The sequence below is a fragment of the Panthera tigris genome, chromosome C1, assembly GCF_018350195.1.
Source record: "Panthera tigris isolate Pti1 chromosome C1, P.tigris_Pti1_mat1.1, whole genome shotgun sequence".
Classification (NCBI taxonomy): domain Eukaryota; kingdom Metazoa; phylum Chordata; class Mammalia; order Carnivora; family Felidae; genus Panthera; species Panthera tigris.
This window is the reverse complement of record NC_056667.1, coordinates 207,921,479-208,049,525: the sequence shown is the minus strand read 5'-3', so window position 1 is coordinate 208,049,525 and position 128,047 is coordinate 207,921,479. Positions and strand designations below refer to the sequence as shown.

Sequence of the window (128,047 nt, the reverse complement as noted above, 5' to 3'; positions counted from 1 at the left end):
TCCACTTGTTAAGTAAGTTAACGCACTTAAAGCTCAACAAAGTGCCTATCACACAATACATACTCAATATGCATTCACTGTTATTATACTATTAGCTACCGTTTGTTGAGTGTCTACCACTTGCCGGGCACCTCACCTCTATTTTAAAAATGAGAAGGGGGCGCCTGGGTGACTCAGTCCGTTAAGCGTCCCACTCGTGATTTCTGCTCAGGTCACGATCTCACAGTTCATGAGGTCGCACCCCACGTGAGGCTCTGCACTGACAGCACAGAGCCTGCTTGAGATTCCCTTTCTCTCTCTGCCCCTTACCCATGTGTGCGTTCTCTCTCTCTCTCAAAATCAATAGAGGGTTTTTTTGTTTGTTTTTAATGAGGAAACAGAGGGTCAGAGAGTCTAATTTATCAAAGCACACATACCTAGTGGGTAGAGGGAATGATGGGGATGATCAAACTTTCTTCCTAATACATTATTTCTACTTCTAAATATTAAATGACTAGCACTGTGTGTCACCGGATGCAGAATCATCTATGTAAGAGGTAATTTTGTTTTTATTCCTATACATGTTTAGAGTTTTCCTTGTTTAATTATCTAAACCATTGAAACTGGACATAACCATTGTCCATTTTGGAATTATTTGGAATGATTGTGTTTCTTTCAATTACCCACATTTTTCTATTTTCAAAAGTAATTGATTGTTTTGGATAAATCTTCCTTAATCTTGTTTTCACTTATGATGATTATCTCAAAATTAAATTGGATTTACAGATGTCGCATTGTTCTTATGTTTACGGGATAATAGTAGAATATTGTTTGAGAGCTCCCATTTCTTTCAAATAATAAATCCCAAATAAGTAATTTAATAATTATTTTAGCAGCATTTTTCTTTTACATCTGCAAATGCCCCTTCTATTTTTGTATCAACGAAAATTCTGATGCTTCCATGAGTACAATGAATGATTTTGCCAAATTGGCAGATTTTGCCAATCTGCCAGATCATATTTTCTACGTGCCCTCTGGGACCTAACAGGAGACCCTCTAAACCACACCTTCTCCAATCAGGCAGATTGTATCAGGAATATTGTAAATGTGCTTTATGAAAAACTAATTTAGATAAGGAAGTCTTAGAAAAGGAAGAGCTATCGATCATCTTTCTAGGGGAAAAAAAAATGTCCGTAAAGGAGCTCACAGCAAAATATGGGAAATGTGGCTGTGATCACAGCAGTAACAGTAGCAGGCGTTTGTGTCAACTTCCCATCTACCTGTAGCCCAGGTGACTTCAGGACCTCCCCTGGGCACATACAGGCACGTCCACCCCCAGGTACCCAACTGTTCCTCCACCACTGCTTGCATCCACAGTTAAACATAATGTGTTTTACTTTTTTTTTTTTAACTATTTATTCTTGGAGGGAGAGAGAAAGAGAGAGAGTAGGGGAGGGGCAGAGAGAGAGGGAGACACAGAATCTGAAGCAGGCTCCAGGCTCCGAGCTGTCAGCACAGAGCCCGACTCGGGGCTTGAACTCACAAACTACTATATCATGACCTGAGCAGAAGTCAGACGCTTAACCAAGGCGCCCCAAACCAGAATCTGTTTTAAATGGAGGGCTGTTGAGGGAACACTTAGAAGAGAATGAATGCCACCTAAAGGTCAATGGGTCAACCTGTTCCCTAGCATGTGGTAGTCCTGGGCGGTGACTGGGAGAATCAGAGGCAGAGGCATCTCAGGTGGAGGGAGCCAGGGACAAAAGACGCAGTCAAAAAACTTACAGAATTATTGCTAAGGTTCTATCCAACTTAACGACAACAGGCTAGGAAAAATGGGGCAGAGCATGGGGTCGGGGGGGGGAGGGGGTTGATATCACCTATAATGACAGAGAGCTCCACTTTGCATAATTTAGATTTTTCTTTTTCTTTTTAAATTTAACACACCTGATTTCTAATCAAAGCATTTCCTTCTCGGGGGGATTTGTTTTTTTGAGTGCTAACCACATAAGTAAGGGCTGTCATTTATCTGAGAATTTTAAATATATGTAACTGGAAAAGGATTTTTAGAGGTAACTTTACTTTTCTTATGAACATGCCAGGCATCAGGTGGATGTCAGATCCTACAAGGTTTTATGCTGCCAACTATTTTTTAATATTTATTTTGAAATAATTGCAAACTTTCGAAAAGTTGCAAAAATAGTACAGAGAATTTCTCTATATTCACAAAATATGCTGTTAACATTTGTTTCTCTTTTCCTCTCCCTCTCTGTCTTTATATATACATTAATATTAGCATTAGTATTTTAATATATACACACACTTTTTTCTTAATTATTTTCATGTAAATTGCAGGCAAGGTGCTCCTTTGCTTCAGTATCATTGCCTAAAACAAGATTTGTTTTTTAAGAAAAAAGTTATTAGTCTTAAATCTCTGGGGTAAATCTAGCACACTATTCTATCCATTTTAAGTTGCAAACGTCCAAGTGCCATGAAGCTCAGTTGGGAGCAAATGATGACATCCATTCTATTCTAGACCATACATTTAAATATTAAGTAGAGCACAACCTGGATTTTAAAAAAGGAAAATGCAAATTGATACTTTGGGCTGAACTACCAACACGAATTAAACATTTCTAACTACCAACAGGACTCAAACATTTCTTTCTACTAGGGCACAAAATGACAAACATTCTGACAAAATTTAATTCATTTGACTCAGTAATATCCCAGAACCTTAAAATCAATTGATTGAATGGCTACAATGAATCCAAGATATCGAGGATGCGGCAAGGTGGGGATGTGCATGGGTCTAACAGGCTATGGTAGAACTTACTGTTACATAAACCTTTAAAGCTGTTTGAGCGCTTGATGCAGGCTTTTGTTTCTAATGTTTCTGACTTACAAGGAACAAGAAAACATAGAAAATTGGAAAATGCACAGAATATGATTTTCAGTTCTACCACTGCCATGTGGCCTCACGTAAGCCATTCTGACCCTCTGACACTTAATTTCCTGAACTGTGAGATGAGGGAATCACATGAAATTATTTCTAAGTTCTCCTTCAGCTTAAATATTTTAAGATTCTAAGATGGAAAGAAAAAATAAATACAGTGTTAGAAAAAAAAATCAAAGAAGATAATAAAGTATAAAATGTGACTAAAAGTAAAAGTTGCTAAGCCAAAGAAACATTTTAAGATATGGATGAAAGATCACTATAATTTTCAACACTTAAAAATTCACATAAGTTTAATTAAAACCTTGATAGTGAACAAAAGTAAAAGGAATAAAATATATGGTTTCGCTGTATTTTAGAATGAAGAAAACAGAACGAGGACACAGTCGAAAAACTAAATACAAATCACAATTACTTACTAAATATGTCTTGTGTTATGATGTCGATGAGACAGGGTTACAGCTCTAGACAAAAATCTCAATTATGGAATAATGCACAACTTGAAAAATCAAGCAACATAAAGTTAAAACATTTCTATCTATTGAAAGCCTGTAAGTCATGGGGGTGGGGGGGAGAAAAATATATAACTAAGTGAAGTCAACAACTGTGAAACCAACTCAAGCAAAGAGTAAGCTGATTATTTTTTAACTTCCTAGGAAAAACTATCAAAAATTCATTCACTGCCCTTACAAAATATAGAAGACGCTCGTAATCATGATTGCACTCATAAGCAGCTTGAATTCCAGCACACCAAGCTTCAGCCTTAGCCCTAGCCAAGGGACTGTGTGTTCTGACCAACCTCTCAACTGGGCCAATAATTCTTTCTTCTGTGGCTTCTCACCAGGATTAAATGAGATAAGGTATGCAAAATGTAAACCTTTGTGACTGGCACATAGTTAAGGGCTCAAAAATATGAACTCTAATATCAACTTTTCCACAATTCATACTCAGTTTTCCACTTTGGGGAGGAAAAGCCAGAGCTTGAGTGGCAGAGATAAAAGAAAATGGGGGGTATTGGAAGCCAGAGAAAGAACGGGGGTCTGACTGATGTGGGGGTGCTGGGTGCCCACCTTCCTGGACCAGTTAACAGGCCCCGTTTCTTCAACACTGCTCTTTGGAACACCAAACTTTCTGGTAATTCCTTTTTCGGTCTGTGTTAACAGCTTTTCTGATCTGACTTTCAAAAATAGAAGTTAATTTTTAAAACAAATATGTACTTTTCTGTGGCCTTCTTTAGAATATGCACCTGAGAAATGGAAGATTCATCAAGAGAGTCTTAGGAGTGATGACTAGATATTAGTCTGAACAATACTCTGTCATAGATAACTCATTTGCCTTTTTTCTTTTGTTGAATGAATAAAGCTCCTTATGAGAAAAATTAAAACAAGGATTGACTACCTGCCTTTTTAGGGAGTTTTTCCTAGGCCTTAGGGAATATTGTTTAGTCAGTATCAGAAAAAGAATCACTGATGAAAATAAAGGCTATCATTTACTGAACCTGTGCCATGTGCTTTACTCATCAAACTACATTTATCCTTCTAATGAGTCTATGAAATAGGATTATTATCTCCTTTTACAGATACAGAGCTCCAAAACAAAGTGACTAGTACAAGTTCACAAAGACAAAAAGACTTCGGACTTAAACCTAAATCACCATGAATTCACCCACAAATCTTCAGCTGCCCTAGCTACCGGAGGGGCCTGATCTGTAGGAGAAAACTACCGTTTAGTTTTCATACTTAAACCTCGATTTGATATTTTATTAACAGGTTTTTACCTTGAATTTTCTTGAGACTTATTTTTAGTGCACATAATCAAGGGAGAAAAAATAATGAAGGGAAAGGCTGACTCTTCCAGCACCAGGTTATATTTAATCTTAGGGAAAGGCAACATGTTGTTTAATTTTCAAGCCCCACTGAGAAATAATGTGGGAGATTTTAACTGTATTTTTATGGAAGAAATACAGGACACGTTGCTTATTGAATATTCTTGCACTTTTAACCATATGTGATTGATTGAAGGTGAGTACTTAAGAGTAGATTTTTAAATTATTTATTTTTGGTAAATTGTAACCAGTTGTTTCCTCGAAAACAACAGTCTCTAGAAGCACTTTCTTCCTTTTGGCTGTGAAAAATATTCACAAAATAAAATATGCACATCAATTAGATGTGGCAAATTGTGTAGCCTCTTAGAAAGACTTGAGTTATATTAGACCTTCTTTTGATTAATGGGCATTCTTTAAATGAATTAGCCCAGATTCTGCCCAGGAGCATAGTCTGGGCATCCCAGGGGAATGCACTAGAACAAGTCAGAATGTGGAATATCTGTCTTCATCATCAAATACTGTTCAAAAGCAATTGGTTTTGAAGTACTCTTCAGACAGAGGTCACAAACTCCAGTGCCTAGAGGAGGTAGGCAGGTGATACAGAGTCAAGTGGGCTGGGTGGAGGAAAGGACCTGACACATCATGGTGACAAATGGCACCTGACACTTGGCCATGGTGTTAGGGAGATGAGCTGGTGCCATGGGACGCTGGCAAACCGGCCATGGAAAGGGGCAGCTGTTTTTCAATTTTGGCTGACTGAGGCCATTTGGGAATCGGGGCTCAATGCTTTCAGATCATTTGATTTTTAAAGAGGAATTAGAATTTCAAATTTTGATGCGTATCTTCTAATGTTTAATAGTTGACGATTACTTTTGAAAATACTAGTTGGGCCAATTAAAAAAAAAAATACCCTGGACCACTTCTGGTCAACAGGCTACCAAGGGTGCAACTTCTGATTTAAGGAAATGAGACAAATAGTAATAGAAGTGATACCTGCAAATGATCTCATGGTTCTGAATTCTTATACCTCTTTAGTAGCCTTTATATAACATTAAAAATGCACTTAAGTTATACTTGACCAAAACAAACAGGAAAGAAGGTGTAGGCCTGGCGTCCTATATGAAACCATATGGTGCGTTCCTTGACGTGTGAACTCTATACCACCTCCTTCAGAATTAACTAAAGAGCCTATTTAAAATGTGCATGCTGGATTTACATTAATTAGGTCTCAGGTGGCTGCTACAAATCTGACTTTGTGCAAGCAAGCACCTCAATCCCCAGATGATTCTCACCGCCATTAACGGAGCTCCCCCATTCTGAGAACACGCAGGCGATGTGGTCACTTCCTTCACGTCTGTATCATCCCTGTACTCCCAAGCAGACACAGCTCTGATTTAAAAAGGGTTAGGTTTTGGACCCTTTGGATCCCTGGTTGCTTGGGTGACCCGGAACACGTCTGTGCTTTTGGGTCATTCAATTCTGCAGTTCACAGTGACGAATGTCTACCTCATTAGCTTGCAGTTTATAGATGGCTCAGTACACGTCTTCATTTAGCTAATGTCTTAGTGGGTTATTTCCTCCTGGCTCCCTACTGAGGATCAATGTAGTGTACCTGATCGGCGCCCAGTAAGTAATTTTTGATCGACTATTATAATGTATTCATTAGAACACTGTCAACTAGGCCTACCAAATCAACTGTCTGTGACTGAACTGAACAATCATTTACTTTAACCCACGAGGCATTTTGGGTAAGCCAATAATTTGACTAATTGTTAGTTCTCAGAAAATTATTTGATGACATTGACCAAACGAACCCATCCCCAAATAATAAAATTTCTGGCCTCACCTGCTCTTAAATTCAGGAAGTAAGCACATTATTAGGAGTGTGTAACTCATTATGCATTCTTACACAGGGCAAAAATAGTATCATGAAAGCGTGACAGTCACACCATTCTAGACACTGGAAACATTAGCTGTAGAATATGCTGATAGATTGGCACGTTCAATGAGCTACACATTTTAGTGTGTCTAGGGAAAAACCACAACTGAAATGTAAATTGCTATTTTGCTTCGGTGAAAAATGAACCAAAATGCAAGCTGTATTTTAAAAACATCAAGATCAGGAAAAGGCAATAGACCCGTGTGTTCTATCAACAACAGAATCTGGGCATAGGGCACAGTTTAAGAGATCATTCATCACTTAGCTTAGACTATAAATAAACTGCCTCTTAAACCATTCCACGCATTGTTAGACAAAAGAAAATTTTGACCTCCAAGGTAACCTCCTCCAGAAGATAAACTGATAATTTTTTGCACAGCTTGTCTTTTTTTCATCATTTCCATGCTATTCTAGTTAAGGCAACAAGCCTTGCAGTTCAGAATATTCAAATATGCTATTAGGATCCCGGACACAGTGATGGGTCTTGAATTCACCCCCGCAGAGGTGAAGTAACATTAAATTTGTCCCTGCCTCCTCTAAGTCAGCAAGATGGCACTGTACAATATCTTTAGAAATACTAAGTTAGGAAGCCCACGGAGAAGAAGGTGAAAAGAAGGTTAGCTACAGCATAAAATCATGCGCCAGATGCGATGACCCTTCATCAGAGGCTCTGTAGCCTGCAAGTCAGCATAATGTTATCGGATTCCCCTTCCTAGCTGAAGCCAGACACATTGACAAAGGCCACCCCACCTGCACACTGATAAGCCATCAGCATCACCTCACAAACTAGAAACACAGAGCTGGGGCAATTTATAAAGAGAACTTAAAGCTATAAATAGCCTCTTTTATTTTCTATTCACCTCTATTCCCCTCACCCCAAACCCAAAGAATTGACCTTTTCTTCTAATGTCTGAAGAGCCCATGAATATAACTTAGACATAAACATTGACCTTTGGTAGCCAGAATTCCAAAAATTACACTTTGAAGAATTCCTAGAAAACTCAGTCCTCCCATTTTTTGAGCAACTGGAATAAAAAACTTTAGTATTGCTCGGAACAAATAGAGTGACAGCTCTTCAAATAACCTTTTCTTCCACAGAATACACTTAGCAGAAATAACTTCAACTAGAATTAATGAAGTGGAATAAAAATTGCAAGTTCTAATTTTTACTTTTGCCTTCTGTTACGTAGGTAAAGTGCATGGTCTTGGAATCAATCAAACTTGATATGCTTTGATTAATACAGTATAAAAATTTCCAAAAGAGTTCTGTGTGACCTAGAGGAATTAAAAAGTAAGATATTCAATGAATTTTGAAAGCTTGGATGAAATGTATAGTAACTGTATTACCTGATACACAGATCTTTATTTTAGAAAAGAGAATCCCCAAACTGGATGCGAAGTGGGATTCTAGAAGGCAAATTCTAGGAAATTGTTCATGATGAAATTTTATTTTATTTTATTTTATTTTATTTTATTTTATTTTATTTTATTTTATTTTGTTTTGTTTTTTAATTTAATTTTATTTAGTTTTGAAAGAGGGAGAGCAAGCAAGAGGAGCAGAGAGAAAGGGAGAGAGAGAATCCCAAGCTGGCTCTGCACTGTCAGCGTAGACCCTCATGCGGGGCTTATCACAAACCATGAGATCATAACCTGAGCAGAAACCAATAGTCGGACACTTAACCGACTGAGCCACCCAGGCCCCCAGAAATATTATTTTAGAAATTAGAAAAATCATTTCAACTGCTCCCGTTGCAGAAATTAACTCATCATATAATTACTGATGGGAAATTAATTGCATGAAGACAACCAAGGACCTCAGATTAATGATTAGAGTTCATGAATAAGGATCATGGGAAGAAAAATTAATTAGATTGGTTTGGGCAAAGAAAAGAAAATAAATTCAAGCCAGTTATACCTAAGAAGGAATCAGAAGCATGCACTTTAAAAGAATGGTGTTGGGGCCCCTGGGTGGCTCAGTCGATTGGGCCTGCGACTTGGGCTCAGGTCATGTTCTCGCAGTTCCTGAGTTCGAGCCCCATGCCGGGCTCTGTGCTGACAGCTCGGAGCCTGGCTGCTTTGGATTCTGTGTCTCCCTCTCTCTCTGCCCCTTCCCCACTCGCACTCTGTCTCTGTCTCTCAAAAATAAATAAACATTAAAAAAAAAAAAAAGAATGGTGTTGGGAGGGCCGTCCACCACTGGCCAGATGCAGTCTGTGAAAATTCTTTGAGTGGCCAGCCTGTAGCCTTCTCCCTTTCCTGATGCTCATCTTTGTAGTTAGTCAGTAGTAGTAGTCTCTGTAGTTAGTCACATGGGCAACCATGTCAAGGTGCACACAGTGTGACTACCATAAGTGCCTACTCCCTGGGGGACAGCAACGATGGGAGGGTGGCTTGTTTTCTGCTTGCAGGGCTGGGGTCATGGGCTCCTCTCCTATACCAAGCCCGCTTTTTGTGCAATATCCATCTCAACCGCTTGTGTCGGCCTGGTGGACTTGTGGGGAGAGGAAACTGGCGTAAACATGACTTGTGGTTACTGCTTTTTCTATGAGTAATAAAATCATTCATAGCTGGGGAGAAAAGGTGATCAGGTGTCCCATCAGCTTCCCAATCACTCAGGATTAAAATTCTAGTTGTCTTTGAGTTCTCTCACGATGCTCCCAAATATCCAATCTGTTTTCAAAGCATTGTCTCCACCTCTGAATTTTTTCTGCATCTCTTCCTTCCTCTTCATTTCTACCACCACAGACTTAACCCAGACCCCCATGATCACATTGGTTCTATTGAAACAGACTCCTAACTAGCCTATCCCTGCCCAAGGTTTCCATTTTATTCTATTTCCTGGATCTGCTCATGTCACTTCCCCTGTTTATCATATCAAGTGCTCTTCATTACTAATGAAATAAGTCCAAACTCTTTGATCTGCATTCAGAGTCATCTGTATGGTCCTCAAGGTTATATAATAGCGCCTGATTCTAAAATTGGGTATCAAGTGCCTGCTATACAATAAAGATATGACACTAGATGTTCGGAACGATTCTCAAATGAATAGGACACTCTTCTTCTCAAAGATTTTGTGGTTGCCACTTCTTATAATGGCTATCACGATGGTTAAATAACAGGTGCTAAACACATTACAAGCATGATCTCATTTATAGACAAGCCATATGTTCTCCTTACTCCAGTCCACATAGAATGCCTGTGTTTCTTCATGATTCTCCCACCATTGTTCATATAGGCCTCTGCCAGGAAAGCTTTCTTCAAGCCACCTTTCTTTAAGACACATCTATTGCTCACCCAAAGATAGCAGTGAACAAATCACATCCATTCTCTACTTTATGAGAATACATAAGTATAAAACATGTCTGGTGATATTTAAGAAACATAAAGTAAGTTAATAGTGGCAAACTGACCAAGTCTTGCCCCTTAAGGATGGGGTTTCTGTGATCCTCACCACTCTAGGGGAGGCCCTGTTCTATAATAGGGTAGGGATTGAAGGGTGAGGAGTGATGAAGAGTGGTAGGACTAATCCCATTCAAAATACATGGTTGAGGACAACGACCATAATGCCGATGATGCTTAATATTTGTGGAGCACTCATAATGTAAGCTCTAACTGCTTAAAATCTCACAATGATTTAGTGAAATACTACTTTATTCACATGCTATTGACATTTGAGACAGGAGAGAGGTTGAATAAAATGGTTGACATTTATAGTGATGATAAGTGACAGTCAGTTGACCCAAGGCAGTCCAGACCTAAGGTCTAAACTAATAGCCATTCTATGAATCGATGCACAGAGTATGAGGGTGCAAGAGATGGAGAAACTCGATGCTGGGTAGATGCCCCCCAAATTTCCATGTTAACTACCTCTGTGCCTCCAATCCCCTCTCTTCTAAACCCCTCCTTCAAAACTCCAAGAGTGCTCTATTCCACAAGAAAGTCCAACTTTGTCATTACCCTGATTAAACAATTCGATGGCTCCCACTGCTAGAGAGAGAAACTATTATTATTGTTGTTATTACTATTATTATTATTACTCGCTAACAAAATGTATGAAGTGGTACATACCTTGACTGTCAGTTTAAGAAAATCTCTACGCCAAACTTAAGCACCTGGTACAGAAGGAAAAGTTTATTTAGTGATTTATTAGCCATTATGAAGAGAATCCTTATTAGATTTCACTGATAGACTGAAATTTAGTTTCTATGCACAGAAATATGTCCTCAGGGGCATAAAAGCAAAGTAAGAGGCAACACAGGGTGGCAAAAGGAAGAACAAGCACAAGGGCTTTGGAGCCAGACTTTGGAATCATGGCATGCTGACTTCCTTAGAGATCCAGCAGACTTATCTGCAGCACCATCAAGTGCAATTTGAGGAAATTTTTTCCTCCTCATAAGGTTCTTGTGAGCATCAAATGAGACCAGATATTAATGGGCTTAAAACAATGCCCGCATAGAAATTCCTAAGCAAATGATAACCATTATATATTATTAAAGTTTTCATTGTTCTACCCTTATTATATGCTATTATGGTAGTTAAATTCAAGTAGTAATATGTGAATGTAGCTTTAAAGACAAGCAATCTTATATTGCTTGAATATGGGATAAAGATCCTTCTTCCCGAGAAATCCACTGCAAGATTCCTTTTTCTTTTTAACGTTTATTTATTTTTGAAAGAGAGAGACAGAGTGTGAGCTGGGGAGGGGCAGAGAGAGAGGGAGACACAGAATCTGAAGCAGACTCCAGGCCCTGAGATGTTACCACAGTGCCTGACTCGGGGCTCAAACCCAGGAACCACGAGATCGTGACCTGAGCCAAAGTGGGACACCCAACTGACTGAGCCACCCAGGCGCCCCTCCATTGCTAAGATTTCTTATTTGTCCTTCTAGAATTTTTGTGTATAAAAATATACATGAGCTCTTTTTAAAAAAAATAAGTGATAGCATTTATTATATGGTTTGCATCTTACCTTTTTTTTTTTTCCTGTGAGGATTATTCTGTAATGGCACTTACAGATCTACTGAGTTATCTTCAGTGGCTATGCAGTATTTCAATAGGTAAATGTGGCATAACTTATTTAACAAGCTTTATTACTGATGGACATGTACGTGGTTTTCAGTTATTTCCCATTGCAAAATAACATTTCCCTGAATATCTTTGTATAATTGTATTTTTTAGAATTCATTTCTACAAGGGGAATTGTTGGGTCAAATGGTATGTGCATTTGAAATTTGTATAGCTCTTGTGCAACTGCCTTCTGAAGAGGTTGAAAGAATTCATACTCCTCCTCAGTTGTAGTGTAAAAAAGCTATTTAAATACATTCCTTAAAAATCACTCAATTTTCTTAAGCCAATTTTCTCACTGTCCCAGAAAAGCCCATGCTACATTCCTACCTCCTTTCCTGTAATTGTCTTTGCTCCTAGCCTAGAATTATCCTTCTCATTTGTCCTATCTAAATCTTCCCCATCTGCATTAGTGGGACACATTTGGTAGTAAGTAAGAAAACTCAAGTGAAACTAGATTAAGGAAAATTAAAAGAGTGGGGAGGATAATTACTGAATGGATTCTAAGTAGTTCACGGAATTGAAAGATGAGCTGCAGGTTCCAGAGAAATTCTAGAGAGGTAGGACCAGAGTCTGCACACACACATCTAATTATTCATTTACAACTCTGAATCTCTGAATGATTGAATTATCTTCATTGGTAGACTGGTGGGTCTCATAACTGTCAAAAATGTGAAAAGGTAGCAAAGTATAAACACAGAACTTCAAAAGATATCTTTGCACTGGCAGCTGCTGGTTTATCCATACTATTGGTATCTTCTTATTTGACGGAATTCAATCAAGAAGTTTAGAAAGCACTGGTAGAGTGTTCAGAAAAATCATCCCTCCTAAATATCAAGGAGTCATATATTATTCAATGTTATTATTTATAATAATGTCCTATAAGTGAAAGTTGTGCAGCAACAATTCCAGAATCATCTCCTCCCCCACCTACATGACTAGAATATTTTGAAAGCGCCCCCTTCATCACGCTCTCCGTGGTCCTGAACCACTACAGTCCGTTGAAATGTGTTAGGAGGGGGAAAAGGGATAGAAAAAGTGAAGAAACTGCCCAGTTTTGTTAATTTTTAAATACTCTTAGTAACCAGCAAAGAACTAAAACCAATCTTGATCGAACCAAAAGAGCAAGAGCAAGCGATTTTGTAGGAAGCCGTGTCAATCTGTGCAAATGTGCAAGTGCACAGGCCAAGTCATGTAGGGGAGTCAGCAGATCATCACTGTGTAGAGAAATGGCACATCAACTGCCTTTCACAGTGAACTTATAAAAAATTACATGGATTTTCTTTATTTTTACTTTGATGTTATGATGGGATAATTGCAGAACTAAAATAATAATAAAGTCGCACAATTCATAAAGCTGTATTTAAGTATATTTTGTAGTTCCATAAAGATTTTGAGAGTTATGGCTTTTACTCTTTGGTAAATTGTGTGCTCATCAATGACATAGTCATTTTTATTTTACATAATTATATTGTTGGTGTTGATTTATTTTACAAAAGATTTTATTTCTTACTTTCCCAGCTTAAGACTAAGTGCTAGTATTGATATTTGTCTTTTGGATGCACTAAATTACTTTACATTAATCTTTAAAAGTAATTCAAGATAGGGGCTCCTGGGTGGCTCAGTTGGTTGGCGACCGACTTGAGCTCAGGTCATGATCTCACAGCTCGTGAGTTCGAGCCCCGCGTCAGACTCTGTACTGACAGCTTGGAGCCTAGAGTCTGCTTTGGATTCTGTGTCTCCCTCTCTCTGTCCCTCCCCTGCTCACACAGTGTCTCTCTGTCTCTCTCAAAAATAAACATTAAAAAAAATAACGTAATTCAAGATAAAGGGGAAAGCTATTATTTATTTGGGAAATTTTTAAAGCAATAAGGTGTGATTAATCTAAAAGTAAATTTCTAGAAATAAACTTTCATATAAAAATATTATTTAAAAGTTTGGTAAAAAAAAATTAGGACATATGATCTTGGAAATTTTTTCTATGAATCTCTATCTCTCTCCTCACTTCCACCTTCTTTCCCTCTCTCTGCATTTCAAGAAATGTCTAGAAGTCTAGGTTTTAGAGGCAAGAAGGTAAAAGTCTGTGGTGAGAATTATCTAAATATAACATCCATACCTTTATATATTTCAATACCTTTATCCTCATGGCAATTTTTCAAGTAAGAGTTATTTAGCAATTAGAAAATGTGTTGCCATGATTATCCATGTAAGCACTACAGATTTTACTATACACATTTACTGTACCGTATACATCTGAAGAGTACATTTAACTCTAGTGATTTCCTTAGAAATGAAATCATACCCTGGGCAGTTTGTGTGCACCTGAGATTAATGTTGATCAGTCTTAGACATAAAACACAATAAGGTTAAAGCCTGTGCCAATTCCAAGGTTTCCTCTGATTTGACCATCAGTAGCAATTGACTTAGAGGTTTACTTTCTTCTCCCTGATACAGTGTCTTCCCTTTGCCTTAAAGAGAACACCCTTAAGTAGTTACTCTTCCCACTCTCCTTTGCTGGTTCCTTTGTCCTATTCTGTTCTCTACTTTCTGCCTCTTGATGATCCTGTCCAGTATCATGGGCTTTCCATTCCACATATGCCGACAACCTTCACTTCAGCCCAGACCAGTCGTTTCAACTTCAATTTTATATATACAAATGCCTACTTGATATCCCAACCTAAACATTCAACACGCACCTGAAAATCCGCATGTCTAGAACTGAATCTTCCTGATCTTCCCATCATCCGTGTACCTGTTTACTCACAATCATCCAATCTGTGGTGGTTAAAAAAAAAATGGCTACAAATTCTTTATTATTCCTCCCATGAAGAATATGGTTCAGGTGTCTTCCCCTTTAATCTGGCAGGGGTTGGTGACTGCTTTGCCCGAGAAAGTACATATGAAAGTGAAGCTCTATGACTTCTGAGATGAGGTCGTTCAAGGCTACACAACTTCTGTCTGGTTCTCTTGGAACACCCCTCTCAGCACGTTTGCTCTCGGGGTGCTCTGTCTGTAGTCTCAATCCTTTGGAATTTAGAATTTAACCTTCATTCTGAGCTCTAGCCACATGGAGAGAGCAGGTATAAGTGTCCTGAGAGACCCAGCCTTTCAGTCATCCCAACCCAGGTGCCAGATGTATGAATGAAGAAGTTTCCAGATGATTCCAGACTCCAGTCATTCAAGTTGCCCCTAGCTATTCATGCCATCCCAGGAAGGGTCCTGGGCATCATGGAATAGGGACACACCATCCTCACAGTGACCTGACTGAATTCCTGATCCATAGAATCTTAGAGCATAACAAAATGGTTAACACTTTAAGACACTTCCTTTGGAGCGGTTTGTTAACCCACTAATAGAAAACAGACACTGTCTCAGTTGTTGGAAACTTTACCTTTCTGGTTGCGCAGATAAAAATGCCCTTTTTCTCTCATGTCACATCCAAACCACCTACAAATCCTGCTGACTCCACGTTCAAAAAATATTCAGAATTTGACCACTTCCTCCCCTCTCCATCTGCCAAACAGATCTCCACCACATGATCCTTTATGGTTTCATGCACTGTTCTCTCTCGAATCTCTCTTCTTCCTATTCTCCCCTTCCCAACTCTGCTTCAGCTATGCTTCCTTCTTCACCATTCCTTTAATGTGCCAAGCAGTTTCCTAACTTGGGCCTTTTGCCCTGTCTATTTCTTCAGCATGGAACACTCTTCACATTTTTCAGTTGGCTATTAGCTCATCTCCTTTGGGTCTCAATGTCACCTTCTTGAAGGAGACTTAAACCTGGACCATCTACTTATCACTGCAAACCTCTGCTACTGCCAACATTCCCAAACCTCCTAATCTTAATTTAGTTTTTTTCTTCCATAGCACTTATCAACTTCTAACATACTAGATATTTTAATCATTTAAGATGCCTTGTCTTGGGGCGCCAACTTGATGGCTCAGTTGGTTAAGTGATGGACTTCGGCTCAGGTCGTGATCTCTCCATTAGGGAGTTCAAGCCCCCCAATGGAGCTCCATGTGGGGCTCTGTGCTGACAGCGCAGGTCCTGCTTTGGACCCTCCGTCTCCCTCTCTCTCTGCCCCTACCCTGCTTGCACATTTGCTCTCCCTCTCAAAAATAAAAATAATATTTTTTGAATGTTTATTTTTGAGAGACTGAGAGAGACAACAAGCCAGGGAGACGTAGAGAGGGAGACAGGATCTGAAGCAGCTCACCGCTGACAGCAAAGAGCCTTATGCGGGGCCCAAACCCATGCACCGGGAGATCATGATCCAAGCCGAAGTCGAGGTCGGATGCTTAACCGACTGAGCCACTCAGGCACCTTAAAATAATAAATATATATATTTTTAAAAAGATGCTTAGTTTTCTCGCCATGTGTCTTCCCTTACTAGAATGTAAGCTCTGTGAAGGCAGGTACCTTGGCCACCTTGTGCTGTACGTATCTCAAGCACTTGAAATAGTGACTGACAAACAGTCAATGCTCAATAAATATTTGTTGAATGAATGAGAAGTAGCCCTTAAAAACTTAATTTCCTAGTACTCGGAGGTGTTTATGTTTGGTAAATTGGGAAGTACAAAAGAGCATTTAATATTTTAACTAGTTTAATGAAACCAATGTCAATAAAACTAATTTACGTTACTAATACGTAATTCATTTTTAAATGTGTCTCCTTTACAATAAAGGGCAGTCCCTTTCTTATGTAACCTCAATCCAAACCTGGTGCAAAATTAAAGATAAGTTTATATGAATATATTTTATATGCATTTATGTCTACTTCACCTCAAACACTTTATACATCTTGCAAGGGAAATGACGTTAACAATACAATAGAATAAAATTGAGAAATGATAATAAATGTCTATTATCTTTAAGAAAATGGTAATTGAATTACATTATGTTCTTAATTTGTCTTTCACCTGTATTTAAATTTCCATTGTTAAGATACATGGAAAATTTAAGTGTAGCAGACTTCATTACTTGGCAGATACAGATTGGCTTCGGTGGAAAAATCATATTTGGTTGGTACTAAGAATCGTAGAATTTAAATGAACTAGAACCCACTGGAAGTGTGATGTGCTTTTGTCCTTGGGAGGTTTTATGGTGAGCACAACCGAGAAACTAGAGGTGTTGGTTGTTTTGCTTTTGAATTCAGAAATACTCCTACAGTGAGGCAAACTGCATATCATGACATGTTAATGTGCTTGGAAATTAATTTAGTGGCTCTTAGCAAGCATTAAAAGAAGAGCATGAGAAAAGAGAGAAAGATGAGTAAAAAGATTCAAGTGCGTCGCAGGGAATAAGGGTAGACCGTGTTTCAGTTGTGTATGTAGATGTGTATGTAGATGTGTACAGGGCTTGACATACGATGTGTTTGTAAAATGTATTTTTACTGCGGGTCGTGGTCAAAAGGTTTTAAGTCACTGCAGTACAGTATTTCAGAATAAAACTACTGACCAAAGGTCAGTCCTTATGTATTGCATGATATTTTCACTTAAAATATGTGGGTTTAGACATAAGATACGGAGTGGTTTGCAAATCTTAGCACACATGAAACTCAGTGGGGGAAGTGCACATTAAATTAGAGAGCATCTGATCCAGGAGTCAGGGGTGGGATAGAAAAAGGCTGCACATTTAACAAGTACCCAGGTGATTCTTTTGCGGGTGACCTTCTGCCCACATGTAGAGCTGTACCAGACAACACCGCGGTCATTGATGTGATTATGAATGTCTTGAGTTCAAATTAACTCATATCTTCCTAATCCACACATAGTAAATATTCCTAAGCTTCTAATCAGTTGTGCATTTTTTGTAGGTTTTTTCTTTGTTTGTTTTTAAATAAAGAGCCTTAAAATCATAAGCCCTAGTTTGAGGAAGAATTACAAGAAGAAGAAGAAGAAGAAGAAGAAGAAGAAGAAGAAGAAGAAGAAGAAGGAGGAGGAGGAGGAGGAGAAAGAGAGGAGGAGGAGGGAAGGGGGAGGGGAGAGGGAGGAGGAGGGGGAAAGAAACAAAAGATATGATTATTAACCCTGCCATTAAGGGGGGGTTGGTGGGAGAAAAATGAGGGGCCGTGGGTGACCAGGGATTCTTTGTTAGGAAAACCAACTTATTTTACCTCCAGGCCCTGACTACTGAATAAAAAGTACTGCAAATTTGTCATTACTAAAATTCTTATTAAAAAACAAGTAAAGTTGGGCCACCTGGGTGGCTCAGTCGGTTAAGTGTCAGACTTCAGCTCAGGTCATAATCTCACAGTTTGTGGGTTTGAGCCCTGCATTGGGATCTGTGCTGACAGCTCAGAGTCTAGAACCTGCTTTGGATTCTGTGTCTCTGGCTGTCTCTGTCCCTTCCCCGCTTGCATTTTGTCTCCCTCTCTCAAAAATAAATAAATATTAAACATTTTTTTGGAAACAAGTAGAATTATTTTGAAGACATTTTTTGGTTATCGAATTTTAGACGGAGTGCACCACACCAAAACATTTTTAAATTGTTTACGTTTTTAAAAAGAAAAAGCAAGTCCTTTAGATGAGTGTGTCAGTCATGGGGAATCAACCTAAAAAAAATCACCAATCAGTAAAAGTTCTGAAATGGAAAAATTAAAGAGTGGCATAGAGTTCTCACCTTCTCCCTCCCCTCCAACCTCAGTCATCTGTTTATTTGATGTTTTGTTGATACCCAAAACAGCAAAAGGTTTGAGATTGTCTGTTGAGGGTGTTAATGCCTGTCTGAAATCCTGTGTGAGTTCTCAGTTAGTTATCTTCTCTGAGTTCTCTGGGACTGATGGGGAATGAAATCAAGACTAGAGCAGAACTGGATTCTTACTGGCTGACTGCCTGTAACTGATTATTCCCCAAGACTCAGAGACTTATCAGGTCCGAGAAGTCTCTGTTTCACCCAACGGTTGTAAATAGCCCGCAGGTAGAGACCTTTGCTTCCTGGTTAAGGCTGTGCATTTACCTATTCCCAAGGTATTTAATGAAACATTCCCCTTTGGGCCTAAGCCAATGATTCTTAAGTTTTAGTGTAAATAAGAATCTTTTAGAAGGCCACTTAAAAAAGTAGCAGCTCAAAATGTCGCAGGATTTTTACCTTAATACCCGGAATTCATTGTTTTGCTGCAGACACAGCATGAGCAGCAGGCAGAGGTTTATTAGAGTATAAGATTAGAAAGGAAGAATAGTAGGAAAGCTCTCTCTGCAGGGGGAGGACATCGGAAAGCAAATGCCTGAGGACTATAAGCAAGGGTCCTTGTTGTAGAAAATTCTGGGCAGCCCACCCCCTCCCTTTCCCCCCTGTTTCTTCTCAGGTTCTACACTTACTGGTTTGATAGCTCTAGGTGCTGGGTTGCCCATTCCGGAATGGCTTGTTTCCATGGTAAGAGGGGTGGCCTATGGCCACTCTTAGGTCTTTCATCAAATTCCTGAAGAAAACCTGAAGGGGAGTAGGGGTTCTGTTACATTCTTAAGAGGAACCTTTCACCGGAGGGGGTTTGCTGGGATCAGACTCTCCCAGCATTGTTCCAAAATACGTGTTTTTCCCCACCCAGTGACCTCAGGTCCTATCCTTCCCCTCTCTGCCTAGTTTATCCTCTCTTTTCCTATCATAATAACGGCTACTTAAAAATGCAGATGGTGGGGGTCTAGAGTTCTCTGTGACACTCTGGTTCAGTAGGACTTGGATGTAGCCGGAACTCTACATTTTTAATCACACCTTGGAAAACACTCACACAAATGTTTTTTTAAGAGACAGAATAATTCTTCACACTTGTCTGAAAGATTTGATACCCGTGAATGAAAAGAGAGAAGCTCCAACGCAACAATGCCTCAGTTAAGTAGAATTTTCATTGTTGTTGTTCTCTTGGAATGCATATAATACTGAAATGCAAGTACTCGCCTTTCACAGCAGCATATTGTTGTGCCTTTCAGCCAATCTGAAACTGTGTCACAGAAAAGATGGTGCCCGCATGGACCCGGCAGAAATGGTGTCACCGGGAGTGTGTCATAAATGTAGGACATCAGCCTGCCCTAGACCTTCTGAATCAGAACCTGCACTTTACAAACACCATCAGATTTGAGAAGCATTGATCTTGCAGATTCTCGAGCCAAATGTCACTTTCCAGCTCACTTTCAGTTTCCCTACCTCACATTTTTTTTTTTAATCTGAAAGGATGAGAGATTTTAATCACGAGAACAAGGTTATTAAGGGGAGGGGCATCTCCAGGCTCCCAAATCATACCATTTGTGATTGATGACTTTTAAATCAGAGGCCAATAGGCTGACATGGGATATTGTTTGCCCTGTGCCTACTTTTTCACGAGATCACAGTGTTCTGGAATTGTATTAATTCGTCCCCCACCTTCACTGTAAGCTTTCTGTGGGCAGGATCGTATCTCAGGAATCTAAATCTTCAGTGCCCTGCTTAATGCCTGACAAAAGAGGTGACCCTAGCACCTGAACAGAAAAAAAATGCCTATCAGTGATAGCCACCCTTCAAGTTCAAGCTTAAGGCTTCTCTCCTTCACAAAGATTTCTTTAGATATTTCATCTACCATGCTCTCCATCTGCTCTAAGTAAATACTTCTTATTCGACATTTAACATATGTACATAGGACTTTAGGTATCATTCGTCATTATCTTGTATCTCTTATTATCCCATCAAAGCAGTAAGAAGCTCTTTTATATATTTTATACTGCCTTGAAGAGAAGGTATTCAAATATTTGTTACTATTAAGCTATCTTAAAAATAGACATTAAAATGAGAAAATCTGCAAGTTTTTATTTTCCTTCAAGCATTATTCTAAACGGCCAAAATTTTAGAGATGACTATTTAAACAGCTCCTCCAGTTGTGAGCTATTTCTCTTTTTTTTAAAAAAAAAATTAATGCTTATTTACTCTTGAGAGAGAGAGAGAGAGAGAGAGGAGAGGTGCAGAGAGAGAAGGAGACACAGAATCTAAAGTAGGCTCCAGGCTCTGAGCTGTCAGCACAGAGCCCGACGCTGGCTGGAATCCAAGGATGGCAAGATCATGACCTGATCCGAAGCTGGACACTTAACCGACTGAGCCACCCAGGCATCCCTGTGAGCTATTTCTCTTAAGCAGAACATGTTCTGATATAGGAAATACTAAATGCTTTCTAATTGTCAGTTAGTTGTAGTTTCAGCCCATTCAAATCCAATTTCTGTTATTTCTGACACTGACTTATACTTGTCTTTGTTGACAATATATAAAATGTTTAATTTATAGCAGATTAATTCATAACCAAAATAAGTTTATACTTAGAGATCACTTTAGGGACATAGGTAATAATTTACGAAGTTTTTACGATGTCCCTGATAGCATTACACATAGACCAGTATTTTCATTTCAAGCTAAGTGTAGACATATTGCCCAATAGTGCATCCATGGCATGTGAAGTTTTAGCTCCTGGGATCATCACTGCATTTGTGAATATCAACACAACTGTTCCCGTGTTTAGATGAACCATTTCAGCCCTTAGTTTTAAAATCCACTCTAGTCTACCACACAACTCATCTCTAACTATCCTATAGATGGCAGCATTGAGCAACATATTTGGTAATAGGTTTGCTTTTCGGTTTCTGTGAATTTTCAGCTAGAGCTGAATTTTTCATACAGTGTGATTTCATTACAGCACGCCACAAGACTAATTTAGCACGTACAGTGACAAAATAATACTTGTACCTGCTCCAAATTACTTAGATTCCGCAAAAGCATCTCTTTCTCTTCTGTATCTTATATGAACCAAATGTGCATTTCCAGAGTAATCTCAACCCATTAATAAAAAAAAATGTGAAGAACAAATGAACTTACTATAGTACAATTATAATAAATATTAACCATTTTAAACGTTGGTAGTAAAACATCAGCAAATAGGAAGAAATGGCAATAACATCCCGTGATCAGCAGTAACCTTCCACCTGAAACCTGCTGGTCTGAATGGAATTTGCCGCGGCAATCTGGCTTATGTCATGATTTTTATACAAGTTTTAGCCACTGAAATTCAATTTTTAAGGCAGAAATCATTTCTCACTAAGACAAAAAAGCTTTTGTATTATTATGTAATAATTTGTTTCATATGATTAAAATCCAAACCTTTCTGTGAAGGTTAGGGTAGAATATTTATTTGCAATTAAATTGATCTTCTGGCTTTCTCCTCCTTTTAGGAAAGAGTATTTTGTTTTCCACAAAGGCATATTTCCTTTATTTAGCTTTTGGGGGGGGGGGAGGGAGGTGGGGAAAGGAAGAGGATCATTTGAAAAGTAAAATTCTATGGATTTGGATTATTTTCCTACAAAATGATAAATACCCTCCAGTCCCACCCCGCGCTAACCATCAAACTTGCAAAAAGCCCTTTGGCCTTAGATTATGTTACTAACGAATAACCCTTTCGTCTCACTTTTTTCTTGCCAAGGGTAAAAGCCCACACAATTACACTTTGCTATGAACTTCAGGCTTCCCTGCTCCGCAGCCCCCTTCTCTGCTCCCCACGAAGCAAGCTGTGCCCCCAGAATCCCGGTCCCTGTCGCTGCAGCCTCATTACCAAATATCTGCTATTTATAGCTTTGCTGTAGTGGGCACGTGTGCCCTCATCACCAAGCTGTCAGAGGGAGAGAAGGGCGGGCTTTCAATTCAACAGTGTGTACACAAATTACAGATTAACCAGGTTTAGATGAGCCTGCATGATGGCAGGGAACGTGAAGGTACGAGGAGAAATGAGAAGCTCCAGGGTTCCGCAGATGCCGGGTCTCCCAACTTACATACCTTACGCCACTGAATGGCGCCTATGGTTCTCTCTCTCTCTCTCTCTTTCTCTCTCTCTTACTACGCTTTGCAACCTACCTTGGTACCCTCACCCTCTGTCCCCACCTCCCCTCCTGCTATGCAAGGCTTGAAAGACAGGCAGCCCTACCAATCAGCAGGCTTCCCCTGGAAACAGCCCCCGCCCCTCACCCCAGCTCTAGGCCCAGGCGCGCTCCGCCGCGGCCCAGCCGGCCGGGCCATTGAGCATGCCCAGCGCTTCCACTGCTGCGTTTCCCCGCGAGCATCCCGCAGTGTCTGCGAGCTGGAGGCAGAGGAGGGTCTCCTGCGTGGAGAGGGGGCGGAAACCCCACACTGGCCAGGAATGGGGTGGATAATTAAGACAGCGTTACCCTGAATGACAGACGTCATCTTTGTAGGGTTCTTAATGCCAGGCGGGCGAGCAAGGGACAAACTGCTTGTTCATAGGTCAGCTCACAAAAACAACTTTGGGGAGCGTTGGCATGTGGTGAGACGGAGACCCCAAGATAACTGTAAGACTATGCAAGCAGATCCAGGATGCTGACCTGTTCTACTCATGAAGTACCCATTTTCCCCGTAGCGTTGAGCTGGCAGGATCCTTGTTTTCTCCCGATTATCCTTGTGGTCAAGGGTAAAAATTTTATGGGGTGGTTCAATGGGTGTGGTGGTTCAATGGGTGCGTGAAACAAACACTTAAGCCAATATTTACACAGTAGGGTTTGGGCCTTATGAACCCCTCTGTAGGTCCCTAACATCCTTTTTTAAAACACAGACACATTTCGGAATATGATAAAGGACATCTTCGTTTTCTCGCCCAGCCTTCACCCCCGTGAATCCCCGCCCCCTCGCTAGGAAGGAGGTAGGGGGAAGCCGTGATATTTACATTTTTCTCCCCCCAGTTCCTCAGCAGTAACCCCACAGCGCTGGGTTTCGAACACTCTACCCGGATCCCTCTTCTCATTTGGAGTGACCAGAATCCCCCAGTAAATGCCCTTGGGCGTCCCTCTGTCCCTTCGAGGTACCTCTCCCTGCAGTGGTTTCGGGGATTCCAAGGTGGAAGGCTGGCCCAGAAGTCCCTTAGAAGACCTTATAAAAACACAGATTTCCTCACCGTGGCCTATCACTGTGAAACTGAAGTCTGACTTCTCTATTTTCTGGAGGAAAGAGGCTTGACCAGAAGCCACCCTCTCGAGGGGTCGATCTTACCTGTTAGGTAAGAATCTAGCCCAGCTCCGGCGCCCCCTCCTCCCTGGGTCCTCCCACTCGGGGCCCCGTAGCCGCAGTCCCCCCCCCCCCCCCGCCGCCCCCCACCCTCACTCCTGCGTCTTCCCGAGCTCGCCCCCCCCGCCGCCGTTTTCCCAGACTCCCCTCGTGCTTTCGGGTAGCCACCCAAACACACCCGCCCGCACCCTCGGCGGGGATTCCTGCGGGCCGGGGGCGCCCTGGGTGGCACGCGGGGAGGACGGCTCTGCGCCGGGGCTGGCGGCCGCGCAGGGGCGCTGCCCGAGCGCTGCGCCGGGGCCCAGCGCGGGCGCCGCTGCGGCACTGCCGGGGGGCGGAGAGGGGCGGGCGCGGGGCGGGCTCGGCCGGGAATGTAGAGACCCGGGCGGGAGCCTCCCGGCGGCGGCGGCGGCGGCGGCGGCGGCGGCGGCGGCGGCGGCGGCGGCGGCCGGGCTGCGGAGCGCGGAGGTTCCGTCACGTGTTTTTCTCCTCCGAGTGAGACGGCGGCGCGGTCGGCGGGGGCCGGCGCGCAGAGCCAGACGCCGCCGCTTGTTTTGGTTGGGGCTCTCGGCAACTCTCCGAGGAGGAGGAGGAGGGAGGAGGGGAGAAGTAACTGCAGAGGCAGCGCCTCCCGGGGAAGAGGCGTCTTCCCCGACTCCTTCCCAAACCTCCCCCTTTGCCTCCCGCCCTCGTCCCCTCCCCTCCTCCCCTGCCGACTGGAGCGAGGGGCAGGGATGAGCCTGTCCCTCCGGCGCGTCCCCAGCTCCCTCGGCCGCCTAGTAGCGTTTCGCGTGGAAAAGGCACTTTCTCCGTCCGCCGAGATGGGCCCGAATGGGGGCTGCAGCGGACCCGTCCGCGGGCGGCAGCAGCAGCAGCAGCAACAGCCGCAGCGCCGCGGTCTCTGCGATTGAGCTGGTATTTGGGCGGCTGGTGGCGGCGGGGCGGTTGGGGGGTGGGAGGAGGCGGAGGAGGAGGCGAAGGAGGAGGAGGAGGAGGAGGAGGGAGAACCCCGTGCAACGTTGGGACTTGGCAGCTCGCCTCCCCCTGCCCAAGGATATTTAATTTGCCTCGGGAATCGCTACTTCCAGAGGGGAACTCAGGAGGGAAGGCGCGCGCGCCTGGAGGGGCAACGCGGGGACCCCTGGCCGCCGCCGCCGCCGCCCGCCTGCGCCAGACTCCAGCCCGGGCGGCGAGAGATGCATCTTCGCTCCTTCCCGGCCGCGGCGGCTGCGAGGAGACTTGGCTCTCGGAGGATCCGGGCTGCACTAGCGCCGGACGCACTGCCTCCCCCCCAGGGCATGAAACGCCCGTAAACTCCGGCCGGGGCCACCTCCTTGGCGCAGCCGCTGCGTCCCCCTTCGGCTGCCCCTCCCCGGCGCGGGCGGCGGCGTGGTGTTTGGAGTCGGGGGTTCTGCCGCCTCCAGCCCTGTTTGCATGTGCGGGGCCGCGGCGAGGAGCCTCCGCCCCCCACCCGGTTGTTTTTCGGCGCCTCCCTCTCCTCGGCGGCGGCGGCGGCGGCGGCGGTGGCGGCGGCAGCATGGCGAGCCCTCCGGAGACCGAAGGCTTCTCGGACGTGCGCAAGGTGGGCTACCTGCGCAAACCCAAGAGCATGCACAAGCGCTTCTTCGTGCTGCGGGCGGCCAGCGAGGCGGGGGGCCCGGCGCGCCTCGAGTACTACGAGAACGAGAAGAAGTGGCGGCACAAGTCGAGCGCCCCCAAACGCTCGATCCCCCTGGAGAGCTGCTTCAACATCAACAAGCGGGCGGACTCCAAGAACAAGCACCTGGTGGCCCTCTACACCCGGGACGAGCACTTTGCCATCGCGGCGGACAGCGAGGCGGAGCAGGACAGCTGGTACCAGGCCCTCCTGCAGCTGCACAACCGGGCCAAGAGCCACCACGACGGGGCCGCGGCCCCCGGGGCAGGAGGCGGCGGGGGCAGCTGCAGTGGCAGCTCGGGCCTCGGCGAGGCTGGGGAGGACTTGAGCTACGGGGATGTGCCCCCAGGACCTGCGTTCAAGGAGGTCTGGCAGGTGATCCTGAAACCCAAGGGCCTGGGTCAGACAAAGAACCTGATTGGCATCTACCGCCTCTGCCTGACCAGCAAGACCATCAGCTTCGTGAAGCTGAACTCGGAGGCGGCGGCCGTGGTGCTGCAGCTGATGAACATCAGACGCTGCGGCCACTCCGAGAACTTCTTCTTCATCGAAGTGGGCCGTTCCGCAGTGACGGGACCTGGGGAGTTCTGGATGCAGGTGGATGACTCTGTGGTGGCCCAGAACATGCACGAGACAATCCTGGAGGCCATGCGGGCCATGAGCGACGAGTTCCGTCCTCGAAGTAAGAGCCAGTCCTCCTCCAACTGCTCCAACCCCATCAGCGTCCCCCTGCGCAGGCACCACCTCAACAACCCGCCACCCAGCCAGGTGGGGCTGACCCGCCGCTCTCGCACCGAGAGCATCACCGCCACCTCTCCGGCCAGCATGGTGGGCGGGAAGCAGGGCTCCTTCCGCGTGCGCGCGTCCAGCGACGGCGAGGGCACCATGTCCCGCCCGGCCTCGGTGGACGGCAGCCCCGTGAGTCCGAGCACCAACAGGACGCACGCGCACCGGCATCGCGGCAGCTCCCGGCTGCACCCGCCTCTCAACCACAGCCGCTCCATCCCCATGCCTTCGTCCCGCTGCTCGCCTTCTGCCACCAGCCCGGTCAGTCTGTCGTCCAGCAGCACCAGTGGCCACGGCTCCACCTCGGACTGCCTCTTCCCCCGGCGCTCTAGTGCTTCTGTGTCCGGTTCCCCCAGCGATGGCGGTTTCATCTCCTCGGATGAGTACGGCTCCAGTCCTTGCGATTTCCGAAGTTCCTTCCGCAGTGTCACCCCGGATTCCCTGGGCCACACCCCACCGGCCCGCGGGGAGGAGGAGCTGAGCAACTACATCTGCATGGGAGGCAAAGGCTCCTCCACCCTCGCCGCCCCCAATGGTCACTACATTTTGCCTCGGGGTGGCAATGGTCACCGCTACGTCGCCGGGGCCGGCCTGGGCACCAGCCCGGCCCTGGCCGGGGATGAAGGAGCTAGTGCAGCCGATCTGGATAATCGGTTCCGAAAGCGGACTCACTCGGCCGGCACGTCCCCTACCATTTCCCACCAGAAGACCCCATCGCAGTCCTCGGTGGCTTCCATTGAGGAGTACACGGAGATGATGCCTGCCTACCCGCCAGGAGGTGGCAGCGGAGGCCGCCTGCCCGGCTACCGGCACTCCGCCTTCGTGCCCACCCACTCCTACCCCGAGGAGGGTCTGGAGGTGCACCGGGGCCACCACCGCCCAGACACCTCCTCTCTCCACACTGATGATGGCTACATGCCCATGTCCCCAGGAGTGGCCCCAGTGCCCAGCAGCCGCAAGGGCAGCGGGGACTACATGCCCATGAGCCCCAAGAGCGTGTCTGCGCCACAGCAGATCATCAACCCCATCAGGCGCCATCCCCAGAGGGTGGACCCCAATGGCTACATGATGATGTCCCCTAGCGGCAGCTGCTCTCCTGACATCGGAGGTGGGCCCAGCAGCGGCGGCAGCGGCGCCGCCCCCTCTGGGAGCAGCTACGGGAAGCTGTGGACCAACGGGGTCGGGGGCCACCACCCTCACGCTCTGCCACATCCCAAACTCCCCGTAGAGAGTGGTGGCGGCAAGCTCTTGTCTTGTACCGGTGACTACATAAACATGTCGCCGGTGGGGGACTCCAATACCAGCAGCCCCTCCGACTGCTACTACGGCCCGGAGGACCCCCAGCACAAGCCAGTCCTCTCCTACTACTCGTTGCCAAGGTCCTTTAAGCACACCCAGCGCCCCGGGGAGCTGGAGGAGAGTGCCCGGCACCAGCACCTCCGCCTTTCCTCCAGCTCTGGTCGCCTTCTCTATGCCGCCACCGCAGAAGACTCCTCCTCCTCTACCAGCAGCGACAGCCTGGGCGGCGGGTACTGTGGGGTCAGGCCCGATTCTGGCCTCCCGCACATCCACCATCAGGTCCTGCAGCCCCATCTGCCTCGAAAGGTGGACACGGCTGCCCAGACCAACAGCCGCCTGGCTCGGCCCACGAGGCTGTCCCTGGGGGATCCCAAGGCCAGCACCTTACCTCGGGTCCGAGAGCAGCAGCCACAGCCCCCGCTGCTGCACCCTCCGGAGCCCAAGAGCCCAGGGGAATATGTGAATATTGAGTTTGGGGGGGATCAGCCGGGCTACTTATCTGGTCCCGTGGCTTCCCGCGGCTCGCCTTCTGTCAGGTGCCCATCCCAGCTCCAGCCAGCCCCCAGAGAGGAAGAGACTGGCACTGAAGAGTACATGAACATGGACCTGGGGCCGGGCAGGAGGGCCACCTGGCAGGAGGGTGCCGGGGTCCAGCCAGGCAGAGTGGGCCCCACACCTCCTGGGGCGGCCAGCGTGTGCAGGCCCACCCGGGCCGTGCCCAGCAGCCGCGGTCACTACATGACCATGCAGATGGGCTGTCCCGGTCAGAGCTATGTGGACACCTCACCAGTTGCCCCCATCAGCTATGCTGACATGCGGACAGGCCTCGTTGTGGAGGAGGCGAGCCTTCCGGGGGCCACGGCCGCCGCTCCCTCCTCATCCTCGGCGGCCTCGGCTTCCCCCACTGCGCCTCAAAAAGCAGGGGAGCTGGTGGCCCGCTCTTCCCTGCTGGGGGGCCCGCAGGGACCCGGAGGCATGAGCGCCTTCACCAGGGTGAACCTCAGCCCCAACCGGAACCAGAGTGCCAAAGTGATCCGTGCGGACCCGCAAGGGTGCCGGAGGCGGCACAGCTCTGAGACCTTCTCCTCGACACCCAGTGCCACCCGGGCGGGCAACACGGTGCCCTTCGGAGGGGGCGCTGCAGGAGGGGGCAGCGGTGGTGGCAACGGCAGCGCCGAGGAGGTGAAACGCCACAGTTCTGCTTCCTTCGAGAACGTGTGGCTGAGGCCTGGGGAGCTCGGGGGAGCCCCCAAGGAGCCGGCCCAAGTGTGCGGGGCCGCCGGGGGTTTGGAGAACGGTCTTAACTACATAGACCTGGATTTGGTCAAGGACTTCAAACAGCGCCCTCAGGAGCGCCCCCCTCAACCACAGCCGCCCCCGCCCCTGCCCCCTCATCAGCCTCTGGGCAGCAGCGAGGGCAGCTCCACCCGCCGCTCCAGCGAGGATTTAAGCGCCTATGCCAGCATCAGTTTCCAGAAGCAGCCAGAGGACCTCCAGTAGCTCGACTGGACATCACAGCAGGTGCGTTTCATGGTGACAAAGTCAGAAGACAAAACTGCTTTGAACCCTGTGCTGGAATTCTCTTCCTCTTTGCCTAGGCCCCCTTTCCTCTCCTTCCCACTGCTTCCTTAGGGGGTGCATTCCCAGGATGGGAGAGGTTAGGGCACACAAGGTGTGCTCTGCCCCCCTCCCCCGCCCCCACCCCCCCCCATGACACTTGGCTGGTGGTCAAATAAACCTGTTGGAGCAGCGGCCCAGGAGGCCTTTTTCATTTGAGGTTCCCAAGTGAAATACTTAACCGTATGATTTTCAAAAATATATACCCTACACCAGTGCTGAGGCTTGTGAAGTCCCTATATAAGAACCTTGTTCTCTTTATTGAAGTTTTCTTTTGACTGTATATTTAGGTCAGTCCCTAGAAGGAACAGACGACAAAAATACTGGTTAATACAGGGTCTAAACCAAACCCTCCACTTGAGATAGTTTCTTGGAGCTCTTCAGGGTGATCTTATCAAGTTGCTCTGTGTCCTTTAGTTCTGTGATTTCACAATACCAAGGCAACATAAATAGCAGTGGAAACATCAATTTTTATTCCTGCTGCCCTAAAACGATTCAGGAGGAAGAGCTTATTCAGGCTTACATATTTAGAGAGACATACTTGCCTGTTTGTGACTCTCTGTAGAAAGTAATTATGGGTGACATTCTCTTTTTGTTCCCGAACCAGGATTTGTGAAATATTATTCACACACCGACCCACCACCTCACAGGCATGGCTGTTTTTATACAGGGGATGCAGTGAAGTCTGCTGGTGTCTGAGACCCATTATTAGTTAAGAGTTATGGAAATCCACCCCAGCGGGTCTGCCTTACCGTTGTCTGTTCTTGCAAAGGCCTCAGGGAGACATCACCCAGATCGTTTGAGGACTACCGCACATCTTCTGTAAAATTACTTAACATTTTTTTGTGTGTGGAAGAGAAAGAGTATTGAGCTAGGGGAGCGCGGGGGTCTGGTTTGATTTTGCATTGAATGTTAAAGCCCCTTCATTTGGGGGGCATTTCTGGTTGGTCTTTAAAGGCAAGAGTAGACACCTCAGTAAATGTGGAAACTTAGCCTGTTACGTCTTCTGTGGCTAAGGCTCTACTGAAAATGAAAAACATTTGTAATAGGAAATCAGCCTGTCCTTCATTCCGTTGAGCCTGTTTTCTGGTGGTCATAATTGTGGGAAGAAGAGAGGAGTGCAGTTTGCAAATAATGTGATGAGTTGGCAATGTAGAAGTTTCCAGCATTTGGAAACACTTTATTCTGACGAACTGATTATCTTGTGATAGTCTTTTTGATATATGCTTCACAGAATGAGCTTTTAAAAGCATTATTCTTCGTAATGTGTGTCCATTCATAAGAAATTGTGCATTGGGTTTCTATTCATAGGTATTTGCTTATCATGTGGCCTCAGTCTCCTTGATTCTAACAGCCTCTAATATTTGACCCCTATCCTTCTCTGTTTTCTAGAACAAGACATAGATATAAAAACATTCCGACTAAGATTTTAGAGGATATATTACACAAAGCATTATTTGATCAGTATTTAACCTCTCTTTTCATGAGTCACTAGACGAGAGATTTAATTGTATATATCAACATCAGTTAAAAACTTTGGTCATTTTTAAATGATAAAAAAAATGCTTAGGGGAAAACCCCTCTAATCCTTTAACCATTTATGCTGCAAAGTGTTTCATTTATAAAGTAATGAGAGTTTGAAGGAAAAAAGAAAAAAACCCAGCAGAACCAACATTGTGGCCAGAGGGGAGATGAAAGAGGACAGGAAAGAAGAAATTCTCCTCACCTGCTTTCTTCGGTCGAACCGGTCTCTTTTTATGTAGAGTAGAAGAAATAATATTTGCTCTAAAAGAAACTGATGACCAAATAGAGTTTTCATCTTTTCAAGGGGCTTTAAAATGCAATCCCCTTTACGTGGAGGGTACCTTAAAAACCAACCAACCAAAGCCAAACGATCTTCTGAGCTTTCTTAGGGAGAGTATAATATTTTGGAACACGCATATAGTCATATCCCTAATAATCTGGGAGTAGCAGCACACCATGCTTTCACAGCACCATGGCAGAAAAATTCGACAGTGCATATTGTACGATGTAAATGGCGAGATGAGAGGTGTGTGCGGGTGTGTTTTCTGTGAGGCACCGAATGCTGCTTGGCCCCCTTCCCATCGTGAATTCTGCTCACCTGCCTCTGCCCTGTTGAGTTTAAAGACAGTCCATTCTCCTCTGAAACACAAAAGCGGACCCGCCCCTGGCAAACAACTTTTCCCAGGAATGAGTATGCTGCTTTGTGAAAACATCCTTTTCCTAACTCCCTCGGCAATTTCTGTCTTTGCCTGCCTTGCTGTTGCTCAGGTAAAACCCGAAACTGGGAAGTAATGAGGCGCGCTTCCTCCTCACCCCCTCCTCCCCGTTTTATTAAACATTGCGGCTTCTCCAGTATTTTTCTCTATTAAAGGAGAACATTTGTGAGGCAGCTCAGGAGCTCAGAACTGGTGGTTTTCCTTCTGATTGACCTCATGGCAGCTACCGGGTTTTGTCAACCTGTGTCTCCTTGGAGTTCTGTTTTTAGTTGTTTTCCGGCATCCCCTTCTCCCCTGTTCTTTGTTTCCCATCTCTTGTTTCCTGTTTCTGGCGTTGTCTTGTTGTGTGTGTGTGTGTGTGTGTGTGTGTGTGTGTGTGTGCGCGCGCGCGCGCCTCATTTCAGAATCTCGCAGTCCTTGTGGCCTACTCTGCAGAGAGTGGGTTGAGAGCCCAAGAAAGAAGGCAGAAAGGACACAGCAGCCCAGTTTTTCAATTTGTTTTTTAGTTTTGAAACTGCAGCTCGGGCACATAGATCAGGCTTTGGCAAAGGCACAGACCCAAGCCACCCCTTTTAGGTCCCCCCCCCCCTTATTTTTCTTTTTTGGTCATTTTGTTATGATCCCTTCAAAAAAAAAGGGAGGGGGGAGCATTTCTTTTCTTTCACTGCATTTCCTTGGGATTTCAAGGATTCCTACCTCCACGACTACCTCCCTCCTCCTCCCTCCTTCCCTTCCCCTCCCTGTGTGGCCTTTTTGTCTGGCGCATACCGTCTCAGCTCTGGCACTTTCCCGTTTCCCGGGTCACCTCCGCTTCCTGCATTCCTCCCTATTTATTTGGCACTTGGCTCCCCTCCCTCCTCCGAGCCCCTTGAGCCGGGGGTTGGGGAATCTGCAGCGGGGCTGAGGCCGCCCTCACAAACCTCCCACCCCGCCCACCTCCGGTCGCCTGGGGGCGCCGGGCTGCCTGGCCCCGTCCCGCCCCGCCGGCCGCGTGGTGGTCGGGAGAGCCTGCTGAGCCCCGGCCCCTCGGTGCAGGACTGGCTCTGGGTGGGCGGGGCGGACGGGCGCGGATTGGCTCCCGCCAGAGCCAATCAGCGCGAGCATTGGCAGGACTGCGGAGGGCGTGGGGTGGGGCCTCGAGCGGGGGTCGGGCGGGGGCGGTGGGCTCGGGCCTCCGTCCGGGGTCTCCGCGGTAGCCGGCGGGCTGGGCATCGGGGGCGCCAGTCGTCTACCTCTGTCCCTCCACCTCTTCCCTCTGGAGCCCGCGGAGCTGAGCCAGATGCGCGTCTCTCCCCCCGCCCCCCCCCCCCCCCCACGCCCGGAGGATGTTATGCTCTCAGCCTTATTCGTGCCTCCAGCCCAGAATCCCAAGAATGAGAAAGTCCAACCAGCCCACTGACAGAGGCCGGAAACACACACTTCCTCTTTTTTTTAATTGAGAAAAATCCAGGCCATGACCATGTGACATGCCCCATTTTGTTTCCCTCCTCTCTTTACTACGGTTTACTACGACGCCACGTTCCTTCATCTTCCTGTCTGGAAATCCAGGAGCACGTGGTTGTAGGATTGATTGGGTTGGCTCAAGATTCTTACATTTACGTCCCTTACTAATGGGAGGGAGGAGGGGGAAGAAAAAAACGGAGGAGGAAGTACAAGTGCTGTGGCTGGCACTGTTTGGGGAATCATTCAGGAAAAACTCATTTGGCTGGAAATTGCATTAGGGTCAACACTATATATCGAGCGGCTGCAGTTCGCAAAGCATGGAGCCAGATAAGATCAACAAAAACTGACCCTTCTAGGCCCAGGGGAGCTCCCAGTGAAATGAAAACGCCGGATATAGCTTGCAAATCATGAGAATCTAGAGATTGATTGCAACGGCCTGGGTAGGGTTTGGTACTGAGGTTGGGGGAAACGCTGCTTAAGCTCTCAAAACCAGATTTGTTTTTTTGACCAGTGACAGCTCCAGTGAAAGATCATCAGGGGAGACTGGCTACCTTTCCTAAAGCTTGCTAGGTTTGTGTTGTGGCCCTCACATAACCAACAGCATATGAGATGTATTACTTGAGGGGATGGAAAATGTGTTCAGATCTGTCCTTTCTAAAATAAAGGAAAATAAAAGAAATCCTCCCCTTCCCCTCTCACCAGCCAGCATCCCTCATGCATCACTGCAGCATAAGCCCCAAAGGCAGCCGTTTTTTCCGTAGGTGTAAATGTAAGGAAGAAGCACCGCCCTGATGTAAATGCCATGCCTCATGCTGTTCTGAGCTGTGGGAGAGTTTCTCTGTTCCAGAAAACTTTGAACATCTAACAATCTTATTAATCTCTGCTCTCCTTGAAGTAGTATTTTAGGTTAAAAAAATAAATCCATAAAAAATTCTATATATGTTAGTCGTTTCTCTGATTGCCCCCCCCCCCCCAAATGAAGACTATCTCCAATATTGCCTACAACAAAGGACTTGCAATTCAAAAGTTCATGTCTTCCCTGACCCTTGCTTCCCCCCTCCCACCCCCGGAGTGGTGGGGAGGTTATCAAAATTTCTGGAAAATAGCTTTATGCTATCTTTAATGATGGAATGGAAAAAACAGTTCCTGGAAGCCAGAGATCTTGGGTTGTAACACAGCCTGTGCCCTTCACTAGCTAAGCGACCTTGGGCAAGTCACTTAATTTCTCGGAACCTATTTCCTCATCGGTAACTCGAGAGTTTTGTTCTAAATTATTCTGACCTCCTTCGCAGCACTAAACATAGGAGTATTTTGGAGACAATAACTGATATTCTTTAATGGGTCAGTTGTAATGAGGATTCTTTCCGAAGAAGCTGTTGATGGGGTCATAATGAAGTGCATGAGAATATTCTGTTTCGTCCTGTTCTGGCTTTTGGATCACTCTTAATAGTTTTGATTCAGGACCTATTTTAACCTTTCTGGTTTGGAGGGGAGCAGATTTTAACAGACCTTAAGACAAGACCTCCAGACTGCACCAGTCTCAATTTTTCGAAACTTTTCTAGACTGAACCGGGCTCCTCCTCCTCTTTCCTTGTTGAAAACTCAAATGCGTGTGGGAATGCAAGTCGGCTGCTAGTTTCTTGCCTCCTAAGGTCAACTGTTGGAAGCATCCCACCCCACAGTACAGGTCAAGCTTTAACCAGTCGATGCCTATGACATTATTCTGTTTCTTCTCTTGGAAATCACCCCTTCTTATGTGGGTGGTCTGCTTATGGATAGTGTTTCTCATTTGTACCGTCAGAATCCTTCAGTGAGGTATCAGAGAGGAAACCTGAGAGGGCAAGTGAGGACTATAGGAAATCTTTTACAATTTTTTGTCTCAGCCTTGTTAGGTGTGTGAAAAGGCCCCGTATTTCTCTTGCTGGCAGCCTGAGTTTCATCCAGCTTTTTTGTGTGTTCTCTTTTCCAATCCTTCTGCTACCTATCATGTATATTTCTTAGCTGTATAGTATATTAATGGGTTTTTTTTTTATTTTGGTGGGTTGGTAACTTTAGGATAATGGGACACCTCACAATTACAAGGTTTTGTTTTAAAGAAAGCTATTCTCTCAATCATTTCCTCATGTTACAAAGTTACTGGAAATTGTATTCAAGGAAAATAGTGTCTTGTGAATTCAGTTTGAAGTCAGTTTCCCACTAAAGATTCTGCAACCCTCTTTGCCACATCTACAATTATATACTTGATTTATTATTTCCTTATGAGTCCGTAGCTACGCGTCAGACTCTAAAAGCTCTTCTTAAAATGTTCTTGAAACATGTTTAGAAGTTGTAATCACGTTTAATTTTAATTTAACAGAATTACATTCTAGTATTGGTATGGGATATAATATTAGTATGCTAATTGCCAACTAATGAAATAGTTGCCCCCCAAAAAGTTATCATAAAGCTTTTTTGAATGATAGCTAGGAAATATCATCTACTTACTTCCATTCTTGTCTTGCAAGGTGGAGATGGGAGTATCTTGCCCGTTCTTGATTCACAGAAAAAAGGAAAGGATAGATTAGATGGGTATAAGGTACTGTCATCTATGGGGAAAGGAACATTTCCCATTTTAATAATATTCTTGCTTCAGGCTCTGCTATAATCTGTTTGTTAAAATAGAGTTGGTTGGATAAACGGTATTTGTGCTTCCTCAATGAGCCAGTGATCTTTGAATAATAGAGCTTTTAAAAATGATGTGTTGATGTTGAAAAGGCTGCTTTTCTTTTTCAACCCTCTTTCTGTATTTTCATTAATGATGGCAGTGGAATTGAATATGTGGGTCAGGCTATAATTTTAATTGGATCATTGCATCTGTCTTCAAGCGGAGAGGAAATTTTGTGGTTTTATTACCCCCACCCTGAATGTTTTATTGAGTAATGTTTTACTGAGTGAGCATTCATTGTTTTCCTTTTGCCATTCCTTGTTTGCTCGTTTGTTTGTTCCCCACTCTGTGTCATACCTTCTGCCATCTACTCCTGGTTCTGTTTGAGCCAAACCCACATACATTGGACGCTAATTGGTTGGGCTGTAAAGAAGATGCCGGTAAACCCAAGTTCATAAACTTTTCCCCCTTGTTTTCTATTGACCAAAAAATACTTGGATGCGAGTTCTCTGATCTGCCCTGACATATTTAGGTCATGCTGCTGAATGAACAGTATCACTTAATCTTGAGAAATTGATAGTTGTGTTATGTTTGTTGAAATGATTAAAGAGACATCCCCCCCCCCTTTTTTTTTCTGTGAATGTGGATAGTGTGGCAAACAAATTATATTTTGCACAAAAAGTCATGATGCTTCTTTTTAGGAAAGTTACAATCCATGCGAGGTGGGGAAAAATTTGAGAAAAGACATTTATAAAAATATGACAGTTAAAGGTCTGCAAAATATTCATTAGTTACTCTGTCCTCAACTATTATTCGTCTTTTATTCTCTCATGATCATTTCCCTGCTCCCTTTTCAAATTATCTGAAGGGCTCATTAGGATACCAGAAAATAATCATACTTACTCTTGAATTTTAGGGATTGTGGAGATAATCAGAAGAACTTTAGCTTCTCTGGTACAAGACCAGAGGCCGCCTACCTCCCAAACTCAACATGCATGATCTGCCCTCGGCCTAACAGCCCCCAGACCATGTTTTCTTGCTGGCCCCTCTCCCTCTTTTCCTCAACATACACCACTGAGCACCGACGGTGTTCCAATAGCACATATTTTCTTGTAAGCCGATGGGGGTGGACCCATGAAAGTGGAGGGGGGGAAAGGTGGTGAAGGCAGTTCAAGTAATTACCAAACTTCTTACGGCACAGCTTATCTGGGGGAAAAGAAACAAACCAAAAAACAAGATTCAGAACATGAAATCCATGAAAGTCAGCATTTTTTCATAGCCTTACGGGGTGAATGTGCCCATCTACCTCAAAGGATTATGCTTTTCTCAGCCCTTCTAACCCTGCCTTCCTGGCTGGCAGTAACACCAGCATAATTAAATAGCTTATAAGGCTGTTGAAACTATTTGGAAGAGTGGCCCATTTTTGGATATTCAGCCGGCAAACGTAATATTAGCAAGAAGCAAGAGAAAGATCTCTTTGGCTCTTGTGTGCAGGCGAAGCGGCCAGGAGAGGGGGTCCAGGTGTTACAGGGACCGGAATTCATGAGGACTTGCTGGAGGTTGGGCCGCGTTACGAAGCCTGGGGTGAAGGTGGAAGCTGCAAAAGAAATTGTAAAAGTCTTTTCTTTCCGTCTTCGAAGTTCTATCATTCAAGGACTTTTTCTTTCCCCCCCCTTCGGGTGGGTGGTTTTTATTTTTAGTAGTGACAGGCTTTAACCCTCTGACCTCTGGTTCCTGTGCCTGCTTCTGGCTGGAAGTATAATCTCCTTTGAGGTTTTGTCATTGCTGTTTCTTCTGTGTGTTCCCTTGCACTCTCTCTGCTTTGATGATGGGCAGTCGTATTTGTTTTTAAGGTTAGAGTCGTTTCTTACGGGAACAAAAAAGCATTTCTTTTTTAAGACCACCAAGTCTTAGGATAGCTTGCCGGATCTAGTCACGTTATTTAAAAAAAAAAAAAAAAGTGTCGGTGTGGGTAATTCGTGCGTGTGCTCTAAGTTTCAAGCAGTTGAAAACATCTTTTTTTTTTTTTTTTTTTTTTTAAGGTATAAAGTGAAAACTAAGCTTCCCTCCCGCTCTTGCTCCCCAGGTCGCCTTCCCCTAGGCCACCATCAATGCTGGATTTTGTTTATGTTTCCAGAGATGAACTGCTCATAAATTTTGAAGCTTAGTAATAGGGGGTTGGTTAAATGCCCAACTACTCCAAGTCTTCCATGGAAGAACATGCTCAGATCCCCTGTGTTGGCACCGAAGGAACACAGCAGAGAGCATGCCTCTTACAAGAGACTCACTGCCTTTTTTGTTAAGAGGAAAAAAGAAAAGTACTCTTTCCTTTCCTTGCCTCTTGTGACTCTTCGGGACGCAATATAAAAAGCGTAATCTAGTGTAACCCAGTGATGGAGGGAACGCATTAGTTAGGAAAAGATCTGCTTTTCTAATGTTGAAGCGTTTGTGCAAATTGATTATGAAGGGAAAAGGGCCTGAGTCTTCAAAGTGCAAGTCTTTATTATTCTGTTTTCTCCTCGGGGCACTTCCATGGGAGCTGGCCAGCATTTCCCCGCCCCCTGAAATGGAATGAACAACTAGTTCTTAATATAGTGTGGTAGGATTAACTCTAAAGGTTAACGATCCTTTTGAAGGCTTTCTGGTCACCCAGGTCTCCTATTGGTGAGAGTTCAAAAGAATTAATACTTTCTATTGGAATGGTCTGAAAGATTGGGGAAACCATTTCAAATTCTGGGAGCAGGTTACTTTAGACATCATAATCGCATGTAAATAATACAATAAATTGCTTTCGTGATTTCCTCTCCTAGTAACTTTGGAGAAAGTGAGTGGAATCTGTTCCGTCTCCTGAGGAAATGTGTATCACTGTGTGTATGACAGAGATGATCTCTACTTTGTACCAGTGAGGCAGCCTAATGGTTAGACACATTTATGGCTGATGTCCTTCCTGATTGTGGTCCAGGTACGGTATGAATAGGATGGGGCAGTTCTCGTTATAAAATAGAAACTTTTGAGAACTTGAGAACAGATAACATTTAAGTCATAATTACCAATATTTTTATCATTTTTGGTGACTTGTTAATAAGAATATGCTAAAGGCAATAATACCGGGTTTTCTTCCAGATCCTCTGGAGTGAGGGATGAAATACAGCATGCAGGAACTTTTTTTTTTTAATTTTTTTTTTTTAACGTTTATTTATTTTTGAGACAGAGAGAGACAGAGCATGAACGGGGGAGGGGCAGAGAGAGGGAGACACAAAATCCGAAACAGGATCCAGGCTCCGAGCCATCAGCCCAGAGCCCGACGCGGGGCTCGAACTCACGGACCGCGAGATCGTGACCTGAGCTGAAGTCGGACGCTTAACCCACTGAGCCACCCAGGCGCCCCCAGCATGCAGGAACTTTTAAAACAGCTGTTAAAGAATTTAATATAGGAAGCAAGCTAATTTCTTAGGTGTATGCATCATTTGCCTGCATTAGGTGTACGTATCATTTGGGCTGTAAGAAACCACCCCAAGACCTGTTGCCTTAAGATATCGGTCATTTGTTAGATCCCAGTCCTGAGGGCTGGGGAGCTGGGCTGCGTTCAGCCGGGCAGTTCCTGTCTCACCTGGGTAAACTCCTGTGGTTGCAGTTGGTGGACGGTTGGCCGAGGGCTGGTTGGTTTACAGTGGTTTCCCTTACTTGTCTGGTGGATGATGCTGACCGTTGGTGCCTGCTGTTGGTTGAACCAGAGCAAGCTAACCCAAAGTTCGCGCAGTCCTTGGGTGAGCAACCAGCCGCAGCCAGAGGGGGCAGGAGTGCACAAGTACTTTTCAGTGCTCTGCTTACACCACTTTTGCTGCTCTCCCATTGGCCGGAGCAAGTCACAAAGCCGTGCCCAGTTTCAAGGGATAGGAGAATAGACACTACTTCTTGATGGGAGAAGCCATTGTTTCTGACTTCTACAATGTATGAGCGTATGTATACGTGCAGTTGTTCATACCATCATTGACCATTTATCAGTTGCATGTTGAACATTTAGAATAAAGTTATTCTTAAATGTGTATAATGAGCATGCCTAGCTTTGGGTGAAACAGCCCTGATTCCCTTTGTATGAAGTGTTATCACTTTGTTCCTTCTAATTTTTCTTTTGTGAAAAACAAAAGCTTAGAAGGTCTCCACAAACTTTTATTGAGTTCGTACTGTGAACCCGGCACTGGGGACGGAAATAGGTGTGCCCCTGCCTTCCTGGTGCTTGTAGGAGGCAGAGAACAAAGAAGTAAACAGTGAATTTCATTGCTGCACAATGTGGTACGATGAGGAAGAAGGACACGGTGTTACGAAGTGGAATAATGGGAAACCACTTTAAATGTGGGGACAGGAAATGATTTGAGAAAATAGTACATAATATGGTTCTATCATTGAGGTTTGTGAAAGGAGAGCAAATATTTTTATATCACGTGTTCATGGGGCCAGGTGCAGATTCGGATCTTTTTTTTAAGAGTTTGATTTCCCCCTTGAGATAGGCCTCTTATGGAATGAGTGAAAGCTGGAAGTTCACCTCTAAGAAAAACATGACAAATGACTACTGAGGTTTCTAGTATCAGAGGCTGTTGTGGACTACAGTTTCTAACAGTCCTCAGGCAGTTCACGCAGTCTTGGCGATGAAATGGGGTAGTAGAGAGGGGCCCAGAGCCACAGGGCATCAGGCATCATCCCTCTGCCCCTTCACCAACACCACCCTCTCCCCACGCATGTGGCAAGCTGGACCAGAGCAGAGCTTGTGCAGAGAACTAGACTTTGAGCGGGGAGTGGTGGAGAGTAACGGGTGAAATGGAGTCCAGGACTTTTCGACGGTTTGAAAGGAATTTTCCCACCTGAGCACAAACGTAGACTTTGGTAACGCAGAGTTGCTGGCTCTTGGGAAGCAAATGCTTGATGGTTGGCAGTATCCGAAGGCCAACCCTGTCCCAGATCTCTTACCAGGCAGTATTTCCATTTTTCTTACACCAGAGCCTCGAATGCCTTAAACGTTCCTGAGGTCAGAGAACAAAACAAAACTGGGACACTGGGTAACATATGTCACATCGCGAGGAGGGAAGGGAGATCCCTAAAGTGTTTTGAGGGGCTAGTTGAGTGGTGTATTTATATCCTGATCTTGACAGCTTGCACCCACCCCCCAGCTCCTCCTTGGCTTGCCCTCTGCCCCCTTCCCAATTCCAGCACACTCTTTGAACCGCCGTTAACAATACCTTCCTTTCAAAGCTGATCTCCTTCCCTCTGGTTAGATTAAGGTATATAAATATTACATTTGTTTCCCTAAAGAATGGGTAATGACTTTACTTCTGAAAATAGTTTACTTTCACTGGTAGTGTACCCTGGAAGTCATTGGGATTATAATGAAAACTTTCCCTTTTGCTAAGCTTTTCGTGTGTGTGTGTGTGTGTGTGTGTGTGTTTGGAGGCGAGGAGGGCTGGGGAGTGGAAACTACATTCCAATAAAAAGGGTTACATTCCTAAAACTAGGTCTTCAAAAATATTTTGCAGCCTGAGCCTTTGGTCCGTCACAAGTTCCTACAAGGGACAACCTTCAGACAGTGTATGGGCTTGTTGATTCTCGGGCCTTTGAACTGTGTGAGGAATGTGTCTCAAGACGGAAAAAGGAATGACTCCTGCTTTTAGGCTCTAGCCTGAAAGCTGGAAGAATGTTATTGTGTCTTCAAAGCCTGCTTCCCACCACGCTGTATTAGATGGGTTCTTGGAAAGCGTCTTTGCATGATCAAGTATACAACAAAAGCCCGTGCCACCCAATTTGATCTACTTCAATGGCTACTTTTAGGTGGGTTTTAAATTAATGTGTCTCTTCTGTAAGAATACAGCCCCATTCCTCTGCTCCCTCTTTACCCCAGTTGAGATGATTTATAGTGACTCACTAGATTAGGAAACTTGAGGCCTTCCTTTTTGGGGAGGGGGGTGGGGGAGTGGGGATTGGGGATTGGGGAATGTTACTTTAAAAAAAAATAGTGGCAGTGGTATTTCGGAAGGTAAAGAGTTCTTAGCTCTGTGGAATTGAGAATAGATTTTCACTGTAGGTAAGTCAGATTGAGGTTGCATTGTAAAATCAGTACATTTAAATGATCACAGAAAACATGTAGAGTATTTTATTTGCCTGGTTCAAGTGTACCTGGCACCCTCCCTCTCTCCTTTCAGAAATTTTCCCTCTTCCTGTGATGGTGGGAAAACCCTGGTGTCCAGGCACTCGGGCACTCTTACCTACTAACAATTGTGAGCTCTTTGAGCGTTGACTCCAGTATCTGAAGAGGGAAGGGCCCACAAGACGCTTGGCCAGGTTAAAAACTTGTTCGTCAACAGTTCAGGGAGCAGTTATTGAATCAAGGCAGGAGATAACTTTAGAAAAAGTCTCAAACAAAAACAATGCTGTGGGTGTATTTTGAGTGCCTCCAACCATTTCATTCCCCAGATATCTTAAAAATCAAATTCAGATTTACCATTGTGTTAAAAATAATCAAACCAAATTACAGGAGCTCTTGCAATCTGATATGACCGGATATGAAAAGCTCGGGTGAAATTAATTGCAGCCTCATCATTCATATGTCTGAAATGCTGGGGTGCTTCCTCTGTTTCCCCCAAACCCTTTTTTTAAAGATTGATGGAAACTTTGCTTTGTTTTGACAAGATTTATTTCTCCGCTTCCAACAGGAGTTTAACCAACTTTTAGTCTGCTGAGAGAGTTCTTCTGATGTTAATTGTAGTTTACTAATCTAGGTCAGAGCTTACTTAGCATTCTCACTGATGAGGTTTAAAAGTATCAAAAGCAACGAGAAAATTATTTGAAAAATAATTATTGTATCACCATTACCTCTGCCTTTACAAAGAGGCTAGTTTGTTCTCTGTGCTTATTCCTTTTCTTCTTCCTGAGTATATCTTTGCTAATTAGCCCTTCTCCTAAAATACTGGGACGATCTGGGGAAAGGAATTAAATTTAAATGAGTCGGTTCTGCCAGTGTGGCACGTGTTAGTTACTCTGCTACAATGTTATCCTGGGTCTGGGAAGTTGAACCTAATTGCCAAGGTAGGAAACTGCTCCCCCCCGCCCCCGGGTTCTGTTTCCACACTCCATTGAGGCTGGGCTGGTTTGATGGCCGCAGTTCTAGAACGTGTATTGTAAACTAGTGTATCAGCTATTAGAGCAATTCTTCTTCAACATTGCTTTTGCTATTTCAAGTATGAAGCTAAAACTTAGAATCTAAGCAACTTTACACCTAGCAAAACCAGTTGTCACCCTTTGTCCTGAAACCCGGAATCTGTAATATAAATGCCTTCTGTTTTATTTTGAAGAGTATTTCCATTTTCTTGGCCAGTCATTTGACATTTATGCTACTTTCTAAATAAAACCTTGCAGTGTTTCCCAGCAGGTATATGCATCTGGTATTGGGCTAGGCTATTTCTGGCTCGACCAGTGTGGTTGACTGGGTTCGAATGCTTCATGCAGTGAGTTTGGCATTTGGTAGATACTGTTTGTTGTCGATACTGAATAAATGAATGTGGGGCCATATGTTTTTAAACCACAGTATGGGAAGTATGCCAGCACTTTATTTATCTGTAGACCAGAATCATATTCTGTTCAGGAGGACAGAGAGTGTTTCTCAACTCCATTGCCACGGCCTCACACTTACTTGGCGGGTACTTGTCTTAAATGTTTCCATTCGTTCCATAATCAAGCTGTTGTAATTAGCAAACCTGGATATTTGAAGAAAGCATAACTGGTCATGAAGACAGTGGTGAGGAATTGCCAAAGGCTCAAATGTTTGTAGACCAGACATGAGAGAATGTTCTAGTTAATACAACAAGGAGTTAGTGGGTTTCTGCTGAGTGCCAGGCATAGTCCTAAGTTCTGGACTCACAGCTGTGAAGAACAGACAGCAATTCGGGCCCTTGTAGAGCTTCTTTTCTCAAGGACAGGTTGAGGGAGTAAGCTGTCAAGGATCCGCTTTCCCAGAGGACAAAGGAGACCCACTGAGAGATGTGACAAGGGCTTCTGGCCCCCCCTTTATGGACTTGAGAGGTTGACAACATTGATTTGTACACACACTTTTACCTTAAAACTCATCACAGTCCTTTTGCCTGGGAGTAAACACGTCATTTGGACTCTTTGTGGCTTATCAGTCATGACTGAGTTTACCTTGTGACTCACAAATGCAGCAAAGTCCGATTTTTCTGCTGTAATAGGGCTGTGTATGAGAGAGAAGGAAGTAAGAGTTGAAGCTGATGTGTCTCTGCTTGGAAGAGATGGTCTTACACGTAAAGTCAAGATCTGGAGCAGATGACAATGAGGGAAAAAGGGTGAGGGGTATTGATATCTCTGGGGGGTCATGGCAAAGATGGGAACTGGCCATAGGTATGGCCACCATTGTGTGTTGGGCCACAGATGGGTGTTGGTGTCATGAACGAACCATAGCTCATGTTGCGATGTTGATGTCAGTAATTTTCCCTGGGTGTCAAAACTTTTCTTTTGAACACCAGTACGCAACACTGGTGATGTGTAATACCAATCCTTTTCTGAAATTTTGTCTGGAAATTCTGTTGGAAAAGTATTTAGTATACTTTCTCTATGCTTATTACTTGTACAGAATGTTTGGGAGGAAAGACCAAAATCTTGAAACTACTCCTATATAGAAAGATTTTATTTTTATATTATTGTGTGTTTTGCTAGTAAGGATCTTCAAGCATATTCCTGTTAGAACCACAGATCACAAGAGGAAATCCCACAGTTTCAGGGAACATTTTCTAGTGGTTTAAAGCTTTTATGGTGAGATTTCTTTATAGCTGACTTAAGTCCCTTATTCTCAAGGGAGAGCATTTCCCTCATTCTGATTTTAGTAGTGGTGAGAAGTGATAACCCCTGTCTTTTTTTTTTAATTGGGTATGTAAATTTTATTTTTATCAGAGGGTTTATATATATATATAATCTACTGTAAAGGACAGTAAGGTTGTAAAAACAAATTAAAAAATAAAACATAATGACTACATTTATTTATTTTAATGTTTATTTATTTTTGAGAGAGAGCATGCATGCAGGGGAGGGGAAGAGACCGCGAGCAGAGCTCAGATGTGGGGCTGGAACTCACGAACCTCGAGATCGTGACCTGAGCCAAAGTCAGTCACTTAAACCCCTGAGCTACCCAGGTGCCCCTTTAATGGCTAAGTTTAAATGTGCAGAAAATGATACAGGAAATCACAATAACCTTGGTGCTGGTACTAGTCAGTTTGCTAAAAGAGGAAATAAGGCCGGAAATGATTTTAAACCAACTCTTCAAAGAAAATAGCCGTAAACATAAAATGTTTCATAAGTGATTAGACAATGCTCGTTAAACTGGATATGACTTTCTGGGTTTCAAATATGATATATATTCATTAGCTGAAATTTATTTATAGAGTCACATTCTTCTGAAAGAAACTTTTTATATTTTGTTTTTTATTATATTTTATGTTATGTATTTTCTAAGAAATATTTTATATTTTATAATTTACTTTTCTACCAGTAACAACAGTGCACCCAGTGCAATTACAATTTGGGGCTCTTTAAAGAGTTTACTTTTAAGTAATCTCTACACCCAACATGAGGCCTGAACTCACAACCCCGAGATCAAGAGTCATGCACTCCACCCACTACACCAGCCAGGCACCCCCAATTTAGGGTTCTTTTATGTGGCCAGGAGATTTAAAGGTGTTTGAAAACCAGTTGGGAGAGCTGCTGAATATTTATATAATTCGGTTTTTCAAGTAAACTTGTTTCATCGTTCATTTTTAACTCAGTATTTTTTTTTAAGTGTTCCCTTACTTTGTGACACTACAAGATGCCCCAGGATCATCTGATTTATTTTCTGCCCTAACCCTAGAATCTTCCATTTCTCCAAGAAGCCCTGGATCCTTTCCTTGGTGAATTGTATTAGGGACCAACATATTGGCACTAGCTGTGTTTGTTGCTACGGGTGTCATTTATTTTCTGCCCTCCCAGTTGCCAGAGCGAGGAAACACGTGTGGGTATACTACACCCTATAGATACAGACATACCTACAAATATTTCTATATGTAACCATCTGGATCTATACCAAACTACACATGAGTTCATACTGATGTCTCTTAACTCTAATGGATTTCCATATGGATTCTTCTAGCTTTCCCCCTTATCTGTCACCTCCCGCTCCCAACAGTGGGAAACTTTGCACTCACCATCCTCCCTCCATTCACTTCCTTGTTGGAATCTACCTCATGCATATGCATGCCAGGTTCAGAATTGTTAACTTGTGTCCTATAGGAAACAACTTGATCAACCAGAGCGTGGTGCTTATGTATAGTTTCTTTTGCCTTGAGTCTTACAGATTCCCCTCCTTTCCAAAGTTACTTTAGTCAGTATCTTCTTCCTTGGCCCCCTTTAGTGAGGTAGTTTCATGTGTTTGTAATACATTTTGACTCTTATGTCCCATTCTGTGTTCTACCTGTGATCACTGACTTTTTTTTTTTTGTAGGATCCCTTAGAATATTTTTTAAAATGTTTTTTAATGTTTATTTATTTTTGAGAGAGAGAAGAGAGCATGAGCAGGAGGGGTAGAGAGAGAGAGGGAGACACAGAATCCGAAGCAGGCTCCAGACTCTGAGCTGTCAGCACAGAGCCCAACGTGGGACCCGGGGCTCGAACTCACGAAGTGTGAGATCCTGACCTGAGCTGAAGTCGGACGCTCAACGACTGAGCCACCCGGGCGCCTCTGTGATCACTGACTTCCTAATGATTTTTAAAAATTTGCAGACATTAAGGTTTATTCTTTTTTTGTGTTTACTTTTTTTGAGAGAGAGTGCAAGCCGAGGAGGGTCAGAGAGAGAGAGAGAGAGAGAGAGAGAGAGAGAGAGAGAGAGAGAGAATCCGAAGCAGGCTCCAGGTTCTGAACTGTCAGCACAGAGCCCCACGCGGGGCTTGAACCCATGACCCGTGAGATCATGACCCTGAGCTGAAGTCTGCGCTTAACCACCTGAGCCACCCAGGGGCCCCCACGTTCTTCCCATTTTAATCTGCTCTATGTCAGTATTTATTTGTGCAGCCACAGAGCATTATAGATTTTTGTACCACCTTGGAGCTACTGTGATTGTCACAGCCTGTTTCAGCTTTCTTCCTTGAAGGGTCTAGATATTTGGGCGTTTGAAACTGTGTTGTTTGAATCCTCCTACTGGTCATCTTTTAAAAACCCTGTTTTGTAATCTTGCCTCACTGTAGATATTTATAAAATCTTCACTTTTACTTTGCCGTAGTTGATTGACGGGGCTCAAGGAAACGAGTTAATACAGTTAATTTGAGCCTGGTCTTCATCAGTTCCTAGACACCCGGTGGGACTCTGGAACTGGCCACACAGTGCTGCCTGGGCTGGGCACAACAGCGTGGGTCACAGGAGGTAGCCACAGGGCTCAGCCCCATCTGAATTTGTCCTCTGGGGACAGGGCTTTCTTTGCTGGACTGCAGGAAACTGTTTCTGGGCTTAAAAAGGCCACTTTGTGGTAAATTGGTGCTTATCACCTTTGCAGGAACAAAGCAGCTACTTAGCAACTGGCCGAAAGGGGCTCGCAGATCGTATTTACAGAGTCTTTTAACACTCAACCAGGTTTTTTTTTGGTTTTGGGGTTTGTATGTTTGTTTGTTTTGTTTTGTTTTTTTGATCATTTACTACAAGCAAAGTGTAATCAGCCTTAAGGCTACTCTCTCCTGGGGTGGCTACCCTTGACCCAGACAACAGTGCTTCCTACCCACCAGGAGAGCAGGTGTGCTGTGGGGCAGGTACTCAGAGGGGGGAGTGACAGGGGAGCCAGAAAGGCACAGATGTTTGGGTCAAATGCTAGGACACAAAAGACAAATAAAATCCAGGTCATTTATGTTTCATAGTCTTATTCCCTACAGTCTTTTTTTTTTTTTTTTTCTTTAAAAACACAGACATTGATTTTTTTCTCACCCTCTGAAATTGTCTCAACTTGTGTTTCTGGCAATAGAATTCCTGACATACTAGATCATAAAGATTACTGCTAGGCGTATTTTATATCTGTGTGTGTGTGTGTGTGTGTGTGTGTGTGTGTGTTCTCCATATATTTAACCTTGGGTTACATGTGTAATTTTTCAAACATTCCCTTATAATCAGTTTTGTTGCCTGTACTTGTTGACTGTGAAAGCCTCTGGAAAAGTTGTTTGAAGTACAGGAGACTCACGGGTTTCTTTATACGTGTCCTTTTCACCAAAATGAACCTGGATGAAAGTTGTTTTTAAAAACCGTTTAAAAACCCACTGACCTAAAATACATCTTATGCCCTTTTTTAACCTTATATTGAAAACAGGCATGTATACCTGCTAATGCCCGTGATTTCAAAATGCCCAGAAATATCCAAAGAGCGTTCCACAGGTCATTGACTAGAGACAGTCATGGTATCCTCCATAGAGTTTCTGGTGCTGCTTGATTTTGCACATTCCAGATTGTCACCAGAGTCTAAAAAGAATTAGTATGCCTGGACTATATTTGCATTTAGAGTGTTAGCAACCCTCCAGAGTACACACACTGGGCTATTTATGAAGCAACTTCAGCTGACAGCTGAAGATCAGAAGATTCTATTTTGGGAAGTGTCCTAAATGTGAGGTTCTGTGGTGAAAAAATTTAGTGCCCTACAGATAAGAATACTTAAAACAGGAAGCAGTGGTAATTTATTGCTTCCTGTGTAAGTATCCTTATCACTATGATAAGCTTTAGGTTTCAGTTCTGCTCTTCTGATCCCAAGATTTCTTTTCTTGTAATCAGCTCCTGTAAGAGGATTACAGATAATAATAATAATAATAATAATAATAATAATGATAATAATAAATATAGGGAAATGTACAAATGTGGTGGTTGCCGGTGGGGCGGGGTACGGGGAGAGAATTTACCAGCATGACTTTTCCTGTCTTGAGAAGAGTCTTTCATTTCCAGCCACTCAGTAGTGTTTGGTAGGCTAAGACAAAAACTATGCCACCATTGGCTCATTCCCTTGGCTCTGTCTGTTGCATGTGTGTGCATATGGCATCGATTCCAGGTTAGTGTAATGCAAGGCTGGGTTGACTGGGGCTCATGAAAGGCTGGATAATGGGATAGACCAGCATGGATAAGAAAAGAGGAGATGGGAATTGTATTCCTGGTCCTGCCACTTCCTGGGATCTACCATTTTGGACCTAATTTTCTGGTGCATAAAATTAGAGGTAGTAATAATAGTTCCCCAGTCAATCTGATAGCGTTGTTCCAAGGAGCAAGTGAAGACATATATGGAAGCTCATTTATAAGCTGAATTGCCTTGGGAGCCTGTGGTTTATAGTGGTTTCCCTTAAATCCACCACTCCCCTTTAGCTCGTAGGACACGAGGGTACTTTTGACTCATGTTCCTTCCTTAGTAATAGTATGTTTCAAATTCAGTCAGCTTCCTAGATTTCTTGGCTGGACGACTATATTGTGATTGTACCTGAGAAGATGCATCCATGTTGACTCTCTAGTGGAGATATTTGTTTCATGAAGTAGGAGTCTGTTGTGCTGTTAAATTCTAGGGAGCTGCGTTGCATTTATTAGCTTGGCATAGAAAAATCAAAGTTCTACATATGGGCTAAATTATTTTATAAGCTGTAAGTATAAATCAGGATTAAAGAGTGAAACGTATTTATTACATTTTAAAAGGAAGTATGTACATGCATTTTATAGTTCCTATGGATTTAATTATATACTAAATATGGAAAATAAAAGTATTACTGGGTAGCACTGAATGTTTACTTCCACAGCACTCGAGTTGATAAATGTCTTTGCTCTTGAACCTGTGCCTTCTTTGCCAGAGAGATCTGGTGCGATGCGCTGTGCCAAGCAGGAGGGACAGCCATCCTAAAGAGATGGGTGAAGGAAAGCCAATAGCACTCAACGTACTTACGTAAAGGTTGGTCATAGGTTCTCGATGGCATAACTTACTCTTCCTAAAGAAAGGGAGCTTTGGAGAGCAAAAACCAGCTGAATCATCTCCTATTCACTCCTGCTCTTGCAAAGTGACTTTTTGTAGTGTTGGCTGTGTTGTGATTTTAAAGGGTGCCATGTTTTTATGGAGGAGAGTGAATATTCAGTTGTCAGCTCATTCTTGGTCCTGACTTGCCTTTGTCAAGGTCACAGGTTTGTGGGAAGGATGACGATGATAGGGTACACATGGCCGTAGAGGAGTCTACAGTTGGGTCCCCTTTCCTGTCCTCAAGTGTATGACATTGGCCAGCTCTCCAGAGTAATTATGTCAGTGGCTCACTGGGCTCATATGTGTTCCAAAATTATTTCAGAGCATTGGCTCCATTGGTCAAGGACAAACAGAGATAAAATGAGAAGAACAAAGGGTAGGTTGGAGGAGGAGTAAAATTCATGTGGCGGTTTTGTAGACAGCCACTGACCAGAGTTAATTACTAATTTATAATTACCCAGGGGTCAGGAGTTTGAATTTTAGTTATTTCACTGTTTTGTTTTCCACGTAGAGTGGGTTATGTGAACTATTATATGAATCTTTGAATTTAGTAAGAAAAATACTAGGCCTGAAAGTGTCCCTAAAGATGATAACACTTCAAACATTCATTCTGTGGTTAAATTCAGGTCCAGAGAAGTGAAGTTAAGTTGTTTAAGATGATACAGCTGTTTCATGGTAGAATCAGCAGAGAACCCTAATATATTATCTCCAGCTTGATGCTTTCTCGCCCCGCCCCCTGCCATGCTATACTGCATAAAGACATTCATGCATATAGTGCCTTGTTGATTTTATGTATATATAATGTTACACATGTTGCATACATATATGTGTGCCCAGAGGGTATACACTGTAGATTTAATTGTTCATTTATTTGTTCCTCAAATAGTTAATAATGCTAGGCACTGTTTTGGGTGCTAGGAATATAGCTGGGAATAAGAACTAGTTTCTGCCCTCATGAAGTTTATATTCTAGTGGGACAGACAATAAACAGATACAGTTATTTCAGATACATTTATTTCTGATAGTGGTAGGTACTCTTCGGGTAAAATCCAGCAGGGTGGAGATAATGGGCAAAATGCACCATCATCAGTTTATCGAAGCAGCTAAGTGGACCACACTCAAATTTAGTTTTAATTTATTGTTATTGAGGTCGTTTTGAAAAATTCGATTGGGCAAGAAGCATTTGGGTTTTCAAAGACATGTTTGGGGAAAAATTATAATTTATGACAATAATTAAAGGATTTAAAAGATTGCTTGTTAAATGAAGTTTCCTCTTTTATATGCAGAGTATTTGATTATTAACCCTCCATGAAAATAGTTCATGAACATTGGTAATTAACTGCCTGTATCCATGACTTAGCCAGCCCTATCCGTAAAGTTTTAAAAATGCATTTATGACTGGCAGGAATTTATTAGTGCTCTTTTTTCAGCATCCTCTTTCCTTTCTGGGGGAGGAGAGGACTAGATTTCCCAGTGTTTACACTGCTCTGCTCATCTAGGAGAGCCCTGAAAATGGTGATGCTGTGTTTTTTTATAACTTGGAAGGACTTATTTTAAATAATAGTAAGGCAATCAATGGATGATATGTCTAAACTAAGATAAATGTATGCTGGTTATCAATGAATAGCCCTGGTTCCTTGGGAAAAGTTGGAAGACTCTTATTTCATTGGCTTATGACTTATTTTTATAGGTACCTGTTCTCCCCACAGTTATAGATAAAGAGTTTTCTGGAGATAATGACCAGAGTAGTCCTTGCCTATTTTCCCCACTACACAGATCCCTTTGTCAAGTGACTTTGATGTTATGGTAATGGTTGATAAGTTGTTGCTTCTGAAATGGAAGTTAAGTCTCCAGCCTCCTGTGAAACTCTTAGGGAGCCTAAAATGACATGTCCTGCAGGTCTAGGTCTTGTATTCATAAACTGGTTGGCTGGAAGGACAGGCCCAGAAATGGCTCTCTGGTCCCATGGGGCGCTGGGGACCTGCATTGTTTTGGTGTAACATTTGGACTTTCTGAAAACCCTCTGTGTAGCCTGGCTTGAGCTCCTTTTTCCTTTCGGTCGCTGATCATTTGAACCTGGATCCTCCTGATTTTAGTGTCCATATCCTTCATGGCCCATGTCCTTTCTTGGCTGGTCAAGGGCCTGTGTCCTAATTGTCTTCAGTTCATTGTTCATGACTCTTTTCTGAGTGTGCTCCATTGACTGCAATCTTTGGCATATCTTCTGTGCTTTAAGAGCATACTTGTGGCCACAGAGCAATTTGGTGATAGTGATAGTGTTGAATTAGGAGAACTCTAATATCAGTTTCTAGGTTCTGATGGTTTTTCCAGTGGCGTAAACAATTTTGAAGTATACTGAATATAGTCACATAAAATATATAGAATGTGAGTAGTCCCATTATGCAAACAACACATCAGTCAGCTCTGATGACTTTAAAGAAGAATCAAGATCTTTGTAAATTTCTGAGGGCCTCCAGATTGGTTTGGTAACAGCGAGAGCTTAGTTCCAAATGGATTTGAAGGTCAGCAAATATCGAGGAATACTGAAGGCAATTTTACCAGTCACCTCTTGACATTCTCTGTAGTACACAAACACCTAAGTCTTTGATTAGCCCTTTGGCTTTGGTTTAGTTTATTTTCATCTTATCAATGGTTATTTGCTTATTATATTCATTACTGTCTCATTATTTCATAAAATATATTTGTATCAAGGCAACTAATATATGTCCAGTTATTCATTGCATAGGTATTTACTTGTTGACTAACCTACCATGTACCCAGCTACTTTGGAAGATGGAGACTCCAGTAAATTAGGCAGAATTAGGTTTTTATCATCATGACATATATATTACCCTAGTGGAAGAGACAAATGATAAACAAGTAAACAAAAGCATATAATTTCATGGAGTAAGACCTACCAGGAAAATTAAATCGTGTACAGTGATGGAGAAGAAGGGGTAGGGCGGGCTATTTCTTTTCTTTTTTTTTTTAATGTTTATTTATTTTTGAGACAGAGAGAGACAGAGCATGAACAGGGGAGGGGCAGAGAGAGAGGGAGACACAGAATCCGAAACAGGCTCCAGGCTCCGAGCCATCAGCCCAGAGCCCGACGCGGGGCTCGAACTCACGGACCGTGAGATCATGACCCGAGCCGAAGTCGGACGCTTGACCGACCGAGCCACCCAGGCGCCCCAGGGCGGGCTATTTCTGATAAGAGTAGTCAGAAAGGAAACATTTGAGCAAACACCTGAGTGAAGTGAAAGAGAAGCTCCTGTACCTATGTGCTCGTGAAGAATGTTCTGAGGAGCAGCAGATGGGAGTCCTACAAAGGGAACAATCCCAGTACGTTCCAGTGCATCCAGAACAGCCCAGAGAGGGGTAGCAGACGCAACACGAGTAGTAGGTTAGAGCCAGACCTTGGAGGGCTTGATAGGTCGTGGTGAGTGGTTTGGATTTCATTCTTGGGAGATGGAAAGCCCAGTCAGAAGGTTAACATACGTGCCAGGAGCACCCTACCTGCCTACCAAGGATTCTACTGGAGAGACATGGAGTTCGTCTATATAATCTCTTACTCGTCACCTCTTTACTTTCAATTGAGCCAGTCAGCTGGGGCCTCTTCCATGAACTAAAGCCACCTTCAACCTAGGTTTTCATAGATCCATTCCTAGAATTGCTTAGGCACGTTTTAGGGGTACCTCCACGAGATTTCATCTTCGGTCTTGCCACAGCAGCATGTTGCCCAAGCCGCTGAGACGCCCGTGGGCCAAACCAGCCCCTTTGGATATTGTCACTACAGTTTAGTCGTCATTCCAAGACTTTCTGGATGCTTGGCCACCCACCTAATGATCCTTGACACATTCCTGGCCAGGCACGCCTACTCTGGTTTCTTTACAGCCAGATCACAATTCTTTGGAGAATGGCGAAGCCTCTTTCATCTAGGGTAGGGTCCTTGATTGAAGCCTCCGTCAAGCATTCTAGCTGCAAATAATTTAAGCCAGTTTTTATCTACCTTGATTTGGTCATTTTTGTTTTGGAATCCATGTCACCTGACATGACCCGTTCACATATTGGCCTTATTAGTGCTTACGTTTATTTCAGCCTTCTTTTTATCTTAAGTGGTTTTTAGGTTATGGGATCCAAATTTAGACTTGCTGATAACAGTTGGATGCTAGTGGACTGGCATTGAGTGGAGGTCTGTATGTTTTAGGAAGTACAGTATTAGTTCGTTTTAATCCTTTGATCTTCCTGTATGCTGGATACTAGTCTGCTCTAACACCTACATTCAGAGCACTTTTTTTTCCTGTGACATTTAAAAGCTGTAATGGAAACATATGGCACCAATCAGGTAGAGTGAGTTAGCTTTGACTTTTATTGCTTTTTTTTTTTTTTTTTTAAACTGGATTTTACCTACTTCCTGGAAAATGTTGGCCGAGTTCACTTTTAATGATGTTTTGGATATGCCATTTGCTTTGAGGTGTTAACTCTGTGATCTTTCTTGTTTTGAGCTGCTCTGGACAGCTGGCTGTAGTGGCTTCATGGAGACATGCTCATGGGTTGATGAGACCCTAAATATGCGCATGGCAGGGGGAGGCGGCAGGGGGAGAGTGACCTTCATTATCTGAGGTCCCGCCATTATTAAGGATTTAGTAGGGAAGTAGAAGCTATAAAAATATTCACTAATAAGCTAACCACTTCGAGAGTCTCTCCACGCTTATTATTTCTCTATACTTACTACCAGGGATGGCTCCTCTATCTGCTTTATTCAACATTGAAAGTGTGCATTTTGCAAAAGATGCAGAATTTCATGAAGTCAATGGAAAAGACGTTGAAAGGGTGCCTGGGTGGCTCAGTCGGTTAAGTGTCCAACTTGATTTTGGCTCGGGTCATGCTCTCACGGCTCGTGAGCTTGAGCCCCATGTTGGGTTCAGCACTGACACCATTGGAGCCTGCTTGGGATTCTCTCTCTCTCTCTCTCTCTCTCTCTCTCTCTCTCTCTCTCTCTTCCCCTCCCCTGCTCACACTCTCAAAATAAATAAACTTTAATAAATAAAATAAAATAAAATTCTCAAAAAAAAGAAGAAAATGAACTACTGAGATTCCAAAGTAGTCAGTGACAAGTCTAGATCTAGCAGAATTAGATGAGAGAGCTACTGAGGAAACAAATCAAAGATAATGACTCCTTTAGGGAATGGTAAAAATATAGGATTAAGAGAGGCCCATGGGGAAATTGATAAAGCCTCTGAATATTTCTATAGAATAATTTTTTTTATGATTGTTCTATAAAAACCGAAGAGCTCAAAGAGATGAAATATGCAGGAAAAGTATTTTAAAAAATGAACACTTTGATCACACTCTGTTCATTCTAAGACTTTGCCAGGAGAGGCAGCTGACTTACATTTTGTTAAGTACAGGCAAAATAGCTTTTTCCATCTATTTTAGTTTCAATATTTACAGTACTCTAATTTTCCAATATAAAATTCCATTGAAACTGCTTTTTACTAGAAAAATGGGCTCTATCTTTTAAGTAGATTTTACTTTTTTTATAACTTTTTTTTGTTTGTTCTGAGAGAGAGGACAAGTTGGGAGAGGGGTGGAGGGAGAGAGAGAGAGAGAGAGAGAGAGAGAGAGAGAGAGAGAGAGAGAATCCTAAGCAGACTCCACGCTCAGGAAAGAGTCCAGCGTGAGGCTCCAACTTATGAACCATGAGATCATGACCTGAGCCGAAATCAAGAGTCTGATGCTCAGCTGACTGAGCCACCCAGGCACCCAGATTTTACTTTTTTAAATGGCTTTTTGCTAGTACCAGTTACGTTCAGCTGATAATGACGTTCTGTGTATTTCTTTTATGCATGTGGCATATGATAGTCGTGGGGAGGAGCCCTTCCCTTTTCCTGCCCAAATTTTGCAGAGTAGAATGGAGTTTCTCATTGTGTCAGTCCAGTTGTTGAGACCAGTTGTTGAGTAGGCGGGTAGCAAAACTCCAGGGATAATTCACTCTGGTGAGCCCAAGAAAGACCATTAGTGCTCACGGATGGTTTTGAAAACTCATTGGAACGGAGCGATGCTCGCCAACGTTGTAGCAAACACAAATAAGTTGTCAATTCCACGGGGTCCCAATAAAAAATTCTTCCCGGCCCTTCCAGCTAGATATGGATCAGTCCTCAAGAAGGCTATGCAGAGAGGAGCCTCTTAAGAAGTTTTTCTTACAACAGATAGCCATTCATGAAAAGCTTGCTGATGCTAGTCAATAAAATTTAAAATTTTGAGGGTTTCTTCTCATGTCTAATTCCCATTTCAGCTCAAATGCCTATTTCCTGAAGGAGGCGGAGTTAGAGTGGATTTTTTTTTTTCTAAGAAAGGAATATGAATCAATGAAGCCATCCATAGTGGGAGGTTGGGCTAGGTAGCAATAAAATCCAAGAGGAGGGAAATGGAAATATGCACAGGTTTTTCTTGGCTGGGAAGAGACTTATCAAGAAACGAAGTTTGTTTGCTACAGTTCTAAGCACGATATTGATGCTGTTCCTATAACCACCACCTCAGTGTGATTATGCACTGCTAGGTCTTCCAGGGAGCACTTAATTAGTGTCTTGTAGAAAAAAAGCAAATCTTGTAGGAAAAAAGTCAGTTGGGCAGCTGTCCAGTTTCTGATCTGCTCACGCGTAAATGAAGATGAAGACCTTAAGAACTACAACCCAGAGCATAAATTGTAGTATGATTTGTGAACAGAGATGATGACGTGGGATGACCACCACGATCTACTGAACTCCTTTTTCTAGATTCATAACATCATCCTCGTTAGTCATTCTCTTTTTCCTGGTCTTTGTGTTTCAGGCTCAGAGAGCGCTTTCCATAGCAGTTTAAAAGTCCATACTTCAAAATTCAATTCTTTGTCACATTCTTTGGGTGATTCTGTTATTGCCAAACTAACACATGCTTTTATTAATGCAGTAAAAGCAGAAGCAAAATATTGTTTAGAAAATCTGGCATAGGGAGAAATCATAAAATTTATTTCAAATGGAATAGAAATGGTACTGGATTGTGTGCTGTTCAAGTTCATCCATGTTCCATCTTTCATCATTTGGCATGAACTACAGAGTTATGTATAGGGGATTTCATTTTATTAGTGTTTGAAGTTCATTTGCTGTAAAACATTGATACAGATGAGTTTTGAAGCCCTGATTAACCCAAGTGGTTGGCCTAAAGATTATTGTATGAAGTAGGACATATTATTGCCCTGAGACCTATTGTTGGTATTGACTAGAGTAGCTTGGGTATTGCTCAAGAGAAATTTGATTCAAATTGTGAATGGAGGATTTACCCAGGGTCTTTTGTGATGGCATTTAAAGTGGACCTGGGATGTTTGTGAGGATAATGAATAATTCCAGATGGAGTAAAGCTTGACTTCTATCCTAGAAACCAAGACAGAAAGACCACAAAAATGTTGATACCTTGGCCATTAGAAATCAAACGCACTATGATCAAATATTTTGGATTACTGGCGCTAGGGAAGAAGAAAACTCTTTCTGCTGCCGTTTTGCTTTTGAAAAGCAGATGGCATCTTTTTAAAAATACCCTTGAAATCCAAGCTCTCTGGATTGCTCCTTTCATTTTCACGTGGGCATTCAAGGGGGTAACCACTGGGATCTGGGATGTGGCATCTATGGTACTTCTTGTGGCTTTCGTTTGTAATATTTTTGTCAGAAATGTGGCGAGCAGCCATCCAGAGAACCTTAATACAGGACTCTTAGAATCGTGCATAATTTTAGGACCAAAGAAACCACGGCATAAAAAGAAAAACCCCAAAAATGTAGCAATTTGAATAAAAAGGACCCCAAAATAGGATGGTAAGGGAAGTGTTTAGGGAACGAGGAGTTAAAACTAACAAGACCCTCCAGTGGAAGCCTATCTGTCATGCATTCTTTCCACTTTCTGGATCTCTCACACAAACCATCTTCCCTCCTTGCCTTCAAGGGCTTTGTCTCTTTCCTCCTTCTGTCTTTCCATTCAGAAAATTGCCGTACGTTCTTTACTAGAAAAGCATTTAAAAGAAGATGATGACACAGAATGCTCTAAGTTGGTCTTATTCTCTTCTGGATGGTCAAAATAGTATCGCAATATTTTTGTAAGAGTCGCAAATGCATATTTATCCACGACAGACCACTTGTTAACTATTTTCTTGCCTGATTCCTTGCATCAGAAAGGTGTTTTATACTTGCAGGGTTGTTCCTCTGAGTTGATTTGGGTTTTATGTGTAGTCCTCTTTGTATTATTCCCGCTTTACAGTAAAACACGTAATTCTACTTAACGCTAGATAAGGAGTTGACAGAGTAGAGCTTGTGGGCTAAAATCTGGCCGTCACCTGTTTTTGTGGGTGTGTGTTAGTTATAATGGGGATTTGGCCACCCCATTTCTTTATGTATTGTCTGGCAGCTTTCGACCTAGAACAGCAGAAGTGAGTTGTTTGAACAGAGATTGCGGGTACAGATGGTAGGTAAAACTTGACATTGTGATTGCTCTCTATCTATTTTGTGCGTGTCTATGGTCTCATGGTGCGTTAGGTGATTGTATCACAGGAGGCCTGAGTTAGGTGTCTTTGTCAGTACAAGGTGACATCTATTATGACTTCCCAAAGAATCCTGGACCGTGACTCCAAGTCAGGATGCCACATTCACATGGTGATAGTGCATATTTATAGTCACTAAGAGCAAGGTTTTAAAAAGCCTAAGTAAATTAATAAATCATGCCAAATTTGAATGGATCGTTTCTGGAAAATAACGATCGCCAGTTGTTCAAAGAAAGTGAACCTCCTCGTAATTCGTACTGGGGGTGCTTCTGTAGTGAGCCAGGAGTGGATAGGTGTAGGGCTACAGATCAGCCCTTTGTATTGACTAGTCATTTTAGTCCTGTTTTATATGCTTTTTGAGTCATCTGAATGAAGTGACTGATCAGGGGTCTTTGCTAAAATTAATGGGAAACTAATTTTTGTATAGTTTATGATCATGGGAAAGTGCTGTTATTTGACAGCTTCTATTCGTGACCTTGCTTATGGCCCTGTCATAGCTTCTAAATTACACTCATGAAACAGTTCTTCAAGATTCACAATTTGTGTTTTAGTCTGGTTAGACAGCTCTTCCTTGGGCTGATTCCATGCATTTGGAGAATTTCAGGTGTATTGATGTACCTATAAAATCTTAGTTCTGTTCAAACGTTAGAATGTGTATCATCTGTAGTTGGGGATCTTTGTGGGAAGGAGAAAGCCTTTTGAAACCTCAAAAAGCCTTTATTCAGTGGGAGGTGTGATAAGAAGCAAAACTTTGACACTGTGAATGACAGTTGACCGCTGTGGCGGAGGCGACTGGAAAGAAGTACATAGGAAAGTACCAGGGACAAGATGGCTACTTTCCAGCTTTTTCTGAGGCATGGTGCTTGGCAAGTGGTTTCGAATGGCTTAATGGAACTCACAACCACCGGGCTGTGTACGGTGCAATTCGCAGGGCTGTTCTCACGCAGACAGTGGTATAAACAGCGCCCCCTGTAGTTGTACTGCCCTAACCTCGGTTACAGCAAAAAGCCAAACTAACACCAAAACACATTCCAAAGCCATTATGTTGTTGTTTTAGTTAGATTATCTGGAGAGTTGGGTTTTATTGCCCTGCCTCGCTCATTAAAACTGAGAGTTTAGAACTGGAATTGTCTCTAGGTTCCCACTCCTGCTAATTAGGTGTGGTGTACCCTGATGCAGAACCCAGCTTGATTCTAAGTTTAACTTCCTGTCATGAGCCAGCCCTGAAACCTAGAAGTATTGTTTTTCATGGAAGCAGTGTGGAAGACCTCAGCAACTCCTGAATCCACGCTGAAGTACACATGCATGAGTCCGCTGCTCTGGGGAGGAAAGAGCTGCAGGGTGAAGATTCACAACGCTGCCGTCACAAGATTGGCCTTCGTATTATGCATATTTGCTTCCAAGGCTTCTAGTGCCGGTAAAAGGCAGCGCCTTGGATCTCAGACAGCTTCCATGGCAAGTTTTCAAGCTTTGTTCTTGCAACATCTTTTCAACAAGGAATTATCTGGTGTGTGATGAACGTACAGAATTGAATTAAAAAAATACACCTTATTTTCCCGCTAATAACTTTATCTGAAAGGGGGAAGAAGAGGGTGCTGGAGGGATTAACCTTTTAGCCAGTGTCCGCATGCACAAAAGTGGGTTCCTTCCTACGTGCCCAGATCTCTATCAGCTGTGTACTTCTTCATCTTTCACAGGGGTGAGGGTTTTCCTCTGACGTAGAGACATTCCAGATGGAGAAGAGTGTAAATGCCAGGTTACATTTTTAGGGGCTTACTAATGGAGCCACAGCAGATTAAGAGCGGGGGAAAAAAGTATGACTGCACAGATTTGTAGGGAAGTGTGGACCGGACACTGTTAGATTAGCTATTTGTGAGAGCCTCTCTTATTGATATTTCATAAACTTCTTGAGTATTTTTCAACTCTCTCCAAGGAATAGAAAGTAGAATCTTAATGTCACCTTTTGTGGAAATAATATACGGGCAACCTTTTTTTTAATTATTATTTATTTATTTATTTATTTATTTTTATAAAGAAAAGTTTTAATGCTTATTTTTGAAGGGGAGAGAGACAGAGTGCGAGCGGGGGAGGGGCAGAGAGAGAGGGAGCCACAGAATCCGAAGGAGGCTCCAGGCTCTGAGCTGTCAGCACAGAGCCCGACGCGGGGCTCAAACTCACAGACTGTGAGATCATGACCTGAGTCGGAGTCAGACGTCCAACCGACTGAGCCACCCAGGCACCCCTCAGGCAACCTTTTAGTAAAACCACTTATTGAATCTTGGTTTTAAAATTAATTGTTAAGCTTGTCTTAGGGCAAAAGACAATAATGCAGGGAATAAAACAAATTTAATTTGTGCAGATACACTAAAAAACTTGTTTGAAGGGTGGGCTTATTCTGCGAGTGACTTTTCTTTCTCATCCAAGCCTACGTACATGTTCTAACAGAGTGAGGTCAAAGCATTTCAGCGTATTTTCATGGTTTCATTATTCATGGTACTGGTGCCATATTTGCATTTCAGTGTGAGTTTCGGTTCTCTTGCGTCTTCTCTAGTGTATAGAAAGTGCCATGATTTTAAGTTACAGTCAAAAAATGGATTTGGGTTGTCTTTGCACGATTTTTGAAAGAAGTTTCTATGTTGCTTTTCCTTGTTTTTAAACACGTTCGAAAGTGTATTATCTGCTTGGATCATAATAGCCCTTTTCTGCTCACGTAGTCTCATTCAGGCTTTGTGAAGAAATAAATTTCGTTGCATATCAACATTTTACGATATTATAGGAAGTGCTCCCGAGTTTTGGAATGTGACTTGCTTCAGCTGCTGTTGGTGGTTAATGGTTCAGGAAATTTGCCAACTGCCGTGGTTTGCTGGCCATGTCAAAACCTTTGTAACTTCAGACTCAAGAGCCCAGCACTTACTTGCCCCTTTATTAAACGCAGGTGCCAGGTTTAGAAGTTCCTTTGCTCCAGATCTCCATAAAAGTTTTCTCTGGACCAACTGTTTTGCTTTTTAGAAAGAACTGGTCTGTTTACCAACATGGCATCATAAAAATACAGCAGCTTTATATAGCTTTCAAGACCACATGGTTGCCTAATGAATATTACTTGCTAGTTGTGACTTTTACTTGTGATTTGAGCCCTTGTGTGATATTGTTCCCCCTGAAAGGGGCATTTTGGGGTATTAGGGCTTATTTTTTCAGTATTCCCCCATTGGGCCTCTCTGAGTCATCTTCTGGGCACAAACAGAAGTGAATGTATAATTATAGAGCCTCTCTTATTCCACAGTTACTGGATCAAATAATTTGTAAAGTGCCCCGGGGATCTTTGTTAGGGGAATTTACAAGAACATCTTCAAAACAACCCTCATATCCATTTGTCCTTCAAGATCTGAGGAGCCAACATTTCTTTTGGTATATCAATTGTGTTCCAAACTACTAATTATTGGTGCGTTAACATCTCACTGACTACAAATCACAGTAGGAATTTAAGAATAGAAAAACAAATATGGTGTTGTCAAAGTATGTTTTTGCGTTCAATTAATTTTTATCAACTTTTCCATCCTAAAATTTCTCCTGTTTCTACTGGTGTATATTTTGCCCAGGATTTTATCAGAATGCTCTTTGAATAGTGAAGTTCAGGGAGAAATGATTTTCGGGGGGGGAGAAATTTTACGCAGCCTTTCTCGAAGTGTGCTTCACAGGGTGTTCGAGTTGTTAGTATGGAATAAGATCAACATACTTTCTGATCATAAGTTTGGGAAACACGGGGTTAAACAAAATGTGAAGGCTCTAATGTCAAGAGGGAGATATTTCCTAAATGTCATGGGCCACAGAACCTTCTTTGTCATGGAGCTCATGTTTCATAGAACATATTTGGTACTGTTGGCTTACTGTCTGGCCAGAACTGGGTCTGTTGGAGTGCACAAATTTGGGGGCACCAACCATCCTCCCTAATGGAAGCTTCTTACCTTGTATATTGTAGGTTCCCCCAAATATTGCTATGACTTGGAGTCTTTGCCCTGATCCATTAATTGTAATACTGTGTAAGTAGAGAAATATATTTGCTATTCTTACACATGCCCTTCATCACTGAAAGCAAGCGCACAGCACTTAGACCTTTCTTTGGCTGTATGTATATGGCTGCCTTCTCAGAAGCCTGTTAAGAAAAGGAGGAGCCATCATATTGAAGGAGACAATTTGGGGCTTCCCTATAATTCTATCCTAGTTGGTCTGAATTCACACTGTTACTGTAATGCATCAATAAGGATATAATTGATCGATAAGTCATCTGATCTCTAAAACTATCTTCTCTACTTATATTCTAAAGGAAAAATATATTCCTTTGGAATGTCAAGACATTGGAATATATTTGGATATTTGGATGTCAAGACATTCTAGTTGCATGGTTAACGTTTACAAACAGCGCCTATAACTCTTGGGCGACGATTCACTGACACAGGAAGCACATCCAGGGCTGTTTCCCCGCCTTTCGTGGTGCATATGTTTTGATTCAGTGAGATCAGCGATGCCAGATTTTAACATCGGGATTTTCTCAGTAAGATGAAGTTGGTGATTCACCTTGGCTCATACCTCAGACATGTGGGTATAGGATAAATGCGTTCTTAATGATAGTTCAGAGCCGCCAAATCTTTTATCTGCCTGAACTTATTGACTCTGTTACCATTGATCTTAATTGGCTGCTCCTGATGGAAGTGTGCTTGTATTAAAGTTTAAAAGGGACTTAGAATGAAGTCTCTCCCTTTATACGGACGATTGAAAGTAAATGTGCGAGGCCTGTAGATGACATGGAGTTTTAAAGACTTTTTGCCAACTGTTGATCTCCTGAAAATGTAACAGAGTTTGAGAGATTTGGCTCCTCCCTTCCCCCTTCCCACTTACCAGGTGGCTGGGATGCAGAGATTCATGCTTTTCGGGTTCGCTTGTTGTGGCATTCGTGCATTAATGTTCAAAGACAAGAGTTTAAAAACTGGTTGTTGTGATGGGGACACCCGGTTTTCTAAGCCGGAGTATCAATGATCAGGCCGATAAGGATTTATGGGTGGCACTGATTGGTAGGGAGAAGCTATTGAGGGTAAGTAAAAAAAAAAAAAAGTTGGGAGGAGGAGGGAGATAAACAAGGGATGAAGGCACAGAGTGTCCCCCAATAATGGCATCCACCGTCACCCAGGCCCGGTGCCACCCAAGTTCAGCGCAAAGAGTTTTGACTCACAGGAAAACCTTGGGTTGCGAGTGACTTGTTCTGTGAGTGTTCCACTAGACGAGCAAACATATCTTATAAAATTTAACTTGAGAAACGACTGAACTGTCTTGCAATCCGAGTAGTGTGTGACGCCGAACATCCCATGATCGCAACTGAGCCGATAGTTCTCGAAATTCATTTCAATATACGAATGCTTTGGATTACGAGCATGTTTCCAGCGCGAATTCTGCTCGCGAACCAAGGTTTTAGCGTCTTTTGATTTGTTAAGCCACTTGTACCCCCTACCATGCAACAGGGAACATACACTGGAGCTGGATCCCATTTTAAAGATTACAGATATATTTTGGAGCTTTCTGTAGACAGACATCATTAACACAATAACAGCTCTCCACTTGAGCCCATTTTATATCAATTGCTGCCAACTGAAATAATGACACAGAAGCTCTGTTTCTATGTAAACTGTATAATATCTTAAAGCTAACGTCATTGTTTTCTCCTTCCCAAGTACAGCATGTTTTGATCTACATCGGGAATATTTTTAAAAAGTGGACGTCTAAGAATGTAAACAGTTGGGAGGAGAGATGCAGCTGTTTATGATTTACTTTTTCATCTTCTGTTCTTTGGTGGCTTCTAATGTCAAAGGACTTTTCTTTACATATGATAGTGTATGGCTTAGGACCATAAGTGTGCTTTTTCTGGTTTTTATTTCGGCTTTCTAAATAAAGGACGGAAGGACGGAAGGAAAAGTCGTTGGATAAAAATATCCCCCCACAGACTGGGTCTTGCACTGGAAGCACTGGGCCAGAAGAGCCTACGGTCCTAGAATGGAGAGGGTTTCTATTTTATGGGGCCAATAAATGTCAGGCTATGAGCTTTATCTTTCGGCGCTGTGTGTGTGTGTGTGTGTGTGTGTGTGTGATTGTCAGAGTCTATTAGTCACACCCAGTTGCTTGTGTTGACCACTGTCTAGACTCTTCAAGAAATGAGAGATTTCATATTTAGTGTTTTCACAGGAGGGCACATAATAAGGGATAAAAGCATGCATTTATGATGGCAATGTCTTTTACAGATGATTTTCCAGAAGTGGAGGGATTTCTGATATCTGGGTGCCTGTTGTGTGAAATGGTGTTCTAGCTGATTTCGTTTAGATTTATCAGAATGGCATTTCACTCTGTAATTTCTCATTGCTCTTTGTAAACACGAAGCTTACCCCAATCTCCTGGTATAAAAATAACTTTGTATATTCCGGTGCACTTTGTTTAGATGAGCGGTTTGACAATCCTTCCACCCATGCTTTTTCTAGCATTGTCTGTAAATGTGTGGTCGCCAGCCTGGATTTTGAATCCCAGTGGCCCCAGGTACCAGCTTTGAGATCTTGAGGAATTTACTATTCTTTCCAAATCTCAGTTTCTCATTTTTTAAAACAGAAATAGTAATATAGTCTCAGGATGGTCATGAGGATTACATGAAATAATGTACGTTAAAACTCATAACATAGTGCTACCAAGGAACAAATGTGGGCCCTATTGCTGGTGGAGACTGTGTGTGTGTGTGTGTGTGTGTGTGTGTGTGTGTGTAACATGCTTACGTATCACCACCTCACCCCAGAAGTGCTTTACTCAACTATTTGGGGAAGGGAGGAAGATACAAGTGAAATTTGAAAACAATTATAATCAGTGTAAAATTTGCTTTATTTGTTTAGTCCTGCTTAATTTGTAGTATTAAAAATAGATGGAGCTTTTTAAAAAAAATTTTATCAAAAGGGGATAACGCTTTTAAAAGGTTAACAAAACCCCTACTTACTATTAAATGTAAGGGAAACCACAAAAACATAAGAGCCTGTTTTTCTTTGCCTAAAATTACCCTTAATCAGGTCATATGGACCTTAGACTATGTATGTATGGCATCTTATTTTCATATATATACCTTTATATCTATAAACATTTATTGAGTGCCAGTTATGTATGAAACACAATGATAAATCAGAGCTGGAGAGTGACAAACCTTGAGAACAATTTGGTAAATGATGCCAATCAAATGAAAGTTTTATTGACAGGCTCAGAAAATGAGATTTCATGGCATATGTGGAATATAGTATGATTCTACTATGCCAAGATATACTTTTACCTTTGAGCTAATGAAGTATAAAAATTCAGGTTATAAAAGTTTAGGGTGCTTTAGAATTGCTAAGAACAATCCATTTTAAATAATGGATCAACTATTAAAATTATAAGTTCAGAGCAAAATAGGAAACACCTCCACACCCAGTGATAAAAAAAATGGAACAGTATTCCTTTAAAAAAATTTCTTTTTCATGTTTATTTTTGAGAGTGAGAGAGAGAGAGACAGAATGCAAGCAGGGGAGGGGCAGAGAGAGATCCAGGATCCAAAGCAGACACACAGGATCCAAAGCAGGCTCCAGGCTCTGAGCTGTCAGCACAGAGCCCAACACGGGGCTCGAACTCCTGAACCACAAGATCATGACCTGAGCCGAAGTTGGACCCTTAACCGACTGAGCCGGTCAGGCGCCCCTGGAACAGTATTCCTTATTGACGATGAGTGTCATTGTTGGGGTTTCGCTGACGCCGTTTTTTGAGGTGCTCCTCCCTGCAAACACACGAACAGTGTTGCAGAGAGCAGAGAGCAGTCAGTGTCAAATACCTTTCCATTTCCTTTTTGTTCCCCTTTCTGCCCTTCCCTCCCATGGCTTCTTGCTACTGGATGGGATGCATGGATTGTTTTGTAATTGCTTAATTGTCAGGGTCTGGGCGCTGTGCTTTACGGTCACCATCTCATTTAATCCTTGCCAACAACCCAGTGAGCTAGGTGGGCATTTTCATCTGGCACCTCACTGAGGTTGATCCAGTGCCTGAGTGCCGGTAAGTGCCACAGAGGAGCTAGGGTCTTACCATCATCGGAAAGCCACAAGCCTAAGTGCCTTGCAGGCAGTTTCCACTCCTGTTGTAGCCCATAACCCTTGGTGAAATGTATTTTCATCCTGTCTCAGCTGGTTAGGAAAACAACTCCCGTGAATCGCACAGCATGCGAGTTGCGCTACCCGGCAGTGGTTTCAGAATTAGCTCTTGGGGAAGATCTCCGGCCACCTCGTCATTTTCCTATAGCCATTAGAAACCTACGCTTGCCTCACTGGGGCTTCTCTCCCAGACCAGTAGAGCTGCACCTCCTAGTCAGAGCACAGGGTCAGGCCCAGTGAACGAAACCGCGGTCAAATAATGAACACCTTTGTACTGCTGTAAAAGTTCATTAACGTGAAAACGGAACCTCGTAGTCACTAACTTGCCAATCAGTTGGACTGAAGGGCATGCTCTTGACTCAGGCTATGTGCCTCCTAGAAAGCAGACGACTTTGCTACGGTCTGTCGATGTGAATGGAAGTTTCTAGTACACACGCACCATGCTTCTGTGCTTAAATTTGTAGTCTTTTCCAAATTTTGGTACCTTTGAGTCACTATGGCTTTGCTACTTCCCCAGAGGCAAAGTGTGCCTGCCTCTGGATCTTCCTCTGCATGCATCTATGGTTCTGGGGATTTGATACTTGCACATAGAGTCCGCTTGATGCTGCAGAAACATTATGGGGATAAATTAATGTTCTGTGGGAAAATGGGAGCATATTTTTATATCAGTAGTTTTGATACCTCGAAGCTGAAGGTGTCGTCATCATGTAATTGTTACGTCGATTCTACTCTTGTATGCCAGATGGGATCGGAGTTGGCAGTTTGGTGGCTTTCGCTGCTGCTGGTCCACTCAAAGAATGAAGCCAGGGAGTTAGGAACTAACCTCCCATTTGTGCCTTGTGGTTTATTTGGTAAAAGACAGCTGGAGGGGCGCCTGGTTGGCTCCGTCGGCTGGCGGAGTGTCCGACTCTTGATTTCAGCTCAGGTCGTGCTCTCACCACCCATGAGTTTGAGCCCCGCGTTGCACTCTGAGCACTGACCACCCGGAGTCGGCTTGGGATTCTCCCTCTCTCTGTCTCTCTCTGCCCATCCCCTGCTCTCCCTGTCTCAAAATAAATAAACTAAAAAAACCCCCAAACCAAAGACCTGCTGGAGGGCAGGGTGTACGTATGTGTTTCGTCGAGGTTTGGTGAATGCTTGTTTATTTGGGTTCTGTCGTCTGTGAGCTAACACACATGGCCCGTCTCACTTCCTCTTGACCAGGACCTCCAGACTTCAAAGTAATCTGCATTGGTGTTTTACAGAGATAGAAATGTATCGGATCACAGTTTCCATCCCCCTTTTCCCACGCCAACTGTCTGTAGCCTCCCTTAGCCTGAACACGAAGCAGGTAAAAGCCCCTCCGTGTGGAGTCTGCCGTTGTCTTCCCCAGGGTCTTCTTTGCAGCCATCTAGATCTTGTTTGTTCAAGGGCCCTGAGGCAGAAGCTTCTCATTCTTCTGCAGTTCGCTCTTTTAGAACCTTTCCGCCTGGAAGTCTTTCTTTGTGTTTCACTGTAAAACTGTTTCTGTAACCTAACCTCATTTACCTTGCTGAGATGGAGCCCAGATGGCTTATGGCCTGGCCTTCCTTCGAAGTCCCCAGTGAAGGAGTCTTTCCTTCAAGGTTCTTTACTCCTTGGCTACTCAGAATAGGGTCCTCAGACCAGCAACCTGAGTGGCACCTGGCCACAGGTTAGACGTGCAGAATCTTGGGCCTGTCCACAGACCTACTGAATCCCAGTCTGCATTTTAACAAAATCTCCAAGAGATCCGAAGCACCTTAAAGTTTGAGAAGCACTACTTTATTTTATCCCTTCGAAGTTGAGTTATTATTTTCTCTGTACTTTTCTCTGGTTTGCCCGAAGAGTGGAGACCCCTACTGGACACGCTGACGTAATAGTGGATATCGCCGGTGTTGCTGTATCTCAAGCCCCTATTAATTTAATACCTGTGATATTACAAGTGTGAACTAAATTAATGTGTATTCTTCATTTACAATACATTTGTAGCCTTCAGAGACTTTTTGGGGTTTCCCTGTGCTATATATTTGCCCCCTTGTCCTAATGGAAGGCCCCATTGTGACTTGGCTGCTAATATCTTGCTTTGTGCTTATGTTGGGTACCACCTTGTTTTTCCTCTTCTTTTGGGAACTTCTCATTTTTTGCCGGGGGAGTGGGGCTCTTTTCTTTTCTGAAGACTTGGGCTATTAAGATGTTAATGATTCCCGGTTAGAAAGAGTACTCTTTCGGGTGAGGACACCCCATGTCTCAGTGGGATCTTACCTCAGTGGTACTCTTGACCAGTTTCGTGAGCTCGGGCAGCGTGATTCTAACGCTTAACAATAATCACATGATCAAGGAAGTCTCCGTAATACCAGGCGTGGGACTGCTTTGATCGTTCTGTTTATGTTAAATCTGTGAACCCTTCCTATGATGACTTGGGCACGCCGTGGAAGTCACCTGTTGAAATGGAAAGGGAGCATCTAAAACAGAAGTTGGAATAATTACCATCCAGATGCATATTTTGGTGAGTCCTTGGACTGTCCTTATCGCTAGCTTATTGACTTGTATCAAATGGTTCACTAGTCACCTTCCTATTGATTTCCTCCAGCTGTGTGTTAGAAAGGACATCAGCAAGGATCTGGCCACTCTTAATCCTTGCACCTCTATATGGAAGACTGCGGGAAGGCCTTTGTCTCTACTGGAAATTCTCTGGGGAGGATGCAGAAGAAATGATATATGTGAAGTCAGTGGCTATGTTTAGGGGCTCTTTGGGTGCCGCTGATGGCTGGCAGTGGGGAGAGCTCAGGGTGGAAGGACAGGAGGGAAGAGAAGCATCTCCTAAGACTCACATTTGATGTGGACACTTACGTGGTCTTGCTCTCCCTTATACTGTTAAGGAAGGAAAGTGGGGGTAACCAAATGAAGAGGTAGACGGTTGCCCATTCGTGACATGGTTTTATGGGAAAAACTTCAGGCAGTTTTTAAGCAGAATTAAGCAAAGCTCATCATAGGGAAGTTAATTAAATGTTAATTATAGCCTGTCGCCGTTGGGTAGTAATGGTGAAATTGTGTGGTTCAGTTTTATTCTGAAGGTATTTTGTCAGCTTCGCAGGCTACAGTGTAGAAGAATAGAAGCTGTTGTTTTCTTTGTATACTTGAGGACCACAGTAGCTTCTGGGGCTTTATTTAAGGAGGATGAGCTCTTATTACCATTACCTTTGGGCTCAATCTGCAAAGCTTCATACTTAGCCACCCGGAAATCAACTTGTTCTTTCTGTTCAATGTCTAATTTTTAGAACTTTGAATCCTGTGTACTCTCGTTGATGATGGTATATATGCCCTGCCCACCACCCCCCCCACCCTCCCACGTCCCCCACCCCCCACCCGCCAGCATTTTTCAAGTTTAAGTTTTAGAGAAAACAGACCCTGAATGTATCTTCCTGGGAAGCCATCTTATATTTAGAAACAGCAATTACGGCCCCTGGGTGGCTCAGCCGGTTGAGCATCTGAGTCTTGATTTTGGCTCAGGTCGTGATCTCATAGTTTGTGGGATTGAGCCCTGCCCTGGGCTCTGCACTGACAGCAAGGGGTCTGCCTGGGATTCTCTGTCTCCCTTTCTCTCTGCCCCTTCCCTGCTTGCACTCTCTCAAAATAAATAAATAAACATTCAAGAAAAATACTTTTAGGGGCGCCTGGGTGGCTCAGTCAGTTAAGTGTCTGACTTCGGCTCAGGTCATGATCTCACAGTTCATGAGTTCAAGCCCCACATCCTGCTCTCTGCTGTCAGCACAGAGCCTGTTTCAGATTCTCTGTCTCCTTCTCTCTTTTCCCTTCCCCCACCCCTCCTCTCTCTTTCTCTCTCAAAAATAAACATAAAACAAATTTAAATATTAAAAAAAATACTTTTAGAAACAGCAACTGGAATTTCTATCTTGTACTTTGATATATATATATATATATATATATATATATATATATAGTAATAAATGCTCTTCCAAGGTGAGTATTTCATAAGGTGAAAAAAATCTGTAGGAACTAGTATTCTGAATTAGGAATAGCCTCTTAGAGAACAAAGTTAGTGGATTTATTTTAAAAGGTTGACTAGGGGCACCTGGGTGGCTCAGTTGGTTGAGTGTCCGACTTCAGCTCAGGTCATGATCTCACAGTTTGTGGGTTTGAGCCCTGCGTCGGGCTCTGTGCTGATAGCTCAGAGCCTGGAACCTGCTTTGGATTCTGTGTCTCCTTCTCTCTCTGCACCTCCCCTGCTTGCTCTTTCTCTTGCTTGCTCTTTCTTGCTTTTTTCTCTCTCTCTCTCAAAAATAAGCATTTAAAAAATAAAAAAAAAGAAAAGGTTGACTAATTCTGGAACAAAGGGGGCCTAATTCTTAACTTCATTTTACTCCCAGATATTGGAGCCCAACGGGCACGACTAATAGTCACAAATAACATAAGGAAAGTCTCTTCTTTCTCAGTGAGTTTTACAAATGATCGTAAGGACTAGATATTTTCTCCATTTTATGAAATTGTGGAGGCAAAGCGAGGTCAAATGACTTGTCCCAGACCATCCCGAAAGTATTGGCTCAGTTGGATGAGATACAAACCTGGAAGTAATAAAGCATAACTCTTTGTGGGGTTGATCTCTTTTTCATGGTCCATGTAGGGGGAGCACAGGGCACCTGCTAGTCTCCCCCACACTCTGTTACTTTGGCCTCCATGATGCCTGGTGTTCTCCCCCCGGTTTAGTCCTTGCTTTTGTGTCACATCCGGACATCCTTGTTCTCCTTTGGAGGAGGAACATGTGAAAATAGGGGCCTGGACTGGTTAATCAGATTGGCCATCTTCTAGTAAAAAAAGAGGGAAGGGGACACAGCAGAGGTAAGGCTGTGAGCATGGAGTGCTCACCCACTCGGACTCTGAAGCCACGGTGTGGCAGTCATAAATAAAAGAGGGTCTTGGAAATGGGAACGCCTACCTCTTCCCGCGTGCACTTCCATAGAATTGGCATGGACCCCAGAAACAGTTAACGGGCACGTTTGGCGGCACGTTTCTCAGCCTCAGCACTGTTGACGTTTGGGGCCAGATAGTTCTGTGTTGCAGGTGGCCATCCTGTGCATTGTGGGAGGTTTAATAGGATTTGGGGCCTCCACCCACCACATGCCAACGGCCTCTCTCCCCCTTCATTCCAACCCCAGTTGTGACAACCAAAAATGTTTCCAGGCATTGCCAAATACCTTTTGCAGGGAGACATTACTCCTGGCCACCCAAATTGAGAACGAGAGATTTAGTGATGTGCTTGGAAGCTAGAAGGTCTGTGCAGAGAAAAGGGGTTTAGTCCCCTGAGCATGTTCCAGTGGAGTCCACATGGCTCCTGCCTGGCTCACCAGTGGCTTACCTTCACAGACCCCCTTATCTCCCCTGGGACTGTAATTCCCTCAGGGTCACTGAGCAGCATTGTCTTTTTTTTTTTTTTTTATGTTTATTTATTTTTGATAACGCACATGCGTATGAGCGGGAGAGGGGAAGGGGCAGGGAGAGAGGGGGAGAGAGAGAGAATCCCAAGCAGGCTCCCTGCCATCAGCACAGAACCTGATGTGGGGCTGAACTCACGAACTGTGAGATCAGAATCTGAACTGAAATCCAAGAGTCGGTCACTTAACCAACTGAGCCAGCCAGGCACTCCATTATTCCTTTTTTTCTTTTTTTTAATGTTTATTTTTGAGAGAGAGAGAGAGAACGAGAGTGAAAGCGAGCAGGGGAGGGGCAGAAAGAGAGAGGGAGACATAGAATCTGAAGCAGGCTCCAGGCTCTCAGCTGTCAGCCCAGAGCCCGACACGGGGCTCGAACCCACTACCTGTGAGATCATGACCCGAGCCGAAGTCAGACACTCAACCGACTGAGCCACCCAGGCGCCCCACCACCACCTCTTAATTAAGAATTTGGCACAGCTGTCCTCAGGAGGCTTCTAGTTCAGCCAGGCAGGCAGCTCAGCAGCCGAGTAACATGATGGGGTTCAATTCCGCGGGCTGGTAAGGGAACTTCTCCGCAAACGCCGTTCTCCAAATTAAAAAGCCAAAGGCTGAGATGTCAGATAATGGGGAAAAGAAAGAGGAACAAGAGCAAAGTGGAAGTGAGACTTGAGACATGAAAGCAGAGACCATGAACCCGGGGTCAGCGGGTGAAAGGTCAGCTGCTCCTTGTCAGCTGGAAGAATTTTGCTTCCTGATCCTGGACAATAGAGAAGTGTTTGCAGTCGCTTAGAAATCTGCACCATTGTCTGCTTCAAAGGCCTTAGAGATGCAAGCAATGTACACATTGTCAGTAATTTCGGATGATCTTTCCAGTGTTTTTCCCCCTCCTCTTCCAGCTGCCCACCCTTCGACGTGTGCATCTGGCTGTAATTTCAGTTTTTCGTCAAGTAAGTCAGGCAGCATTGACTGGCTGTGTCACATTCCCGTTCGGTTCCTTCAGATGTGAGACTGGGGACAAGAATTCAGAAACAAAAGCCGCCCGTTCCCTCCCCCTCCAATTAGAAACATGCTTTGGAACCTGGAAATAGTGCGTAAGAATCTCACTAAACATCCATTTAAGTCTATTCAGGAGAATTCTTTGTGAATCGTTTCGTGTAGCATGGTAAGTCTTTCATTGGCTGACTTAGAAGGGCTGGGGGCTTCAGCCTTCTGATTCCTCTGAGAAAGCAAGAGAAGTGGGCTTTCAACGGTGTTTCTGTAGATAGCATTAATTTAAGATCCGCCAAAGACACGCTAACGCCTTCCGTCCCAATATTTACCTTGTGCTGTTCCCTGTGTAGGTAGACGGGTCTTTGTCTAAAATCCTATCCCAGGGTCTTATTTTTAGCTTCATCACTACTGCTTTTACCTTTTCTTTTTGTTCTGGCACTTCCTCCATACCACCCCCCCTCGCAAATAATTTTGTCTCCCTTCCCGAGACTCATTCTAATCTTGGCTTCAGCCTCAGCCCTTAGCTGGTATCTGGTCTATGGATTTATTCTTGCTGGCAAATTCCACCAGAGCATCTTTGGTTGGTGTGTATTTTCAGGTATCAGGAAAAGATGGGAGATCCAAGGACATCTAGGACTTTTTTTTTTTTCCTGTTTATTTATTTGTTTTGAGACAGAGACAGAGGGTGCATCACTGGGGAAGAACAGAGAGGGAGGGAGGGAGAGAATTCTAAGCAGACTCCATGCTGTCAGCACAGAGTCCGACTCGGCTTAAACTCAGTTGCTGTGAGATCATGACCTGAGCCCAAGTCAGACGCTTAGCCGACTGAGCCACCCAGGCACCCCCAAGGATATCTAGTTCTTGATAAGAGTTCTGACAATAAGAGCTAATGTTTGAGGGCTCATATGTGTCAGGCATAATGATGAAAATTTTCGTGTATTATCTCATATAAGCTTAAGGATAACCCTATGAGATGGGTACTGTTATCCCCGTGTTACAGATGACAATATTGTGATTTACAGGGGTTACTAACTTGTCCAAAATCACAGAGAAAAGAATGAGAGAAGAGGAGATCGTGTAAATTCTTAGTCTCCTTTTCAATTTTTTTTTTCTTTTTAGGAAGAGCACACAAGTGGGAAAAAGGGGTAGAGGGAGGGAGAAAGACAGAGAGAGAGAGCGAGGGAGAGAATCTCAGGCGGGTTCCATGCCCAGCAATGGAGCCTGATGTGGGGCTCAATCCCATGACCCTGGGATCACGACCTGAGCCGAAATCAAGAGTGGGACGCTTAACCAACTGAGCCACCCAGGCCCCCCTCCTTTCACATTTTAACTTGGAAATAAGTTTTGAGTTAAAATTGACCAGTTTTTAAAAAGTGTTAACAGCCATGTGGTAGGACCATCTTCGTTCTCAAAATAACCTTTTTTTTTGGGATTTAATTTCCTAAATTATATTTTAAAATTCAGAAGTCCCTACAGGATACACCTCACTCAGATGGTGACAGCCCTACTTATCACATGACTTTATTGCAAGCAGGGTTACAGCTTACCTTGAACACAGCCCAGCTACACAGCGGTCTCACCCCTGGCCTTCGGTAGCCTGAGATGGATGGGACTCTTTTCCATCCTCCTTAACTGACTTTTGTTTCAGACTTGCTTTCACAGAAGCACCTGGGTGGCTCAGTTGAGCGTCCGACGTCAGCTCAGGTCATGATCTCGTGGTTCATGAATTAAGCCCTGCATTGAGCTCTCTGCTCAAAGCACAGAGCCCACGTAGGATCCTCTGTCCCCCTCTCTCTCTGCCCTCCCCCACCCACGTGCGTACACACACACACACACACACACACACACACACTCTCTCTCTCTCTCAGAAAAATAAAAAAAACACATAAGAAAAAAACGAACAAAAAAAGACTTGGTTTCCTAGCCCAGAAGTCTTATCACTTGCATTTCTTTAAAAAGAATTCTTGGGGCGCCTGGGTGGCTCAGTCGGTTAAGCGTCCGACTTGGGCTCAGGTCATGATCTCACGGCTCGTGGTTCAAGTCCCACGTTGGGGTCCGTGCTGATGGCTCAGAGCCTGGAGCCTGCTTCAGATTCTGTGTCTCCCTCTCTCTCTGCCCCTCCCCTGCTCATGCTCTGTCTCTCTCTGTCTCAAAACTAAATAAAAACATTAAAAAAAATTTTGAAAGAATGCTTCCAGTAAAATGAGTCACAATTGTGCTCTGACTACATTTGAAATACGCTGCCCTCTACCAGTTTCGATTGGTTTCAGAGAGTTTTCTTTCATCATTTGGACCACATAAACAACAACAGCTGACGTAACTTCCAAGAATCTGGATTAAATTCTCCCCCACATTTTCCCCCTTAGTATTCTCAAAGCAAGAGGGAAGACAAAGGGTAACACCTTTTTGTTTGTGATTTATGATGATGGTTTCCAGGACATGTCACTTAGATTGTGTGCAGTACAGAGAGTCTTCTACTGAGCTTGACCTTACTAGGAACAGTCGGGCATGGCCCTGTCCTCCGGGAGGCCCGTTTCATGATCAGAATACCACGGAAGATCAGGGCCACACAGCTGAGGTACCTCGTGGCTCCCGTTAAAGATGCTTGTTCAGTTCAGTACTTGCATTTTTCTTGCATTACCAGATTCTTCCATACAGTCAGCCACAAACCCATATTATCGGGGACTCCGGCTAAAAACTTGTGGTGAGTAGGAAGTAGATTAAAAACACAGGTTTTCCCTTTTCCCCGGCTGCCAAAAGTGATGTCAGTGGTGTTAATGATCCTTACCTCAGCCCGCTGCAGACTCGGGGCCCTCTGTGTGAATGCTTGTTCTGTGCTCTGGTTCCTATGCTATTAGGGAAAAGCTGCTGATAGTTGATAAGAAACAATTGGGTAGTCAGACAATTACTCAAATGTAAAATCAGGCCCTTGCTTTCTTGAAGCAATTTATGATATGACTCCAGGGAGAGAGGAAAGAATGCGGAATCTATTTAGTGTTTAGCAGAAATATTAAAGGCAGCAGCACTAGGCTGAGTCTGCCTCATTCCCATTTGCCTAATTCCAGAAATGGTATTGCAAACACTTTTTTACTGTCTCTACACCACATTGTAAACTAAGTTGTGATTTGAATTTATGTCTACTGGTTTGGATCAAAGCCAGACCAATAAAACCTACTTCCTGTATTTCTGAACATTAAAACAAAACAAAACAAAACCAAAAAACTGATGCGAAGCGACAGTATAAACTATAAACCTCAGAGCTGGAATTTAATTCCTAGGAGAGAAAATAAACTGCAGAAATAGCTCCCGTGAAAGCAGAAGAAAGACTGAATTTTATGACTTGCTTTCTCAGGTAGGGAAGAAGGTATCATATTACTTTCATGTCTTCAGGCAACAGGTTTATTTTGGTTGAGCTCCGTTAAAATTAAAGCTTCCTGTCCCACATTATGTGGTCTGACTTGTGATGTAGAGGGGTTGTTTTTCTGAGTTTCCCCTACCTTGACTGTCACGTATGTGGGGATGCATTCTGATTCCTGTAGAAGAGAGATCTGAGACATTTTGACTTACCTCGCGGGGATGGGGGAGGGCTCTTAATGGTGTTGATGACCCCCGTTTGCTTTATCTTTTGCTTTCTCAGCATGCTCCATATTAATAAGAAGAAATAACCCGTGAAATAACTGAAGTGAATATTCTTTGGCTTAAAAGATTTTTCAAAATGTTTATTTATTTATTTTGAGACAGAGAGAGGGGGGAGGAGGGGCAGAGAGAGAGAGAGGGAGAGAGAGAATCCCAAGCAGGCCCCACAGTGTCAGTGCAGAGCCCCACGCAGGGTTGGATCCCAGAAACCATGAGATCATGAGCCAAAATTAAGAGTCAACTGCTTAACTGACTGAGCCACCCAGGCGCCCCTGGCTTAAAAGATTTCTGAATGCTTCTTCAGAGTTCCTTAATACATCATTGGCAGAATACTTTTTTTTTTCTTAAGATTTTATTTTTAAGTAATCTCGAACCCATGACCCTGAGATCAAGAGTCACCTGCTGTACCCACTGAGCCAGCTGGCCACCCCTGGCAGAATACTTTTAATTGTTGCAAACCATATGTTGTTGTAGTGGTTTTAATCTGTCTTCTCCATAAATTTCCAACCCTCTCGAAAAGTCCCTGCCCTTTGTTTTTGGGGACAGGAGAGGTCCACAGTGCTGGCAGGATTCACCCCGTGGACCACAGCGGAGGCTCGAAGGCTGGATGGCCGGCTCCTGGGTCAGCCCCTCTCCTTTTCTTTTCATAATACACGTTGCCTTTCTTCACTGGTGGTCTCCTGAAGTCACCAGCCCTGCCAGAAGGTCTTTCGCTGGGACAAAAGGGGAACTGGAGCGAGGTGGCCTCTCACATGTTGGCAGCTTTCCCTGAATGGTCCTCCCTGGCAGCCCCGCGTGCTGGAAGGGCTGGCCAGCAACCTTGTTATCTTCCCCAGCTCTCGCCCATGTGACTTGCACCAGGAAAAAGTGCTATTTAAGCAGCTCCTTTAAAGCACTGGCCTGGCTGCTCAGTTACCCTTTGCCTTTTAAGACCGTGAAACCAAGTCTTTCCAGCTCCCTTCTGGCCTATTTTCAAAGATGTTTCCTTTCTTTAGCTTCTTGTCAACAGAAACTAGCAAACGTCTTGGTCTTTGCTCTAACTTGAGTTCTTTAGTTTAATCCTACCTTGATTTTTCCTTCCTTCCTTCTTTCTTTCTTTCTTTCTTTCTTTCTTTCTTTCTTTCTTTCTTTCTTTCTTTCTTTCTTTCTCTTTCTTTCTTTCTTTCTTTCTTTCTTTCTTTCTTTCTTTCTTTCTTTTTCCTTCTTTTCTTCCTTCTTTCCTTCCTTCCTTCCTTCCTTCCTTCCTTCCTTCCTTCTTTCCTTCCTTCCGCCACTTAGGTCTGTCCTTCGCTAGAGTCCCAGCTTGCCCCCACACTTCCCAGCTGTACCTTGTAAAAAGCAGAGTGATTCTCCCTGTGTCCCAAACTTGAAACTCTCTGGAGTTAGCTTTTCTTTTATTTATTTATTATTTATTTATTTATTTTTTTTTTGCTTTTCTTTTATTTTACTTGGGTGATTATTACGGCTAACAGGACTGAGCTGATAATTCTGTTTCCTCCCTAAATGCTGACATCCAACCCTCGGTGGTAGAACCAAACTCTAAGCCAGGAAATGTCTTTAACAAGGGTTTCACAGTCCATCAAATGGATCAGCAGTCTCCTTTCTCCATCTGAGATTGAGTAGTGTGAAGGTTAAAATCTAGAGTACACATATACTCCCAGAACTATGAATCTATTTAATACTGATGTGTGTGTGTGTGTGTGTGTGTGTGTGTGTGTGTGTGTGTGAATTTACTGGCCTGTTTGCCAGAATCAGGTCTGCTTAAAGACAGAATACTTTGGCAGTGTTTTATAATGTACCTTACTAATAATATGTTAGCATTCTAGAAGACTCGGTCTTCTCTAAATTAGTGGTACCGTGAATTATTGTGTTGGCATCAGTGAGGTGGCTGAAGAAATGGACTGCCGTCACAGTAGTGGTGTGCAGTTGACTATAATTGTGTCAAATAAGAAGTCAACAGGCCAGGAAAGACAAGATTTAGAGAGATGTCACAGGCTCCATATTCGGCATTCTGCCAAGTACAAAGCTACCCACCATGCCCACCATTTCTCTCTCTATTCCCAGGTGAAGGGAACTGTCTTCTCCTCTGAGAGGAATCCTCCCCTCCTGTTCTTCTATATGCTTTGTCCCATTCCCGTAAGGACTTGGGCTTTTGGACCCCAAAGCCAGGAAGCCAGAGGCTTTTCCTACTTTCAAACTCCCATCCCCATCCCCATACACGATAAATTGGGAGGAAGGGAAAGGGATAGAATACCGAAAAGGTTTAAAAGTTGGTTAACATTTCAAATATCTTTTCATCACAGATTTTTTTTTAAGAATGGGGAAGATCGAAATATGATGAAAACATTATTTTCCAGTCCTATTTAAACAATTTTGACATTAAATGTAGAGTTTTAAAAGTTCAAGTCCTTTAAGCAAATAGTGAACTTAGAACCACAGCTGAATCATGGTTTTTACCTGGTTGACAAGATTTCAGGAAATGTTTATTCCTTCTTTACGTTTTTTGTGTTGTATAAATTTTCTATATTGTGATCGAGAATTTTTTTTTAAATCATAGCTGTTTATGTTAAGTGAAAGAAAAATGTGCTGTTTTGACACATGCCTTTAAGTGGAGGAATTTATTTATAAAAATTTTTTTTCTAGTTGATCTACGATATGAGATTTCAAACAATGATCTCCACCGAAGAAGAGCCATTTACAGTAGTTACAGTCATTTTTTTCTAAGCATAGTTGGGTGAGGAAGAGTTACGTTCTGGCTACATTCTGGTATAAGACAATAGCCCGGCAACTTACAACATTTTACTCCTGTTTTCTTACTAAAAGTAGAAATTGCAAGGACTGCTTTAACCAGGTATTTAGAACAGTGTTGCAGTTGACTCAACAAACTGGAAGGAGGTTTCAAGGCCTTTGAATACAAGAGAAAACTTTTAGTCAATGGGTTGGACTAAAAATTGGTCGTTGGAAGGGTATGGATCCTTCATTGTACACATATCATATAGCCTGATGCTGTTTTCAGCTGCTTTACGGTGAAGGTTAATCAGGCTGAGTGTGAAAAGCAGCAGAAGCTTTATTTGTTCTTCAGCTTTGGTAGGCATAGTTTAAGTGGGTCGAGTCCAAAAGATGTAAATTCCTACTGGATGCAATAATGCAGTAATCCATAAGTCTCAAGCAGCATTGCTCAAGTGTTGACTTACTTGATAATGCTTTAAAAATTGCATTTTTCATTACTGGCAACAGGATTAGGTAGGTTTTATCTTACGACAAGACACACGGAAAGGTACAAGAGATGCTGATGTGGTGATGAAATTTTATCAAAATGTAATTTCCTGCTACTAAATCTCATGACAGGTGCATGGTATTTCTGAGTTCAGAAGTTATTCCCCAGTGATGTAACTAGACAGAAAATATCATAGGAACATCACCATTTGGTATTTGCCCAGCTCTTCTCCAAGGAAGTGTTTTTGCTCTTTTGTTTCCAGTTTATGGATGTTACAAATGACTTTTTGTATTTGTAAAACGTCGCAATATTTGCCTCATACGGTCGGTGGGAGTCCGTTGGGGTTGTATATATAAAGTGTATTAAACATACCTATACCCCTGTCTTCCCTTTTGGTGCTGATTATAGTCTTTATCCCTGACTTTTCATTTGTCACTAACAGATGTTTCTTGAATTGAATGAGTGCTGGAACCTACTGTGGGTATTGCCTTTTTAAAAATATATTCCAAAAATGTATACTACATGTGTTTGTCTTCCTTCAAGAGGCTTCCTTTATTGAGAATCAGCCCTTCCTGACTGCAGTTGCATAGAGGCGGGGATATAGGCAAGTGAACTTAAGCCCCAGGAACATACGCTGAGGTCTGTCTGTAATGTCCTCAGAGTTCATTTCCAATAAAACTCCTCAGAGCATTTGTGAACAGCTATGCTTTCGGAACTTTAGTTTTGGGGTTCTTTGGCTTTAGCTAATGCCTCACTGGGAACCATTACTCAGCTTAATCAGCCCCTGTGCTCACCCTATTTGGCTCCCAAAACTTTTTGGCTGTTTCGAAAAGATCAAATGTGCCCTCAAAGGGCCAAGACTGGCTGCTATAGAGATCCTTCAAAAGAATATGCCCGAGGCTGAGAAGGCGGGTGCAAAAAAAAAGAAATGGGAACTTGAGAAGGCATTCCAAAAATGCTTCTTCCAACAATGGCTGCCTGATTGGAATAAGTATGCAGACCCCAAGGTGGCTGGAATGAAGGACAGTTCTCACCCAGGCGTGCCTGTTAGAAATCTGTATCATTTACTCAGGAGCGAACTTTTCTGTGTGTCCATACAGACACAAAGACACACGTACACACACACACCCTTGAACAGAGATAAACAGATGTGAACTTCAGACTTTCCCTTTAAGTTTTTCTGGGCCTCTGTTGCCTGTTTATAGCCTCTGTCCCCATACTCACGGTCAGCAGACCCTCCCACTTTCCCCACTTGTTTTCACTTTCTCAGAGATCCCCAAGGTGATGGCACCAGAAGGGAGCATTGGTGGCTGAGACGTGTGCTGATCAGGATTTACGACAAAGGGCTTTGAAAAGTAGTGTGCTGAGACTTTAGAGGGAGAGTTTACGGTGCAGTTGACAGATCCTTTATTTCCTGCTCTTTGAACACACACGCACGCGGGAAGCTACAGGGAGGGTTTCGGAGTGGCCCCAAAGCAACAGATTTCAGCATCTGGCGAAGCCGGAGTGTTTTCCCTTTTCAGAGGGCCCCCGATCTCTGCCCCGCCGCATTCATGCAGGTTGGCACACGTGACTACACAACTGGATACAGTGTGTTCCTGTGCTGAGCTGGTCATTCAACCCTTCTGGCCGAGAGCCAGGTATAAAATGAAAAGCATACCGCGTGCCCTCCGTTCCCACCACACACACACTCCCCTCCCCTTTTCTGTAAATGAGCAGTTTGTTTGTTTGTCTCAAGCCCTTTAGTACAGTGGGGCCTTCCCACTTCATCTTAGGCCCAGAGCTGTGAAGCTGCGTCTGGATACTCTGGTCAGAACGTTCGGATAGATTGCGGTGTGAGTGCAGGAGAACCTTGCAAGCCTATGGGAGATCTGGCGATGGTTCTCCGGGGTTTCTGAAGGGATGGGTTTTCCTGACACTTGTGGGAACCACACAGAGTAAGTCCTGTTTCTCTGGCGACGAGAGGGATAGGCCTGGAGCGCTCTCTTGTTTTCACATTGGTGTCTCCATGTCACGTCTTTATTTGTCTAGAGAAAAATAGGCTGTTTGCCTGCCATTTAGGGGTGGGGTTAATATTTCGAAATAAACAGAAATCTCCTCATCGAGCTAGAGTCTCCGTTTAGTACATTTCGACTTACCTGAAAGCCATTAGGTAAATAGGGAAGGCTCACGGGTCCCGGCCATACTCTCCTTCGAGAGAAGAGAGCGAGAAACGGTTCTATCGGTCAACATATACACTGGACGAATTGTAGAACCTGTTCTGTCCTTTCCTTGCCACGGATATGGATTATTACAACTACCACATCTTGATTTATCATGAAGCATGTGTTTGTTGTCCCTATACTTAAAGGTGTCTTGGGGTTTCCTTCAGAGTTCTTCATCGACCCAACCTACATTTGCAGGTTTACTTCCTTGACCCCTTTCCGCATACCTGGTGAGGCAACACGACTATATTCTTCCCTTGGCCTTTCTGCGGCCGCACTCTCTTCCCCAGACCTTGTTTTATCGTGTGCTCACGGTGGGAACTGTGCTTTTTCCCTTGCATTCGTTCCACTCATACTTAGTGAGTACTTACTGTGTGCCAGCCCTTGTGTTGAGCTCCGGAGAGGCAACCCCAAAGCAGCATAGATAGGATCGCATTTCCACATCCCCAGACTATCCCTTTCCTTCCAGACCAAGCCATATGTGTCAGTGGATTACTTCCTTTCTGTTCCCAGTTAGAAGTATTCTTTCCGTGCAGCGAGAGCTTTTTTCCTGTGCATTTACCAGGGGATTTACCTCCTTCCTGTGCATTTACCAGGGGATTTACCTCCTTCCTCTTTTGTGTGGTGCCATATACTACTGAAGACATTCTGTAAATATTGGTATTTATAAATAACCGTGGAATGCATAAAGAATGTGGCCCTCAGAAGGACTGTCTAATGCTAACACTTGAGAGCGAAGGAGGGTTCATAACGTTGAAAAAAGTGTCTCCTCTCTGGAAGGGAATGGATAATGCCCCATGAGGTCTGCCTTCTTGAATTGCATGGAAGAAATGTGCTTCGTGCAGAGTAACATTTCTATTAGATCTAAATCAGAATCCCTTCCCTTTTTAATTTAATGATTAACTGGGTCTGTTTCACCTGGGTCTCCTTTCGCATCTGAAATTTTCATCTCATGTCAAACAATGGCACATTAAAAACTTGACTTCGGATTTTGTTAACGTTAGGCCCTCCGGCTTCAAATTCTAAAATCTACACTTGACTTTTAACCAAAAGAAGATGAAGTGTGGCCTGGCTGGACTCTGCCTACCATATTTTATAGTAGTTTTACACAATAACTGTAATTCACATTTTTGTTCTGATCCTAAGAACATCCAAGTATTTTGTGTTTTTGTGTTGTTAAACTCTGAAACCTCCAAATCAGATCGATTTGTTTACTGACTTAATATTGACTGTTTTGAGTTTGTATTTGCTTTAGACTCTTGCATTTTGAAAGGGAAAAAAAAAAGTTAAATACAGTCTGTTGATTTTATTTAAGTACACAGTACTGTTTGTGCCCGTAACTTCGGCTTATCTGGTTCTGCCTCCTTTTTAAAGAAAAACCCTTAGAAAATGATGGAATATGAGGTTTGAGATGCCTTTGCTGACGACTCTTTTTATTTTTCTTTTCAGAATGAAGACCTGAATGACCTCAGCAAATCTTCCCTTAACTCATGGGTACCCAGACTCTGAATATTTCATGATTCACAACCAGGACCTCACATCTTCCTCCTCAGTAGATGGTACGATGCATCCATTTCAGTTTGTTTACTTTCTACAATCCTCAGGAGTTCCTTGACTGAACTGCACGTACTATATTGTGCCAAGCAAAAAAGCACTGTGACACCAGAATAATGAGTCTGCATTAAGTTCATCTTCAACCTTAAGGACTCAGCTGGCCACGTGAGCTGATGTGATCACCTCCATGCCACGAGAGAAGGGGTTTACTCTCACTGCATTTACAAGATACATTTCATCTGCTGCTGAAACTGCGTATGACAAAGCATCATTGTAAATTATTTCATACAAAACTGTTCGCTTTGGGTGGAGAGAGTATTAAATATTTAACATAGGTTTTGATTTATATGTGTAATTTTTTAATTAAAATGTAACTTTTCTTACAGCACATCTTTTTTTTGGATGTGGAACTGAGGTATACAATGTTCTGTTGTAAAGAGTGGAGCAAATACTTAAAACGAGGCTAACAAGAGTAGAATAGGGTACGATCCTTGTTTTAAGATTGTAATTCAGAAAAATAATATAATAAGAATCATAGTACCATTAGATGGTTCTCAATTGTATAGTTCTATTTGCTGATACTATCTCTTGTAATATAGCCCTGATGTTGAGCTGAGATCCTTACAAGAATTGACCTTAATTTTGTATTTTTCCTGTAAGGCAATAGGCCATGTTAATTAAACTGAAGAAGGATATATTCTACTGGGTATTTTCAAGTGTCAGCTTAAAATTGGCAATTGGATGGAAGTAAAATCACAAGGAAAAGAAATCAAAGACTTCCATTGTATATACTGTAAAGAGGAGGAGACTTGGGTGATTCCTTTAAATCAAAAGCTCTCTTTGGAATGAACAATGTGGGTGTTTGTAAATTCTGGAAATTTCTTTCTATTCATAATAAACTAGAGACTGTTGATCTTTTCTTCTCCCCCTCCCCCCACTTCTGTAAGCTTCCTGCTCCATTGCTACCATTTTTTTTTTCTGTGCACACATTAGGATCTTTTATTTCCTGCATTGTCTCGGGAAAGATGGTAAGACAAGTGAGTACTTGTCTTTCATTTCTAACCAGAAATTAAAACTCCAGAAAAATGTTTTTTATCATGACCAGGGCTACATGTCACTTTCCATAAGACCCTTATCTCCTGTTTTCTGAGAACATCCCGTGCCACATTATTTAATTGAATGTAATTTGGCCCATTTGCCCTGGTGGGTACTGGCCTTTTGGTGTTTAGTTAATAAAACCCAGTGTACAGAGAGCATGTCAATGCCTAATGACCAGCTACTGAAACATCTAGCCAGCAGTGAAGAGGTTAATCCTCCTCTTATTTGGAAAGTACACACATCTTGGAATTTTTCCTTATGAAAAAGAAAAGGCAGTGGACATAACTTCGAGCTATTGCCTACAGTGTTTTTAATCTTTTTTTGCCAGGGAACTTCCTAAAGGTTAAGTGAACTAATGCCAATGTCAGGCTCTTCGGAGGCCGTGTAAACTCTCTATCAGAAATTCCCAGCCCTGCTGTTGAGAAAGAGCAACATTTTATTTCTCCCATGGGTTGAGCTCCCTGGGTGGGGGAAGGGCGACCTGGAAGGGGCCAGGGTTGGGGCCAGTGCAGTGGCCGCTGCCCCTCGTCAACTGGTCGGGGGACCACTCAAAAGGGAGTGGACATAAATGGAATTCCTCACGCTGGCAAGGCCTGCGTTCTGTTAACTCAGCCGGATAGCATGTACCTCACAGATTGTTGTACAGTGTTCATTGTGGCAGATTCCAATCATTTGCATGCTCATCAATTTCTAAGATGGATAGGTCTGTGGTCGTAAGAATCCATTGTTTTCAAGGAACTTGCTGAATTACATCATTTCCTATGAGGAGAGGACACTACCGATTTTAAAAATCTGATACGAAATTTTTTTTTTACACTTTTATAAAAAAGACTTTCTTTGTCAAACTAACTTAAATGTTTCAAGTATTCTGACTCATACTCTTGCTAGTGTAGGAAGAAAGCAAGCTGTCCTGCTGTCTTCTACTGGGGACATAGGTAGTTAAAGAGAAATCAATGAACAAAGTCAGCCCCAACCACTTTTCCTGTGAAGCTGGTTATTATTTCTCAAGGAAGCTAAGTTTTGACTATGTATTGCCAAGATACCTCTGCGTGTGGAGTATCGACATCTTTTGGGTGAGAACAGAAATGAACAGACTGGAAAAGCCATCTCTTGGTTAATTTCTCTGATGCTTTGTTGAGTCACGTAGCATAAAGTTAGAAAATCTTATAGAAGCTGCTTCTAGGGGTCCCTGAGCTGGGTCTGGTGGTGGTATCCAACCTCATCAATTTAAAACTGGAAGTTGCTGGTATTTAAGGCAAAAACTCATGCTCTGACTACAGAGTGGTTGACCTTGAGCAACATCAGCTGCTAAATCCCTGTGTTCAGTTCCTATTGAGAGCTGGCTTTTATCCATTTCCAAGTATTTGTAGGCCAGCCAAGGAATTACATTAATGGGGCTTCTAGTGGCCTCTGGTTAACCTATAAGTTAGTGGCTTTTCCTCATGAGACCAACCTTTTATAGTGTTCTTTCTTAGAGACCTAGGCAGAGTTTTAAAATTCTCCTTTGTAGAAAGAACAAATGTATTTCATGACTTTGAGAATATCTTCATTCTGGGGAAAAAAAAAATCCTAGAACCAGCTAGAAGTGAAGAGAATCCATTAATGATCAACCACCTGAGTCAATAATGACAATTCAGTACCGATGTTACATTTGTGGCTATTTCTCGCTAACTTTCAAAGGTCAGGGACTTTCTTAACTAATCTAGGTTGACTGCAAAAGTGGGTTTACTGAACACCATCTAGCCAAAAGTAGAGATTTTTAACCTTTTTTCCTCTGTTGTCTCCTAACTTGATTTTGGGACATTTAACATATTAAGAAACAATTTTACTGTCCTGTAAGAAACAGCATTTTACAACACTGAAGCCCGTTTTGTTCGATCTCGCATCCTGAATGCAATACACCATGTAGTTGAAAACTTTAATTTTGTTTACTGCAGGTGGTTTAAAAATGGGAGGGGAGCTCATCGTCCACTGACAGTAGAGCCATGAAAAATGGGAGAGATGTGAAATGCTCTGAGTGCTTTGGCAGAACTCTGTGGGTCAGTCCATCACACAAAGAGGTGCTGAAACCAGAGACACTGTGGGAAGTAAGACCTTGATTGGGAGATCAGGAGGACCCCTTGGGAGGAATATGGAGATGGATGGAAGCCACATATGAAATTGCTGCTTTGTAATGACTTGACAGGGGAGTTAGTGTTCCCAGGACATCGTGTGTGTTAGGTGGAGGTAACGCTGCATTCATAAAGGCTGCTGAAAAAGTTGAGAGGAAGAAGGATGCATTTCTTGGGATGTGAGGAAATCTGGCCTCACCAATACTGAGAGAAAGACATCCACTCTGGAAAGCAAAACAGCCTTCCTGTAGTCAGAACATCGAGGGTTAGACACCGGTGCCTTTGATCATTTCCAAAACCAAGCCATAGAAGATCTTGGAGGTCCTACCTAGTGTAGCTCTGTATGTCCGTGTCTCCTACACCTGGGTAGAGAAAGCATGGGTCGGATGGCATGTTGGGTTTCCCACTTCTTGTAACCAGAGCATCTAGTTCGATGTGGTGAAGAGGTAGAAAGATAGTGAAGGTGTTTGACCCCATTCTTAAGGAATGTATCAGTAATGGAGAGCTTATAATTAGTTAATAAGATTAGAAAATGACTCAGCTGGAGAGTTGCCTTCCTTTCATTGTTGACGACTTGGCATTTGTGATGTATACACCAAGAGCTCTGGTGTTTTCAACCCTTGCCATTCACCTGGCATTTAAATCTCTCCTTGCTTCTGTTGTTAATTTCCCTGGTGTGAACCAGTCTGCCACATAATAGGACAAATTCAGTAAACAGGAAAACTTGTCTGTATTTGTATAGACCTCTTGAGTGCTGTTTTGTGTTTGTTTTTGTTTGTTTTTGTTTGTTTGTCTTAGAACTTTGCTATTTGGCTTAAGAATGTAGTTCCCAGGACAATTTTCCTTACAAAGTTATTTCATTACACCTCTTGGCTGCAGGGTGGGCCAAATTAAATACATATATATTTTTTTTTCATTTAATGTATGTGCAGTTTGGTTTATCATCTTAAGATGGTGGTGCTGTCCATGGTGCTACTTCATCCGTGTACAAAAGGACCAATGCATGGTCTGTATTGCTACCAAAACATTTACTGTATATATGTGTATAACATATGTATTATGTATATATGTAATGGGTACCAGGCCAGGTATATATTTTTATTTAGAAGTGTTTCACTTTTCCTAGTTTTCTTTATAGTGTTATGCTTATTTTCGGTCCCCCCTTCCCCCCGATTTTGTCTGGTACTTAGAACTGTAGTGTCTTCATTGTTAATTAAAGAAAATTGTCTAAATGAATTCACGGATGTGAATGCTAGTGATCCTTAATGTTTTTGGTTATGGGATGTGAAACAAAACTGCCAATTAAAAGAGTTGCTGGGGCATTTGGGTAAGAGCAGCATACACCATTTAACATACTTTAATAAATGATTTTGGAACAGATAGGTTTGCTTCACACTGTCCCTCGTCAGTTGGCTTTCAGTGGCCAAGAGCATAAAGAAAAAGGCCCTGGAAAGATTTTAAGCTGCTTTTGTTGTTGGTGGTAAAATGGGAAGAGGGAAGCAAAAATCCATTCTCCTTGGGATGGAAAGATAGACGTTCTGTTGATAGGCACTGGAACAGCCTTGTCAAAACTTTCAGTGTGCACATGGATCCCCCAAGAGGTTGTTCAAATGCAGATTGTCATTGATGGGTTATGGGGACGGGGCCAGAGATGCACTGGTGACACATTGCCGTCATCTGGATAGCTTTTAAAAAACATCAATGGCCAGACCCACTCCAAAGATGGCTGATTCTTTGGAATGGGGTCTGGGCATCAGCCGTGGTTACTGCCACCACTTTTTACACTGTATAGGACACTAGTACAGGGAAAGTATCTGATTGCTAAAGTCACTTAGAAATGCTGATTCCCTGGAGCTGTGTAGGAACGTGTGTTTAAACAGGTGACTCATGGTGGGCGAGTGAGAAATCCTGATTTCTGTGCAAGTGGAACCTTTTGGATTGTTTCACCACTAGAAAAGATAGGACACCAATGACTTTTGCAAATAAGAAAGCATGTTGCCAATATAGAAGCAGCCAACTCCTCTACCTTCTCCCAAATTGAGCTTTCTTGCTTAAGCAATTTATTTTTTTAATGTTTATTTTTTGAGAGAGAGACAGAGACAGAGACAAAGACAGAGTGTGAGCAGGAGACAGGCAGAGAGAGAGACACACACAAAATCTGAAGCAGGCTGTGGGCTCTGAGCTGCCAATACACAGCCTGACATGAGGCTCAAACCCATGAACCCATGAGATCGTGACCTGAACTGAAGTTGGATGCTTAACTGACTGAGCCACCCAGGTACCCCTAACTTAAGCAATTTAAATAGGTGATTGTTGTGTCTTACATTGTTAGAGCAGACTCAAGATTAACTTAAAAAATGTTTTTTTTTAATGAGGCTGATACTCCACTGAGAGTAAAAAGCCTGAGTTTTCTTATTTGGTGCAACAGGCTAGCACACTCTTCCCTCTGCCTACATTGTAAATGGTATCCTCATTGCTAAGAAGCAGCACAGAACATGATTGAATGAATGCTTGACGTCACTAGTTCATCTTTGCTTTACATTAACTTTGTCCACTTATTTTCAAAAGAAAAACAATGACAGCAACTGACTTTGCCCTCCCTGTAGTATTACACACCAAACATCACTCTAGCCCCTATTGAAATTATATATGAACATCACTAATTAGGAGCAATTTGAGGGAAGTCTAGTTGGAATGAATTGATGGTGCCATTTATAGCCTAACTGTCTTATTGCCTTTTACACATACACAGAAATAAACCAGAGCACGTAAAAGGTGGATGAAAGGACTTGGAGCATTAATAATCGAGTATCTGGTATTATCTCTCTGAAGCGACATTACTCTGCATTCATTCTAGGTTAGGTACCAGGAAGTTACATCAATTGTCTCACCTCATCTTTCCAGCAACCCAGAGGTAGGTATTATCCGTATTCCTGTTTCCCAGATGTGGAAGCAGAGGCGAGAAGGGGCACATGTGTGTCACTGGCTAGGATGCTTCAGAGCAGCCCCTGCAGTGAGGGTGACTTGATGGCCAAGTGTGTATTCTCATCAACGCCACTGCAAGTCTTTGGTTTCTAAGTACTTAAACAAAACTTAAGTTCTGCACATGAAAAACATTTATCGCTCCAGCTGCCTTGTGTTACAAATTTGCTGAGCAAGTGTGATCTCATAGGAGCTTGAAAGTGAAGCTCTATTCATCTTAATAACTTTCACCCTAGAAAGTAACAGGGCCTTATTAGGCTTGTTTCCATTCTTTACCTTTGTGTCTAGCTTCGTTTATTTGTGTCAAAAGTCTTTTTTTCTGGTTCCCTCTTGTTTTTCTCAATAGGTATGCCCCTTTTCAAAAGCAGCAGAATAGAAATATTTGGCTTTATTTTAGGAATGAACATGGGCAGCAGGTGAAATGTGAAAGCCGCATAAAATCCAAACCACTGTGTTTTTGGGCATTAGGTTTTACATATTACCTCTGTAAATAGAGGTAAATCAGAACTTCTTAGGTTCTCTCTTACGGATTATCAATGATCAGATAAATGACAGAGATTAGCCAGAGGAAAAATGTGAGCAGGTGGATGCCTGAGTCTCAACAAGTTGAAGAACAAGGCCTCACGTGAAGTGAAAGAATGGTGGAAACTCCTCCAATACAGGAATTCCCTCTCTGCTATACCCTGCAGGGGAGGAAAGAGTTTTCATTGACTCTTAAGGTTCCTGGCTTGGTCTGAAAATTAAACTGACAAAGACAGATTGACAGGAGGAGAGCACACAAATTTATTCAGTATAAATTTTGCATAACACGGGAGCTTTCCTAAGGAAACAAAGACCCAAAGAAACAGCTAGATGGGGATGTTTAGGCTTGGTTTGATGAAACGTGGGCAATTGTGGAGGAAGGTGAAAGGTTAAGGAGTATGAGGTTATGGTAGTAAACAGGGAAACAGCAAGGCCTGCTTGTTCAGATTCTTTCCAGACACCCCTTTGTCTTTGGAGAGAAGTATGCTTTTTTCCTGTGGGTATAGGGCAGGCACCACTCACGTGAGCATGTTATGACCTGTTCCAGGGGAGAAGGTCAGAGTGATCTTCCTGCTTCTGCTGTTTTCTTAAACTCCTTCAGTTTAAAATATTTAATATGCTAAGGTGTTGTATTTTGAATTTTTTTAATGTTTATTTATTTTTGAGACAGAGAGAGACAGAGCATGAATGGGGGAGGGGCAGAGAGAGAGGGAGACACAGAATCGGAAGCAGGCTCCAGGCTCTGAGCCATCGGCCCAGAGCCCGACGCGGGGCTCGAACTCACGGACTGCGAGATCGTGACCTGAGCTGAAGTCGGACGCCCAACCAACTGAGCCACCCAGGCGCCCCAAGTTGCTGTACTTTGAACCCCACCAGTCCACAGTGCTTCTCAAAGCTTGGACTACACACAAACTACACAGAGTTTCCTGAAGAGCTTTTACCAAATAGATTTTAACAAAGACCTCATGACACTGTATTAGTAATCAGTTGTTTCCCCAAAACACACATCTCTCCAGGGTTAGTTTACACCCTGACCTTAAAGGAATGTGTTGTTGGTGCTTGATAAGCATTATCCTTTCTGCTCTGTCCTACATGTATATCGCCCCAAATCTCAAGCATCATGTTCTTAGTTGTAAATGGGAGAGAAGGAACGATATTGTTGGAGATCCTCACTGCTTCTGGAAAACAAAAGAAAAAATAAAAAACAGTCTCTAAAGTAGAAATTAGTTTCAACTAACATAGGGATTAGCATAAAAATAAAGGAATTAGGTAAATTTTTACTTACAGTGTTATACAGCATTCTTCTGATTCTATAAAACAAAATCACAAACAAAAACCAAAATATCCCCAAATATTAAGAAGTGGTATGTCTGATGGCATTATAGATGATTTTAATTCTAGCTTTTCTATTTTTCTGTGTTTACAATGATCCTGTCTTATTTCCATAATGTTAAACAAAGCAAAATATTATTTTAAAAAAGCACAAAGGGGGTTGGGTGGGAATCTCAGTGAATCCCACATGTCAATATTACCATACATCACACCATGCCATGATCAATCAGTCAGAGGTCAGACAGCTATGGCTTGTGAGCCAAATCCAGCCAGCTGCCTGTTTTTGTAAATAAAGTATTATTGGAATGTAGCCATGCTCATTCATTTATTTATTGCCTCTAACACTGTAACAGCAGAGTTGAGTAGTTGGGACAAAGACCAAATGGCCCCCAAATAAAATATTATCTGGGCTATATAGAAAATGTTTGCTGATCCCTGTAACTGATGTTTTTCAAGAGTCATATTTGGGATGAAGCAACGTTTTGTGCCCTGGGCTTCTGAAATTCTCCCCAGTGTGCTGAAAAAGTGTCAAGAAGCTCTGAGGCCACCACTATATTGCTGTTGGACAGAGTTTATGATCATATTATCAGAGCTTCTTAGTCCTTGTACAGTTGATCACTGAAGTGCTAAAAGGACTTCTTTAAATGTCACTTACACTGAAATACTTATTTATAGTTAGGCATGTACAGCTGAATTAGGGTAAATCTGGGATGATACCTTCTTCTTGGTGCCTCAGTATTTCTAGATTAACAGCCAACCTCCCCCACAAAAGGTAGAAACAAATTAAAAGTTTGTCCTTTTCAAAGGGGGCTGCGTTTCCTCAAGAATTCCAAGGGGAGTTCAAAGTAGTTTGTGGTATCCAGAACAGCAGGACCTCAACCAATCAGAGAGACAATAAACAGGCATCCTTTTCCAATCTCCTTTTCTAACTTGTCATCAACTGTCATGCTGAGAATGGAAACCAGGGCCAAGAGCATGAATTCCAGTCAGGAAGATAATACCTGGAAACCTACGAGACAAAGAGAAAATATTTGAGAATTGCTGGATTAAAAAAGAAGAACCATTGTCATCAATTGAGTCATTAGCTAGGAAGGCAATTGCTTGGTACTTTTTAACATTGTTATAGAGTCCCAATATTTATTCACCCACAATATTATCGAGGAACTATTATGTCTTATGTGTAAGAGATACCCTCATAATAACCCAGCTCTTGTCCCCTTGGAGCTGTCATTGGAGGTACTCTCAAATCTGGACCACTTGTTTTATGTACAAAGAAACTGTATTTCAGTCCCACCCTCACTGAATGTGACTTTATTTTAGAAGTTGAATTAATGGGGTGCCTGGGTGGCTCAGTCAGTTGAGCATCCCCCTCTTGATTTCAGCTCAGGTCATGATCCCAGAGTCTTGATATGGAGCCCCATGATGGGCTTGGAGCCTGCTTGAGATTCTTTCTCTCTCTCTCTCTCCTTCTGCCCCTCTCCCCTTCTCATGTTCTCTCTCCCTCTCTAAAATAAAATAAAATAAAATAAAATAAAATAAAATAAATTGAATTTATATCAGTTGATTAAATGGATTCCTTAACACCCCCCTCCCAGCGAGTGTTTGGGGTTCTTTCAAGGGCCCGGTGTGCAGTGAAGCTGGTGCACAGATTTGAGAAGTCATGTCCTAGATGGTTGCTGATGTCGACCTGGATAGCCAGTTAGGTGGAGAGTGGGAGATAGGTACAGCACTGAAATGGAGCGGTGGTGAGGACCAGAAACCTGGCATGAGGAGAGTGAGAGCAAGGAGGTGGGGAAAGCCTCCCACAGCCATCTTTCAAAAAAACCAGAACGCATCATAGAATCACAAATCGTTGCTGTGGAGCCGAGTCCTTTATCTGTCATCAGGAGCAACTCCTTATACTCAACTAATGTGAAGAAACTAAGGTCCCCAGACACCAGCCCATCAATTCGCAACTTTCGCCTGGATCAAATATGGTGAAAATCCAAGCAACACCCCCAGCTCACCTTTAGTGGCATTTTTGCTACATGTCTGAGGCTGGTCATGGATCAGCTCGTGTGCCCATGTAACCCTTCATCCCAAAGGTTTTGTAGATATTATATAAAACACCATTTTACAGAGGAAAAAAAAAATCAAGGTCTAGAAAAAGAACTTGCCTAGGGTCACTCAGTGGGTACAGGTAGAGCTAGAATCCCAGCTGAGCCCAGTTAACTCCAGAGCTTTGTTTTGGAGTTTCAATAATTGAAAGCCATGGAAACAACAACAAAAATCCACGTTCTTTGAAATCCTCGTATACATTTATGACCCTCGGTTGTCAGAAAATGCCATATGGAAAGTCCTCGATTTACAGTTTCAATTCTCCAGACACAACCTATTCCCTCTCCTCCACACCCCCCCCATTAAGTCCAACTTTCTCTAGTGCTTTTGAGGGTTTCCAGTTAAGTCCAGATGAAAGTGTTCCTCAGCTTCTTGAAACTCAATTCTTAATTAAGCGATTTTCCTCACCAGGTTAATGCAGCTTCTAATTTGCTTGTCACAGAAGATGGCAGACAAATGCACACACACATGCATACCACACCACTCATGCACGTGCGTGCACACACACACACACACACACAGGCCCCACACACAAACACAATTCAAGGAGGAAATGTTAATGAGGCATCTCAAACAGCCAACTTATTTTTTATATCAGTAGCATGTTTCTAGGTTAAATTCAAGTTGTCCATTTAATTTTACATCCCCCTGTCATCTCCACCACACAGCAACTATTCCAGTTAGCAGGGTCCCATGCCCCATATGTGAAAAAAAAAATGTAGACCTCTGAATCTGGTTTACTTCATCTGTTGAAAAATAAAATGAGTTGGTCTGAGCTAAACAAACTTCTTCCTGAACAGAGTAACTCTACCATTTGTGTTTGCTGAAATGTTTGACAGATGGGAATCTGATGGAGGTGGGGGTGGAATTTCTTTTAATGGCTGTGTGAATACTTCAAATCTTGTCTTTGCCTCGCCACTACCTGTGTGACTTTGGGCAAAGCACTTCTCTCTGGCTCTCCACTTCTTTGTTTATAAAATATGAGGGCTACCTAATTGTAACCTGGGTTTCAGGAACCCGTCAACACTAAAATCTGGTGCAATGTTTTTCATGTGGATGGCTGTGTGCATTCTTTTCCCCCTGGGGAGAAGGGACTGTGATTTCTGCTGTATTCACCAAAGATCCAAAGCAAAGAGATGGTTTCTTGAAATCACAGAATTTCGCAATTGGTAGGATGCTCTAGCAATTTGTATAGAATTAAGGACTGGCAAAAATATTAGACCAGCACAAATTTCCCCTAGTGCTTTCTCCCCTCAACTCTACACATTGGTTGAAGTTGGATACCTACCACCCCCTTTGCCAAATGTTTTCTTGGGGGCCCAGGTTCCTGGAGTGGAGAAAACACATCTGATAAACTATTTTTCCCACAGGTATATGAAATTAATGTATTAGCCCTCAGAGAATTTGGCTCAAAAAAGAAAACATATCCAGAAGGAAAAGAACACTTTGGCAAAAAGGAATTAATTGCTAATGGTGGTATTTTAGGTAACCATGTGGGGAGATGTTTAATAAGGGGTGTTTAGTTTAGTTGAATCAGATTTCATACTTTATAGGCACTGAGCCTCGGAAAGGAGTACGATGAGGTAATCCCCTTCTCTTACATGTTATTAAAATAAAACTTTACTTTGGCAATGACATAATCCATGCATGTTTGCTAATGATAACCTTAATTTCTAGATTTTTTGTATAAGTTTAATTTGGGGTAAGTTCACCAAAGTTAAACTTTTTCCCTCCTTTGTTTTTGGGGTGAAAGGAGGGTCTTTGCCTGGCTGGTGCTCTCAAGCCTTTCCTGGGCTCAACCCCCTTGTCTTCACGTCTCTGAGGTCATTCTGGTAGGTGACCACCTACACCAGCCATTTGTGAAGTTGGCTGTGACTCACTTAACGATGAACTTTGTTTACTTGTTGGCAGGGAAAGAACTGAAGCAGGAAAAGAATGAAAGAATTTCCTTCTGGCAGACAAACAATTCCTACTTGTTGCTACTAACAGGAAATCTATTTTTATTCTTTCGTGCCCCAGCAATGGAGTTGATCTTCATGACACAAAGAAACCCTCAGCCAAAAAATTTAGAAAGAGCATTTCTCTTTGGAACTTACCAACTCCCAACATCTTCTCTAGGAAACCACACTATAGTACTTCAAGTATGAAGATGATGCTCCCTGTGCATGTTCCATAAAAATGTTTAGCCCCAGTGAAAACAACCTACAATCAAAGATTTTCAACACAGATGACCACACAGTTGAAATCTGCCATTTAACTTTTCCTTTGGTGGTCACGGAGAGGTAAGTTTTTCTTCTAGAAAAACTATGCTATAGCGTTGGAATTAGACAGTCCTAGGCCAACTGGGAAATGCTGTTTACTAGCTCAGAGACCATGGGAAAATCACTTAACTTCCCAGAGCTATTGTTTTACCATTTGTAACGTGGGGATGATGCTATTTACCCTGAAGAGGTTTCTTAAGCATTGAAGATACTCCTGTCATTCCCAGTGCATTTCAAGTAGCGCTTCACCCGTAGCTGGTACCCGATACATGTAGACCCCATAGAGTAATTTTGAGTCTCAACATTTTTACAACTTTTGGACAATAGCGCTTCTTTTGTGCCGAAAGAGTTCAATCTATCTGTTTATATCTGTAAAGTTTAAAAGGCTGTAGACACAGGAAGTCTTCCTTGCCTGGTCTTCATTCTGTATTTCTGGCAAAAAAAGACCCAGGCTCCAAGGAAAGTTTATGGCAGGGCCACTGGTAGAATTGGGTGATCATGGCGCTGCTTCTCAGAAATGCACTCGGGCAGTCTCTGAGCACAAAACTGGCACCGATGAGAAAACTGGGCATTAAGAACAACGAACAACGTTAGCTAACTCTACCTTCCATTCCAACTACTGCGTTACTCTCCTCAAGACGTGAGTGGGGACTGGACACTCTCCTCCCAGCCAAGCATGGTAACCTTTCCCTTGGATTCAAATATGGTTCCCGAGTGTCACCCTTTCACGCTTTCCGCTCGTGCAAACACTGCTGTTTCATTCTAACTGTAGCCCTCTTTTGGAGGTGCCTGTCTATTAGCAAATAGCCGCTGCACCCTTTGGCCCTTGGGGTTGGCCAGGCTTAAGTTCGACTCTTTTTATATTTAAGATCAAAATTAATGAAGAAAATGGGGGGTGGGGGAGAGGGGAAAATGGGTGATGGGCATTGAGCAGGGCACTTGTTGGGATGAGCACTGGGTGTTTTATGGAAACCAATTTGACAATAAATTATATTAAAAAAACAAAATTAATGAAGACAAATATGTAAGAAGAGGCTGTTTCTGCCTCGTTTATAATGCGGGTTGTCTCTGTCACAGAGCTCTTAGAGAGGAGGGTGTCCAGGGGACCCTGCTATGGCATGGTTCAGCCACCCCACGCTGTGGAGAGAGCATACTGCCCAAGACAAAGGAGCCAGGCAGCGCGGAGCAGACCCTGCTTCTGGCCAACTTCTTCTTACCATGTTTCATCCCTTCTCCTGCATTTCGTTTCTTTCCCTCCATTTTAGGTCTGAGCCAACCTCGCACAGCATTATTTTTAGTTCTCGCACGGGAACACGGACTTGTCTCTCTGCTGGTTTCTTTTTCCCCTTTACCAAGGATGCGCGATTGTTTTTCCACCGTGCATTCAGGGGCTCGGGAACATCGTGTGCTTACTTACGGTTAACCCCTTGCATTTCCCCGAGGTGCTTTGTTCAGTCGCTCATGAACTTTTAATTTTTTCCAGGCTTGTGTGTTTTGTCCAGACTGCAGCTCTTCTGGAGCTGGGCCGGCCTCTTTGTTTTGGGGAAGCTTATTGCTTCACAGTGAGACCATCTGACAGTTGTTATCTGTGACCTGAAAGCCAGAGGCAGCCAGGAGCCTGTTCTTCTCGAAGACCTCCCAGCTCCCCAGCCCCCACCGCCATCTGGGACCACCCGAGGAAAGAGACCAGTGTGACAACAAATGTTCACAGGAGGATAGAAGTTTTCTCCACCCGCCAAGGTCAGCCTCAGTCTGTCCTTGAGCCCCCAACAAGGGGGAGAGCCATCAGATTCATCTGTGTGGGTGTCTACTAGGATCTTCTCTCCCTCCTCTCTCTTTCTCCCTTCCTGTCTTCCTCCCTTCCCTTCCTCTACCTTTCATAAAAATCTGTGGGCTGGCTGCTGGGTAACAGCTCTCCAAGCACAATGGCAGATATAACACTGAGTACAAGCCAGTGAGCCATGTCTTCCAGAATGTCCCCAATGCACTGAGAATAAAATCCGTGCTCTTCATCGGGGCCAGCCTGGCCCTGAGGGACTGGCCCTTGCCTGTCTCTGCCCACCTGACCTCTGCATGCTTCCCTTCACTCCCTGTGCTGTCAGCTCCTTCCCCGCCCAGAGCCATCACATTCACGCCCCCTCTTCCAAAATGCCTGGCTTCGGAACTTCTCATAGGTGCTTTCTTCTCATCCCCCGGGACACCACTTAGTCCAAACGCTCCCTTCCCAGAGTGGCCTTGGCTCATCGCCCCTGCCTCTCTAGCCGTCCACTGCACATGTTTAGTTTCTTCACAGTGCAGTCTTCATCTGCAATTATCTCTGTATTTATTTGTTTACTTGTTTATTTTCTGCCTTTATCCCGCAGACCCTCTGTCTTTTTCTCCATGTGGCCCCCAGTGCCTGACACAGACTTTGTCTTCAATAAATATCTGTTGAATAAGTGGATAAATAAATACTTCAGTAGGGGATGTAAGAAATAGCATCACAAATAATGATAATGATAACAATGATTGACTTCTCTGGGGATTTTCCCAAGCACTGTGTCTTATGGATGCTATCCCCAATCTTCAAAACAATTCTGAGAGAGAATATCGTTCTTATATTTTGCCCTCCCACCCCTAAATGAGGCTTCCAAGCATTGGTATTTTCCCAAGACCACCTACCTAGTGAGGGACAGACCTGGGATCTATCCTCAGACAGTCTGACCTTACGGCCAGTGGTTGTTCTTTCCTCTTGACCGTGATGTCTAAAACACGTAAACAATGATCATACAAGCCAGGAAGAGATAAGCTCCATGAGAGGCACAGATAAAATGTCATGGGAATTCAAAGAAGGAAGAAGTGGCCTCTGGATGAGGGCAACAGGGAAGGCTTGTGACAAGGTGATTTTGTTTTGCTGGCCTTGTGCCCCTGATGACTCAAGGGAGAGAGGCGGGGGGATTTGGACAGTTGGAGTGGGTTGAAGTCAAACACCAGAGGGCTGCGTGTGCGTGTGTGTGTGCGTGTGTGTGCGTACACGCAAGCACGCACGTGATTGTTGAGGGCAGAAAGGCAAGAACGACAAGATGATTTTAAATTCAGTGCAGAGGAAGCTAGTGCTTGTAATAGGGAGTATTTTCTTCTGGTCTCCAGCTCTAACTCTGATTATTATTTAAAGACAAAAGCACACATCTGTATCTATTAGAGTAAGAGCTTCAAATAAACATTTATTATCTCACATTTCTGTTTAAGCAAACCTCACTATTTATCTACAAAACAAAATATATTTTCTTCCTGAGTCACGTCTTCAGTTCAGATGTAGTCTAAATGTTCCCAGGCCTATCTAGCCTGGGGGGGGGGGGAGGGTCACATATGACCACGTTACCACTTAAACCCAAGTTTTCATGATTTGGTGTCCCCATCTACTTAGTAGGTTTTATGTTCCTTGAAATGCTTCTGACCAGATTTTCCTCGAGTTTTCAGGGACACATCGGCTGTGTTCACAGACAAGTCCTTCCTGTTTTCTTTGCTTTGCCTTCTCTCTGCTGCTGGACTCCGTGCTTTGGACCAAGTCCCCTGCCTATGGCTCCAGATTCCCAGTCCCCAAATGGACTGCATTCCCCTTAGTCTTCCCGGCACTGGACCTATACACTGTGGTCCTCACAGGACGGGGACAAAGGCCTCCTCTCTTCTGAGTCTCGGACCTGTTGGGGGAGGGCTGGCGACTAGAATCGAAAGCACAGCAAAAGTCCTGCCAGTCACAGTAGATTCCATTTAGATTGATACCAGTGTGTTTTCAGGGAACTGAAAGAGATGATGTCGATGTGATTTTTACAGTGTGATGCGAAGGAGGTCGTGTAGACGTGCTGATTTCCTGATCTTTCAGGTGAAGAGACAAAACATAATTTATAGGTGATAAACCAAATGGTAGAAGTAAACGTATATTCAAAGTGTAAAACTCAATATTACAAAGCAAAATTGATAGCAGAGGAAAGAGCCATGGGAGACAGAAATAGAACTATAATAATTCCGATCTATTGGTTGCCTTTATAACTATAATATATCACAGTTTAGTATGATAAAGAGTGCAATTCAGAGCAAGGATCTAATGGTTTTGAATATACAGAAGCCTAAGAACACAGTATCAATATTCATAAAGAAAAAAAATTCAATACAAGATACAGGCAAAATTACTTTATAAGGGCACCTAGGTAGCTCAGTTGGTTAAGCATCTGACTCTTGATTTTGGCTCAGGTCATGATCCTAGGGTCATGGGATTGAGCCCCATGTTGGGCACCACACTGTGTGGAGACTGCTTAAGATTCTCTGTCTCTCTCTCTCTCTCTCTCTGCCCTCTCCCCCACTCACACTCTCTCTCTTTCCCTAAAATCAAAAACAAGGGGCACCTGGGTGGCTCAGTTGGCTAAGCATCTGACTTTGGCTTAGGTCATGATCTCATGGTTCGTGGGCTCCAGCCCCACATCTGGCTCTGTGCTGACAGCTCAGAGCCTGGAGCCTGCTTCAGATTCTGTCTCCCTCTCTCTCTGCCCCTCCTTCTCCTCCTCTCTCTCTCTCTCTTTATCAAAAATAAATAAACATTAAAACATTTTTTTAATACTAAATTAGGGGCGCCTGGGTGGTTCAATCAGTTAAGTGTCTGACTTCGGCTCAGGTCATGATCTCGCAGTTCATGGGTTCAAGCCCCACATTGGGCTCTGTGCTGACAGCTCAGAGCCTGGAGCCTGCTTTGGATTCTCTGTCTCCTTCTCTCTCTTCCTCTCCCCCACTCATGCTCTGTCTCTCTCAAAAACAAATAAAACATTAACAAATTAAAAACAAAACAAAACAAAAATTCTTTCTAGCAAAAGACTTGCATGCGTTCTATTAGTCCAGGGTGGATCAAGTGAATAAAAAGTAATAAAAACAGAAAAATACTTATACGACAAAATTAACAACCAAAATCTAGTTGGTATATCTCATACTTTGTTTCACAAACACAGACCATACCTTTTTCCCTATGTGTCCATGGAACATTCACAAAAAAAGACCACATATCAGTACACAGAGAAAACTAAGCAAAGTCCAACCTGTCCAAAAATCATCTCCTGCTCATAAATGGAAAAAAAATAGAAGAAAACAATCAACAACAAAAGCTCTACTGACTGGAATTTTCTTAGGTAACTCTTGGGTCAAACAGGGATTCAAAACCGAGACTGCAGAACTGAAGTTACTTAGGAAATAATGAAAACAAAAACACTACCTATCAGAACCATGTTATAAAGGTATGAATTCTACTCTACTCCATTTACATGTAATAAAAAATGAAAATAAACTAACAAAGAGGGGAGAATAAATCAAAGGAAAGTAAGAGAAAGTATGAAAAAAAAGAACATAAATTAATTGACAAAATAAAGAGTACAGTAGAAAATGAAAAACCCAAATCTGTTTTTTTTAAAAGAAGCAACACAAAACAAAACCGTCAGCTAATTTAAATAAGTGAAAAAGGAAGACACAAAATGAAGACTATATAAACTAATAATGAGAAAAGAAACACAGGAAAGGGGATTAAAAGTCTCTCAGAGAATACACTGCATCACTCCATAAAAATAAATGTGTGAACTTGGTTGTAATGGATACGTTTTCTAGGACGAGTTATAAAAACTGATCCCAGAATAGATGGGAACTGGAAATATTAGAAAATAGCAAGAAAGAAGCCTAAAATTCATATTTTTGGAAACTAGGTAACATATAATTATATAACTCTCAAGTTAAAGTGAAAATTGTAAAGAAAAAAGTATTTAGTAATGAATGATATGAAAATACTATAGTTCAGAGTTTGTGAGACAACACACGTGTTTGTACAAAACGTTCACAGAAGACTTCTTCATATTAGCCCCAAATTGGAAACAAGTCAAATGTTCACTAATGGGTGAACAGCTCAACAGATTGTGGTATATCTATACAGTGGAATAACACTCAGGAATAACAAGGAATGAACTATTGATACACTCAACAACAGGGATGGACCTCAAAGACATTACGCTGAGTAAATAACACCAGGCATAAAATAGTAGCTTATGTTTCCATTTATAGAAAGTTCTGGAAAAGGCAAAACTGATCTATAGTACTAGAAAGCAAATCAGCGGTTCCTTTGGTGAAGGATCAGGAAAGACTGACAAGGGGGATGAAGGAACGTTTTGGAAGGTTGTGGAAATGTGACTATGGTTACTCAGTGGGATACATAAGTTAAGATGTCAACCTGTCCACTTAAAATGACTATACTGAATTCAATTTAAATTTGATCTCAATAAAGTTGGTTTTTTAAAATTGTGTGGCAGCAAAGCAGAACTTTGAGATAAATTTACTTGGAAACAAGGAAGATTTAAAAAATAAGGATGCTAAAGATACTCATGTTCTTGGTTGCAACAAATTTACCTATAATTTCAGTGCAACCCTCATCAAATTTACATTTGGATTTTTAAAAAGAAACTTAATAAATTTATCCTAAAATGTACCTGGAGGAATAAAGTTCTACAAATTGTTAAGTCAATCAAAAAAAAGAGACAAAGAGAGACATTTGTCTTACCAGGTGTTATGACAGAAGTCACAGGTTTAGTTTTATGAAAGGAGTGTTAATAGCAAATCATTCCAATGATCAGGATAAAGAGCTTAAAGACAGAGTCCTGAATGTATGATTCTTAATAAATTATGTTTAAAGGTAAAACTACAGTATTAGGTAGGGTTCTCTAGAGAGACAGACCAATAGGACATCTATGTATGTATGTATTTATGTATCTATCAATCATCTATTATCTATCTATCTATATATATGCATATATACTCACACATATATATGCATATACATACACTATATATGTGTGTGTATATATGCATATATATACACTATATATGTGTGTGTATATATACACCATACTCCATGGTATGGGCTCCGTGTGTGGCTCAGTTGGTTAAGGGTCTGACTTCAGCTCAGGTCATGGTCTCACAGTTTGTGAGTTCAAGCCCCACGTGGGGCTCAATGCTATCAGTTCGGATCCTGCTTTAGATCCTTTGTCTCCCTCTCTCTACCCCTCCCTTGCTCTCTCTCTCTCTCTCAAAAATAAACAAACATTAAAAATAGATAGATAGATAAACTACTCCAGGGTACTGCTGCCTTGGCATCCATTTAATTTGGCCAAACAGCCACTGGAGGCCTTAAACTGACTCTTGCCCCTCATGCAAGCCCATGTTCTAGATAACACCCTCCAGGTCACAAGTAAATGTAGGTTATTGATGTGACTTCCACCAAGGCCTTGTAATAAACAGTCTCTCAGACTCCCAAATGTCCCCTTGTGCATTGCTTAGATAGAATCCTCATGCAGCTTACAAACACCCTGCTTTTTAAAGTTGAATTTCAATCTTGCCTTAGTCTGGGGAACCCCCAAAGCACCTCACCCACAGATGCTGATAAAGGCATGTGCCTCAGATCCCATCACTTTCTCTCCTGCTCCCTCTCTTGACCTTCCTATGGTGGAATTTTGAGGAATGCTGTGTACTTCTTCTGGCACCTGTGAGTAATAAAACTCTTGATTTCGATGTCTTTTGTGGTCTTCGTTGAACCAGGACTCACCATCCAGCTCTCTGGGCTTCTGCTTAACAAACGTTAATTTAACAAAGTAATAACACATATTATGAAGGCTGGCAAATCCAAAGTCTACAGGGTGAGCCAGCAAGCTGGATACCCACAGAAGCTGGATACCCACAGAAGAGCTGGGTTTCCTCTTCCCAGAGGTCCATCTTTTGTTCTTTTTGGGCTTTCAACTGATTGGATGAGACCCACTCACATTATGGAGAGCAGCCTGCTTTACTCAAGTCACTTAAGTGTTAATTTCAACCAAAAGTACCCTCACAGAAACATGCAGAATAATGTATGACCACTTATCTGAACACCATGCCCAGGCAAGTTGACACATAAAGTTAACCATCATAACTACATATCCAATTAAGTTGGTATTAGAAAAACTTGGAGGAAAATCCAACTAGATTCTTCCCGAATATCTCACCTAAAGGTAAACTTGAAATGGATTTAATTAGATAATTAAATATCAAAGAAAAAAAGAACAAACAAGTTGATAGAAGAAAATTCAGAAGAATATCTTTGTTACCTCGAGCAAGTATGATATTGTGATGTATGATAATAAATAAATATTTGCTCTTTGTCCCATTTCTGGCACAGAGCTCCGAAAACTATTGGAATTTCCTAAGTGATGAGAGCAATAGAGGTGTCTTTTCTTATGTTAATGAAGTAACTTTTGCAAAGTGCCTAGGTAAGCTAAGGGGGTGGAGGGCTGGTTGTCAGGAGAGCTGACCTTGAGGTTGGAGGGCTAGAACTTTCAGCCCCATCTTCCCAACCGCCAGGGAGGGAGACAGGCTGTAGACTGGTTTCAATAACCCATGGCCAGTGGTTTAATTAATCATGCCTATGGAACAAAGTTTCCACAAAAAGCCCAAAGGATGGGGCTCAGAGAGCTTCTGGGTTGATAAACACATGGATATTTGGGGTGAATGGAGTACTCAGAGGGTGCATGAAAGCTCTACACCCTTCTCCCGTACCTTGTTCTTTCCACTTCTTCCATTGGGCTATCCTGATTATACCCTTTTATAATAAACCAGTGATCTAGTAAGTAAAATATTTCTCTGAGTCCTGTGAGCTGCTCTAGCAAATTAATCAGGCTTAAGGAGGGGGTCACTGGAACCCCCAATCTAGAGCCAGGCAGTCAGAAGCACAGGTGACAACCTGTTCTTGAGACTGGCACCTCAAGTGGGGAGCAGTCTTGTGGGACTGAGCCCTTAAGCTGTGGGATCTGATGTTATCTCCAGTTGAATGGGGTCACAATGAAGATGAACTGTAGGATATTCAGCTGGTGCCAGAGAATTGCTTGGATGTGTAGGACAACACCCATCCCCTCCCACCTCAAATTGGAATTGGTGGTCAGAAAGTTAGCAGGAAAAAACTTTCCAATAAAACCTCAAAATCAAGACCATAAGCGAAAATTCTGAGAAAATTGATTACATTAAAGACTGCTAGTCCACAAAAGTCATCATGACTAAAGTGGATAGATCAAGGACAGAATAAGAGAGGCATTTGCACTGTCTAAAGCCAAGGACTAATATCCAGATTAATCAAGAAACCCTTGAAAACCAAAAAGAAAATTAGAGCAAGTCCGTTAGAAAAAATGGGCAAAGGATATGAAAAGGCAGGACACTGAAGAGGACAGTATTTGGATAACTTGTATTTGAAGAGAAATCAAAAGCAAAATTAAAGTAACAATGGTATATTGGTGTGTACCTATCGGACAACAATTAGAAAACTAGACAATCAGTAGGATTCAAAGAGGAGAAGTCCTTACACACTGTTAGCAGGACTGTAGGCTGCTCAGCTATTTTACTCAATGAAACAGGACATCCCCTGTGGCCTGGCCTTTCTACCAGTGAATTCTCACGTTGGTTTCCAAGGAGGCCAGGTACAAGGACACTGCAGAGCCACTTGATGGTGGAAGGTGGGGCGCTGAGGACCACCTGGGTGCCCATTGCTGGAAGAGGGCAGTATTTTAAAATCAAGAGGATGCACACTTTGGAATCTATTGCACCAGTTAGAAGCAGCGGATTTCATGTTTGCAAAGTGACATGAATGGGTCTTAAAATATAGTGCTTGAGAGAAAAGGTAACAAAAGGAATAAAACACATAGCACAACACCATTTATGGAGATAAAAGAAAGCCTGCACACACACACACACACACACACACACACACACAAATGCACTTTGCGAGGATATCTGTCTATATATATATACACACACATATATGTAGAAAGACGTTCATTAAACATATTATTTTTTTATTAAATATAATTTATTGTCAAATTGGTTTCCATACAACACCCAGTGCTCATCCCAGCAGGTGCCCTCCTCAATGCCCATCACCCTCATTAAACATATTAGAATAGTTGCCTGTATTAGGGGGAAGAGGATGGGAGAGGACGTGAGGGGTAAAAGAAACAGATGCTTTTAAAATTTTTTTTTAATTTAAATTTTTAATGTTTATTTATTTTTGAGAGAGGGAGAGTGAGCACAGATGGGACAGGGGCAGAGAAAGAAGGAGAGAGGATCCAAAGTGGGCTCTGCGTTGACAGCGGACAGCCCGATGTGGGGCTCAAACCCACGAACCGTGAGATCATGACCTAAGCCAAAGACAGACGCTCAACTGACTGAGCCACCCTGACACCCCAGGAACAGATGCTTTTAAAAATTGGAAAGGGGGGGGTCCTTGTGAAACACATGATAATGATGTACCATGAATTGAGGAGTCTGATAAACCCAACCTTCTGTTCCTGAACCTTAAAAAAACTAAACTAAACTAAACTAAAATGTACACTGGAAAAATAATATAAATAAAACAGAGCAGTTTGTGAAAGCAAATCCTTGGAAAGCCCCAGGCCCAGACAGTTTCACAAAGAAGTTCTACCAAATCTTTAGAACAGGTAACTCCTGGGTTACTCAGGGAGTTGTAGAACAGAACAAGGAAAGCTTCTAAGTGATTCTTACAGGGCAAGGATAATACTGATCTCACAACCCAACAGAGAGAGCACAAGAAGAAAGCCATAAAAAATATCACATGGCTATCAATGCAAAAATCCTAGATGACATACTAGCAGACAGGACTCTAGCAAGAAGAATAACTTCTTTTTTATTAAAAAAATAAATCATAGTCACATGGGGATTATTTAAGGAACATAGGATGATTTGAAAACAAAAAGTTTAGGGCACCTGGATGGCTCAGTTGGTTAAACATCCAACTTTGGCTCAGGTCATAATCTCACTGTTCCTGAGTTTGAGTCCCACACTGGGCTCTGCACTGATGGTGTGGAGCCTGCCTAGGATTCTCTCTCCCTCCCTTTCTCTCTGCCCCTCTCCCACTCACATGCATGCTCTCTCTCTCTCTCAAAATAAATAAATAAACTTAAAAAAATAAAAATAAAAAGATGTTTAACATAATTTAGCAAGTCAGTAGCTAAAGCTATGAGAGTCATTTGTCCCAATGTATGTGGAAAAGGCATTTGATAATATTCAATGTCCATTTTTAAAAATGTTTATGTATTTATTTACTTGTAAATTTTTATTTTTGAGACAGAGAGAGCATATGTGCGTCAGTGGGGGAGGGGCAGAGAGAGAGTGGGGTGCGACAGGATCTGAAGCAGGTTCCACACTGACAGCAGAGAAAACGAATGCAGGGCTCGAATTCAGGAACCGTGAAATCATGAGCTGAAATCAAGAGTCAGATGCTTAACCAACTGAGCCACCTAGGTGCTCCTATTTATTTCTTTTGAAAGAGAGAGAGAGAGAGCGAGCACAAGTGAGGGAGGGGCAGAGAGCAAGGAAGAGAGAGAATCCCAAGCAGGATCCACGCTGTCAGTGCAAAGTCCAAGTGCAGTTTGATCCCACGAACCCACGAGATCATGACCTGAGCTGAAATCAAGAGTGGACACTTAACTGACTGAGCCACCCAGGCTCCCCACAATGTCTATTTTTTTAAACTAAAAAGGTTTTGTATTAAAATAGAAAGAAGTGAAAACCTGTGTAGTCATCAATGAGGACTATTATATAAATTATGATACATACACACAATGGACTGTTCTGTCCCTGTAAGAGAGAGAGAGAGAATGAGGAACATCTCCATTGCTGGTATGGAAATATCTCCAAGATACATTGTTAAGTGAAAAAAAAAAAAGCAAGGTGCAGAGGAAAGAGCATTACATATTATCAGCATGTAGAAAGGAAGAGAAAAGATATGTTTGTGTTATCTGGAATGTATAAATTTATAAATATCATCTGAAAAGATAACAAGAAGGCGAAATCATAGTAAGTGGTGCGGCACACATGTGCGTGTGTGTTGTGAGGGAGTAACTGAAACCAAATAGGTGAAAAAAGCCTTTTTATAGTATATCTTTTCATACTTTTAGTTCTGGGATCACATGAATCTATTACATATTCAAAATATTAAGTAGGTAATTTGAAAAAGAAGTTACAAGTTTGTGCTACTATGATTATCTGTGCTCTCACAAAAAATGATAATACTTTCAATGTTGCTGGGAGTGTAATTGTAGCACTTTTAAATCTGGAATGATCATCTGAGGAAATCCAAAATCTCTTTGGCCAAGGGTGGGACGTACGACCAGAGACATGACGTGGTCTGTTTTACCTACTGTCAGAGCGAGCTAGAACTAAGACAGCTTGCATTTTCCTATTGATTCCCTGGCAAATGTAGTGATCGTTTATACAATTCCTTTCAGGCTATTTTAAGTCCCCTGTTCTACTTAGTTGGTTCTTGCTTAGTATTAATTGTGTAATAACTACTCCATGGTTCTTCCAAGTTTGTTATTCCCCAATAGGGAATTAGATCCCTGAAATTCATGGCCAAAGACTGGAGTGATAACTAAATTCCTCTGTATACAGGAACATTTTCTTTGTGGTCTTATTCTGAAGTTAGGTATCGCATTATACCTCCCAAGAATAGGGATTTGATTCTGTAAGTCAAGAACGTTCAGTAATTTGGCGATGCTGTGCAAGCTTTCTGTTTGCCTAGAATAATAACAATAATAAATAGTTTAGCTAACATTTATTGGGTTCTCTCTATAAGCAAGGAAGCAAGAGAGCTACCTGTATTAACTCATCTAATCTTCTTAACAATATTAGGAGACAGATACTGTCATGGAACCCATTTCACGAGGGAGGAACTGAGGCTTGCGGACGTGAAGTCTCTCAGGTTGTCAGAACTGGTCAGAAATGGAATTGAGTTGCAGGCAAATGAAGGTTAACTCTTGAATGAATCAACATCCTTCATGGTTTCTCAGATGCCTCTGTCATAAGGAATTCTTTTTTTTTCTTTAGATCTCTGACTCTGGTTTCCTTCCACTTCTCTCAGACCCACTGATTTGGAAATATCTTTATATTTTCATGAATTTCTGAATGCAATGAGCTCTGATGGCAGTCTACCAACAGTTCTGCTCTTGGACACTTCGTCTTATCTAAGACTTCATTGAAGGGGCATCTGGGTGGCTCAGTTGGTTAAGCATCTGACTTTGGCTCTGGTCATGATCATGTGGTTTGTGAGTTCGAGCCCCATATCAGGCTCTGTGCTGACAGCTCAGAGCCTTGAAGCCTGCTTTGGACTCTGTCTCTGCCTCTCTCTCTGTCTCAAAAACAGACATTAAAAAAAAAAAAAACTTTATTGAAGACATCAGAATGGGGGTGTCTGGGTGGCTCAGCCAGTTGAGCCTCCGACTTCGGTTCAGGTCGTGATCTCACGGTTTGTGGGTTCATGATCTCATGGTTTGTGGGTTTGAGCCCTGCATCAGGCTCTCTGCTGACAGTGCAGAGCCTGCTTCAGATCCTCTGTCCTCTCTCTCTCTGCCCCTCCCCCACTCCTGCTCTCTTTCAAAAAAATAAACGGAACATTTTTAAAAAAAGAAGATATCAGAATGCTACAAGGTTATTTCTCTTCGTCAGGTACCTATACTTTAGCAAGAGTGATTTTGAGTCCTAATATGTTGTTAACATGGAGCTAATGGAGGAGATAAGCACAAGAGTAATAGAGAGAAATTCTTAGAGAAATTAGTTATTGAGTATTTGAGTAACTCAAATTCAGTTATGCAGTATGGCTTTTAAAGAAATGTCACTTGCATGGCTTTTAAGTAAAAATCGTAAGTAAAATAAAGTCAATAATTTGTTGCCTAATAAATACCTTAGGAAATCTCTTTTAATACATATGGATGATTTATAATATACATACACACCAATACACATTTTAATTTTTATAACAAATAAATATTTTAAAGTACATAAAATATTTTTCTTTCATGGCATAGATTTTTTTTCTAGCCACATTTTATTTACAAAAATATAATTGATTTACTTATGTAACAGGATGCTGAGTTGGGGGTTTTCATGTGTTATCAAGATAAAATAAATGCTCACACCATATATGAAAATGAACTCAAAATGGGTCAAAGCCTTTAATGTAACAGCTCAAATGATAAAACTCTTAAGAGGAAACGTGGTTGTAAATCTGTAGGATCCTGGATTAGGCAATGATTTCTCAGCTGTGACACCTAAAGCACAAGCAAACAAAGGAGAAATATATAAATTGGATGTCATCAAAATTAAAAACCTTTGGCCTCAAAGAACACTATCAACAAAGTGAAAAGACAACCCATAGAATTGAAAATGTTTGCAAGTCATGTATCTGATAAGTCTAGTATTGAGAATATAGAAGGAACTCTTACAAGCCAACAATAAAAAAGACAAGTTACTCAAGAAGTGGAAAAATATTCGAATAGACATTTGCCCAGAGAAGATATACAAATGGCCAATAAGCCCATGAAAAGATGGTTAACATCAGTATCATTAGAGAAATACCAATCAAAGTCACGATGAGATACCATTTCTCATCCACTGGGATGGCGGCAATTAGAAAGACAGGCTGTAACAAGTGTTGATTAGAATGTAGAGAAAACAGAACTTTCATACATTTGGGATTGTAGAATGGTGTAGCCATTTGAAAAACAGTTTTGTGGGGTGCCTGGTGGCTCAGTCAGTTAAGTGTCCAGCTCTTGCCTTTGGCTCAGGTCATGGTTCGTGGGTTGGAGCCCCACATCAGGCTTTGTGCTAACAGTGTTGAACCTGCTTGGGATTCTCTGTCTCCCTCTCCCTTTGCCCCTCCCTTGCTCGTGTGTGCTTTCTCTCTCAAAATAAATAAATAAACTTAAAAAAAAATAAAAGAAAAATACCTTGCAGTTCTTTTTTTTTTTTTAATTTTTTTAACGTTTATTTATTTTTGAGACAGAGAGAGACAGAGCATGAATGGGGGAGGGTCAGAGAGAGGGAGACACAGATTCTGAAACAGGCTCCAGGCTCTGAGCTGTCAGCACAGAGCCCGATGCGGGGCTCGAACTCACGGACCGTGAGATCATGACCTGAGCCGAAGTCGGACGCTTAACTGACGGAGCCACCCAGGTGCCCCTACCTTGCAGTTCTTAAAAGTTTCAACATAGAGTTACCATGCAAGGCAGCAATGTCAACCTTAGGTCTATACCCAGGAGAACTGAAAACAGATGTCCGCACAAAAACTTGTATGTATTACTCCTAAGAGCCAAAACAATGAAGACAACCCAAATGTCCATCAACTGATGAAGAGATAAAAAAAATGTGTTACACCTATACGATGGTATTATTCAATCAAAATGGAGGTTGGTGGGGGGATGAGTGGAATAAGTGATGGGGATTAAGGAGCGCACTTGTCTTGATCACTGGGTGTTGTACAGAAGTGTTGGATCACCGTATTGCACACCTGAAGCTGATATTACACTGTATGTTAAGTGGAATTTAAAATAGAATGAAATAGAGATACATGCTACAACACGAATGACTCTTGAAAACACTATGCTAAGTAAAAGAAGCCACATATTGGATGATTCCATGTGTATGAGATGTCCAGGATAGGCCGATCCATAGAGACAGACAGTAGATTAGTAATTGCCATGGGGTTGCAGAGAGGGGGGCAATGGGGAGTGACTGCTAACGAATATGGGGTTTCTTTTGGGGATGATAATAATGTTCTGGAATTAGAGAGGATAATTGTGCAACCTCATGAATATCCTAAAATCTACCGAATTGAACACTTTAGTGAATTTTGTGGTTTCTAAATTATATCTCAGTTTACAAAAGGATGTGATAAATGTCAGATACCAAATTTACCTAGGAAAAAATTAACCATATGCACATTTCAAAAGATATATTCCAGAATCTCTTGGATTCCTAACCCAACTGACTCTCACCTAGACGAGAAGGATATAAAGTGTGGCCTTGGGCAGACCTACAGAATCACTCTCACCTCCCAAGTTTTCTGGGAAATGTTCATTTGTGTGGAGGGTCTTGTCAGCCTCCCGGCTCTGCCTTCCAGCAAATTAAATGCTTCCCTCTGAAAGGTGAAGAAAAAGAGGAAGCCCTTGCAAAGTAAATAACACAGAGCTAACAGCCTGATGAGCTGCAAATGCATTTTCTTAGCAGGTTTACGACTGAAGAAAATATTCACCGATAAGCACTTTCTCACCTATGGTACTGCATAAATTAATTTCTTTAATGAGTAATGATCAGCACTTTCTACAGAGTGTCTCGATTTTAGAGACTTCATGATTTTATTTCAGGAGATGCTTAAAGACAAAGTGTATGTTGTGATAAATGCTACACATTTATACCATTCATTAAAGTTCAGGAATGGATCTTACAGTGCAGACACATGTTTGTACCTAGGGTCAAACAACGGGCTTTAAATACAGTATTCGGTTAAATGGCATAAAACTTGACGATCACAAATATGATAGTTATGCCAGCTGGCATGATTTTGATTGCTCTCTTGAAATACTCCCTTCAAAAAATAATCATCTCTATTTAGGCTTTAAACAGGATGCTGCTTATTCTATACATTTTTATCTATAAAGGGAAAAATAATTTTCGTTGCATTTATATTCTTAAAAAAACAGCACTATTTGTAAGCTATACATTGAGTGATGATTTGAAACTATTTGACAGTGCAGACCAGGGAAGTCAATAAATAAGGGAAGCTGGGGTGCAATGATCTGATCTCATTCTCCCATTTTATAGATGAGGACATTGAGGCCCAGCTGTGATGTGTCAAAGGTGAGTTTGTCTAATTCTAAGACCAGCCTACTTTCTACCACCCAATGCTGATGGAAGATCAGAAGTGCCCGAATGCAGCCAAACACCACTTATCAAAAGTCTTGAATAGTTTCCTCAAGGCTCTTATGCGAAGTCAACTTGACCGAAACAACAGGAATGGAGTTGGAGTAGCTAAGTCCACTCTGTCCTGTAGGTTTGTTGCCCTCCTGTTGAGGATGAGAGAGAGGAACCTTCTCGACTTGCTGTTGATCTGTGAGCATCATTGCAACTCTGTGATTTCTGCCTTGATACACGTAGGGGAGATGGAGTTTCAGGGACCAGTGGTTTGGGACCATAGCATCATGATGATTGCTGTGAATTTGCGGTGTTTTACCTTGTCTACTATTGTTGAGGAAAAGCAGATGATCTTAACAGAGTTTGGGATATGTGCATCCTGTTGCAGGCTGCCCCATAATCACACCTTCATCCAAGCTAATGCACCAAAAGCCAGAAGAAATGAGAAGTGAGTCTTCTAGCGGTCATGAGCGGCATGTGATTGACCAGCTGCTGCCTGTTCTTTGTTCATAAAGCATCCGATGATTGTTTGCTACTTATTCAATAAAAAGAAAGTTGGGCACACTCTATGAATGCAGAACAAACTGGTTATTCATTAATAAGCATGAGTCTGTGTATTAGCTTCCTGTCGCTTCTATAACAAATAAATACCAACTTGATGGCTTGAAACAGCACGTGTTTATTCTCCCATGGATCTGGAGGTCAGAAGCCTAGACTCAGTTTCACTGAGCCAAAATCAAGATGTCAGCAGGACTGTGCTCCCTCTGAGTATCTAGGGAGTGATTACATTTAGCACCTACCTGAATAACCCAGGGTAGTCTCTCCATCTCAAGATTCTTAATTTAATCACACCTGCAGTCTCTTTTGCCATATAAGGTAGCATTCACAGGTTTCAAGGACTGCACCCTCAATATATTGGTGGAGGGCATTGCATTATTTAGCTGACCAGAGTTTGCAAGGCCAATAAGCTTTCTCAAGAGTACACATGAGCCCTGCTTTTGAGCGTAATTTTAAGCATAATTAATTCTTCAGGGCCATTGGGTGCACTCACTGTGCCAAAGTGGATCTTAGAAGCCCACAGAAATTCATCTACTTTCTTAAAGGCCCAATTTACACTCAGGAAGGGGCTTTGGAACTGGATTAAATTTTTATCCATAACAGCTACTACTCTTTATATAGGCTGAGTTTGCTTACATTTGTGCAGATCTGGCTGGCGGTAAGGAGAAGGATTATTCCTCTCTCCTCTCGTGTTCTTCTCTCCTCCAAATACAAGTCTTATCACCACACAGGACTGGAAGCCTTATTGTCTGGGACCCTACTGGACCTCAGCTGGATTTGGAAGGGTCCCGTGTCAGGCTCTGGGTTTGGCTTCTTTCCACTGTGCAATTGGGAGCCCCACCTATGACACTGGCCAGTGATATTTCTCTCAGTCTACTTGACATAAGCCTTAAGATTTAAGGTATGGGTGCCTGTAACCTCTGGAGGTAGGGAAGCTATGGATGGTGGAGGAGGTGAGTGAATCTTATTGCTGGATACCATGAATAATCCAGACGATGTCAGAAGAAGCATCTGGCTTAAGATTTTAGGGTCCAGGCTCTGGAGTTAGACTTCCTGGGTCTGAATCTGGTCTGTGTGATCCTGGGCAAGGTGGGAAACCTTTGGGAGCCTCGGTTTTCTGAGCTGTAAAATGGGGGACAGTTGCAATTCTTAGCTTCTGCGTTTGCTGGGAAGATTGAATAATATAATCTGAGTCAAGCTTTTTTTTTTTATGTTTCTATTTATTTTTGAGACAGAGAGAGACAGAGCATGAGCAAGGGAGGGGCAGAGAGAGAGGCAGACATAGAATCCGAAGCAGGCTCCAGGCTCTGAGCTGTCAGCACAGAGCCTGACGCGGGGCTCGAACTCATGGACTGTGAGATCGTGACCTGAGCTGAAGTCGGACGCTTAACCAACTGAGCCACCCAGGCGCCCCCTGAGTCAAGCTTTTAGCACAATGGCTGGCATCCAGAAGCACTCAATCTGTGGAAGCACTTGTGAATAATGTGTCCAGCCACGGAGACTTTCAGAGCATGGATTTGCTTGTTGATTCCCCAAGGTTATGCTGAATGTGTGTGTGTGTGTGTGTGTGTGTGTGTGTGTGTGTGTGTGTTTGGGCGGCAGTGGTGGTGGGGGGAATGTACCGTACTCTGAATCCTCTGTTTGGTCATATTTATGGAGATTCTTGACAGAAGTCAGTGCTGTGGGAAAGACAGAAGTGTATAAGATACAGAACTCAGCATCTGCAAGAGAGAGTGAAATAGATATAAAAGTTCTCATAAATGCCACAGGACTAAGGCAGCTAGATCAGACTCTAGGAATCCAGAGCAAGATAGAGGGACAGGGATAGAGAATTTGGTCGTCTGATCACTTGTAAATCTCTGCACACCATTGTCTTCATTCTCTAAATTTGTTTCCATTTATGATTATTTGGTGTCCATTTATAGTTAAGAGTGTTGCATGGAGATGTGATTGGAGGCTGTGTCTGCATGGGCAGAGACTGTTGACTCATGGGTCTCACAGGAGAGGGTTCAGTATGGGCACTAGCCAGGGCACTTGCCTGCCCCAGGAAAACCTCTGCCAATCTCCTGCCTGGAAATTGAGTTCTGGAGCTAAGTAGGAAAAGCAGGCTGATGAAGGTTATCAGAACTTTCAGCATGTACATTCCACTTTACCATCCTCTATCCAGGAGATCCTTACTCCTTCAACCCCCGGGATGGTCTTTCTAGATCAAGGTGACTGTATTAGCTTCCCAGGACTGCCATATGTAACAAAGTACCGCAAACTGGATGGCTTACAACAACAGAAATTTATTTTCTCACAGTTCTCTGGGCGCTAAGTCCCAAATGAAGGTGTTGGGAGGGCTGGTTCATTTTGGAAGCTGTGAGGGAAAATCCATGTCATACCTCTCTCATGGCTTCTGGTGGCTGTTGGCAATCTTTGATGCTCCTTGGTTTGTGGCTACATCACCTCATTTTTGTCTCTAGTTGTCACACAGCCCTCTCCGTGTCTCTTTCTTCTCCTTTCTGTCTCTGATAAGGGATCTCCTCATTAGATTTAGGATCCATCTTTATTCAAAACAGGTCTTCTTTTGAGGCATCTTTACCTTCATTACATCTGCAAAGATTATTCCAAAGAAGGTCACATTCTGAGGTTGGGGGTGGATGTCTTTTGGGGAACACAAGTCAACCCAATACAGTGACTATGTATTTTGTTTGTCCAAGCCAAGACATGTTAGGATTGACAAATGCTAAACAGGATGGAACGCCAGTCAAGTGTCCTTGCTCGATCACAGTGGGCTGGCTGTATAACCACCTTCTAGATACCCACCCACCATCTTCCCCTGGGAGAGCATCTGTCAGGCCACATGGGTTAGAAGAGGAAATGAGAGGACTGAACTATTAACACTGACTTCTGAACGTTTCCAATATCCTTTGGCAAAAATTCACTTGCTTGCTGAGTCTTCTCCTTTAGGGACACTGAGGTTGAAAGCTAAGTCCATCGTTTTCAAACTTTGTGATGTCCTCTTCCACCATTGTCCCCTCTCTTCTTTTTATTAACCACTGTACTGTCACTTTAGTGGGGAAAAAAGTGAGGAAAACAGGAACCTCAGGAATTGGGACGGAAGAGACATAAATATGGAGGCTCCATCTGCTTTTGTGTACAGGGATGTGCACTAGGAACGAGTGCATTTTGGTTTTACTTTAACGTTAAAATGCGAGAAGTAGGTGTTCCCGGGCGGCTGAGTCAGTTAACCAACTGACTCTTGGTTACGGCTCAGGTTGTGATCTCACGTTTTGTGAGTTCGAGCCGCACATCGGGTTCTGTGCTGGCAGAGCAGAGCCTGCTTGAGATTCTCTCTCTCTGCCCCTCCCCGCTTCTCTCTCTCTCTCTCTCTCTCTCTCTCAAAATAAATAAATAAACTTAAAAACAAAAAAGATGCAAGAAGTGAAAAAGGATAAGGAGACCCTCACCCATAATTTAAGAAATTGTAATTAAAACTATAATGCATACTTATATTTAAATGTCAACCCAGCAGATTCTTTTTACGGTGATGTTGTGATATTTAATACTAGGGATGTGGGGAGAATAGGCAGTCTAACACTGCTGGTACAATATAGGTCAGCAGACTTTTCTGGGGGAGAATTTTATATCAATTTTCAAAGGCCTGAAAAATATGCCCATGTGTTCACCCAGCTTCACCTCTAGGAAATCATCTAGAAGAAAAACAAAAAAGATTTGTTACAGACCTATGTGTGAGGGATATGCATTCACAAACTATGTGTAGGTCGCAATCAGTGAAACGTTAGTAGGGTAATAGTTAAATTAGAGGGTATCCGTATGATAGCATTTCATGCAGCCATTAAAAATCACGTTTTAAATGAATATTTAATAACACTGTCAGATGATCAGGACATTGTTTAAAATTTAAGAGGTAGGTTACAAAGCAGTAGGTTCATAATGATCTCTGATGTAAAAAACCCAAACATCTTCATGCATTGTAAAAAAAAAAAAAATCTGAATAGCTACGTCAGCATGTTAAATATCTTCAGTATCTCTGGAGGATGTGATTAGAGGGGGCATTTATTTCTATTTTTGTGTTATTTTGCATCTCTGTGTTTTCTACAATGCACGTGTTACTGTGTATTGCTGTTATGTTAAGAAATTAGCCCAAGAGAACAAAGACAAATGGGAAAAAATGAACACAACAGAAAAACACAATCTGAGTCGCTGTCTCTTCCCCCTGTTCCTCACATAGGGCAGTGTGGAGCTATGTAGGGAATGGAATCTATATATATATACACTCCCCAGGGACTGCTGGCCTCTTCCTACCACCTGTGTCTTTGGAATCCAGCCCTTCAGAGCCCTGTTTCATTGAGATCTGACACCTCAATGTTTTTCGAAGCCTGCCTTGTTCATATATCATAGTTGGGAAACTCTTTCGACCTTGGGGATAAAAGAGATTGCTTTTCTTTTAGCTACCAATTTAGAGCAAAATTCAGTCTTTTGTAGTGCTATTTCTCCGTGGTGACCCCTTTCTGCCGGTCACTGCATTAGAGCACTGAGATGTCACTACTTCTTGTACGAGTCGTGAGGAATCTAAGGTGAACGTACCATTCTTCCCCTTCATGTAGTCATTAGCTTTACCTGAAAGCTCATCTTTTGGTCAAACAGATAATCTTAAACTCCTTATGCTCTGGGTATTAGTGAAGCATTTGAGGCTTTTTTTGTTCCTTTAGAGATGTTGATTGATTGGTTTGACAAAGTTGAGAAAAATCTCCCTTGACCCCATATGCTACCTTCCCCAAATCCACTAATCAGAGCTGAGATGCTATAATTTCTGATCTTTATATCGTTGCCCTGTTAGTCACTTTCACCTAACTTATTATGCCTTCACAGCACCCTCCTCCTGCTGGGCATCGTTTCCTTCCCAACATCACGCGTGCTCACGCACCCGCATATGGATAAGACTTGCAGATATATACCAAAATGACAGTTGAACGATAGGATGTTTGCACACATTTGGTAATCTGTTTGGGATTAAAATGTAAGACTCCCCATTAGGTTGCTCCATGAACATTTATATACTGCTCTTTGTTTAGGTGACCTTAGATTCTGAAGCAAAAATTAGGACACATGATGTGGTATATTTTTTTTTCTTGTGTTTAAATATGTATTTGGTCCAGTTTACAAGGGGATAAAAATTTAAAAATGCTTAGTTTAAAAGTTAGCTGTATTGATGAAAGAAAATTCTATGACATTAGGACTGTTTTAGACAATCTTCAGTACTTGAGCACTATTGTATTGTTACCCTTGGTTGGATGTGTGTGTGTGTGTGTGTGTGTGTGTGTATGAGATTCTTACAGATGCTCAGTCTACTTTGTGTACAAGTAGTATTATATAAATAATTCCAAGGTATTAGAATATATAATATTTCAAAATGCAATTTACATTGACCCATCAGGTGTTAACTTATCACACCTAAACATACAACACTGAGCAGCCATTGTTCACGGCAGGTTATTTCTTCCTCTTCTTGGCTGCCAGATGAAGGAATGCTAAAAATGGCTTTGTAGGTTGGTAAACTTACACTTAAAAAATGATATTACTTATTAGAAACACAGAGTGGGAATTTTTGGAGCAAGGATTTCAGATTCCTGTGGCTGTGTTACTCATGGTCCGGCCTACTCCATTGTTTATCTGATTATAAAAGTTGCTTATTGAAAATAATTTTTTAAATATGGAAATCAATAAAAGCATAAATAAAATGACAATAACTCAATTTCAAAACTCGGAGACAACTTCTATTCAGAATCTGACTTATAAAATAGTTTTCTGTGGATATATAAATATATAAAGATCCTGTTGAACACGTAATTTAGTATTCTGCTTTTTTTACTTAACAGCAAATGTTAAGCATATTCTATATAACTAAAAACTCTTAAGAACATAATTTTTAAATTATGTAAACTCCACTGTGGCAGAGATGTTTGTCTGGATAGTGTCTGGACGTAGTAGGCTCTTGATAGCTATTGAATGGTTCTGTCTATTATGAATGTACTCTAATTTACTTGTTTACTCTTATGGGCAGTTTCTTTCTTTTATAAATTATATTACTAGGGATGCTTTTGAACACATCATAAATCACTTGCCTTGGGAGTCATTTTCTAAAATTTGATTTCCTAAAAGTATAAATATCAAGTTAAACTGCATAAACATATTTATGGACCTTGATACAAATGAGTTTGCATTTATGGTGCCCACCTTCAAGAGGACTAGTAGAGATTATAGATTTAAATTATCTCTTTGGACAGAACATAGGTAACCAGTTAAAAGGATAAACAAACCATGACTTTCCTGAAATCGTTTAACCAAGCATCAACCAAGGTAGCTTACTAGTCACATACTGACAGTGAAGTCACTATGTCTACATGTTGACTGCCCTACAGTTAACACTAGAAGGATTTATTACTTATTCAAAAACTGCATATGGAACACTCATAATGAATTGTGTACAAACCCTGGGAAAAGCAAGATGAAGACAGTCTCTGCCTTTATGGGGCTTACAGTTGATTGGGGCAGACTGAGACCTATGAAGGTCTAGCACCATCTGAGAAGGTTGAGTTGAAAGACTTCAGAGTTCATTTTGAAATAAACTTGGGGGAACTACATGTAATTTACTCACTTCTTAACACATGGTGTTTCTTCTCTCAGAGAAGGCATATTCAACATCATCAGATCGAGTATGGAGGAAGATGAGACTAAAAGAAAGGCATGTACAAGGCATGTGTGAACCATGTATGAACAATGTGTGAACTCCAGCAGAGGTCTTGGGTTCACCATTCAACTTCACAAGGTCTTGGTTTTTCACTAAAATAAAGAAGGATAATTTCAAACCTAGCTCCAGTCTTCTTTGATATACTTTTTATTTTTTAAGTTTATTTTTGAGAGAGAGAGCACGAGCATAAGTGGAGGAGGGGCACAGGGAGAGAGGGAGACACAGAATTTAAAGCAGGTTCCAAGCTCCGAGCTGTCAGCACAGAGCCTGATGCGGGGCTCGAACCCACGAACCATGAGATTATGACCTGAGCCGAGGTCATATGCTCAACCCACTGAGTCACCCAAGCGCCCCTCCAGTCTTCTTTGAAATCAAAGCTTCAAGGGTCTCTGCTTAGCAGTTGAGAGGTGATCTCTAGACTACCAGGTAGTATTCCCTGATCTCTAAAGGCAGAATTTTGTGTTCACAGGCAAATATAAGATTTTGGAAGATCCCTGAGATGATAGTCTATGACTAGCTTTCAAAAAAAAAAATTCTTTATAGGTGTGCCTGGGTGGCTCGGTCGGTTAAGCGTCCGGCTTCAGCTCAGGTCATGATCTGACAGTTCTTGAATTCAAGCGCCAGGTCGGGCTCTGTGCTGTCAGCTCGGAGCCTGGAGTTGGCTCAGGATTCTGTGTCTCCCTCTCTCTCTGCCCCTCCCCCACTTGCGCTCTGTCCTTCTCTCTCTCAAAAATAAACATTAATAAAAAACTTAAAAAGAAATACATAAAAATAAATTAAAAAAATGATTAAAAAATTGGCTCCTGTCTGCCTTCTGCCCATTTAACTTGACACCACATCTTTTTATTTGTTTATTTTTTTGCTGATGTTTTGGACATATCCCAAGCTGAGAGCCTCTAGGAGTCAATATTGATTCCTTTTACACTATTCCTTGGTTAAAAGTGCGCCTTAGGATGATAGAATGACAGATTTATATTATGGCACAGATATCAAGTACATTCCTTTTCTTTTACATGTTTTATATTTATTTTTTGGTGTGGGGTAATGGACGATACTCCATCTATGTCCTCTCCTAGATGAGCAGGAGCTGAGACACTTATTGGATGGTACTGAGGGGGCCAGGGATGGCTATCTCATGCCCTTGGGTGTTAATTCTCACTCACTGAAGGAACAGCCCGAAGATGCAGCATCCATTCAGATGCAGCATCTGGAAACAAAATCAGATCGAATTATCCAGCTGGTTTGTCCATCTGAAGGATCCATCAGAAGAAAGTCCTGTCAATGGGAAGGAAACCAGTTGAGTCCAGGGTTTAGAGGTGGAAGGGAAATGGAGCCTGAGTTGTGAGAGTGGCTCTAGCAACTTTTTGTAGGCACGTTGTCACTTCTGGGGATAGCAGAGAGGTACCATCAAAAGCAACATCTGGACCTTGCCAACTATGAAATGACTAGAACTGTACTGGTAAAGAGGATCATGGCTGGCCAGCAGCCAGCAGTAGATTTCTCTGGAACTGCCACACCAGCTCAGGGCCAAGGAGTATGACAGGACCCCTGAGTCATCTCTTCTCTCTCTAAGTCCTTCAACAGGAGACACTGTGGAAGGCTCACAGTGGAGCATTGAGTGATACCAAACATTTTGTTTGCCTTGTTATATCAACTATAGTTACAATAGATTTTATTTGGTTGGAACAAACTTCCTCATGATGCCTGGTTGCCAGGGAGCTCATCAACAGGCGAGTTGGTGTTACCCTTCAGGACTGCTCAATAGATGGCCTTTTTCAGGTGAAGAGCCATTCTGAAGAGATGACTTGATGACAGAGTGCTAGATTTCTCTGCCTCCGGGGCTCACACAGTCAATAAGGGGAGGACTGGAGATGGGTTAAGAAAGAAAGGAAACTTCTCTTCCATGGGCTGTAGACCACCGGTAAGAAGAAACTGGCACTCCTCACCTTTCCTCTCCCACCTTAAAAGCCAGAGAGAAAGTTCTGTCTTCACACTACCATGATTATGCCAAAGAGACTGAGTAGTCGTCTTATTTGCCCTTGAGTGTTTGGATGGCTTCAACTTTACTTTTTCCTCATGTTAATAACTCTAGGGCTAAATTAGTACTGTGTGTGCTAGTTTAAAGTTTTCCATTGGGAACCTACACCATTGTTTCTGGTACTAGCTGTTCCTCCTTTATTGAACGGTAGCAAGTGTGTTACCCAGTTTTAAATCCATTTTTGGCAAGTTCTCCATAGTTCGGTGTCAAAAGAGGTGATGGGGCCAGGTTTTCTTGACTTTTATAAGAAATTGAATTCTGTATTTTAAAAGACATTTGCCAAGTGTTTACATTAAAAAGAAATATATCTACGCAAACACTATTTGACTCAAATTAGGATAAGCTATGCTTGGAATTTAGATGAGATGCGTTGTTTGCCAGAATGAAGATTTATTCGGTATTCAACAAACATTTATTGATTTCTCAATGTTGGCCAGGAATTGTGTTAAATACTATGAGGTTTGTATTGATAAATGAGATAATGCTTGCCTTCAAATCACTCACCGTCTCTTGAGAGAGACGTATAATAAAAGATTAATGGCACTTGTAATTAATGTCTAGGTGTAAGTAAGCTGAGGAAGCTTTAAAGCCATTTTGAGGGGCTCCAGACATAAAATATCAGGTTCAGAATATCAACCATTGCAATGCCAAAGACTTCTATAACTACCTATATGGGTTCTTATTTTCTTCGGTTTCCCAAATGCTCTCTGCATATTACAAGGGTTGATAATCCGTGTTCTTTAAGTCTTTCCTTGAATACCACCTTCCTACTGAGGTCTTCTGGGGTTATCAGATTTAAAAATCTATCTTTAGCTCACATCCACCCAGATCACTCTTCCCCCACCCTGTATTCTCTAATCTTCTTCTGTACTTTATTTCTTTTTTGTTTAATTTTTATTTATTTTGAGAAGGAGAGAGAGAGAGAGAGAGAATGAATCCCAAGCAGGCTCCATGCTGTCAGCACAGATGCAGGGCTTGAACTCACGAGCCATGAGATCATGACATGAGCTGAAATTGAGAGTCTGATGCTTAACTGACGGAGTCACCCAGGCGCCCCTCTGTGCTTTGTTGCTTTTTCTCCAGCAACTCTCGCCTTTAGATAGAATATATATTTTACTTTTTATTAGTTATTATTATTAATCAACTATTTTTCTCTCCCCTCACTGGAAATATAAGCACTGTTCTTATATAGTCGTATTCTAAGCATCTAGAATGGTGGCTTTCACATAGAAGGTGCTCAGTAAATATCTGTTGACCTAAATTAAAGATGAGGACTTTTATCATTTGCACAAAATTAAGGACACGCTTAATGGCCTATGCATTTTATTTTTATTCTTTGCATAGCCAAACACTTATGAGGGAGAAACTAGTAGATAAAAGTTAGGCAGGAAAGTTATCTTGCAATTAATCAGTCGATAGTTACTGAGTGCTGGTTACACATTAGGCGTTGTGTTGGATAATACCTGAAGCTCAAGAGAGATCTTTGCCTTCGAATATCTTAAAATGTAATTGGTGAAGGAGCTATCGATGCATGGAAAATTAAGAACCCAGGAAAATAGTATGAAGTCTTGAGGAAGAATAAGAGAAAGAGCTCAGGGAGTGTGTAAGCAGCCTTGGCTGAATGGACTGAAGGTAGGCTGGTTGGTGAGGAAAGTTTCCTGGAAAACATAGGGCTTGATCCTATGAGAGCCTAATGCTCAAGGTGGACTTTGGGGGTGATTAGGTCATGATGGCTCTCATGGGATTAATGATGGGATTAGTGGTCTTATAAAAGGGACCTCAAAGAGCTCCCTTACTCCTACCACCATGTGAGGACACAGACAAAATGGCTATTAATTAGGGAGTAGGTTTTCATGAGCCCCCCGATCTGCTGGTGCCTTGATCTTAGACTTCCAGGCATCCAGAACTGTCAGAAATAAATATTTCTTGTTTATAAACCACCCAATCTACGGTATTTTGTTATAGCAGCCTGGATGAACTGAGACATCGGCACCAATCAAGCTGGACAATGCTGTTTGAACCTCAACTGAAGTGTGATTTTAAAGTAACGGGCTATGTTTTCAGATGTGTCTCCCACACTGGAGCTGAAGGCAACTCAGGGTTGCCTTTAAAGTTGGGGGTTAAAAATGTGTTGAGGAGAACTGTGTCTGTCGTAAATCACCTTCTAAGATGACTGTTTTGAAAGCCATTGTTCATTTGGATAAATAATTGCTAAAAAAGCAACATTACTCCTTCATTCATCACTTTCCACAATTGTAGAAAGGGATTCTTTTCTCATTTCTCTGAATTCCTTCTACTGGCTCTTTGCACATGGAAATGTCTTCTTTGCTTCTGTAATCAAACCAATTAGCTGTGATGTCAAGAAATGACCTCTCTGACTCAAGAAAATCATAGGGAAAAGAGAACAAACTCAGCTTATATTTAATTATTATATGAGCATCATTGGTGTGGTCAAAGGAGATAATTAACTTTGACTTTGTCCTTAATAAAAGAGAAAAATTAGGCAGTAGGCACATCATGTGAACAAGACACAGTGCCCGTTTGGGGACACATGTAACCCCTTCCACTTCTCCTGTCCCTTGATGCTCTGCCACACCCAGCTATATGCCTCAAACTTTGGCTTCAGGCCTGAGTCCTGAAACACTCAGATGACTGGCTAGCTGTATGCACGATAATCTCTAAACTTTGCCTCCACTTTCCTGAGTAGATGCTATCTCCATGTTCTTCAGCATTGGAGTTTTTGGTGGGAGAGGGATTATGATCACCAAACGATTTTTATTTTATATATAAATGGGAAGACCAATAATCCCATTTGATATTTGGCTTCCACAGAAATTATTCATTGATGGGAGCTTGCAGAAGACTTTGACAAGACCATGTGCTAATGCGATCACATTCGAGAGGCTGACCAGATCACTGTGACTTTGAAAGGAATTCACCTCCGCGCATCTATCCCAGAGCGGACCATCAGAGAGAAGAGGTAAGTGTCGCTATCAGCTGGAGTTTCACTAGCTGCTGACAAATAGATCCTAAGTGCAAGGGATCACTTGGTAAGGACTAGCCTTGTTAAAAGAGACAAGGTCAAGCTTCAGGAATGGCAGTTCAATTGTCACCTTGAGTCTTAATGTCCACAAGACTGACAGCCTGAAAGGCATCATGGAGCCCCCTATGTATGCTGTCTTCAAATACATAGAGCTTTAAGGTAGAAAGGGACTGGGGAAAATAATTCATTTCCCACAATTCACATGTAATTGAACGATAATTTGTCATTGCTGCTTAAGGTGGGTTAGATTTCTGTCCAAGACTAAACCGTGTGTTGCTTGGATATAGCCTAGAAAAGATGCACTTGTACTGTCTTCCCTTAGGTTAGCAAGTGTTGGACTATTTGGAAACAGGCAGCTAGATATGTTGAGTCACTGTCAGGACTAACCATTTGTAAGTATGTTTGGGTCTCACAATATCTGTAGAAATACATACGGCGCAGAAACAAAGCAAGTGGGGGAATACAGTGCATTTTGCTGCAGGCAAAGTGACAAGAGACGAATTATTTCACCGCAGACTTTCCTACCCGTCCATAGTTCTCATGGCTGAAGAAGTCACCTAGCTATGTGGTCTTAGCTATTTTACTGGGGCTCGCCGCCCAGATCCGTAATTTTAAAGGCAACATGCTAACTGGCGTTTGAGCAGGAAAAGAAACTGTGCTATTTGCAACCAAAGGCAGGAAGAGCAGGGGAACGAGAGCAAGTTGGCACTTTGTAGGTCATTATTGCCCTTGCTTAATAAAGTAATAGATGCTTCAAAATCACTTTGAAGCGGTTGCCAACTTCCTCCAAGCGCTGTGAAACCTGATACTTTTGCCTTTAAACCATGCGTGAAAGAGCAAATGGTAGTACTTGTGAATTCATTCAGTGGCTTCCAAACTGTAGTCTAAGCAGGGAATGGGAACCCAAGACTGAAGAGGGAGGGAGAAGTGGCCTCTACGAGATTCAGTGGTTGGATGTCAGATTTGGCTGACTTTTAGTTATGCAGGCTTGAACTTTACAGAGATAAACATTGGTTTCCCCAAAGGATCTAAAGGAATTAGAAGAGGGAACTTTGATCTTCTTAACAGTTTTTTTTTAATTTAATGAGCTCATGGCAGAGTTAAGTGAAAGCCGGCTCAACCCACATTTAATAAAACACTTATTGGACTACCGAATTTAATAGATGTGTTTTAGAAGGTGGAAATTAGCGTCTGAATAATACAAGGGTTTAGGTCAGAAGAATATTTTCTGTGCTTGTACTGAGCTGACTAGTGGGAAAGACTGGCTTATTCCTAAGGCTGAAGTCATTTTCTGTTATCTGCCTTCCTTCTCTGAGCAGGCGGTCTGCGTGTTGAGGTTCTTGAAAATGTCAAGAGTCATTTTCAGAAGTGTCATAAAGGCCACACAGGAGACTAAGGAGGCCTTATGTCTAGAACGGCATGATGGCCTTGGTTAGGGACTCAGGATCTCTGTTGTAATGGGGGGAGAACATGACGGCCAGGTTATTGTCCTTGCCTAATTTGCTTGCTAACAGAATGGCTGAGAACAAAGGTTGACTCCTTCACTGCTCACCGCCTGCTGAGTTGTGTAACAGGTCGGCAGTCTCAATCTGTGCGTGACTTTAGCTATTCCTAAAGCAACTAGTCCCAAAGTCAGACAAGCAGAGTGACGACTTTCTTGTGCAATACAGTGGCCAGTACCAAAGAGTCATGTGGTGCAATAGAGAAATCTTCATGTGAACACTGTTGCAGAACAGCAAAGCTTCTCTCCAAAGATTCATCACCCGGTGATAGTACAGGTCTCCATGAAAAAAATAGTCCACGTTCTGCAACAGCTTTGTTCAATAAAAGACCTTGCATGGTGAAGGAAATGTTCTCTGTCTGCACCGTCCAATATGGTAGCCACAAGCCGCATGTGGCTCCTGGGACTAAGAAACTGAAGTTCAGTGTTACTTATTTTTATTTTTAAATGTTTATTTATTGAGAGAGAGAGAGAGAGAGGATGGATGAGTGGGAGAGGGTCAGAGAGAGAGGGAGAGAGAGAATCCCAAGCAGGCTCCATGCTGTTAGTGCAGAGCCTGACATGGGGGTTGATCTCATGAACACTAGATAGATCATGACCTGAGCCAAACTCAAGAGCTGGATGCTTAACTGACTGAGCCACCCAGGTGCCCCAGGTTTGCTTATTTTTAATTCATTTTAATTTAAGTAGTCTCACGCGTCTAATGGATCCTATGCTGGGTAGCACGGTTCTGGAGGGACCGCAGCACGGATGTGTTGTGAGCACCTGCTTCACGGGCAACACAAAATTCAAGGATGCAATGTCTGGTGTATGTTTTTAAAGCTTGGGAGCTTCCACTTATTTTTCTCACGAAGCTGAAGTGCCGATCATAGAAGCAAGACACATTCCTGCAATATGATAACACCCTCATTAAAAACCAGAAGAAAAGAAATGAAAAGAAAAAAAAAAAAAAGCTCAAGTTACAGGTGTCTCTTGGGAAGGACCGATGATTATTTCTTGGCCAGACATTTGCCGTGATGAAAAGCAGTAATGTCTCCGCAAGCAGACCACTCTCCTACTGTCATTCATTTCTGGATGCTGGGTTCCTGCACTTTTATCTGTGTCGGAGAGCTGTCGAACTCCTTTCCAAGCCCCAGCTTAGAAAAACAAAACGAAACAGTAAAACAGAGAGGGGAAGCTGTGCTAGGTGTGGGAAAATGCTTTACGATTCAGGTTTCAACTTGCTACCAAGTCATTCCATGTGTGACTGTAATTCACTGACTTGGAATCTGGAACGTGTTCTCTATGGAAGCACTTTTATAACTGGCTAGCTTCCAAGGCTAACCTCTGGTAGTCTATTTGACCCATCATGGAGTTGACATATGGCATATTTGCAAAAAAAATAGGAGAAAATGCTTCTGCGGAGTGCAGGTTGTTAACGGAAAGCCACACCCAAACACAGCAAGGTTAATTATTCGATACTGCTCTCCAAAAATACTTGAGAGGTTTGACACATTGCAGAAGAGTTGATTTTCTGTTTTGTTTTGAAGTGTTGGCTACTCAAAGAAAAGCAGATTAAATGTAGAAGAAGAGGGAGATTTGGGGGGACATTCTGAAGAAGGTGTCTGGGGGTACTGTGGGCTTGTTTTTTTTTTAAGTAGGCTTCGTGCCC

General features: G+C 42.6%; 1 protein-coding gene across 2 annotated transcripts; it reads left to right on the top strand.

Annotated features, from left to right (window-relative positions):
- The first annotated feature begins 24,784 nt into the window (after positions 1-24,784).
- On the top strand, positions 24,785-87,832 carry IRS1 (insulin receptor substrate 1). 2 transcript variants are annotated; one of them, XM_042995494.1, is made up of 2 exons: positions 24,785-29,043; positions 83,210-87,832. In XM_042995494.1, the coding sequence occupies exon 1, from the start codon at positions 25,318-25,320 to the stop codon at positions 29,020-29,022; it is 3,705 nt and encodes a 1,234-aa protein (XP_042851428.1). In that variant the 5' UTR covers positions 24,785-25,317; the 3' UTR covers positions 29,023-29,043; positions 83,210-87,832. The 2 variants fall into 2 exon arrangements, with proteins under 2 accessions (XP_042851428.1, XP_042851429.1); XM_042995495.1 differs by lacking the exon at positions 83,210-87,832 and adding an exon at positions 29,747-29,974.
- Positions 87,833-128,047: the final 40,215 nt, after the last annotated feature.

Bases quoted from the DNA above. Each gene is read 5' to 3' on its own strand.
- IRS1 (XM_042995494.1), top strand. From the start codon at position 25,318: ATGGCGAGCCCTCCGGAGACCGAAGGCTTCTCGGACGTGCGCAAGGTG.